Source organism: Pagrus major, chromosome 8, assembly GCF_040436345.1.
Source record: "Pagrus major chromosome 8, Pma_NU_1.0".
In the NCBI taxonomy this organism is placed as follows: Eukaryota; Metazoa; Chordata; class Actinopteri; order Spariformes; family Sparidae; genus Pagrus; species Pagrus major.
This window is the reverse complement of record NC_133222.1, coordinates 21,292,757-21,423,067: the sequence shown is the minus strand read 5'-3', so window position 1 is coordinate 21,423,067 and position 130,311 is coordinate 21,292,757. Positions and strand designations below refer to the sequence as shown.

The 130,311-nt window shown below is 39.1% G+C and overlaps 4 protein-coding genes across 7 annotated transcripts; 1 reads left to right on the top strand and 3 right to left on the bottom strand.

Moving 5' to 3' along the window:
- Positions 1–29,095: 29,095 nt before the first annotated feature.
- Positions 29,096–69,347, bottom strand: tmtc3 (transmembrane O-mannosyltransferase targeting cadherins 3). 3 transcript variants are annotated; one of them, XM_073471985.1, is made up of 15 exons: positions 69,259–69,347; positions 68,235–68,448; positions 67,094–67,312; positions 63,505–63,604; positions 61,736–61,851; positions 61,335–61,507; positions 57,101–57,353; positions 52,500–52,648; positions 52,178–52,298; positions 51,844–51,955; positions 48,663–48,766; positions 48,044–48,213; positions 47,221–47,447; positions 44,975–45,757; positions 29,096–29,803 (listed from the first exon to the last, which is right to left on the bottom strand). In XM_073471985.1, exons 2-15 carry the CDS (start codon positions 68,421–68,423, stop codon positions 29,562–29,564), a joined length of 2,958 nt encoding a protein of 985 aa, XP_073328086.1. In that variant the 5' UTR covers positions 68,424–68,448; positions 69,259–69,347; the 3' UTR covers positions 29,096–29,561. The 3 variants fall into 3 exon arrangements, with proteins under 3 accessions (XP_073328086.1, XP_073328088.1, XP_073328087.1); XM_073471987.1 differs by lacking the exon at positions 29,096–29,803 and adding an exon at positions 42,843–44,438; XM_073471986.1 differs by lacking the exon at positions 29,096–29,803 and having other exon boundaries at positions 42,843–45,757.
- Positions 69,348–69,459: 112 nt separating this feature from the next.
- cep290 (centrosomal protein 290) lies at positions 69,460–104,831 on the top strand. Its single transcript, XM_073471796.1, has 51 exons — positions 69,460–70,209; positions 70,426–70,503; positions 70,741–70,810; positions 70,914–70,960; positions 71,525–71,659; positions 72,172–72,225; positions 73,899–74,045; positions 74,286–74,468; positions 74,652–74,741; positions 75,397–75,519; positions 76,404–76,524; positions 77,816–77,988; positions 78,343–78,505; positions 78,627–78,727; positions 78,819–78,885; positions 79,183–79,289; positions 79,688–79,763; positions 79,934–80,067; positions 82,136–82,300; positions 83,258–83,407; positions 83,487–83,602; positions 83,694–83,796; positions 84,328–84,558; positions 84,932–85,105; positions 85,223–85,334; positions 85,761–85,966; positions 86,217–86,368; positions 86,755–86,866; positions 87,168–87,623; positions 87,760–87,924; positions 88,190–88,300; positions 88,479–88,613; positions 88,700–88,969; positions 89,309–89,416; positions 89,912–90,111; positions 92,117–92,330; positions 93,036–93,173; positions 94,134–94,355; positions 95,372–95,494; positions 95,600–95,742; positions 96,543–96,698; positions 97,190–97,313; positions 98,919–99,053; positions 99,267–99,353; positions 99,549–99,713; positions 99,826–99,948; positions 100,038–100,207; positions 100,443–100,584; positions 102,927–103,000; positions 103,850–103,944; positions 104,278–104,831. The coding sequence occupies exons 1-51, from the start codon at positions 70,108–70,110 to the stop codon at positions 104,520–104,522; spliced, it is 7,293 nt and encodes a 2,430-aa protein (XP_073327897.1). The 5' UTR covers positions 69,460–70,107; the 3' UTR covers positions 104,523–104,831.
- A 338-nt stretch (positions 104,832–105,169) lies between these two features.
- Positions 105,170–112,051, bottom strand: rlig1 (RNA 5'-phosphate and 3'-OH ligase 1). Of its 2 annotated transcripts, XM_073471797.1 has the most exons (7): positions 111,864–112,051; positions 109,054–109,171; positions 108,358–108,453; positions 108,137–108,253; positions 106,989–107,186; positions 106,257–106,426; positions 105,170–105,978 (listed from the first exon to the last, which is right to left on the bottom strand). In XM_073471797.1, exons 1-7 carry the CDS (start codon positions 111,951–111,953, stop codon positions 105,793–105,795), a joined length of 975 nt encoding a protein of 324 aa, XP_073327898.1. In that variant the 5' UTR covers positions 111,954–112,051; the 3' UTR covers positions 105,170–105,792. The 2 variants fall into 2 exon arrangements, with proteins under 2 accessions (XP_073327898.1, XP_073327899.1); XM_073471798.1 differs by lacking the exon at positions 111,864–112,051 and having other exon boundaries at positions 108,358–108,448; positions 109,054–109,169.
- Positions 112,052–112,327: 276 nt separating this feature from the next.
- On the bottom strand, positions 112,328–117,411 carry lyve1b (lymphatic vessel endothelial hyaluronic receptor 1b). The gene is made up of 7 exons (XM_073472879.1): positions 117,369–117,411; positions 117,257–117,292; positions 116,558–116,720; positions 115,235–115,374; positions 114,676–115,077; positions 113,080–113,158; positions 112,328–112,709 (listed from the first exon to the last, which is right to left on the bottom strand). The coding sequence occupies exons 3-7, from the start codon at positions 116,686–116,688 to the stop codon at positions 112,520–112,522; spliced, it is 942 nt and encodes a 313-aa protein (XP_073328980.1). The 5' UTR covers positions 116,689–116,720; positions 117,257–117,292; positions 117,369–117,411; the 3' UTR covers positions 112,328–112,519.
- Between the last annotated feature and the right edge of the window lie 12,900 nt (positions 117,412–130,311).

Genomic DNA, 130,311 nt, shown 5'->3' with positions numbered 1-130,311 from the left:
ACTGACAGAAATGTATCAATTTCTCATTATTTCTGCATTGAGTAAGTGCGGTGTACCATGAGGCTCAGTTATTGAACATTTGTATTTTAGGAATTTTCAAAGTTGCACATTTGAACATCAAACTGTAGTACAGACTGCAACTGTGTATTTGCCTTTTCTAACACATCTTCACACATATATGACTGAAAAGGTTGATTGACACTGACTCCCAAAAGAACGATATATCACTGTTACCAAAAAAACATAACTTGAAGCCTACCACTGCTGGGCATACTGTACCTGCGTTGTACACTCGTAGTTTGGATGGATTTAGACAAGAAAACTACTTGGTTATGTTTAGGAAAATATTGTGGTTTGGCTTAAAATAGCTGTTATGTATTTTCAGTTAGGTAACATACGTCCCATGGGTGAAAGACCTGTGCTTGTTTGACCCAACCATCCTTCCCCATGCAGACTTGTTGCTCTTTATACTACTACGCCTGACTTCCTCCTTTGCTGCTGTAATAATTGCTATGGCCACTAGAGGTTGCAGCCTAACAAGAAACATAAATAGGGGTCGTGATAAGCTGCTCTCCCAGCTGACCTATATGGTTTGTTTTTCTGATGAGGACAGTCTGGCCTTTTCATGTGATGGTTTTTGTATTGAGAAAATGTCTGCCACAGTGTCTTTTTTCATACTACCACTGGAGGTGCTATTGTCAGGATTTTCAAATTTGATACGTAGTGACTTCACCACATTTTGTCCAGACACTGACATCACTTTTTATCAGCTAAATATTCAAACATAGGCACTCAAATGTTTGTTTTACTTGGCCAGTGGTTTGGGATTTCCATAAATGTTCTTTATCAACTGTTTTGTGGATGCCAAGGACATACATCACACTGACCAATGTTATGATTTCATCTTCGCTATCAGGAAACAACAGGAAGGCTGTGAAAAGTCCATTGTTCACAGACATGTTACGATGAATGTGCAATTGTGTCACTTTGAATGGGCATAAGAAAGCATGATTTTGGGTGCTGTGTGCGACGTGACTCCAACAAGTCAACTGACGTCAGCCAGTAGCATGTAGCATGTGTCAGTTTAAGGAATCACACAGAACAAATGATTGGTTCAGGGGCACTCCCATGACCATGAGTGATTCGACTGCCAGTTAAATAATTATGTCCTGGTAGCAGTCGCAGCTTCAAGACTTCAAGCTCTTGAACACGGGCCTTAGGTTTTTCCCCTGGTGCTGTAAGAGGAAGCTGATTAGAGATTCTGATTGTGGTCATGGTTGCGACGAAACAGAACGAGGAACCATGGCTAAAAAAATATTAAACAACTTTGGCCTTGAGTGAGAACACGTGAGAAAAAAAGAAAAAAAGAAAAGCATGTCATGAGTTAGTACCCGTGGCAACAGTTGTGTCAGAGCACTTGTATGAACTCCAATCCAGGCAGTGTTGAAAACAAATCAAGCACGCTCAGCAAGATCCCTCCCTTGATTAAAATTTAGTTTACCAAAGTTTACAGGGTGCTAGCAAAGCAGATAGGACCCAAGGGTTTGATTGTGTAGGGCATATCATATCCATGGCTCACTGCTGGGCATCACTTTAGAACAGGAAATGACCCCATAAAGACCCCAGCCACTGTGGAAGTAGTTCTCTTTGGTAAGCATGGCCTTAAGGACTCTCTCTTGACACTAACTTTCATAATCTCCCTGGGTTGTACCTCACAGCCAGGAGCTGCCACTTTCCTGTCATTTCCCTCAGATGACTCCCAGCTGCACAAACCGATGAAGGACGAGCATTTAGCAACCAGAGCTTTTTTTGTTTTTGTGACTGTACGCCAGCTGAACTTGGACCCCAGTGTGATGGATCTTTGTGCGAGTGCACTTGATGGATCAGTCCCTTATGTACTCATGAATGCGACTTGGACATGTGTTCAAAAAGGAGGTTGTTTTTTTATATTTTGAAAAATATGTTTTCAGTCGGGCTTTTTCCCCACCAGTTCTGCTTTAGATAACAGCTCTGAGAATGATTAAGAGCAAATAAGAGCAAAGTACTCTATTTGACAAACAGCAGTTCAAGTAAAGTCACTTTGAAAAAGGATTTACTTTTGGTCTAATCCAGAAACAACAATGCGTGCAACTGTACAATGGTAGCAACAGCTTGAAAGCCTTCACAGCCAACATGCCAATGGTTAATAAACTCAATGAGACACCACAACCCTCTGACAATGGCTCAAATACAGTATGTTTTCCTGGAATATTCACTTATAATACAGAAATTGTTAATGACAAAAATAATTTGAGGCTGTTTGTAATAATATTTATTTTTTAGAAAATTCACTCAAAAGTTTGAAAGTTGTCCGGCCAACTTTGTGCAAAACAACATGCTCCAACCCTGTTTGTTAAACAGAGATCTGCCACTTGATCCTAATTCGTGCCAACATGAATATTGTTCACCAAACATTCAAATTCAAACCTGGCAGGCTAAGACATGCCGCTACTAATGATGTAAGTTTACAGCTTCAACATGTTTCGGGGACATATTTCTGTATACTTGTATTGTTAGTCTTGCATTGTTGTATCTACCACTGACACGTAGCCTAGTGTAATATTGGTCCTTTTGGTAAAGGGATCAACAAGCCAAAATTCAGGTGTATAAACTTTAGACAATGTATCTGACATGCCAATTGCCTGTTTCTCCTGTCCATCTCACTGCATTTTTGGAGTATGTTTAGCCAACCCAATCATGTTTCTGCAAAATCACAGATAAGTTAAAGCTGGATATTTCTTTATGTTGTAACTCTGCATTTATTGAAGTTAAATTTCTTTTTTTGTCACCATGTGGTGCTTATGTTCTGTTTAGGTTTAGGCAGAAAAAACATTTGGTTAGGCTTAGAAAACATCATGGTTTGGCTTAAAATACCAGTTTTGGTCACCACACTCATGGATGGAGATGCTCCAATTTACCGTGGAAAAAAAGCTGGTTTTGGTCACCACAAACACTACTGGAAATGTCCGCAGCTCTCTTTGAAAAACACCAGGTTTTGTTGGCACTAAAACCACTGGAAATAGCTACTGGTGTCCTTAAAAATATCCAGTAACGATACCTGCAGTTAGCCCTCTGCCTGTTTGTCAGCACTTTGTTGGCCTGTAATAACGGCACTACCTTCCCCTCCACCTCCTGCTGCAACAGGTGGCTTATAAGCGTATAATGTGAACGTGATACGCATGTTTGCATGTCAACATTAGATATATCTCTGGATTACTGCTAACATAATATCCTGGAGACAGGGCTGGTTTAGCAGTGTTTCCATTATTCATTTTTTTACCAGGAAAATCTGTTGAAGTTGGATGTTGAAAATAATTTCGGGGTCGTCAAATACTGACAATTTGGGTTGGTGGTGCACGGCATCAGTGGTCAATAAATGTAGATAATATCTGATTGGAATTTCTCAAAATTGTTTGTGACATTTTTATCCTACAAAGACGTGGAATTGCACTGATTGTTTTCTAACTGAAACCCTCATGAATAGTCTAAAACAGTGTTATTTACCGTAATTTAAGCCTAAAATACTTAACATTTAAAAAGCAAATCCTTCAGGGTGAATGCCCAGCCCAGTTGCCAGAATGAAATGTTGGCAGTAACAATTATTGGAACTCACTGATCTGTTCACATTTGTATTTGTCATTTGCACTATATTGACTTCTTTTTTTTTTTTTTTTGCTTCTGCTGTGTTTGTGGCAACAAAAGCAGATATTTTAGGAAAAAAACATGATCTTTTCCTAACCCTAACCCCAGCCAAGTGGTTTTTGTGCCTAAACCTAACCACACCGAAAGCAGTGTTGTACATTGTTGACATTTATTCTGATGATTTGTCAGTATTTGATCGGAACTTAACACATTTGTCTGGGACACCGAAATGGAACCCTTGATGATTTTTAGTCAAAAACAGGGTTATTTAACATAATTTGAGCTGGAGATATGTTGAATTTGAAAAGCAGATTCTTTAGGGTGAATGCGAGAAGAGCAGATGAATGATCACTTTTGGCTGTCATGTAACTCTTCAATTCCCCTGCTCACTGCAAGTATCAGCATGTGTCACACCTATTTGTGCACATTTTTCTCACATTTGAGACACATCTGACTCATGTTTACGAGAATGGCATGTGGGTGTGCGTTTTGTCGGGTGCGTCCAGGTGTGTATGTGCACGAGCCGAGGTGTGCATGTCTGTGGGAGGGCCGGCAACAAGAGAATCACTATAGGCAAATGCAGTGACAGGGTGTCATGAGGGTTGTGAATGCCCTGCTCTCTGGCTTCCAGTGTTGACGCATACATTAACAACAACACACACATACACACACAAAAACGCATTATCCACTCTCTTGAATGCGTGACAAAGCTCTTTATCGTCATAAACTGTCTTTTTTGTGCTTTTCCCCTCCTACTCTGTCTGTGAGTGTGTGTGTGGGAATCAGCACAGGACCCTAGTCACAGGTCAGGGGCTCTAAGGTTACTAATAGCCCACACCAATAGACTTGTGATCCACGTCTTGCCCTTTATGGCGCTCTTCCCTGCGGCCAGAGGAGAATGCTTTCCCCCCCAGGTGGAGAGCGTGAGGCTGGCCAGCCCCGTCCCGAGAGGACGTAACAGGAGGCTTATCAGAGCGCCAGGCTGTGCTGTAATACTCCTGTGAAAGGTCTTTCAGGCCGCCTCCCAATATTGATTTTTCTGGGCAGGAGGGAAATGGAGAAGGCCCCCCTCAGAAGCACTGGAGCTGGAGAGGAGGAGGAGACAGGTAGAGATAGAAGGTGAGGAGAGGAGGGGGGAGGGAGTCGGAGAAGAGATAGGTTTACCCATCCGTCGGCCATATAGGGTTAATGTTATATTTGTGTCCGTTTATGTAAACGAAGCACCTTGGATAACCCGTCCACCACAGACTGTTTCCTATGGACTAAATGCAGGTCGCAGACCAAAGTGTAATTAGTTTTATGATTTACCACCCTGGCACGGACCATTCATGAATATAAGTACATTGAGTTACGGCTGCAGTCTGAATTCCTCTCGTTCTTTCAGTTTGATTCCTCCTGCATACAGGGCAGCAACACCGCCGTGCACGCAACCTTTTAACTGCTTTCACTGACCTGAGAATTAATGTCATTGCTGCCATAAATGGACCAGACAACAGCATATTTCATGACCACACTATCTATCTTTCTATCTATCTGTCTATCTGTCTGTCTGTCTGTCTTCAACATTCAATTTTATTGTTAGTTTGCCAAATTAGTTTGACTTCTCTCTGGCATTTACCATACCATGACATTTTCTAAGATGGCTATCTTACCGTGAAAATATCATTGCAACCCTACGTTCCAGTTCGTTATCTGATTGAGACAGGAGTTTACTGGAGATGATGGATATTGAGAGCAGGAAAACGGGGTTGGTTGTAAAGAAGAAAATTTGAATGGTCTTACTACCAATGCTACTGCTGGATTAACCCAGAAGATAACTGCTAAATAATCCTGTGATTGCCTTATGATGAAGGGTGCACCTGACTGATGGTGTTCAGTTTAGTCTAGCAAAACACAGAGAACCTGTCACGGTCATAGCACAGCACCACCCTGGTGGTAAAAAGTGAAAGAAAAGTCTCTACTTCCTAACCAATAGAAAGCATCCTGACTGGAAACATCACAAACTGGCATGGCTTGTGCACGACCCAGGACAGGACGGCTCTACAGCGGGTGTTTAAAAGCACTCAGAACATCATTGGTTCCCATATACTATACTCAGTGACATTAGTGAAGTGAGATGTCAGCACAGAGCCCTAATGATACAAAGAGACAACACCAACCCCAGCTACAGTCTGGTTACTCTGCTGCCATTTGGCAAAAGATTCAGAAGTATCTACTGCCGTACCACCAGACTATGGAGAAGCTTCTTTCCTCAGGCCGTGAGACTCCTGACAAACCACAATTTGGCTTCTGTTGTACAACTCTGTGTTGTAGTATGACTATGATTTTTAGAAAAAAAAACCTTATTGATATCAGGCTATTCATTTGAGCCTGGTAGCCCAGAACATGTAAGAAGTCCATGGTCCCTTACAAATAAATCAATTTCTAGGTAGAATTAAAAATCTGTGTAAGCATCATATGTGTCATGGAATTCATAAATGAACCCAAAAGAGTCAGAAATGTGACCAGAGTGAATGAAATGGCTCGGCAGAGACAGTGGGAGACTGAACAAAATACTGTAGAGACAAACAGACAGTGATAGAGGGAGATGGATCGGCTCCGTGGGAGGAGGTGACCGCAGGGAGGCGGGGGGAGGCGTGCGGATGAATCGGTCAGACAAGGGGGCCTTGAGAGCTCTTGTTCTGTGTCACCTCAGTGGGGAGCGAGAGTGCGCGACGATTCCACCCCCGTCATCTGATCTAAGGTCACCCCTCCACAGTGTGACTCCTGAATGCTGCTTTCAGGCCTGTTCAGCTCTACTTGAGGATGAATCACTTAACTTCAGCCTTTTATTTCTGGAGTGGATCCCGTTTCTATGCAGCCGCGCTTCCGCTCCAAAGGGAACATTGGTCAGCGCCTCGCCCCCGCACAAGGTCTGCCGTAGGTTTGATCAGACCATCTGGTGAGCTGTTATATTAATCAGAATGAAGAATGAACCACACAAGAGCTTCCATAATGTTGGACAATATGCTTTGTACTGACTTTATTCTTGTGCTTACCCCTTGTGTATGCAACTACAGAGACATACAGTATGTTTCTGCGCTCACACACCTGCTTCTTCAGGCACATGTAGTTTGAAGTCTCTTGAAAGTCTTGCCTCCTCTGTGTCCTTGAAAGGTCTTGAACAATATTCAATATCCACAAATGAAAGAACACATTTTTGTTCACTTTCCAGACTTTTAAGAGTAATGCAATAGTTCTGCCAAAACCAAATGTCTCCCGCGGGGCACTTTATTTGCAAATGCACCGACAAAAGGACTTGGATGGGTGTTGCCATATTATCTAGACTTGAATAACGCGCCGCTTCCCTATTCAGTCTCCCTTTTGACTGATTTCAAAGGGGAAACATGATAATACTGAAAGCTAAAATGCAAACAAAGGCTATCTCCCTCTTTTAGTATTATGACATGAAAGACACCTGTTCTTTCTCAGATGCGGCACAAAAAATGTGTAATGAATACCATAGATAAGGACAGCATCATCTGGCAGATTGACTTGGAGATGCTAACGTCTACAATGTAATATACAGTATGTCCAGGCTCTAGGATCTATGGCAGTGTAGTAGCTTTCTGCTAAATACCAACTAAAGTCCACTTAAATAGATTTGCTTGTTAATGTAAGGTTGCTGACTAAGATGAGGTTACGTGACTCACAGTTGGATCAATTATGTGGTATAGATGAGCATGAAACACTTCCAATTGACTCATGAGCACAAATGATTAACGTTATGAAATATCGGATGTGCTACCACAGAATGTTGAATGTCTTCTCCCAAATGCGTGACACTAAAGTTTTGAGGCTTAATTACTTAAAGTTGATAACAGTATTGGGAAAAATGACAAATCTGCATCTAAAACCAAGTAACATTTAATGACTCAGCAACCATTAGACCTTGTTTTGTTCATAAATTCATCAACGAGACACTGAATTTGTGATCACTCTGATTCACGGCCTTTTCTCAACTGCAACACCAGCTAAGGCAGATAGGTATTGTGGGGTTTGGTACCATCCAGCATGTCTAAATGACTTAAATATGATTCGTCAGACATCGAAGTTTGTATAACAGACATGTTTTTTTGGCACAAGATATTCAAACATGTAACCTTTTGCCACACACATTTACTTTTATTTCAGTCGGCTGTGGTGGTATTGGATTCCCAATGGTATCATTTTGTGGTGGAACAACAACGCCAGGAAAAAAACCTGGAGTAATCTCTAAGGATTTGGGATTCTGCAACAGAGTTGTGCTGTCAACAAACTTCTTATTTTTTTCTCACTGAGGGGGACATTGCGTTGACTTGCATTCAATCCCTGGAGACTAACAGTGTTTATACTGCATACTTTACCCCAACCTTAACCAAGAACAAGTGTTGCGCAGCAAAACTCAAAATCTTACCATGTGGTTCTAATTTCTAGTGAAAATATCTAAATACACCTAATATAAAACACAATCATTTAACAAATAACATTTCAGTTATAGGGCTTATTTCAAGAAATCTAAATAAGAGTATTTTCACTGGTTCCATGTTTTACTCTCTCTTAAGAACACTGATACTAGATGATTCTGTAAAGATCCTGTACAATGTTCAGTGACAACATTTTTCTATATATATCCAATGCCACTGTTGGTGAACATTATACATGTAAAATTGGCATGGTTAAGGTAAGAGAAGGTTTGTGGCTACGGCAAAAAAAAACTCTGGTTATGGCCTACTTTCCACAAAAACTCTTTCATTAAGGATTTAGAAACATTGTGATTGGAAAGAACACAGTTGGTACTTCCCAAGTTGACTCAATCATCGCTGTGTCCTTGGTCCACCATGTTGCAGGCCATTCCAAAGTTTTTATTTCCAGAGTGAGGAGCCATGAGAGGAAAAGAAAACTTTCAGGTGAAATGCCTCTACATCTGGCACATTTCAACCAGATGGCAGATGTCGCTTTCTTACTTGTTTTTTTTATTATTATTTTTTATTTGACTATACAGTGATCAGTGCTTTTATGTAAACTTCTGTCGAATCACATTCACAGTTTTGTTGTTTTGCACTGATAAGACATGAAGAAGACATGAGGTCTACTACAGTGACTGTTGAGAACATAAAAGATATTCAATAAAAGAGCAGGACATCAAAAAGGAATGTATAGGCTTCTTACCATGACAGCAGTATTCATTCTCCAATCAGAGAGGAGCTTTTGGGGAAACTGGTATCCATGTCAGAGTAGCAAGGAGGGAACCTCTGCTCCCTGATAAAGAAAAATGAATGATTATCCAATGTTGACCACAAAGCACATGATGATCCTGAGGAGCATTAGAACAAAGGTCCATAGAAGGATTTATCAAAGCAGCGACTGCAGAAAATCCATCAATGCATTCCACAGGAAATCGTAACGAGGGTTCAGATAAGGTGGCCCTTGGATCCCGGTGACAGCGTCAAATTAAATGATGTTCTGCTGCATCACAGCTAGAACAGCTTACCACTTATGTGCAGATCATGAATTCTGTCTCTGTATCACTGGGTCAGTGCCGAGTCACATAACTGAGGCTGAAATGCCTTCGGGCTACATGCTGCGGAATAAACTGTTTTTTGTGGAAAACACTTTGAGTGAGTTATATTTTCTTTCTGGTGAGCTTTTTAAACTCATAAAAATAAATCTTGTTACAAAATTTTTGCTTTGTGCACCAGTCAGAAGAATTTCTGTTGTGTTCAGACTTCATTAGTTGTGATTGCCAGTGCCACCATAAATTTATTCTTGTGTACGTCTTCCATCTAAAGGTCAGCTGCTGGCAGTGTCAAGCATGCATGTTCAGTCTGGAACAAAAACACTGTCACAGAAGCTAGAATCTCTGACAAACTGTGACAAACAGGGAAGGACGGAAGTGAATGGCCTCAGCTGGACTCGAAAGAAAAATGTTCCTCTTTCAGTCTGGTCATCAGTTTTTTCACAAGCTAAACTCTTAAAGGTGCAATATGTAGTTTTGGGTAAGAAATTTTATTCAGAAGAGAAAGATCTTCACTGACTTTTTAGGCGTAAACAATCTAAATAAACAAACTCTCTTTGTTTTCATGACTGAACAAACTGACCTTTATTTATTTTTGGCGGACCCTGCCACTTTTCTAGCTTCAAACAGTGGTAAATATTAAAATTCTGAGTTTGAATTTCTTCTCCAAAACTACATAGTGCCCCTTTAGGGTTGGAAGAATAATTTTATTTTGTTTGTGTAGTACACTTTCTCTCAGATCCAGTACAATTCATGATTGTAGCTACGTGATGCTATGGTTCTTCTTGGGAAGACAGTCTCAATCTTGCATGCAAGGATAACTTTAACACTGTACAGCCTGATCTGACCAAATAGCGTACGAAGAACTCCCGGATTTCTTAATATCTTGAGTCATGTCTTTTTGCGTAAACACCGTCCACATTTAGCTTTTTGAGTGTCATCTTAGGCACAAACATCATTGTGGAAAAAATGTAAGGTGATGGATCAAACAAACACAGAACTGGAGACACTTGTTCATATCCCGTGTGAAACCAAAAGCCACTGTTGACTTTAAGCTATGTATCGTACATAACTTACATTACCTATGTGATTTACAGTAAGTTAACATATTTTATAACAAACGGTAATTCTTTACTGCAACTACAAGAGGTCACCTGAATATGATGACAAGCAACGGTCATCTGACATCCTTTTCTGCTACGATGTTAAATGACAAAAACAATGCAAAAATGTATAACGTGTGAAATGACACACAAAATGTTCTTAAAAGTAGTTCTATTAGTCTTAGAGCTGACAGTTTGTGTTGTGATTTTATATGTGCACATGCTGTATCTGAGTGTACACATCTACAGGTTCTGATGTCAGATGTTTAGATGGTTAAATGTGATGAGTAAATACTGGGAAAAGTTGGGTTGATCTATCCTTTTAGACCAACAATACCACTAATTTCCTTTTGAATGTGAAAATAGAGAAATATCAATAACACTAATTGTCCAAAGTTCAACTTGTTAATACTGGAATAAGAGCACTGACAAAAAGCAATGATTGCTTAAATGCACTTTTAACAGACTCGCCCTCCTGACATGTTCCCTCTCAACGAATTCCTCGCATATTCTCAACATTTATTTTTAGACATGTACTGTAGGTCCAGACTCTCCGGGTTAGCATGGGAAGCTTGTTTGCATCCTTTCATGCATGACAGAAAAAGGAGACAGACCGGTACACACAAGTTGGAACACCCATATCAAGGCAGATAATAAGGCTCCAAAATAATCAAAAACATTCCAGTGGAACCATTTGTCTGCTTAAGGACAAACTGTAGCACAACAAGTGAATTTAAGATATTAAGATGATCCATCATTGATCCCAGAGGGAAATTGAGGAAAAGAGCAGTGAGAAAACCTGAAGCATTTCAAGAACCGAGCAGAAGCCTCAAACAGGTTCAATCTTCGCACTAAAAGGAAGCATGGTGATTCCTCACGAAGGTGCTTCTCTACAGAGTTATGTCCCATTTAAAGTTTACTATTAAAGCTGCTACAAAGAACTTTCTTTTTTTTTTGGTTGATTCCTTTGGTTCCTGTGAACACAGATGCCTCCTGTCATAAAGATTGATTTGGCTAGCACGTGCATTTGTTTTGAAAGCGAATGAAAGACAAATTATATAGTAGTTCTCTTTTTTAAACACAGCTGTTTGCAGGATGCCAATGAAGTATTGTTTCCATTTGTGGCCACTAACTGTCATATGTCAATGGTCAAAGAAAGTAAACTTTCTAGTGCCGTGTCAGACTACAGAGCCACTTCTTTCCTCAGGCTGTGAGGCCTCACTCAATTCGTCCTCAGCACGCCGCCATAAATAGTTTAAAGTTTTATGACTTATCCGACCTGGTGACAGGCATTAAAAATAACCAAAAAGAAACAGTCAATCTTCTCTCTGATGGTCTCATTTCATTAGTAAGTTTAGTAAGTTCATATGTTTTCCAATGAGCAGCATAATGCAAGACAAGATGACATATTAAACTAAATCAACAAAGAACAGGGTAACAAAGCAAACAAAACAGAACAAATTTACACACAAGTAGTATTTAACCAAAGTGAAATAAGAAACACTAAAACAGAAACAGAATACAGACCAAATTCCACATCAATACAACATAAAGAAAGCCATGCATTTTTATTATAAAAGGTAGTTTTATCATTCTGTTATTTCTTTCTTTGTATACACTAAAAATGGTAAATGGACTTGCATTTCTGTAGTGCTTCTTTCCAGTCTACTGACCGCTCAAAGCACTTTACAACATTTGTCACATTCACCCATTCACACACACATTCACACACTGATGCTCATCAGGAGTAATTTGGTCAAGTATACTTCGACTTGTAGCCGGGGGAGCCGTCCTTTCCTGCATGTCCAACCAGCGACCTCCTGATTACTGGACAACCCACTCTGCCTCCTGAGCCACAGCTGCCCCCCAAAAATGGAGAAACCCATCTCCTAACTTTAAAAAACCTGCATTATCTTTTTTTGTTTGTCTGTTTTACCCTTCACTGTTAATCATTAGATAACATACTTTAAACCAAATGCAGTACCTCACTGAAGCACCCTGAAATAACTTGTAATTCATTGTATATAAAATACAAGTATTATAATTTAAAAGCTCTCTGATCTTCTCGGACTCTTTTTCACACTGCTGCAGTTAATCACGTTTGTTCTCTTATCGTTTGCCACTGTGCAGCTCTGACACTAGAGAGTTAAATGTCTGACACAACAGAGCAGAAGTTAAAGGAGGGAGTCACATTCACTGATTCGGTTTTGCCACCTGAGGCTACAAACATTTTTTTAAAGTCAGACGTTAGTGTGAATCACAGGGTGAGTCAGAATGAGCTGATGAATGTAAATATGTCACACACAAACGCCCCCACACATTACACAGGGACCAACCTACTAAATCCATCATCGGGAGATCATAGCACTTTAATCTGCAGAGGATTATGCTGCAGGAGATTAAATAAGAAACGTCTTGGCAAGAACCCCTTGCAGAACTCGTACTCCTACTGATGTCATAGACTCATGTGGCAAAAACCACAAAGATACAATTCAGTTACAATTATGTGTACTGTTGAGTAACCTTCAAACATCAATCAAATGAAGTCACAGTATGGGTGTTTTTTTTCCCACAAACTCAGTATCCAAACTGTCAGGCACATTGATGGTGCATTGCTATCATGAGGCAGCAGAAAGTGACTAAAAAACTATTTATTCGGACTTTATCTAAGGTCAGTGGAACAGCAATTTTACTGCTATCTAAGGTCCACAGTGTCCACATCCATTTTTTTCATGCAGAATAGCGCTGGCTATGTGCTCAGGAGCCTTGAGATGAAGTGTTTGTGTGCCGAGAGAAAGAAAAGCTGCACACGCGTCTTGTCTCTATGACAACAATATCTTAACAACTGCCACTGTATGCTTGACACTGTTCCTTTGCGGTTTACTATCTGTTTTTTATTTGACACCAGGACATCAGAGCAGGGAGGATGAGGGTGCATGACGTGATCCATAGGAGACAAAAATACGTTGAAAAAAATATGTCTCCTTTTTTATGGAATGGCCTCCCACTAGATATCAAAGAAGCTACATCCACTGCAATTTTTAAGTCCTATCTTAAAACATACCTCTTTACCCAATATTTTGGTTTAGACTAATTCTTAACTGTTTTATCATTTTCCTCTGGTGTTTTACTATTGTTTTTATTGTCTGTTATTATTGTACTTGATTTTATTATAAAGTGTATTGAGACCATGTACCATGGTGATTTTGCACTTTAAATAATAAATTGATTGATTGATTGATTGATTGATTGATTGATTGATTGATTGATTGATTGATTGATTGAATAATATAACCTAGGTCAGGAAAAAGAGAGAGTGACGGTGACTTCATCAGCGCCTTTCTGAAAAGTTGAGAGATTTTCATCGCGGACGTAGAGTTCTCAAACAAACAGACGCTGGGCGCTGCACCTTTTCTCTGGGTGGTCGCCTGCTGCCGCAGACGCTCACTCCTCATTTGCAACAATTGAAAAAAGACACTCAGAAAAAAAACGCTGTGTGGACACAGGCCCCAAAGAGCACATTATTCAGACAGTAAGATGCACCCACATAGACGGGTCCATAACACACACTCTTCTGTAATGTTTAGAGAGGCTGCCTTCAGTTATTTTAAACGTTTTGATGCGCACAGTAATGTCACTTTTACAATTACTGTGGCCCATTTAAGCAGCAAAACTAAAGGCCGTGGTTATAAACGTGACAGGACTGAGGGAACAGAATTAATAAAATAAAATCAATAATAAAAACCTGATGCATAACTTTACACAAACAACCTAAACAACAGTACAGTGTGGGGGTCTGTGGCTCAGGAGGTCATCCATTATCATTACAGGTTTCTCAACTCCTCCTATCCACTTGTGTGAGTGTGTGTGTGAATGGGAGGCAAACTGTAAAACACTTTGTAAGCAGTCCATTAAAAGTGTACCTTTTACTGTGGCTAGGAATATTTAGCATAGACACTAGAGGAGGTTTGACGTGCTCCATTGGCTACGAGGCCAATGTATACGAGGTGTACTCCACATGGGCTCTGTGTCCAAGCTTCATTTCTATGTCCGCAAAGCCTCAAGAACATTTCCTCTTCTCTTTATTTCTCTTTATTTCTCTTTAAACATCAATACTTTAAGATCTCAGCAGGCAGTTGTCTTTGTTGTCAAAAGATCTGAGACAAACTCATCAGACATGGAGTCTTTCCCTACCGTGACCCCTGTCTTTCAAATAAACCCCCTGCATTCCGTTTATTGACCTGCTGCTGTCTGCAATACGCCCTGCAGGAGATGCCCTGTTGGTCTGTTGCACAGCTGGACTTCCACCATCTTTCAAGTTATCCCACCCCTATTCCACCAATGAGCCCACCCCTAACATTATCTCTTAAATAATCTAAGCAGTTTATTTAATTTATGAAAACCAGAACGTAAAGACTGTTTTTATTTATATCTCTGAGCTGTACATAGATTGTGCAGGACTAGAAAACATTGAAAAGCCATAATCTGGTGAAGCTATAGCCGATGATGGTAGAGTGTATGGAAACATGCCCACATACATATGGATCGGCTGTTAAATTTGGCATCATCTGATTGTTCCTGGTCTCCCAGCTCTCTAGGGAAATAATTGACTCAGTGAGTCATTCAAAGATGGTTGCATTGAGGTGGGTAGGATTTGGGTTAATTCAATTTTAAACATTACCAATAGGGATCAATTCACAATGCAAAGAGCATTCCTGCAGACCCAATAAATCTTTAAGATAGTGCATTAACTGTGACAGTAATGACTAATCGCCTGAGGCACCAGGTCATTGAGGAGATAACTAAAGTTCTTCTTTCTAACTTGCACAATGCCTCCTGGCTGAGTTTCATCTGAGTAAGATCAGTTATCCAGTATGTCTGCGTCTTTGGCATGAATCGAGTTGAATAAATCTAAATGCTCAGAGCTCCTTTTGCCGACAATGAACACGAACAGGAGCAAGACAAATGAAGCAGCTGTGTATAACTGTGTGTAATTTAATGTTTCCATTTAGTTTCTGCTCTCATACCACTTTACAGAAGCTAAGCAGGTAATTGTGTAACAGTAGATAGTTTGTTTACCAGACAAGAAATACAGGTACCTCGATGTGGTCATAGCACATCAAAGACTTCAAGGTTTTATGTCCTTGATATGTCTTGATAATTGAAGTATTAAAGAGAATCTGCCTTAAAATGTTTACGTTTATTTTCTGCTCTTACACAGATTTACAGTGGCTGATCAGGTATACTGTATGTTGGAGTAGAGTAGTGTCTTCCCGGACTTTTTTGGAAAACAGGTACCTCCTCTGCAACACAGGACACATGTCAACATGTTCAGAACAAACAGTTCCTGAGGCACACCTCTATTTTTTATTTGCAGTATTTGTCAAGAGTTCACCCTCCTGACAGTAATCAGGCCTCCACCAGCATGAAAGGGAAACCTAAAAGATGTTATCATGTGATTGTTTGATTGAACTAGTGAGTGATGAGTCACCTTCTTTTGACCTTGAGAAAAAGTTAAGTAGTAATTCCCAAAACACTTGATTGACAATGGGACATCAGAGCAAGGGGAATGTGGGTGTTGATTTTGTTCATTTGACTCTTTCATGGATCTCTAGACATCCCAGGATTCACAGCCAATTTTATCTCGTTACTTGGTTTATTTAGATTTTGTAACAGGGATGTTGTGGGTTTGAATCTTCATGATGTGTCTCTTGCAGCTCTTTAGAAACAGTTTCTGATTTTACACCCAACAAAGGTGTTAAAAGGTGTTTTTTTTTAATTGAGTAAAATGTGCTTCACTTACGTAAGCATCTGTGTCTTCTATTTGGCACTGTCAATGCTTTTTGAGGGAAGAAAGAGTGTTGTCAGATATCCTCATGTCACACAAAAATTATTATTAATTACACCTGCTGTCAGGCTGGTGTGTATTTAACCTCTCCTTACTCTCAGCTGTTTGCACTGATGGTGATCTAGAGATTAGGTGCAACATTATATCCTGGTGCCTAAGCCTCATTAGACCATAAGCATAGCATTGTCACAACATAAATTGAAAACTGAACGTAAAGAAACAAAGTTGCAACATAAAGAAAGCATCAATATATATACATGTTTTGCAGAAACCTACCAGCAGTCAGTAGTGTTCAATATGTATCCAACACATAAGTGTATACCTCTATGAACCGAACTGGAGACTTTTCATATTTTCTCCAGAGTAATCCAATTTGAAAATCGAGAGACAACAAGGGCTGTCAGACGGGAGAGAGACAAGCTGGCAGCTATTAGGACAGTGTGGGACAAGTGGGTAGAGCAACTTCCACTACTCTATAACCCAGGCCCTAATGTCACAGTGGATGAAAGGCTAGTGGAATTCAGAGGTCGCTGCCCATTTAGGCAATAAATGCTTTCCAAACCAGCTAAATATGGCATAAAAAATTTTCAAAATGTAAAATAAAATCTTAAAAAAATCAATATCGTGTAAAACTATTGTATTTTATATGTAGGTCTTTCCAATGTACATTAAAAAAAGTTTTAACATGCATTTTTTATGAAAAACGAGTGAATTATCCTCATTGAACCATGATCTGTGAGAGGTAAAGAACACCATTGCACTAAATATTGATTGAAATGGTTAGTAATGGAGTTAATAACGAGATATAAACAATGTTTATTGGGAATTTTTGGTTTCTGACACTTTTGGATAATTAAACATGCCCCGGGTCAAATTGACCCAGGAACATTATTGCTGTTCCTGAGAAACGAACATAACAGGAGGGTTAAACTCAATGTGCTTTACATTAAATGGGCATCAACATCCACCCAGGGACATACATAAACTGTACATATACAATACAAACAATAACAATAGAAAACAAATGATAAAAACAGTAATACTGAAAACAGATGATAAAAACAGTAATAGGAAGCAAGCAGCCAAAATGACACAGAATAAAAGCAAAAAAACAGTAATCAAGGCATACAAAGTAAAAGCAATAAAACTAACATATATTGATTTAAGAGAAAATTCATTAAAAGCAATGGAGAACAGGTGGGTCTTAAGCTTAGATTTAAAAGTAGACAGCACAGTCTCCAGCCTAAGCTCAGCTGGCAATGTGTTCCGCATTTGGGCAGCATAGAAGCTAAAAGCACCATGTTAGGTTTTGACTCTGGGAACAGCCAGTTATCCAGAACCAGCTGACCTGAGAGGATTTGTACTCAGTCAGGAGATCTGCTAAGTATTTTGGGCATGCATCATTCATTGATTTATGGACAAGCAAGCAAATTTTGAAGTTGATTCTGTGAGAAACTTGTAGCCAATGCAGTGATCTAAGAACTGGAGTAATGTGCTGAGCTTTTTTGGTCCTGGTTATCACCCTGGAGGCAGCATTCTGAATCAGCTGAAGCTGTCTGATTGCTGATTTAGACAGATTTACAGATTTGTTCAATGCACTGTTGAGGGGGGTCTAATGAACCAAAGTCATTCGGTGACACAGCTGGGTAAATTTGTGTATCATCTGCGTACATATGATAAGAAACAGTGAATTAAAAAAAAAAATAAAATCAACTAATTGAAGTATGTAGAGATTGAACAGCAGAGGTCCAAGAATTGACCCCTGCAGAACTCCACACGTTATTGGGGGATGCTCTGATGTGTAGCCACCAACTGACACAAAATAGTCTCTGTCTTGAAGCAAGGACCTAAACCAGTGTTCCAGTCTGTCAATAAGTATGTTGTTGTCAAATGCAGCAGTTAGGTCGAGCAAGAAGAGGACAGAGACTTTACCAATATCTATGGTGAGATTAATGTTATTGAGAACCTTGATAAGAGCAGTCTCTGTAATGTGGTGAGGCCTAAATCCAGACTGGAAAATGTCCAGATAATTATTTACTGTAAGAAAGCAGCTGAGTTGTTTGTAGACAACTTTCTCAATGATTTTACAAAAAAATGGCAGGTTGGATATAGGCCTGTAGTGGTTTAGTATAGATGGATCAAGGTTGGGGTTTTTTAAATGTGGCTTTGTTACTGAGGTTTTCAGGGCTTAGGGAAGATCCCTGAAAGCAGTGAACTGTTGACTATCTGTAACCACAAACATACATGCTCTGGCACATAGACACAGACTAACTAACATAACAAGCAATGTTTCCAGTGTCAAAGTTGGGATAGATTTGCACTGCATTTTCTAACATCCCCCTGACCTGCAAAACCTACTTCAGTACAAACACAACGTCCTTAGGCAGTGATTTTAATACCTTCAAAGCCAACTTCAAATGAGCTGGAACATGTTAGTGGTTGGGGGCCCATAATCTTTGGAACAAACAGAAACAGAAACATTGATTTTGTTGGGTGATTTTTGTTGCTTTCTGTCACTTACCACACTTTAAGCTTTGCCACTTTAAGAAAAGTGCTACATTAATAATACCATGTTTATTTTGTTTGGAGATTCTTCTGATTTCTTTTGAATTCCTCTGTGTTATGAACAAGGAAACATATTATCCTTGGATTCCTTTTTATTGCGCACAGCACATATTCACATCATAAAGTGATGTTGTCTGGGTGGCCTTAATTCCCCCGTAGAGAAGAAAAGTTGAATAGCTCAACCTTCACCTCACAAGCTGAATCTCTGGTATCAAATGCTGTCTTTTTATTTTTTCATTGAGACTGGTGCTTGAAAAAAGGCCTCAGTACAGTTTAAAGTTGTTTTTGATTGCAAGGATTTGACCACAAACTTTCCCATATTCTGAATTTTGAAGCAATAGTTAGACAATTTTTCCAAAATGCTTATTGGCTTTCTTCTGAGAATTAGAAAAGAAGCTCTATACCACTTTCATATCCATCCACTAAATGTGATGCGATGGCCAGAATTCAAAAATCTGTTTGATAATGTTAACAGAAGAGTTTTCCTGGAGTGTTGTCATGATCATGTGGTTGCCCAGCAGCCAGCTGAGACTCCACAAATTCACTGTGCAACTCAAGAAATAGTCCAACATGTAGGTTTATCAACTCCGGTTTAATTTGCATGTGACTGAGAAACGTCCCGGCCAGCCTGTTGTCTGCAAAGACAACCTTCTTCCCTGACTCCACAAAATCAGGAATGAAGAAACTAAAGACTGCCTGCAGAACAATGCAAAGTGTGCATAAAACAGAGTGAGAGAGAGAGCGAGAGATGCAGGCCCCCACACCAGCAAAGGCTGACTGGACAATCACCGCAACACCTCCTCCCTCTTCATCCTCCTTCCCCTGCAGCCTCGTCAGGTATACAAACTTTCCAAGGGTTGAATAATATGGTTGATGGTTTACAGGATCAACAAGTGTCGGCTAGGATAAGAAAACACCAGGTCCAAATTTAGATTTCCTGGTTTCTTTCTGGTTACTCTCAGTGCTCTCAGCTTTGAACGATGCAAGCACAGTCTGTTTTAAGGTTCATCCATTCGCTTCTATTGTGTTGCTGAACACAGCTCCACTTACACCTGGTCCAACCCCCAAACCTCTTTGTCTTTGTGCAGTGTCTTGTTGCCATGGTTTAGTATATGTGTTGTTGTTGCGTCTTGTGGTAAATTAATGTTTGACTGTAAAGTCGTTGTTTGTGGTTTCTGTACATTTTACAGTTCGGTCACTGAACACATTCCGATTTTGCTAATGCTTTACATAAATTGCAATTATTTATTTTCCTTGAATCAATATGTGTGTTAATAGACCCACTCTTACCTGATCAGGAAGGGGTTTCACTGAGTTAGTGTACTGACTATGAGCTCATCTCGCTGGTCGAGAGACTAACAATAATCTGCATAATAACCTTCATAAATGCCATATTAATACTAATATTTTGAGCTCTAATTATAATCTTACAAGCACGTAATATCACATAAATCTACAATGTGTTTTTGTTACAGGTCAGTTTTTAGATGGATTAAACTAAAGAGACAGAGACGCAGAGATTGGTGGTCAACATTGGATGCGTGAGATTGTTGAGAATGTTTAGGGGAGAGACATGTTCAGATATATATTTAGTCTCCAGTAAAACTATAATATAGTTTTTGTAAGATTATAAAAACTACCACTAAGAGAACAGTTTTTACACAGATCATATGTTTTATTCCTCCATTAGTCATAGGGAGATGAAACAGATTTCAGTTGTAATGACAATCAAACATTTTCTTCTCCATGGGATGTGAGCAAAAGTGTTTTTGCATAATGGGTTGATTCATGAAGCTGTCAGACTTGTGATCGTAAAATCAAGAGACTCTCATTTGAAAAGGATGGGTTTATTTCCATACTCGTCATTGCCGTGGGCTTTATAGTTACATCTCATAAATTAATAGATAGCTTTGATTCATATAATTTTAAATAATTAGAAAATAACATATCAGACTCTGTAACCAATAGTCTGTAATCGGCAAACAATTTCAAAACACTCATTTGCCGCATAAAGTTTATACAGTTCTTCTCGCTTGGGTACAGTACATTAAAAGCCACTGGAGTTAAATTAATTCAACATTCTACAATCACATACATACTAATGATTATTCTAATAGTCTGACAGATGAGGAATACATTAGTATCTGCAGAACAGTTAGCTAAAAATACTAACAGTGGCCGGCCCGACCTGCCAACCCAAAGCATCAGTATTTATCAAGTTGGGAATGAGACTCAACGATCAGCTAGCAACGAAGTCTTCCTGAATGATTCCAGAGCAGACATGTTGTCCAGTTTGAAATTTCCACAATCCACAAGCCTGGGAAAAAACCAAAAAAACAAAAACAGTTTGAATCTCGGATCCATCTTATCATTGCATTTTCAAAACAACCACAGCTATGCGTGTCGTAAAATGCTGACATGGAGAAGTTTTTTGTTCCCTGAGATTTACGTCGGGAGTTTAAAATGTTTTACATTCTGCCATAAATAATGTGAAATAATGCTTTGATGTTTTTTTACTCTACATCAGCCAGACAAGCAGAACGACTGGCAACACACACTTTTTTCAAAAACCCTTCCCTACTCCATTCTGTGATGGAGCTTTATCACCGTGTCCACATCCTACCTCACATTGAATGCAGCACTTGATTCCTGTCATGTGAAAAACTTAATCTAGTCATGTGTCTCGGGAAATGAAGAGTTTTCTTAATTATTGGATTAAATGTTCAGTGGATGATTTGCTAGACAGCATACCTTTCTGATAAGGGAAACGAATTTCTGCCTATGTCAGCCTTTAACTACCTCACATCCTGTAAGATGCTGAAATGGCCCACACATACAGTAGACTGCCTAAATCTGTAAATAATGTTGAGGGCTTTACTTTGACTTTGAACTGTTCTTGAGTTCCTGGTCACCATCAATTAAGTGATTCTTATCAGCTCATAACGAGGACAAGATATCACCAATACGGTGATGTGGGACTTGGCACTTGAAATCTGACTATTGTTGGTGGTGAAATGTTGCAAGCAGCCTGAGAATTAACTGGAGTCCTGTGTTTAAAAACACTTTTGAGGCACTTTACTTGAATAATTCTGTTTTGTTCTACTTTACATTTCTACAAGGGATAAAAGTTGCATTTCAGATTAAGATTTTGCACACAACATGTTAACATCTTATTGAATAATATATTATTGTAAATTATCTGACTATCCAACAATGTATGAAGCAGTTAAATTATCACAATTTCATCTGATTGATGTCCTATTCTTTATGTTAGAAACATTAAAAAGCTAGAAAAAAAATAAATAAAAAAAAAACGCATATATCATAATAATATGACACTGGCAGGAGCCATTTTTCTGCATTATGAATACATTTATGTTTGACACATTTGTTACAATAAAACAATTTGCTGATAATACTTTTCAACACCCCCCTCTTAGCGTTTCCTTGGGGTATCACTGTTGAGGTCGTGGTCACAAAGACAGTGGTAGAAACATGGCTACTGCTAGTAGCAGTCCAAAGCATAAAAACAGCTGTAAGAATCCCAATTTGACTTAGAAACTCCGATCTCAGTGCTTTGAAAAATGCAGCGTTAAACACCTGGTTGCATTAATGGCAGGTTTTGTTACTTACTGATCCAGTAGTAAGAATGCCGTTTTTATGAACCGTCAAGTCCTGGTGGTAAGAGGAAACACATATCAACAGGGGAACAGACTTTGACAAAACACCAGAGCGCTCTCCATTGAGTGAATGTCGATCTGTTCACTCTTGCTCTACCTCTGTTTCTATCACTCTCCCTCTTTGCCTTCTTTGCCTCCTCCAACAACAGGGCTCTTTTTCTTTTGCAGTGTACAGTTTCCACTGTTATTCCAGCTGTTCCATATCACCTGAGGATATCCACTGGGGAAAACAATGCCTCTTGCTGTTTTGGTTGCGCAATAATTTGGCCTTTGTTTTCTGCGAAAAGCAGAGCTGAGGGCGACTGTAGGGTCAGGTAACGAGCGACCGCTTTCACATTAAAGGTAGTCATTTGCTGTTTTGTTAAAAAAGATATAGTGATTAGAGAAACTTTATAGAAAAAATCTAATATCATATTGATGATAGTAAGGCATCTTATTGTGTTTCATTCCATTTTTCATTAATACGACAGCTGGTTTGCAAACACTGCAAAGTCAATTCAGTTCAGAGTATACTGCCAGCCTTAGAAACCATTAATTACACACCAGCAACCACTTATAATAAAACAGCCACATAGTGTTACTGCATTTTTAAACCTCAGCAAATACTTTTTTGTGCTCTTAGCATACACATTTAATCCTCTCCAGAAAACGTAGTTTTGTAGATATTGTGATCGGTAGTACACTGGTATAGTTTAGTTTTGTTGTTTAAAAAAAAAAAAAACTTGGGCACAGTTCTATAAACATACCATAATCAAGAAGGGAACAGCCTGATTAATCCCATGGCTACAGTATTGCATAAAAATTATATGATTATACATTTACTTGTCAGCCATCTAATATGAATCTTGATACTTCAGTGATGTAAGACTATAAATATGTAATAAATCAAGATTGTTAACATGTAAACTATCATCACCGATGTAATTTGTGCCTGTATACTAGGGTCCAGCAGTTACAGTAAGAGGCAGTTTTGGCAAATGTTGCAACTTCCCTCTTAAATGACCCCCTTGTGTTCTGTGAGAAAAGCTATATTTAGCCATGTCAGTTTTTTTTTTTTTTCCCAACCAGAACAATTGTGGGAATTTCGTAAATAGCAGAGGCCTGCACTCAGTTATTGTCATCAGACCAGATACACAGTAAAATATTTCACTGAGTTCTGGTTTTAACAGCTTCAGATTTATCTTTATTGCACATACAAATATGTACTTAGAGCAGGGGTGGGCAATTATTTTTACTAGGCGGCCACATGAGAACCCAAGACTATAGCCGGGGGCCTGACAAATTTAACACACTGTACTCCTAATTGTACCACTAGATTAAATTACACAAAACATACTGTGCACTTATGCAGGAGTCTTTGAAAATATTGAACAGGTAATCCAAAGCAGCATTACATCATAAATGCTTTCATATACAAAACCCATCCTGTATTCCTCTTTTATCTTTAACAAGAACTGTTTTCCCTTTGAAGACCTCCAGCTGCTCTGCAGCTCTCTGTTATTTGCGGAGTTTCCTGAAAGCAAGAGGTAAAAGACAAGAGTAGAAATCAGGCTGGTTTTAAGTCGTTGGCAACAGCTTCGCTAAATAAAAGGCAGCAGACAGACGTAGAGCTGGACTTTGTTGCTGCTATATGTCTTGTGTTATTGCACCTTCTTGCTGTTTGGCTGTGTCAGCAAAGTTGTTATCTCACAATCATAGTCAGCCAATTTAGACAGCCTTTTAGTCTGTAGCATGTTCGAGCCAGGTGTTGTTGTCTCTGGACACATTACGTTAGCTTGGCCTGCGACTACTTTTCTGAGTTTTGTGCAGAGCTCGTGCAAACTTTGACTGCCACATGGCAAACGTGCCGGAGCATGCTTGTGTATTTCAAGACATACATTTTCAGGATGTAACATTGTTATGATGCGCCAAGTTGTGTTTGTAGTTGGCATGTAACATTAAAAAGTAATTCCTACAAAATGTTGCTTTAATTCAGGTGATTTATCCAACAGTACACATGTGCATAACTATGAACTTGTTAAGTTAACTATGTTCGTAAGTTAAAATAATTCAAGGTTGAATCTTTGCTGAACAGAATATGAACAGCGGTCTCCTGAGTGAAAGTCCTGTGTTGCTACTTGCACAGTCAACCTGCCTTGAGCAGTCCCATTATGTAGTACTTGCTATCTTTTTGTTTTTTGTTTTAGCTGCACTCCAAGGTCCATCTGGACTGATTGCAGTAGATTCAGATAACCTGTGTGCAGGGTGTGGAGACTGGTTCCTAATTAATGAGCGAGAGCAGCTTGGGACATTCCACTCACAGCCAATCAGGGTGTGGCGACGGCATTTTGTGAAGGCTTAAGAGAAGCTGAGGAACGGCACCCAGGTCAGTCTGATTCTCACTCTGATTCTGTCCTTGACTCACCGCAGACCTCATCCAAACAGACTCTCAGCCAGCAACTCTGCTCTGTTTAGGTCCTGTTGAGATTTCTTAGCTGTCCTTGTTCTTTGTAGTTGAGGGAAATTGTGTGTTTTCCACAACCTAGTTGCGTGAGCATCAAAGGTCACCATTCAACTAGGATACCTGCATCAGGGCCGTGCCTATTTGTGTGTGAGTGTTGCTTGCTTTTCAATAGCCTGAGGCCTGCTTCTTTTGTTTTCTGTCTTAACTGAACCCCATGATACCTAAGCCCCTTCATACAACTTCAGTTTTTTACCCTGTGTCATTGGGGAATTAAAAGGCGGTAAAAGCAGCATTTAAGTTTTTAGGCATTTTCCTGCCAGTACCGCGAAAACAGCATAAGGTCGTTTTTCTGAAGAGGACAGGCAGATATTTCCTTTTCAAAACCGCAAGTTTAGTCAAGAGCTGACATGTTTTCAGATATGAATTTATGAATTTTCGCTCCATTCTAACACCTAGGGTGTCTCTAACCACAAACCACAACTTTCTACAGTGAATACATTATTTTAGTAAAAACTATGTTCAAGAAAATCTTTAGACAACACCATGGCTGACGCTTTTCTGCCAGTGTGTCTACTCACATCCATGCAGCTTTGGCTATCTGACCATATGAACTGTTGTTACTGAAATAATATGAAATAAAACATGTAAACTGTCATTATCTCGATAAATAAACTCGATGTTAAATGTATCCAGGGTCAAGTCATAAAGGAGTGTGGCTGAGGAGGGCAGGCATATAAATGAGCTCCATCTTTGACTTGGTCAAATGAACAGTAGATTAATTGCAGCGTAGAACTCCTTGGTGGCCTCTTTACTTTCCTCCTTCACTCCCTCTCTGTCTTCACATCATCCATCACTGTTCTCCTCGTTGCTCTTATACCACACATGTGCATCCAATACCAACCTCCCTTCAGCCTTTTCACTTTTCCTCTGGAACTGTCATCCACCTCCTCCTCAGTGAATCATATGACTGCTTCTCTTTAATTGAGTAGGGCTGCGCATTGACTTTGCATTAGAGCAGGAATGGGAATCAATCAAACTACTGGCCGAGGTAAAAAGGATTTTTAATTTGCCCTCTCATCTAGCTGAAGACTGCTCCTGACTGCACCGCTATGTGTTGAATTAGCTGTGACCTAGAAAGTCTTTTCAAGTTGGATGCCTCCGACTCATATTGAAACCACTCTAAGAAAGACAGTCAGCCTTGTTGTTCATTCCCAAAGGCCATTATTGTGACTTGCTTGGCACTGACCCCGGCAGTGAAAAGCAATACATCAACATTAGGGCCAAGAACAGCTGTTAAGTCCAAGCGACAGATTTGAAATTAAATCAAGTTAAATGTGAATTATCTTAGCCGTAGTTGCTGAATGATAACAGAATGATCATTGTTTTATAGGCTGAAGCTCCGTGATGTCGCACTTACAACAACAGTCACGTGGGTAGAAAATTTGCAGTTGAGTTGTATTGTGGAGATATGTGACATCGGTAAACTTGTTTATTTCTGTTGTCATTTTCAGCCGCAATGTTTAAAGATACTTTACTGTCCAGCACAACTGAAGCCTTTAAGAGTCCGGACCCTGTTCCTGGAAATCAGAGTTGTCCCCCTCAATAGCCTACATCAGTGTAAACATGTAATATTAAATAATATACGTAAAATGCATGAAAACACCTGTACTAATTATAGACACAGAACAATGTGTTTTACATTTTTTTAAAGATTGGGTCCCCCTTTATATGCCTCACAGTGGTTTGGTCCACTGCCAACCCTGACCCCCACACACATCAGAGTTCAGTACAAGTGTCTGTGGAGCAGCCTCTGGGAGTGTGTTGGTGGTGGTGGTTGCTGATCTGTAGTAAGTAGCTACTTTGCAAAAGTTAACTTAAAACAAAAGATATCTGACATTTTTGTTTATACCACTCAGTAGAATAAGAAATATGGATATCTGTCCATTTAGGAAGCACAAGTGATTGTGAATCAATTCCACCTGCTTTGGTGCAATGAAAGTGACAACAGGGGCAATGGAGAGGCAAAAGCAAGACAACCCCCAAAAAGGGAATGGTGGACACAGACAATTTTTTTTTTTGTGTTCTGCTAGTGTCCTTGTTACTACTGGTAGCATATCCATACGTGCGGTTGCAAGAAGGTTTGCTGTGTCTCCAAGCATGAGCAAGAGCATGGAGGAGATACCAGGAGACCAGCCGTTACACAACGAGAGCTGAACAGGGCCGAAGAAGGGTATCAACCCTGCAGCAGGACCGGTATCTGCTCCTTTGTCTGAGGAGGAACAGGAGGCGCACTGCCAGGGCCCTTACAAAATAACCTCCAGCTGGCTACTGGTGTGCATGTTTCTGACCAAACTGTCAGAAACAGACTCCATGAGGGTTAGGGTTAGGCCACTGGCACCCCGTTCTCTTCACAGATGACAGCAGGTTCATACTGAGCACAAGTGACAGGCGTGAAAGAGTCTGGAGACACTGTGGTGGAAATTTTGCTGCCTGTAACATCATCCAGCATGACCAGTTTGGTGGTGGCTCAGTGATGTTCTGGGGTGGTATCCTTGGAGGGTCGCACATACCTCTATGTCATAGCCAGCTGTACCCCGACTGCTGTTAGGAACCGGGATGAAATCCTCAGAGTAATTGTCAGACCTTACACTGGTGCAGTAGGCCCTGGGTTCCTCCTGGTAGAACAATATGCGACCATCCGGATGTATCCCTCAAGCTAAGCAAAGAAACACTTTTCATGGAAACAAAAAACAGGGAATTATGTAAAAATAAGACAGTGTTTTTAAGTTCTTAGCTTCTTAAGTGACTTAACTAATTAGCTTTGGTCGTTTTTCTAGAAAATGCATTTTGCCACAGAACACGCACTGAGGATTTTGTTCCCTATCTTTCATGTGTGTGTGTGTTTTATGATTTTTTTTTTCTTTAGGAGATAAATGTGTGTCCACAAATTTAACACTTTATTTGGTTGTTTTTGAAGTAATTCCTGGAAGTAATTTTCAGGAATGACTTGCTTAAACTTTCCCAGCTGTTGCTCTTGTATTTCCTGTTTTCTTTCACACTACAGACAAACTGTTCTTACAAAATAAAAATCAATTTTGTGTTCTGTTTTTAAGAATAGCATGTAATGTCTGTCCATGAAAAGACAGAGAAAAACCACAAATGTGAAATTGTAAATGGCATCATTTTGGAAATGAGCTCCTTTTCTGCATAATACAGCTATTCTTGAATATGTTTTGATTAAAGGGGGGTTTGCATTTAAAGAAGAGACTCTTTCATTTTGCAGGAAGTGAAGCAAGAACACTTGTTTGTCTGTCTGTGGCCTCTTCCCTTGGCTACGGTTTAGTTGTTTGTATAACTACACAACATTTCTCCACTGCAGCACAGTTCAAACAATCTGTAATCCTTGAAGGACAGGTACGACTTTTTTCTCATATTCACAAAAAGGATATTATGAGTCACATATTTGACTTTGTTTTATAAGACATCGCCTTCACCTTGTGTCAAATAGTTTTGAAGTGAGCGACACACTGTCAGTGTTCTGATTCCTCTGCAGGTTCAAACAAAACTGAGAAACAGGTTGCACTGAATCAACAATGTTTATGCTCACACAGAGTTTTAAAGGTCACTCAACAGCCTGCAAATGGTAAAGATGCACGTAGTTACCATGGGAAAGCCTTTATGTAAGTCCTTGTGCAGCTTCTTGTACGTCAGTTGGGATATCACATTTTTTATTTTTATTTCTCAGGACTGAAGTATTTGGCTGATTCAATTTTAGTCACAGATCTCATGAGTATGATGTCAAAAGGTCAAAAACATGACTCACAATTTTCCTCCAAATTTGAGTAAGAGCCAAGTTATCTGAACCATGCTGCACTGTAGAAACATTATTTCTGGAGACCGTGTTTCATTACTGTACTTCAGCCAAGCATATCTTGCCAGTTATAGTCACAGCAGTTTGAAATGGCTTATTCTTATTGTTTGAATTTAATCCAGTAACAAATGTACCAATAACAAATTACCAGTGATGTCACTGTGCAGAGATGGCCTTTTGTTCATCCAGTAGTTTATTGCATCATCCATCCAGCCATCACATGACCAGATCATCACAAAGACGAAGCATAAAGACAGAATGAGAAGGATTTTCTAAAAAACAAGAACAGTGCAATGCTATTTTCTCATTTTGCTGTGTTGCTGTGGAGAGGCCAACATTGCTGAGTGAGTATGAAAGAAAATAACCAGTCGAAAAGCATATACTCACACATACAGGCCCACACTCACACACCATCAACATACACACAAATGCTGGATTGGTATGAAACAAGCGAGAAAACAATTGGCTTTAATGATCGGCACATTTGGCACATGATGCTTTAACACAGCTACTTGTTGAGTTACATTGTTCTCGGGAGTCCGAAAAATATCTGCCTCACGAACAAGTGCAATGGAATGGACATCCAATCTTTCACCGATATGACGTCACAGTAGTATTGTGGGCAGTAATATGGCGGCCAACAAGTGAACAATTACCTTTTTATCACTTTCACATCTTTGTATAAGTTCATAATGATCCATTCTACATTTTCTGGCATGGCATCTTTTATTTCTCACACAGGTGAAAATGATGTAATGAAGACCAGTGTCTCTGATTACAGTCCAACAGCTGTATTTGTTTAAGTTTCTGAATAATAAGTAATAATTACATTAGTCAGTTTGTTAGGCTCTTGATGTTCAGCGGTTGGTGGTTGGTGGTTTTGATGACTGGTAGATGGATAACCCAGCTCCTTCTTTTTAATTTCACCCCATTAGCGTGGCCGATCAGCTGACAGCGAGCCTCTTTAGAGACAGACATTAAAGCTTTAAGCTTTAAGAGGGTTTGGAAAATATGACGTGTAATTTCCTCCTGCGATCCTGGGTCATCTCCTGGTGAGCGGAGACGGGCCTCAGGGCCTGGTTTACAAAAGGAGAAAGTTTATTAGTGCAGGTGCAAATTCTCATTACCTCCATTTTTGTTTTCTTGTTTGGTTGTCAGGGAGCCCCTGCCGCTCCTCAATCTATCTCTAATCATATGACCTTGGGGTAATTTTTAGTTATTATATTCCCACTGACGTTACCGTCTCAGTGCAGTGATATCATCCAGGAAAATAATATCTTGTTAAGCTAAAATATCCTGCCTTTCTTATTACATACGCATCTTTGATCAAGTGTCTGAAAACCACAATTGAGGATCACTACAAAAAAGTGCATTTATGCATGTATTCGGTGTAAGAATATCCCCTGATATGAATTTTTTTTTTACTGTCTAATATCATCAGAAATCCAGCCTCACAATCCGTTTGACTGTTCTTCCACAGCTGAAGGCAGCTTTATTCTTGATGGATTTATTGCATCTTTTAACCTGTATATTACTTCCTATATTACTACCAGGACCTGTGTGTGACCTGTAGAGCATATCCAGGTGAAGCCAGTAGACCGAATCCTGTCCCACCTGAGCATGACTTAATCAGTTTTCAGCTGACCCTAACCCTGCAGCATTTAGACATGACTAAATGTCTCACTCCGATCAGGGAGGAGACTTTCACTCTGCAGCAACCAGCCACCTGCAAAGCTTTAGCTGTTTCCAGTCCACTATGTTTTAGAGGCAAATGTTGTCACTAAAGTTATCACATAAATGTAGCCAGTAAAAAGTTCAGGTTACTTTGAAAATGTATTGTATTCTTAAATGAATTTATTTAATTGGAAACCAGATAAATAAAACCACCCGATTTGATAGGTATCAAATAGGTGATGACAGTTTGCTTTGCACGGGGAATCAAGATTCAAAGGGGACCCAGATGTCTGACATGTTATTTCCAGATCTGACACTTGGCACCAACATTTTACTAATCTTCTGCATCAGTGTTTCTCAATGATAAATCTTCTCTCTGCACTCTTCCGGGACATGTGACTTCCGAGAACAGAGTGCTGTGATATGAACAAGACATGGCTCTGTTCTCCTTTCTCATGTTCTTCTCTGTCATATTATTCAACACTTACAAAGTGAATTATGGTCATGTTTGTATTTGTGTGAGACTTACAAGAATAATTTAATCCACATTGAAATGATGTTTCAACCAAATTTATAAATGCAGAACAGACAAAGATTTGTCTTAAGATTCACTCTTGATGTCAGTGGAGCTGTAACGAGAGGAACTGGGAACTGGATCAGCAATGATTTGTGAATGCCAGTTACACAAGACACATCTGCTGTGAGCACAAACAGCAGAACACGCAATTCTCCCTAGTAAGTCCCAAGATCCTGATAGACTATTTCTGTCGAGATTCAGAGAAAGAATTTGTAAGTGTCTGCATTTGTTGCCGAATACAAACAAAATGATTTTCCTTTTTTTCACTACCCAAAGCAAAGACGTGTCCAAAAGACGACCAGTGAAGACTCAGAATGAAAGTTTTTTTGTTTTTTAGATGTTACAGAAAGGACAGCTTCTTGTGGTTCAGAATGAAAGTTTTCATGACATGTTTCTTGGACGTTTCATGTTCCTCTCATTGGACAGAGCAGCGTGGGGACAGGATGGGGTGGGGGTCTCAAACTGACAAAGCAGTACAAAGATAATAATCATATGGACGTGTGTGCAAGGCTTTGGGGGTCTGCCAGCTGGTGGCTGGGACATGATACTCTGTGCATGAACAAGTAAATAAAAATAATTGGATCTCATCCTGTCTCCGTTTACTGTGAGCTTGATTTAATACAGTGTTTGGTCATCAAATCTTCATCAGGTATCGTTCCGAGATTAGATGACCAAAACATGTTATACAATTTCTTAGAAAGTGCTTGTGTGTGACTGACTGAGCCAAACTGTTACATTCTGTTTTTCATTACATCCAAACTACTTTGGTAAACGGGGTTGTGTAAGCTAAGACTTCTATTGAAGTTGAGCAAAAATACCAGTTTTTCTTGAAAATTTTACAGAAATTTCCCAAAGGGAACATCTATTCACCATTCCAGTGAAGGGTCAGTTCACCCTGATAAATGATATCACATATCTAAATGAGGGATTTGGGAGAAGCAGCGATTTGTTTCCCCAGAAATGATGTCCCATGAAATCAATCTACAAACCTCGCTGTGAAGAATTATGATTGAGCTCAATTGAGGAAATGTTTTTTTTAGGTCTCACTTGTAAAAGAGATTCTAATCTCAATGTGACTTCCTAGTGAAATTAAAGTTACATAAATATTTTTACCCAGATCCAGGTGGATTTTTTATTATGGAATCAAGATAGATTGGAATCAAGATTATTTCAGCGTAGGAAACTAGAACTCTTATGCCTTCTCATGTTTTCAGTATCTTTCTTTGTCGAGGATTTCTTTCATGAAGTTTTGACGTCAAAGTTTGATATTTTGTTTTGTGTTAGTTGGTTTTGTCAGTGTATGGTTTAGGTGTGGACCAGCGTCAAACTATCACACACAGGGCTCGGTTCTTTGTTTTTAAAGTTAATAATGTCTCATGAAATCGATTTTATCCGCAAACCTTGCTGTGAAGCATTTTTACTGGAGTTTCTGAGTAAACAGTTCCATTGAAAACTCTTTGAGGAAATGTTTTTTGTAGGTCTCACTTGTAAAAGAGATTTTAACCTCATTGTGACTTCCTAGTGAAATAAAAATGTATATATTTTTTTCTCAAGATGGATTTTTTTCAATATACAATCAATATATTATTACAGTGTAGGACTCTAGAACTATATTACAACTTCCCCTGTTTTCCTGTGCAGCAGTTTCTCCTTCTTGAAGTTTTCTGTAAGCGTATGTTTTTTGGTGTGGACCGGTGTCAAATTATCAAACACAGGGCTCGGCTTTTTATTTTTAAAGGTAACATGAATCGCCCTCCGCCCGTTCTCTCCCCATGGGCTTGTTTAACTCTCAGGCTGGTAGTGAGCCCCATCCTCCTCCTGGACCTGCTTTAAAACCTGCTGGGTAATTCCATAAACTGTTATATTAAAACTCAACCTCAATTTTATTTTTTTCACTGACTTTTTTTATGGCTCGGGTACTGCATCCGCAAGCTCGGAGTGTCCTGAGGGGTTTGACATAAGCCTCCTAAAACCAGACTCCACCGGCACCCAAAAGAATGTTGACATGTTTGAGAGACAGTTTTCACCCTAAAGCAAAACTGTTTTGCATCTTCTGTGAAAGAATTCCCTCAAACAAAACCACACAAGTATCACATGTGACACACTACTGTACACTCCACATGCAACGGTTTGTGAGTGTGCAGTTGTCTTTGTGTATGTTTCATGATGTGACAAGATAATGCAATGATTGCAATACACACATTCATTCACCATTTGTTAAACTAAGACGGATCTGACTTATGATCTCCCTTTCATGAAATGGACTTGGTCAAGTCTAATATTAACAATATATCAGCAAACCTCTCATTATATTTCACAAAGCATACAGTGGATGCTTACCAAAGAACCAAAGGAAGACTGTTTAAATTGTTGTTGTCTGGGTTTACAATTTTACTTTTTTGTGAGTAATATTAGGTTGCTTTTTTTACGTATATCCATTTTTGTCATTTTTATAAGATTTTGTATCCGTTTTTTGTGGATTATACACCCCTTTTATATTATATATTCATATTATAACCCTTTTCACATATTGTCTTTCATCCTGTTAAGCTTGTTAAGAGACATAGTTCATGCATACATGAATGCTAGCCCGAGTTTTGTCATTTTTGGCCTAGTCAGCAGCCCAATTGCCAAAATAAAAATGCAATTTAAATTTTGGATTTAATCACAAGTTGACAGTTCTTAACACCTGGCAGTAACATGCATCTCGAGTGACCCCCTGTGATTGGATCTCATTTCCCCGCTTTACATGCAAATTAGGACAAACGGATAAACTGTTTATTTACACAAAGAAATAAATATCTTCATGTTCAACATTTGCCGAATTAACAAGAAAGCCCAGATAGATAAGAATCTGTCAGTGCGTTTCACATAGTTTCTTTCAACTCACAAATCTTTGCATTTTTTAGAGGGAGTTTGGGGACTTTCTCCACAGGCTACAAAGATGTTCCCTGTATTGGTTACTGTTTACTGTCCTTTTTTTAAAAAAAAAGAAATGTATTTGACAGGTCTGAATGATCAGATCTCAATGCATCTTGGGGGCATTCACACCTCTACTTAACACTGTCCACTCATGATCAGATCACTCAGGACGCATGGTGACACCAGGTCTGAGCAGGGCCTTTGTGAGACTAGTTAGCCAGCTATTAGCTGTGGAACATGGAGACAACAAATATCCTGGGAGACATAAACCACTTCGCCTCCATTAAGGTGGGGATAATGGGCCTTTTTCTGCATATTTCTAAGACTTTGAATGGGAGCAGCTGTAACGCAAGCAATTTCCCCTCGGGGATCAATAAAGTATTCCTGATTCTGATTCTGATTCAAATAGCGTGACCCATGTCTGTCTGTCTGTGCGACTCCTGGGGACTTAATGACGGCTAATCATAATTTCTTCACTGAGTTATGACTCATCTTCAGTTGAGATGAAACGGCACATCAAAAGTCTAAGGATAGCCTGTGGTGGGTTTTTTTAAAGACGTCTTTGAGGATTCTTATTGCTTGTAAGCCTTACCTTAATCCAAATTACTGCCATTATGTTCACCTAATTCTAACCACGAGCACAGATTCTAAACCCTCACGGGAACAATGTCCTCTCTTTCAAAGTCATAATAGAAGAACAATAACGGATACAAAATGCTGAATTTACAGCAGAACAGTGCACAGTTTTGTCTGCAGTATGTTTAGGACAAAAGAAAGTGAGACAGTATTGATTATGTTTATGATATTGTCTCATCAATTGCTGAATCTGTTTTAAATTCCTGTCTGTTTGTGCAGACAGCCTTCCCGTGCCTAGTTGGTGTTCTGATAAAAATAAATCTGCCTGAAATTGGGCATGTTTCAGTTCCACTGATGAAAGTTTCATGTGATTCACTGGGACAGACCATTGGGCACCATGTGTAATCACTGGCATTCCTCTGTGTGACAGTATTCAACTCAAGGACTTGAGGCAAAAATAAAAATCACAGTCTGGGAAAGTTGTTCCATAGCTCTACAATTCTAAAGCACTGACATACATGAAGCCCTTCTCCTAATGTGACTGTGGAGGTAACAAGCGTCGGCATGCAAATCTTGCTAAGTATTACCTGTCATCAGAGAGGAAAATGAATGCTTTGCTGTCTTCTAAAAGCATTGTGCGTGTTATGAAGTGTCTCCTCTGTTGTCTGACTTCTTTAGAAAAGCTCAGTGGACGTTTTTTGAAGTCACTCCAGAGGGATTCTGCTAACATCTGCAAAAGATAGAAAATGAGATAATAGGGTGTCGTGTTCAACTCTGAGCGTTTGTGTCTTTGATGGTCGTGATCTTCTTGATTGTCTGTTGTCTTGTCCTTTTTATGCAGGAACAAGCCCTATACATGCATGCATATGTTTAGTTTGAATGAATCCGCTCTTCTCTGAGTGTTTTCTCCTTTCTCTATAGTTATCTGGTCTGCAGAGTTGTTAAGTAGTTGCCCCAATTAAGATCTGATGCTGTAAAAACTTGAACATTTTCAATTCCTTATCTCAATGATAGCATTATGGGCATTTATTGCCTCCATGTTTTAGGCTCTCATGCCTGTTGTCATGTCTTTTAAAACTTGTGACGTGTGCAGAGACTCTTTGGATGATGTGCACTCTTAATAAAGTGGAAAAAAGCAGCAAATTGTCACGTGATGTGAGAGGCTGCAACCAGAGAAAACAAATTGCAGTATTTGCAACAATTGATCTATTGTTGTAACTCATTTCTAAGCAACAAATCACTGGTTCTGGATTTTAAATCTGACTATTTGGTGGTTTTCCCAGTCTTCTGTTATGACAAACTGAGGATCTGTTGGTTGGAAAAAACAAGCAATTTGAATTTATCAACTCTGATTGGCATTTTTAAAACTATTTCTAACATTATTATAGATCAACTGATTGTATAATGAATCAGGAAAATAATCTGATTACATGATAATGAAAGTAATTGTAAAAAAAAGGGATACATAAGGTAAATTAAAATAATAATAATCAATTCATAAATGATATAAATAACACTATAAAGGATGAAAAATATGTAATGCTTTTAAGCAAGAATAAATACAATAACATTTAGTTGTATCTGGTCGCACTACTTCACTCTTTGAGCCATCAGATCGGATTTGCAAAGCAGAATTCTCATGTTAGTGTGCACTCTCTCAGCATGTTCAGAGATCTTTGTCTTTGCGTTGCCGTGTGAAGTTTACCACCTAGGGTCAGACGGAGCCGAGCACCCAGGTGGCAAATTCGTCTTTAAAGCGGACGAGGTGAGGAGTCACATTTGCTCGGAGACTTAAAAGTCTTCCTGGTTTTCAGGCTTCACTGATGCTTCAATGATGTATTGTTTGCTGTCCCAAAATAAGCTTATCTGCCTTGTTTGCATGCGCCTCATCAATGAGATACAAATATAACAGGGTCAAAGGTACCAGGCAAAGTAAATAAACAGACGTGACACCAGTGTCTCCACCTTCCAAGGAGACAAGGAGAACTACTGTTTGATGGTCTCTGGGAAGCTGAACACAAGACCTCCAGCAGACACTCGACCAACTACTTTCAGTTTGATCCTCTAACATGGAGTGATTGTAAACCTTTTTGAGTCACAACCCCCCAGAAAAATCAGGTTGGCGTTCTGCTGCCACCCCCACTGGGACTTCCAAAATGAAAAAATGTATTGTGTGTGTGTCCTCCAGGTCCTGACCCCCAGGCTGAGAACCAATGCTCTAACCTACAGTGAGCCGAGCACGAACATCCATGTCAGGTCTGGCTGTACTTCAATTAGATAACTCAAACAATATTGATATAAACTGACTCACTGGAGGATAGAATCTTCATGAAATACAGAGTGATGGTGGTAATAACAATGAAGACAACAAAACATAAAAATGAATAAAGAAAAGTCAAATAAAGGAAGGGGAAAGAGATTGTGGGAAAGCTGTACTTGAAATAATATTTCCATGAACCAGCTGAGAACCATTTGTGTTTACAAAGCTTATAACGGCTGTGTAGATATTTCAAAAAAATGCGTATAGAAAGGGGCTTTTCTGAGGATAAAATATGAGAAGGACAAAACGATGTTCAAAAACATGTACTCAATATCTTAACTAGTTAAAGATTACAAAAGCCAGAGAACACAAGTACGTTTTACAAATGTTGGCATCTGTGAGACTTTGTGGTTTCAAAGCGAAGGAGCAACAACAGATGACAATGACCTTCAGCTTTCAGTCTTGATATTCTAACAGCCAGCAGTCCCTGAGGGACTGTTGATGCAGCTGCTGGTAAAAACGCAACAGGTAGATGAAAGAGGCGCCTGTGTTTATATGCTGATTTGCAGAGAGCAGGAAAAAAGCTAATTGGACCCTTCAGGTTGCACATAAAAGTTGTGTGAGGAGTGAAGACTGACAATGTGAAATCAAGATAGAAAATGCAGGAATTCATCTTATAAAAACAGAATTCGGTACGTTTAATACCACCTTTGTTCCATCATATCGATATATTTGAAATGATTTTGTTTTTCCCAAAATGGTACCAGTTCCCTTAATTGACTGACTTCATGGACAAGTCTCACTCTGATTATGAAAAATAATAACAATAAGGGATCCTACATATTTAAAGACCATTTTTAATTAACTGTGTGTCACATTGAGAGCAATGAAACTCAGTCCTGTCCGAGTCCTTTGTGCTACATCTATTTTATAAAATAAAACGCAAACTTAAAGCTGATTCTGACTTTTAGCAAAAATTGGTAATTCTGTCGGTAAAAGGGTGTAGGCAGGATGAAGTTCAGTTTGTGACCCTACACATCATACTGACCGTGTCAGAAGTAATGACCCATATTTAACAAGAAAAAGTCATTGGTCAGCCAGTCATTGGTTTTTAGGCAATTTCAATTGCAAAATGTATATGAATATCTGATGGATGAAATGAATATGATACAAAGTCACACAAAAGTGTCATCAAAAATGTTTCAGAGTCAAAATATGGCTGATAAAAATATTTATAGTATAAGAAATTGAATAAGAAGGTTAACTAAAGATTTTCTTTGAAATATTCTTTGTCTGATCTGAAAGATAATCATTTTCAGCTGTCTCACCATGAGAGGACTGTTTCTCTTCTTTTAACACATTCATCAACCCCTTGAACTCCTCATCACATCCTCTCATAATGTACATTGTGTCATTTAACCAGTGCTAAATTCTGTGGCATTTCTGCAAAGCATTCTCAGAGTCTCCCTGTCAAGCACACGCCGTGGGCGTTGCTGTGATCTTTTCTTCCTCACATCTTGTTGACAGTTCTGTAGGCTTTCTTATCTGATCAACCACGGTGACTACAGTCCAGTCCCTTCCCATGACTCCTGTGTTTTCTGAATCACAGATAGAGATGAATACAATTGAGATTTAGACCTGAAGATATGAGAACAAAGCTTTAGCTAGCCAGCAAACTGTGTGTGTGTGTGGGGGGGGGGGGGGGGGGGGGGGGGGGGGGGGGGGGGGACACAATATAGACACATTTTGTGCAGTTCTGATCTGGGTGTCTGGGCCTTCAGTTCCAAGTAAGGCAACCCATATTGCTACAGCATCGGATGCAATGATATGCAATGAATAGACAGTAATTTGGTTCCAAACTGTGTGAGGCAGTTTTGGGAATGCCCCCTCCTATCTTAGCATGACAACAGTCTCGTTGGCCTGGATGAACTTGAAAGCTGGCTGCGAGCCAGAAGTTCTCACCCAACATCGGTGGCTGACCTCACTAATGCGCTTGTGGCTGAATGGGAGCAAATCCCTGCAGCCAGGTTACAACATCTTGTGGAAAGCCTTCTCAGACGTTTCCAGCCATGTTTTGGCTACAAAAAAATAGATTTTTCCGACGGGAAGTCAGGGCATCTCCAGGCTTTCTGGCAACAAAAAACAGATGTTTTAAAGGAGATCTTATGACATCTCTAGCCTTGTTTGCAGCCAACAAAAGTTATTTTAAGCCAAACCATGATCTTTTTATAACCCTGACTAAGAGGTTTTCCTGATTAACCTAACCAGAGCATAAGTACAGCATCGTCACGACATAAAATTGAAAATTGAACCAAAGTAAATGAAGTTGCAATATGAAGAAATGTAAAATTTTCGTAGTTTGCAGAAATGTAAACGAAAACATTTATTTGGGCGATTGGGTTGCATTTGCTCTGGTGAGCTTGGGTGAAACATTTTTTATTATTTGGCTCCTGGTTTTCAGACGGTAAACAGTCTGAATCTGCAGCAGACATCTGCAGGGTTGCAGTTATCAATTCTGGGAAAGACTGTCTCCAAGTGACCTAATTTTTAAATTTCTAATTTGATGAAGACATTAATCACTTAAATTGCTTGGCATAACAGTGCAGTGGTTTCCTGCAAGAAGTTGCGAGAACAGGCAAAAATGAGCGGCAGTGACAGTACAATATGTGTTGTAGTTCAGTCTGATGTTGTACCTCCCGCCCAATTTGTCCACGTAAAGCAGACACAGTGACATTGAATAGATGCCAGCTATCGTTGGCATTTGTTGTATAGCTCAAGGCTCAACACTACACAGGCATGTACATGTATGTGCAATCCACATTTACTTCATAATGATACGTTGAAGCAGAAAACTCATCTGTTGCCAGTTTAAAAGCCACAACCACCTATTGTAGATAGCAGATTTGTTGTTTCTCGCTATCGTTTCACACGCTCATGTTTGACAGCCGCAAGGCACAACTGCTGATTCAATCTCGGCTGCATTGTGTTCTTCATCAAAGGCACACAGATGGAGATTCCTCAGAAGAGGAGAGGGTGATCCTTTTAGGTTGAGGATTCAACCCAGCAACCTTTAAGTCACGTTTGCTTCTTTTACTCTAAAGCTTTTCCTGTCCCGCAGAGCTTGGACATTTGAATAATTAGTCATTCAAACTCTTTCACCTCGCAGGGTAAAAGTAAGTGCCTTGAACATTTTCCTCTGAAAGGATGTTCTCGTTGTGGAGTGACAGACACCCTTTGGCGCCGGTTGTCTTAAAGCAGTACATACTGCAGGCTTACATTCCTAAAATGTTATCAGCTGATGGTTATTCACAAATAGCATAAAATGCACTGTTGAGTGCATCACTGGTCAGTGTTGGGAAGCCTTTAACAATGCAGTAAATTGTGAAAAAAAAGATGGGAGATGATGCAGCCTTTATTTTTGGCCATAATAAACGCTCATATGCATGTTTTAAATGCAGGGTTTGAGTTCAATTCTGAGCCTTGTGTGGGTCTGAAGCAGGCCCCCATGTGAGCGGCAGGCTGATACTAGTTTTTGTGGTGGCCAAACTGTAATTACATCGTCACTTGATGCACTGTGGCCCGTAAGTACATTTTCCCATAAGCTAACACTGTGAAGGAAGTGTCGTTGTAAAATGGTGGATACCATTTTCTCTGAGCATCCCAACCCCCGCTCTATGGGCCCCACAATGCAGAAGCTATGCGGAAGACAGGCGAGTCATTTGGCTTCATGCACCACGGAGCAGCTTTCATAGAAATGAATAGGACTTCGCCTCCATGGCTGTGTCCAGGTATAATTATAACGTCCTTGGTCTGAAGGAGACGTCGCAGCGGGCATTTTTGTAATGTGTTAATGACCCCCCACAGATTTATGATTGATTTTTACAGCTTTCATGGGAGCTCAGAGCCCTTCCTGTGGGGGCGTAGCTGTGACACTTAAAAGAGTAACTTAACAGCCCCTTTTCAGCCTGGGGGTTAAGTTACTCATTAACAAGAAATTGCATTAATGCCAAAGATGTGTTGGCACTTGTTTAGAAACGCGTCGTCACTCAATTGTCCGTCCAGCAAAAAGTACCGACAGTCTATTTTTCAACTGCAGAATGTCCCATTCAGTACTTTTATTGTTGTAATAAATACTATGTTCCCATGGCTGCGAACAAACTAATTATCTCTTATGTGTATTTGAGTCATTCATAAGCAAGTGGAATCGGGATAAAGACAAGAGCAGAGCCTTCCCAGAATGCAATGTGCATTTCAAATTCTGTCTCCTGGCAAGAACAGAAAGCCTCAGATGATAACCGCACAGCAGGTATGTGTGACAGCAGAAGCCCTTAAGCAAAGTGTTCAGGGCAACAGCACATCACGCTGCATGAAAGGCACATTGTGACTGACAGCTTGACAGTTACGCTCTGCTCCAGTCAAGCTGACAGATCAGGCTCTGGCTCGATTTATAGTGATGACAAATTCTCCCTTTGATTTCCTGTGATGCTTCACTCCCACACTGTTCAAAAGTAATTACGCAAGGAATTATGCAAGGGGATTGACATTAGGACCCAGAGGCTTTGTTTATATTAGTGCCTCCATCTTTCCTCTTTGTCCCAACAAACAAGATTTTCCAGTCACAGTAACTACCTAATACTACAAACCAATCAGTGGCAATAGATGATGGGCAGGATGGGGTGTGACTTTATTCACTGACTCATGTTTACACAACATACATCTCCGAACTGTTTTCTGATGAAAGATACCTGTTAATTTGTGTGACTGATCCTGGTATATTAGATACTTAAAGGATCAGTTCCTCCAGTGTTACGCAGCCATGCTGATAGTTTAGGTTTTAACTTTCCAGGTTTTGATACACCTGAGATTTCTGCATCCATCCAAATACAACGTAGGTGAACGACATTTAGTTTTTGGTGCTCATAGCATTACAGAAAAATAACACTTGTGTCTTTCCATAAACAGTGCGTTATGCTCCATAATCCACTACCTCACTGACAGCTTTCACACCCGCTTTGTACAGAACGAAGACCGTCCTTTTTTGTGTCTAGGGACTCACAATGTGGACTTTTTTTTGTTCTTTTCTTAACTCAAACCAAGTGATTTGTGTGCCTTAAACTAACCAGATCATAAGAGCAGCACAACATATAACATAGAAAATTAGACCTAAAGAAACTAAGGTTGCAAAGTAATGTTAATTTCAACATACCAGTGGTTTGCAGAAATGTGCATTGCCGACATTTATTCTGGCGCTTGCAATAAGATGACAAATAATTCCCATTTATAATTCCCAATCCCCAGAGTAAGAAAGGCCATGATGTAGTGAGCAAAGATGAAGAGTGTTTCGCTCCTCTCAGTGCTCTTGCAGAACACGTTTTGCAAATTGCAAAACTTCTTCTCTGTGTTTATTGGCAGATCATTAACCTACTGCAAAAAGGTGTTCACCACGAACTACTGTATTGGAGTTTGTAAATGCTGTGCTTAATAGCTCCTATTAAAACAATTTGGCATCAAGTATTATAAACATCAGTTGCAACTTTACAATGAATAATTGCTTAATAAAAAGTTCAGAAAGTGTGTAATTGTTGCCAGAACATGTAATTAACAGTAGATTTATTATGGTTATTATTACGAAGTGTTACCAATGTTTTTTTTTTTCACTTTGAAACTCCCTATCCTCAAGCAAAACTTTACTCTTACAACTCCGGCTTTTTTTTTTTTTTTTTATGTAAATAGCCTTTAGTAAACATATTGTTACAAACAAAACCCTTTAATCTTTTGTACATTTCCTCACAGCCACTGTAGAAATGCAACAATAAAGAACTATGTCATGGGAAAGATTGTTGATTTAGATGCAGTATATTTGTAAATGACATTACATTGAAAATTTAATTGTTCAGAGAGACTAATGACGGCGTACTTTTGGAACATTGGATTTCGATTTGGAACTCAATTTGGGATTTCAAATTGGATTGGCTCTGGGCTCGACATCCTGTGAGGGACGGCACGATCTCCCTTTGGTATGAAATGCACTTCAGTACGTGATGCACGTCCCTCACCACATGCACTCCTGCAGCGGACCAGCAGGAAATCAGTAGAACAAACGTGATGAGGTTTCATTTCACTTTATTTAATAACCTAGACCCCCACCACCAAGGGCTATTGCATTAAAAAAAAAAAAATCTAAAATCGTACAAAAATCAGTCACTCAGCAGATGAGGAGAGACAGTAAATACTGCAAACCTGAAGCCTCCTCATTCAAAGGTGTACCTACTTTCCAGAGCAGACAGTTGATTGAACATTTCATACATGTTTATCACCGACATGGGCTCTGTTGTTAAGTGAAAAACATCTATGACGTGTTTTACAAGTGACAGTATACACACATAGAAAATTAATAGAGACAAAATAATGCACCATGAAGTTAAAGCATACTGTCAGTGGTAAACAAAAACATCTACAGCATTTGCAGTGCATATAAAAATAAATAACACTGGATACAGGTACACTGTAAATATATGTACATATAAAGTCAGGGATAAACAAGGTCAATGCATAGCAAGGCTCCTTAGTACCACCACAGTGCTCCTAGCTTACAGTAATCAGTCTTCTCCCACTATCAAGAATTGCACTGAGCAGAAAGTCATCGTACTGAAACAAATTATTGCACCGTGAGGTGAAAAAACAGGAACATGGTGGAGCTGTGAAGACATTAACATCAGCTTGCGTGAAAGAATATTTCTAATTTGCTTTGTAATGAGTGTGAGGAATTGACTACTGCTGATCTGCCTCACCGCTACAATCACAGTCAGCTCATGTTAGGTTCATGGCAATCGGAGCTCCTGTTGAAGCTACGCTGTTAACCATTTGTGCAGAAAGAAAAGTGGGTTTTGATGACCAGTTATTGGCCTGTTATTCCTTTAAGTGTTCTTAATCAGACCTCTTGGGAAGCAGCCAATCAGGGGCTGGGTTTTCTATAGTGGTGTTGTAATAGAAGTGAAGGGCCTGAGGGAGAGATTGGAGAGATTTGTAGATCCTTTTTCAGGGTTAATCTGTGTACTCGCCCACAGCAGGTAAATATCGGCAGGTGCAGAGAGAAGCAGCGTATGTTGGATTAGGTGATCACAACTGTGATGAAAGTGAACACAAAGGACTACTCCAAAAACATTACAATTATAACAACGTAATCACTGTGGGACAAGATGAATGAGAAGTTTTTTCGTAATATGTTCATTTTTCAAAGCACGTTGGCAGAAAACTGAAGGCTGAGCGTGTGTCACTGTTGACCATCACAGAAAATTAGTGTTGCTTGGGTCAAAGTCATGTGTATGCAGGAGAAATATTCAACTCCAATGTAGATGCAGTGTCTGACGAATGGGATACAGGCGAGGAGATGCATGGGGTAATGTGACAAAGGGAGTGCGGAAATAGTCTTCAGATGGGATCACAATGAAATTTTGAGGTGAAGGCAGCTGTGAGCACGGAGGCCAATGATGCAGTGGCAGGAAGTGCTGGGTGAGATCAATACAGATTAGAAGACGTTGCTGCAACGGAACATAAGCCTGGTGTTGATTTAGACTGGAGTGTTATTCTTCTCTCTGGATGGTTTGAGTTATTTTGAGGCGCAAACTCTGCAGATATCATCCTGCCTTGAGGAAATCTGGGGAACGTGTCATTTCCTTTAATTGTCCATGATACAATCATTCTGTTTTTAAAAACAATAACACACAGGGAGTGAGTCACATCTTAGTGAAAGAAAAAAAAATCCAGTGATAAACAATGACTACACATGGAGGAACAAAACATTATTTATAACTAGCGCAGATCTACGATATGTGAAATCACATTCAGATGAAGCACACGCATTGGCATCTACATCTGCAATATATGCTTTAAATAGATTATCCCAAATTGGCTTTGTGCTTTTTCTTACACGAGTTTCATGTGCAGATCAACATTTCCCTTTTTTACATGATTAGTGTTAAAACGGCAGGACCATGCAGAGCAGCCTGCAAATATGTGAATAAATCAAACCGATAAAATGACAATTGATTAAGAATACACATTTTTAAGGGGGGAAATGCCGTCTTATTTTGGAGCATTAAAGAGCTCTATAAAAGTAGTCCAGCTATAAATTACAACAATGTCAATCACCACTTAATATGCGCTCAATCTCCTCTAGTCTCTTCAAGGCAGCTGCCCTTTTTTCCTCTATATCTTTAATCTCTTTAGTGGACTTACCCTTAGTCCGCTTGTCAGACTGGCTGCTGGCCAAAGACTCTGATTGGTCCACGCCCACACCTCCGAGGCTTTCTGCAGAGGATTTCCGCACATTCTTCTCATCCCCAGCCCCCTTTCCAACAGCATCAGCACCCCTCCCTTCCTCTTCACCCTCAGCAACCTCCTCCACCCCCTCCTTCACTCTCTTCGGCTTTTCCTCCTTAGCCGACATGGTGGCTCCCTCTGCTGAAGTAAGCGGTTGCCCTGCTGCGCTCATGGCAGCCATTTTACCTCGCACAATATTCAAGTGACGACGCACATACTCCTCGTTTGGCGCTAGGGCCAGCGTTTCCTCCAGGCAGCGCTCGGCCCGCGGCAGGTCACGCTCCTCAAAGTAGACCACGCACAAGTTGTGCTTGCCTTGCACATTGGTGGGGTCCATGTGCAAAATGCGCTCAAAGCAGGCTTTAGCACCACGCGTGTCCTTCTTGTGGTTCATGAGGATGTCGCCCTTCAGGATTAGGCCCTTGATGTGCTCTGGGTGGTGGCGCAGCAGCTCGTCCAGCACAGGTAGTGCATCTATCTCGCGTTTAGACTGAGAGTAAAGCAATGCAAGATTAAATAGGGCGCTGCGGAAGCCGGCCTGTAAACCAATGGCTTTACGCATCCACCGCTCAGCTGCCGCATTTTCATTGGCATCCATGGCCAGCATTCCAAGGTTGAAGTAGCCATTGGCATCATCAGGCTCCTCCTCCACGTAGGTCAGGAAGCGACGGTTAGCCTCAGGCCAGAACTTTGGCTCACCTGCAATAGAAAGTGGAAACATAGTATGAGGTCGGGTGAGAAAGAGAAGTGACCTGAGAAAACTAAAGAAGATTTTCTCTGTAACTGCTAGAGGCAATTGGTGTGATTGAGAAAAGTGAACACAGACAGTAACATGAGTAGGAATGTAAGGAATGAGGAGAAGAAAAATGTACGGCATGCTTGGAGCCCTGACAACTTTTACACCTGCGTGCACCTAATGCAAATAGAGCTTTCAGACTATATTCAAAGCATTTCTAAGAGGGCGTGCACTGAACTTTAGGTTTGCACTTGTCTGTAGTGATGCAGAATACAGTCAAGTGACCCTTTGCTCTTCATGTCAGATTGCTGAGATATACAACAAACTATACAAAAAAAAGAGCTACTGGAGAATGTGGTGAAAATGTATTAAAAAAAACAAACCAAAAGAAACAATCATGTGAAGTTTTACACGTGTTGTTTATCCACATCAAAAATCTCTTATTTCGCATACTGCGTTGTGTTTAATGTTCATGCAAAGTCAGCACATGATGGTGAGGGTTTGTGTCCCTGTAGTGGAAAAACAGGTCATTTCAGGACTCAAAGAAAATGAAACGGTGTGTTTATACAACTGCAACTGAAGAGAATAACTTGATAAATGTGATGCAAAACCTGCAGAATGAAAAGAAGCAGACTGTCTGAGTTTGCCAAACATGGAACATGTTGTGCAATATTGAGAAAGTGTTTTTTAAAGTCTTTATATGAATCATTTTCAGAGTAGATGTCATGTCATGTTTTAAATGGTGGAAGATGTGAACTTTTGATTGATCGAGAAGCAATGAAAAGCTTTAACACACGTGCCAACATGTCAACGGCTGACCGGTCATACAGTCACGCTCAGTTCAGGGTCCCGGAAAAGGAAAACACAATGTTGACAAGAAATATTGCTACCTCAATGACTCACCTTATTCTCATTAATGTGGTTTGGACCACCCTACATTACACAAGTTAAATAAACGTGTCATCCGTGATGTTTATAGCCTCAGCAAAGTGCTTTTCATACATATTTTGCACTTGCATTAACCTGTAGCAGGAATGTGGAAGTACTAAAGAGTGCAAGACCAATGGTGGCGAGATATACAAAAGCAAAGAAACATGGGTGGAAGAGCTAACATAAACCTACGGTCAAACCTGCTGTGAATCTAACTGCTTATTATATGCTTTTATTGTCACTAAGTCAATGAAGCGTGCTCAGACAGAAACTTGGCTGGTCACGTAGGGTTCATTGGAACATCAGGACAAATTTTAAGAACAAGGTTACACCCCAAAAGGTAATATCAGGTTATTTCCTTTGTTCTTACCAGCAGGCGTCAAAAAGGCCTTACATAAATGCCAAAGTAGTGCGTTCTGTTAGCAAAACAATGTTTTACTCCAGTTGGATTTAAACTATCGACTTCCTCATAGCAGAACTGGCAGGCCTCACTCACCAGACTCCTGCATGAGAAGGGCTGAGTTGAAGAGTGCCAACTTGTGGCGTGGGCTGAGCTCCAGGGCGTGGTTGAAGTTTTTCAGGGCTTCTGACGGGTCCTTCATCTCAATGTTGACGATGGCCAGGTTGTACCACAGGTCAGCGTTGGTGCGGTCAAGGTCCAGGGCACGGAGGTAGGCGTCCCGGGCCTCTGTGAGCTTGTTCATCTTCAGCAGTAGCTCCCCTCTGAGTGAAAAAATGCACACAACTGTAAATCAAAAGTCAAAGTGTGTTCATTATCTTATACTTGATGGAGAATTTACAGTGAATTCAACTGATTTCAATTTTAAGAATCTGTGCTTTTTCAAGGGTTTTTGACCTGGACTTCTTTCCCTCCATGTTTGACCATCTATATTTGTCCATCTATATTGTTTTGGTATGAGTTGCTAAATTGCGGCCTTAAAGAGACCTTGTTGTAAGCAGTTTCATGTAGGAACTATTTTATTTCCAGATCACTGTGCAGTAGGATTGATATGGATTGAAGTAAATGAAATGTCATGTTTAAAAACTACCAGTGATTTATGCATAAGACTTAAATTGGACATTACCTAACAAATACTCAATGTCAGATAATTAATAAACTGCCTATGTCAACTTTCAGTACAGTATGTTATTTGAGTCTGATAGCAAGGCATATTTAAAAAATGGCCATTACAGAGAAAAAATGTTGAAAAGTAATTGCAAAAAAATTGTTGTTTTGCTCTGTATGTGTGGAAATAATGAAGGTTGATTAATCTTGCTCAAAGATTGAAATCTGACCGGTACAAAGTTTAAAATCATGCCTGCTGATGTAGGCTTGTTTGAAGTCTGGTCTCATGCTGATTGCTTGTCTGTAGAGCTGATCGGCCTCCTCCAATCTTGATTCGTTGGCACGGATCAAATTGGCCAGGTTTATGTAAACATTCAGATGGTTAGGGGCCACACGTGTCGCATACTTCTTACCGGGAATAACCTGTGGAGTTGTTAACAGAGAAGTCATTTATCTCACTGCTTTGGCAACAGAAATACAGTGAATTCAACATGTCTGATATCAACACAGAGTGACTGTATGCTTCCTGAATAACCCTGCCCTCATTCTGGGTGCTATCTTGGTGGTGGTGGTGGCAATAGCTGGATGTTGAAATTAGCTTAAGCTGCTTTATTGGTAAATGGACTGAAAAAGACAGCTAAACAGCTAAATTATCCAGTTTGGTGAAGGAAAACAGGATGGAGCTGCCTCTTAGATTTGAAAAAGTTCCGATTTGAATTCCAACATGCTCACCATAGCTCGCCCAGGAATTAAATCGCCATGTGCCAGCTGACCTGGTTCAACTAACTAAGACCAACAAGGAAACATCGTGCAAAAAAAACAAACAAAGAAAGTAAAAAATGTTGTGACCCATATATGATGTGATGAGATACCTGTGGCATGAGGGATTTGGCAACAAGGTAGGCATCCTCTGCCTCTTTGGACTTGTTCAAGTTCTTGTAGGTTCTTCCAACATTCATGTGGGCACCAATGTCATCTGCAGAAACATTGTATGGAGTATGAGAAAGGAAACTGAAAAAATCAACTACTATACAGAATGAAACATGCACTAGCCTCTTGGTTGTTTTTAAAGGTCCAGTGTGTAGAATGTAGTGGCATCTTGTGGTGAGGTTGCAGATTGCAACCAACTGAACACCGCTTGTCTCCCCATCTGCTATGGTGGCGGTTAAAGAATCGTCTGCTCTAGAGTCAGTGTTTGCTTTGTCTGTTTTGGGCTACTGTAGAAACACAGCAGTGCAACATGGTGGACTCAGTGGAAGCACCCCCTCTCCTTTGAGGTATAAAAGGCTCCTTCTAAGGTAACACAAACACAATGATTCTTAGTTTCAGGTGACTATAGACTGACAAAATTATACTTAAGACTACTGGACCTTTAAGTTTTTCTTCTTCTTTTTTTAATTTAGTTATTTTTTACCTCACCTGACCTTGTTTATTTTCAATGTGCTTTAACACGTTTCTGCCATTTTGCTTTGTTTTAACACCTCAGCTAAACTAATAACCCTAATGGAGTACTTAGGGTAAAAAAGCATCTTTGTTATGAGGAGACTAGAAGAAAAATAAACCCTTCTCGGAACCAGTAAGAAGAGTGAAGCTGAAAGGGGGTCGGTCAGGACAAACCAATGCCTCATGATTAGCATAGCAGGAAATCCTCATCTTGTTAATGTGTTTACATCGTTAATCTTGGGGAAACACTCTTGGGTGGTGAACCGGCAAAAGTGCTGATGTCTCGGATGACGGCAGGCTTCCTGAAAACTAAGCTGTGAAGCAAAACAGACGTACTGGGAGAGGCTTAACTTGCTCCAACTGTATATTTTATGTATGAAGTTTGGTATAGATTTGTCAGTTGTATGCAGTGGTTCTTAAGAATATAATGAATGGATTCATTGAATAGAGGTAGCTGTTAACCATGTGTGGAGAGAAGTGAAATGACAATCCAAAACAACTATATAAGCACAAAGTCCTGGGGAACAAGGACGAGGTTAGGTGTTACTGTTACTGTAAGTTTTTACATTTATTTCCGACAGTCATCGCTTTATTTACCATTGAGATCTCTGCACAGTAGAGTCACACAGTTTTACTCTTATTGCAAAGCGTAACATCTTACATGTTAAGTTGCACCCCTTTTTGCACTTCCTGTATTCAATTTGTCTTCTTCCTTGTTAGCTTATTGTATTAACTCAGTTGTGTTTAAAAATGTTATGTTTCATTTCCTCTTTATTTGTGATGGTTTCTTACACATTTCCATTTATTTTCTTTCAGTTCCATTGAGGACTGTAGGAAAACTAGCATCTGCAATAGCTGTGAAAGCCATTAGTAAGCCTGTGAACAATAAACAATAGCCTTTGTTAGCCTAATTCAAAAGTGTAGGCACTTTGTACATTAAGAATCAGAATGGATCAGCACCTTAATTAACAGAGGGTAGATAAAGTAATCATTTGTCCTGCAGTTTTGAGGTGATAGTACAATGTGTAGTGTTGTTAAGCAAACATAATTTCCCTTGCTGCGTTATGTAACTTTCATCACTGGTTTCCTTATGTTTATGTGCTTCTGTGAGAATTTGCACAGAAAAATGGGTCATCTCACCCATGTTATTGCACTTATAACTGGAATATACATTAGTCGCTGAATGCATTTTAAAAAAATCATGAAAACCAGAACAAAAACAGGGAAACGGCACTGGCAAACACATGCAGACCCTGACCGAAAAAACAAAACAAAACAAAAAACTGTAAAGAACTTCAAAGGGTACTTGCATACGTATGCAGTCATACATTTTATTTCCTCCGTTTTCTCGTGATAATGAGTTAATTTTATTTGTTTTCTCGAGATCTCGAGTTATTATCTCGAAATAACAACCGCCATTTTCCCGAGATAACGGGATAATTTTCTCGAGATCTCGAGTTATTATCTCGAAATAACAGCTGCCATTTTCCCGAGATAACGGGATAATTTTCTCGAGATCTCGAGTTATTATCTCGAAATAACAACTGCCATTTTCCCGAGATAACGGGATAATTTTCTCGAGATCTCGAGATAACGAAACTTTGTTTTCCCGAGATAACGGGATAATTTTCTCGAGGTCTCGAGTTATCTCGAAATAACAACTGCCATTTTCCCGAGATAACGGGATAATTTTCTCGAGATCTCGAGATAACGAAACTTTGTTTTCCCGAGATAACGGGATAATTTTCTCAAGATCTCAAGTTATTATCTCGAAATAACAACTGCCATTTTCCCGAGATAACGGGATAATTTTCTTGAGATCTCGAGTTATTATCTCGAAATAACAACTGCCATTTTCCCGAGATAATGGGATAATTTTCTCGAGATAACGAAACTTTGTTTTTCCGAGATAACGATATAATTAATTCGAGATCTTGAGATAGTGACTGTGATATAATAGGCCTGAGATTATGGAGATGCGTATATTATCTGTAATAGCAAGGCATAATGCTATTTCAGCTAAACTATTGTTTTGTTTTCTCAAGATCTCGAATTAATAATATATCGTTATCTCAGGAAAACAAAGTTTCATTATCTCAAGATCTCGAGAAAATTATCCCGGGCTTCCGTACTTGCATAACAACTCAACAAAATTAAAATCAAAGTAAAATCAACACCTCTGACAGCCTCAACAAACAAATTATTACAACAGGGCCATTATATTGTGCAACAGTCTGATGAGTTCAGAACATGACACTTTACTGTAATGCAGCCTTTAAAACCAACAAAAGACAACACTTATGCCATCTCACCATATTACGATATCCAAAATCTAAGACGATATATAGTCTCATATCACGATAACAATATGATGTCAAAATATTGCCTAGCCCTGTTGTTTTGAATGGTGTTTCTGTTTGATCTTACAAATAACTTGTAACACAGTTTCTCAAAACACTTAGAAAAATGGTAAATTGACAACATTATGATCACACCGAATCCCACTGCAAACAGAACATGAATATGAGAGATCTCACAGTATCTCCTCAATGAAATTATTTAGCAAACCTGGCAGTGGTCTTCCTCATATATGTGATTGACATTTCTTACCTGGCTGGACGCGAGTGGCCTGGAGAAAATACTGCAGTGCCTTTGCATAATTGTTTTGGTTCTCAAGGGCATGGCCAACATTATTCCACAACTTGGCATTGTTCTTGTTGACCTGAAGAACCAGACAGTTTGAGAAACATGATAATAAGTTTGTTTTGTATTGTGAAGATCGTTATCATTATTAAGAAACGATGAGTCATCTGTTAGACCGTGTATTGAGGCCTTTAATGACAAGTCGGTTAGAGATTTGTTTTAACATTGGAAAACAGCCAGGATATACTGAAGTGGGCCAAGAAACTCTGGCAACGCTGCTTTAATTGTCTTTCCAGCTTACCTTCAGGGCAGAGGTGAATAGAGTATATTCCGACTCCCAGTCCCAATTCCTGTTGAAGGTTTTAACTGCATGTGTAGTTAAAAGCACCCCAATTATCAACCACGAAATCTTCTTTAGGTGTCTACAAAAGAAAAAGTTTCAAATTATACTGATTTGGTTATAAAACAAACACAAGAATTACTGACATTTTATAATTCAAAGAGTCTGATCATTTTGTGAAAAGTACAAGAGTGCACGGTGTTCTTTCAATCAATAACTTCCTGGAAAATAGGACAGTTGTATTATATTCAGAGCAGTAATTTAATTTTGGACAAACACTCACCCTTTATGTGACAGAATCTTGAAACCATGTGCAACAAGAACACAGAAGCCCATACTGGGAACATAAAGTACCCTCTCTGCCACAACGAAACCCACAGGGAAGAAGAGGTTGGACGCAGGAATAAAAGGCAGGACGATCAAAGACAGGGCCTAAAGGACAAAGACAAAAAAAAGACTAAAGTCCAAATGAACTTTCTTGACTACATTGTAAAGTTCAGATATAATGCTTAACATGTGCTACAGACAATGATTATGCTAGGGCTGAAACAATTGGTATATTAACTTGTTAGTTGCTGGATAGAAAATAATTTGGCAACTTTTTTCAAAATCTAATAAACAATTGCAGTCAATTTTCTGACAAAAACAGAAAATTAAACTTTTGTTTATCTTGATATGACATAATATTTGTGGGTTTTAGACTGTTGGCCAGACAAAGCAAGCAATGTCTAAGTTCACCGTTTAAAAAAAAAAAAAGATTCAATATGCAAAATGATTCACTAATTGAAACAATTATCCGTGGATGAATCAATAATGAAAACAATTGCTAGTTGCAGTCCTAGATTCAGCTTCTAAAAAAGTTTCTAAAAAAAACCAATAACAACAGACAGGCCCAAATCTGTCCATCTCAGCATGTGTGAGCTGATGCGAAGGGATCTGATATTGTAGGTTGTGCATCCTCCTGCACTGGCTGTAGCCTGATGGTTTGCACTGAAGCTATATGTATATGTATATATATAAAACTGACAATCAAAGGAAATATCAAATAGTGTCTTATTACAGTCACAAGTGACATGACGGTTGATTTATGGGATACATGAAGCGAAAGTGGTGAGTACAGAAACTAATTACTTATGTTCAAATTAAAGTAGGTATCTTATTCCTTGTATTACTAATATACAGCTCTGGAAAAAATTAAGAGACCACTGCAAAATTATCAGTTTCTCTGATGTTGGTATGTGTTTGAGTAAAATGAAGTTTTGTTTTATTCTATCAACTACTGACAACATTTCTCCCAAATTCCAAATAAAAATATTGTCATTTAGAGCATTTATTTGCAGAAAATGACAAATGGTTGAAATAACAGAAAAGTGCAGTGTTTTCAGACCTCAAATGAAACAAAGAAAACAAGTTCATATTCATTTATAAACAACACAATACTAATGTTTTAACTTGGGAAGAGTTCAGAAATCAATATTTGATGGAATAACCCTGATTGTTAATCACAGCTTTCATGCGTCTTGGCATGCTCTCCGTCAGTCGTTCACATTGCTGTTGGGTGACTTTATGCCACTCCTGGCGCAAAAATTCAAGCAGCTCAGCTTTGTTTGATGGCTTGTGACAATCCATCTTCCTCTTGATCACATTCCAGAGGTTTTCAATGGGGTTCAGGTCTGGAGATTGGGCTGGCCATGACAGGGTCTTGATCTGGTGGTCCTTCATCCACACCTTGATTGACTTAGCTGTGTGGCATGGAGCATTGTCCTGCTGGAAAAACCAATCCTCAGAGTTGGGGAACATTGTCAGAGCAGAAGGAAGCAAGTTTTCTTCCAGGACAACTTTACGTGGCTTGATTCATGCGTCCTTCGAAAACACAAATCTGTCCGATTCCAGCCTTGCTGAAGCACCCCCAGATCATCACCGATCCTCCACCAAATTTCACAGTGGGTGCGAGACACTGTGGCTTGCAGCCTGGCTCTTCTTTGCTTCTCATTGATGAAGGGCTTTTTTCTAGCTTTACACGACTTGAGCCCTGCCCCTAGGAGCCTGTTTCCAACCGTTCTCGCCGTGCACTTCACCCCAGCTGCCATTTGCCATTCTTTTTGTAGGTCACTTGATGTCATCCTACGGTTGCTGAGTGACATTCGAATGAGTTGACGGTCATCCCGGTCAGTGGAGTCGTTTTCGCCCTCTGCCGGTCTGTAGCTTTGTTGTCCCCAGTGTCTGCTGCTTGACCTTGTTCTTATGAACCGCCGTCTTAGAAATTTTAAGGATGGAAGCAACCTGACGCTCACTGTATCCCTCTGCCAGTAAAGCCAGAATTGAACCCTTCTTTTCCTCACTCAAAACTTTTCTTTTCAACTCTTTTGGCATGGTCAATAGTTATTTTTTTATTCCAATTACTTTTGAGGTACTACTAGCACTGTTTTTGCCATCCAGCTGGTCCTATTGCAAGAGGATAGTGATGACCACAGCAGTGGTTTTTATACTTTTCCTCGTTAAATGAGATTTGAGTACAGGTGATCACCTAATCAGTACCTCATTAAGTAGAATGAAGTGTGCTTGTGTTGGAATTCAACAGACACTGGAATGGAATGGCTTTCACAGGACGAGGATCGCTTTAGTACAACTTCAATAATAAGTTTAACTTCTCTATTTTCAATTACATTGATTGGACAAACACACTGACTCTTACTTCTTTAACTCCCTATAAATGTCACAATGTCAAGTATTCTGATGGAGAGTCTATTCCTGTTCAGTGTAAAGACTCATCTGAATCCATTCACCATTGTGTAACAATCTGAATCTAACATCTGAATATAAAGGAACAAGTATTTACAGCCAACATACTGTAAATGCTTCATCATATTCCATAAAAATGCCAGACAAAAACTGCAGAGTTTACCAAGAATTAGTTAATTTTGACAAAGTTTTCATGTTTTAAAAAAGCTTACAACTGTCTGTGTAGAGTAGAGCTGAAATGATAAGTTGATTTATCAACTAGTAGATTGACAGAAGTTAATCAGCAAGATCAATTTTGAAAATACATTTTCCATTTCACAATTTTATGGCAAAATGTCAAAAATGTACAGCTTCTAGCTTTTGGGGCAGCATGGTGGTGCAGTGGTTAGTACTGTTGCCTCACAGCAAGAAGGTCCTGGGTTTGGATCATGCTGGGGCAGTGCCCCGAGGGCCTGTGTACAGTGTGCATTTTTCCCTGTGCTTGTGTGGGTTTCCCCCACCATCAAAACATGCACATTAGGTTAATTCTCCAGTGCTCCCTCGGGATGGGTTAAATGTAGAGTTTCACCATGTTGTACATGATATGTGACATAAATACAGATTCTTCTTCCTCTTTTCTTTGTCAAATGTGACTATGTGCTGGTTTTCTTAGTTCTCTATGACAATACAATTTGACATTTTGACATTCAGTAGACTAATTAATTAAACGGTTAGTCAAGAAAATAAATCAGCAAATTAATTGCTAACCCAGCCAATATAGGACGGAAGGCACTTCAGAGCCTCCTCAGTGGACAGCTGCTCTCTGAAACTATTTAATGTGTCTCACGCTCCATGTGAGACAGCTGGTAGCTTTGCAATGAAGCTAAGTATGTTGATATGATATGATATTGTTATGAAACATATTCCAAAATGCTCTTAGCAAACCAGAGTAAACACTGCAAAGGTCATAATTCAGTTTATTTTGTGTTGATTTGTGGTCCCCTTTTCTAAACTTAAGCTGAGAGCAATGCTTTGAGGGAAGTTTACTGACCTTGAAGTAAGAGAGCCATGGGTCTGTTGCACAACAGATCCTAATTTGTTTCTGTGTGCCACAATGAACAATCACCACTCATTCATTCCTCCGAAGCTTAAGAAAGAGCTTATGTTTTATCTCTTCTCATTTGTGCTGATTTAATGTTAGCTGGTAGGAATGTTCTGCAATCCTGATTTTGTCTCAGTGAATCAACAATGTAATGCAGCATACGTCATAAGACTTTTGCTATCGATAAAAAACAAGAAGTAGACAACAAAGGTAAGAACCTGAGCAACTGTACTGACCATACAGTACTAAAATCTCTAGTCCTGCAAATGATGGACCATTTTAGCATTAGCTATGATGCTCTGCTATAATATCCAATTAGGCTGGATAAAGAATGGTAGGACCTTTGACTTTTTAGATATTTACTGTCATGACTTTAACATTTTAGTAAGTTGTGGCATAAAAACCTCTTTTGTGAGCTCACGGTGACAGTGATGTTTGATCTTCCACCAACAGGTTCATCCTTCAGTCTTAGCTTGACACTTTTGCCAGATTTAAAGAAATTTCCTCAAGGTGTTCCTGAGATGTCGCATGTATGCGAAAGTGAAAGACAGACCTCCCAAAATATCATGCCTCTGGCTACTGCTATATCCCAGATGCCAAATCCCTAATTTGACTCACAAGGAGCGAAAATATGCATGATGGGTTTTACAAGAGAGAAACACCATAAAGTCTGTTTTAATGAGCTTTTGTTCATAGGTATCGAAGATATACAAATCTCACTTTTTGCAAGCACTATGTTTCTAATTGTACTAACTGCTCTGCAAAGAAGTGGTTTTGTGTAGCAATGCTGCTGTTGCACCTTGTGTTAGATATAAAGATGGTGGTATGTTGTACTTGTCTGAATCAACAAAATACATTTTGTTGGCTGTGTGTCTTCCCATCCTGTGACACCACTTGATACCTCTCTTTGACATCAAGAAGTGACACAGTGTCACATCTACTGTACAGCATACTAAACAATGCTGCAGTCTGACCTCTGAACTGCGTTGACCATATGCAAATTGTGACAATACATATTGCATCATTGTGCATTTGAATAATCTGACCAAACTTCCTCTCACCATGATGACAGTCTTGGCCGAGGTGTGTCTGTAGCGCAGGCTGTGGTAAGCTAGCAGGCCCAAAAAAATGTAGAACACCAGGGTGGCCAGGTTACGGAGGTCTATGAGTGACTCCACCAGAGGAATGGTGCCCATAGTCCAGTCGCAGCAGAGCTCAGAAGGATTCAGCAGAAGCCACGCATTCACAGGAAGAAGGTAGTTGAAAGTTAGCTGTCTCGTGGGAGTGGGGCTGACTGCTGCCGGGTTATCAAATCTACCATAGAGAACACAAAGAAGAAAAGTTAATCTTACCAATAAAGCACAGCATGGGTAAAGCAGGAGAGGGTATAACATTTGCGTAATATGGACTGGTGTGACATTTGCAAGGAAAAAAAGCTAAGTCTAACCTGTGTCAGTATTTACATACATATTTTGCTGAAATATTCCCTTATTTGGTCCCCTTCATACTAGGGTTGGGCCGATGGACCGAAAATTGGGTTCGCCAATAGATGAAAAAGAAGTATGTTGCTGCTCACTGCACTATCATTACGTCTCCATGTCCTGTTAATTATTTTCTTATTAAACCAGCTCAGTTAGTCGAACCAAAGACACTCGTTTAAATTTGTGGCAGCAGTGTTTCTTTACCCGAGGGCTGCTGTTTCTCTCAGTCATGCTGTTTTTATACACAGTTTTCTTAGCTTAGCCTCCTTGGCTAGTCGGCCAATGTTTTTGTTTTTAGCATATGAGGCTGAACAAAGCTAAGTTACGGACATGTGGTGCAGAGGTGAGGCCACTTTTAGATCTGGCACAGCAAGATTCATGTCAATGCAAAGGTGGGAAACAGCGGCGGCTACAGTGGTGAGCTAATTTGCCACTGCTGCCTTAAGACAACACTGAGGGGACACGTTGCCTCAAATTTCTAAGCAATGATGTCATCGTCCATCACGATGTTTCACTGTAGACATCGTCATCTGCCAATTTGGCAGACATCGCCCAACCCGTCTCCATACTTCACACAATATACTTCACAATATATTAAATACAATACAGCAAATTGTATTTTATGTATTCATTGATAATAGGGTCTTTATCTTAAAACCTTAAAGAGATGTCATAAAATACATTCTAAGCTTTGCATTTATGGACATTTACTTTTACTGTGACAGATTGATACATCTTGCTGTTAACATTTTATTAGATTTATTAGGATAGTCTTACAATCTTTGTCATTATGGTGAGCCTCCGGAGCTCACCATAATCCAACCATAGTTCCAACATCACTGGTTGGGAGATGAAATCACATTATTTTTTACAGACTGGCTGTCAGCTTTGAATTGAAAAGTTCCTATCAAATAGTGAGATAAGTTGAGTGAAAAGTTTCATCTTGATAAAGGAAAGTTCAGAAAATGTCAGAAATGAAAGGAGGCGTGTGTCATATATTACATTGCAATCTGGCCGATCAATTTTTGTGACTAAGTGAAATTTGCATGAACATGAACTAAAGGAAATGTCAGGGGTCAGAAGATTTATCCTCTGGCAACCTCGATGTCATCCATGGCGAATTTCAATGAGGACTCTGCCCTAATTTTTTGCGACCTTTTGTTGTAGACCAAACTGCTGGCCATGGAGAAAGTCTGACCACATGGTGGTGCTACATGAAAGGTTAATAGGTCTTCGATGTCGTTAAGGGGCCATTAACATGGGACAATAAATATCCATTCTGAAAATGTGTGGCTTTCTGGCCGGTAGCTGTTGAAATTTTCTCTTTACTTGTGTCAGATGAACAGATAACCAACTAACCAATTATCCACATTGCCATACTTTGAACCAGTTACTAGGAGGGCTAAAACAAATTTGAAAATAAAAGCAACTGCAAAAATGTAAATGTATACAGAAATATAAGACCCATCTGAGGAAGGCTCTGACAACGAAAACATCTGATCTTACCAAAAAAAAAAAGACAACGCTCTAAACAATGAATATGTTTTGTCTATACAGCTGCCAGTGACAGACCTAGATCCTTAACACATGATGTCTCTCTTTGGTGTTACAGGTAAGCCCTTCCTCTCTTTATTTGATTTTAAACTGTTCAGGTCCAGCAGGTAGTCCAAACTTGTTTAATTTTCCAAAGAAGTAGTCCTCCTCTTTGAAAAACTGATCACAACTGGTGATAATCTAACACAGAAATTCTCTCAGACAATCCGGAGACATCTTTAGGATTACACCCAGAGGATTAGCACATCTAGATTTATTGTGTGGAATCTTATCTTCAAGATCAAATGCCATTAGGTTTAGTCTGTGTGGAATCCTGTACAGACTATTTCAAAATAGTCTAGAGTCAACACTTAATCTAATAGAGTTATTAACATTTGGCCATTGGCATAGTGTTCTCAATGGGTCAAATAGTAACCCAAATACTGTATTTCTCCTGAATTATTACCATTACAAGCTCATATCTATCATTTTATCCACTTCAGGTCATGGTTGTTGTTGCTATAAAAGACAGATTGCGCAGAAAACTGAATCTAAAATTAATGAAAAATAAAATTTTCTTCAATTCAGTTTGACAGGATTCATAGTCCATGGTTACAAGCACACATTTTTTTTTTAACAAAAGTGTAATAAATACAATCGATGACTGAACAAAGTTCCTTATTTATTCACTGAGTAAGTAAGCAAGTTGGTTTAACCATTCTCTTAAGTAAAATGCAGGTCTTCGCTTGAATAAATTAAAATAAAATGAAGAATTAAAAGATGAGAATGCCCTTCAAATTTACACACCTTCACGCAAAAGGACTTTAGACTTTCTGAAAAGGACAAGAACATTTTTTAATTTGAAACCTTTGTCTAAAGGTTGTCAATTTTCTTCTTTAAAAGTATTATTTGACAATTATTCAATAAATCAAAAGCATAATTATTAGAAAACCATGTTATGAAGACACAATTAGTTTATGGTCGTGATTATTATTCATATAATTGAGTAATTCAGTGCTAAAAACTAAGTCAATACCTAATGCATGCACTTTTGAACTTATGATTGGCAGGGCAAGTAAAAATTAATACATCTAGCAACTCTGAGCGTCAGCTCATGATGGAAGTAGATAAAGAGTGAGTGATCTTGCCTCCTTGTCATTATGTAGAGAGTTGCACACGCACAGTATCACTCAGGTACACACAAAAAATGCTGGCGTAAAGACGTTTAAGAGCTTTGGTAATAACTTTGGTATTTGTTTTTATTTGATTACTGCTTATAACAATACGATAATACTATACCAGTAACCAATTTGTATAGAGGCAAGTATAAATTGACTTTGGGAAAGTAGATTTCTGACCCACTCGCCCCTGACCCAGCAAGTGAAAGAAAATATTAACGATGAACCCTGCCCCAAAACCTGGTCTTCAACATGAAACTAGACTCTCCTGCATTATGAGCTCTTTGAAGCTGCACATACAGCACAGATCTTGTGATGCACAAGAGCTCCAGAAGATGATTGCAATGCTGAGTACAGCATGTATGCATCGTGACCTACATAAGATCCTGTGACCTCTACAAGCTCTGTTCACTCATATTAAATCCTAAAATTCCCCTGCTATGAAATATCATATAACAGCATACATATCACAAAAACATATTTCCCTTGCGGGAGACTCAGCATGTGTTATCTGGGCAAAAAAAAAAAGAAAGATGAAAAGCATGCCAGCTTTTCTCGTACACTGTCCTGTAAGAGGATTACAGGGAGTATTCTTTTGGTTGTTTTGGGTTCGAACACCTAACAGCTGGTTACTTTCAACATTTGAGGTCATGGAATTAGAGTCACACTGAAAAGCAACTACAATGCAAATGTATGCATGTAAAACTCATTTTCAGGCAGCGCTCTATGCACTACAAAATAGATATAGATCTGTTAGTCACATCCATTAACTGCAGGAAGACAAAAGTCATGGGAAGATTTTCTACTTTAATCAAATAAATAAAGACATTATGTAAACTATTACATAATCTGAAATAAATAAAGAACCAGAGTAGTATAATGTGTTTATATAATCCTGCAATCCATTTACATCTAAATCATGACTGACTGTATTCCACAGTCCGTTAGTATCTACAAATGTCTTTTCCTTTTGTGCAGATGAGATACAGCAGATGAGATACAGCAGCTGTGATACAGCAGCTGTGATACAGCAGCTGTAGAGCTAGATTTCTTACCAACTTTAATCACCATTTTAATGCAGGTGATGGGATAATGCTGCCTACCTGGTGAAGACAGGAAGCTGGGACTGGATGACTTGGACCCTGATGATGACGAGCAGCAGGGTGCTGATGACAAGGACAATGAGCTTCAGCAGGGTTTGTAGGACAGCGTAGGGGAAACCATCCTTACCCTGCAGGACGTGGCGTAGCGTGTCCAAAAGCATGGGCAACGTAAACTGAGAGCAGCAACAGAGATGAAAAGTCAACTCAATATTTTAATGTAATGGGTTTCTGCATAATTTTAGCTTTTCACTTTTTTGTTCCATTTTGATGTAAACAAATATTTTTGTTGTAGACTGCCTTTAAGCTTATGCATAACATGAGAAGTTAGCAAAAAGCCAGCCCTGCTTTGATGTTGCTGATGTTACCAATATGAACAAAGAGTGACCACATGTCCACCTTACCCCTTGTGCAACAAACACTTCATGGACACAGCAGATGCCCACAACAGTGATTCCCTGCTCCTTACACAGTGTTGCTGCAGCCACTAGAACGACTGTCAGAGCGATGGGAGCCCAAACTGAAAAAAGAGGAAAGCATACTCTTAAATAACAACAACAAAACATCCTTTTACAGTGGTTCACCGTTATGAGTGGGCAAATTCTAGGTAGACAGATTATTTTGATAAATGATATGCCAGTCCCTGGTACAATGCAGCCTTCTCTTATTTAAATAAATAAAGGACACAACCCAGTTATCCTATGCAGTATTTGAAAATCCATTATTTAATGTAACATTCAGACATTCCTAATCAACATGGAGAACCGTAAAATATCACATAAGCAAACATCAAACATTTGCACTAAGGTCAATCAATGATAAAATACCACTTCAAAATGAACAAAAAACCCTGCAGGGAAGTCCGGAATTCACTCTTGTGTTTGCTCTTGTTACCAGGGTGGATGCTGTTAATCATAGGACATAACACAGAAAAGGAAATTATATTGATGCATTTTCCATTAGCCAGGAACACTATTTGCCAGTCGTGCATCATGTGTTTACATGAAATATCATAACTAGTCCTATAAACACCATCATGGAACCTGTCCCTTATTTCCACTGCTATTTATTTTTTGTTTGCCAGTGAAAGGCAACATCTTGTTCATAAACTTTGTGACCTCATAAGAACTTAAAGGATCCTGATCAAAAACATTTTGTTTGACAATCAGTAGCTTAGATATAGTCTGAGGGGCATTTGTATGCCTTAATTGGACAGTGACAGTGGAGATCAGACATGAAATGAAGGGAAAGGGATGGGAAAAGACATACAACAAAACTTGCTGGCCAGATGCACACTGGGGACATTGTGATTCACATTCGGCAACCAAATTCCTTAGCCACCAGGACACCCTTTTGTTATGTTATTTTAAACTCTCACATATCTATTGTATTGGTCTAAAAATCTAGTGAAGGTTGGGCTTTAATTAAAACTTATGTCATGGCTTCTGTTCGTTTTGTTACTTTCAAATGTTAACAAAGGACTGACGCAGAACTAGAGCAACTCCATGCGAATCTAAAGGTTTGAAGGCCTTTATCATACTGTGTATGGTTACTGCATGTTGCACATAAAAAACAAAATTGTGAGGCACTGATGTTGTAGCACAGAAATTTTCCTCAGGGTACAAATACAATTACAACGTCTGATTACATAACAGATTCCAGGACATGGAGAACCACAAACAAATTACCAACTGCATATGAAACACAGGACATAAAGGTGCGTCTGCATTACATTTTCAACAATGAACACTGTGTCAATGTTAATATAATTGCAGTCGACAAGAAACAGGTGAGTTATTAAATGACAGAATATCCAACCTTAATTGACTTTTCTAGGAAACAAAACTGTGAGCCTGAAATTCTGAACCCTGATAGTTTTCCTCTGAGTCATTTGTTTGATCCTCTCCCAACCCCTCCCTCCTGTTGCCACAGGCATTAAACTGTGGACTATTACTGCTTATCAATGAATAAGGAGGACTGCAACATTGCCAAAGACCTTTCTGGTCACTGAGGGGTACTTGTGTCCGATAGTCAGTCACAAGTGGGCATTTTGAGTTTTGTTTCCCATCTCTGTCTTGAATGTTTCCAATAATAGTGTCTTAATAGAAAAAAGCTGACATGACATGAACACAGTAAATCTTGGTGCAAGACTGGTGAGGTACATTGGACTTACCAATGGAGTGATCTGCACCGGTTGATTTTGTGTAAGCCAGGAAAGCAGCCAGGAGGAAGATTGAGGAGAGAAGTTCAGCTCTGCCAACCACACCTGTGACCTGATGACAAAAAATGACAGCAGTCAGTACAGCGGTCCCTCCATACTGATTTATACTTATCACTTGTTCATTTTACATCTAATTGAGGTGCAGACCACTGTGAGTTAATTTCAACATTAGTGTATTTTCATTTATATAGATTAAAAATACTACTTTCTTAATGAGACGTTACTTTCAAAATGCCATGCTGTTTTGCCATGGGCGCTCAGGTGTCCAGGTGTCAGAGCTTCCCTACAGCACATGACCGTTCCTCCCCAGGGGTCAAAGACCACCACAAATACATCCTCAATGTGTGGGAAACTGTCAGTGACAAAAGCCTAGAAGCACGTTGCACAATTCCCGATACACTTCAAGTTAAGAAAATAATCAAGAGTAACGCTTTGTTCTAATCCCTGTTATGACATTACAGATCTACTTGACTTACGCAGTAGCCAGATTCCACACGTTTAAGCCTTTGAATCCAGCTATAAAAACAGGTCTATTCAGGTAAATCTTCTCAGGAGATGGTAAGCAGATATACATCTCTGTAAAACAGCCTCTTTGACAGCAACGCCTGTCATTTGTGTAAATGATGACTGCCCTCGTGTGGAAGAAATAACATCTCACTTATATCCAAAGACCTGAGTTCTTAGAAACCGACATACCCTAAAACCACACATAAGGGTTCTGCAAATCACTTTACAAAAGAGCCTGTTGAGTCTCATATGTATCCCTTAAGAGCACACTAAGCATTATAAGACGGTTACAACTTCAGAGAAAGGTTCAAACAAGCATTCAGACAAGGCTTACGCGTTGTTCACTGAATAACCTACTAAGTGGCAATTGGTGGCAGAAGAAATAACTCACTGGTTGCTTATTTATGGAACTACAATACTGTATATCACCGTGTCCTTTGAATGGTGCAGTATGTAGCTCTCAAAAAATCCCACTGCACAAACAGATTCATAATACCTATTTAATTGGTCACATAACATTTTAAGAATCAGGGGAAGGATACGTTTTTTAGGCAACAAGGAAATCTAAGGAACTTGCAGTACAACTGCTTATAGACAGTCTTAAAATGTTCTCATCATTCCATCAAAGCTTATTCAACAGAATGTTAGATAAGGTGACTACAGCTAAATTTGGCTGAATTACTTAGACTACAAATCCAATTTTCATGTCACTTTGTGTGTCTGACTCTACAGCATTAGGGTGCCTCTTTCCAGTAAGTGCTTTCCTCTTATTCCATTTTAGAGCTTTAACATACCGTTGTCAACGACACGAAATAATTTGTATTTAAAGATACTTGGATACACCAAAAAAAAACCCTGAAGACTCCATTCAAAACGACAGATAACCAAAAATCACACTGAGAAAGACATGGGGACACACAGGGACTCTTTGTACCCCCTTATCATAAAGGGACCTTCAGTGCTTGGAGCATAACTCAAAAACAAATGATCCGTTCAGAGAGAGATTCCAGACGGCGATAACATGAAGGGCATTCGCTGGACTAACTCTAAGGGCTCATTTGTGAGGCAAATTGTTTCCATTCAAGAAGTCTGAGAGACTCTGCATAGATTAGAGAACACCACGAGGAAGATTGGCGCAGTGGTGCATGCTGTGTAACAGTAGCACTCCATCCCAAGAAGCAGAATGTTTTCTTTGTTTTTCTACTCTGGTCAGGGCCTGTCTGGTCATTAGTTCAGCTATGTTGAATAGGATGAATTACAGGTCCTAATTGGGGAAGAGCCTTTTCAGACAGGCCCTATAGAAGACAACAAGATCAAGTTCAAATGATAAACAATAAGCAAAAGGTTTCTGGTTTCCCATCAAGTTCAGTTTCAAGATCAACTGTGCGGTACCAATAACATTCATGATAAGCAGCTGTGACCGCTTACTTTCAAATGTCAAAAGAGAAGCTTAAAGTTTTGAAAAGTGACTAGTTTTAAAATATTCAGTGTCAGAAGAGGAGGACTGATCATCATTGCTCTATAAACATAAGATCTTTAAATGACATTAACTGGAGTTGCCTTAATCTTATTATAAGTGAGTTAATAACACGGTCAGTCCACAAGGAGGGCAGGGGATCTCTTGGATAAGGTATTGCCACACCCTAAGCAGGCTGTAAGGGGCAGGCTCTAACAATGTTGGACTGGGAATATAAAAGATTACTCAATCGATTAATCACCATTAAAAATGTATCTGGTTAAAAATGTCTTCATGACAATCAGATAAGGGCACTCACACATCATAACGGATCTTGTTACCAATTGCAAATCCCTTATTGTCAAATATATCAAAATCAAATATTAAATAATGGTATGACATGTAGCCTACTCTGATTTTGCACTGAACATATATCACGTCAGTGCTTAAAAGGGGGCAGCCGACTATTAAAGAAACTGCTTTAAATTCATATCATTAATATGACAGTTATTGTTTCATTACCTCCGGTTCACCATCTCATTATTCTAAAAAAACATATAAAAACAATTTGATTTTGAGGTGGCTTCTACAGCTCTAATAGTGGGTAGGAAATCTTTACTATTGATCCTGTGAAAAAAAAACAGACACAAACAGATAGATAAAGACATAAATACTGTCACTCGTTCAGAAGCGACGAAACTGAGGCAATGTCTGATTAAAATGCCGCACCCCACAGAGAGAACTGGCGGGCATGTTGGAGCAATGCCGAGGCTGTGATGTTACAGCAGCACAGCAGACAAGTTATTTCCTAATTCCTCACTCCTGTTCAGTGAAGACATAACATGTACATATATACATGGCTTACGAACTATGGGCTCCTTTACACCTTATTGGACCTCAAAACTATAACCCTGTTAAGAAGCACCACTGAGTTCTGACGTGATGTATTGGCTCTTTCATTTTGTGCAATGTATTTGTGCGTGGTTGCACTTCGTAACCAAACACTAGTGCAACAGCACTGACTGTTTGATGAAGTCGCACATTGTCTTGGCATGCTGCCTTGTTTGAAACAAACCAAGAGTGTTTTGTTTAGCAAACAGGATATCTAAATTCAAACAGGAAAATGCTGCACTGGTAATAGCTTGTGCGCCGCTGACACTGCTTACAGTGTACTGTTAACTTCACTGCTTTAGCATTTCTCCAACATTCCCACATGTGTGGTGGAGTATCATCCGGGGAAGGAGCCTCGCTTTTGCTTGAGGGTAAATGCTGGGTATTTTCTTCCTAGAACTGAAAGGGTTGAATAAGGATCTTATGAAATGGACACTTCTGATTTGAACTACTTAAAAAAACAGGATGTCTCCAGTGGTGACCTTGTTTATGTAACTTAAAAATTCAACTAATAAAGATCACCAATTCATTTCTGCCCAAGGATTGAACTTAAAATTGACCTCTTACTGATTGTGTCAACAGGAAATACATCACATTAAAGAGGAATAATACGATTTCTAAATTAAGTTATGTTCTGTTATAACACACATTACATAAATTGCTTTTACCAAGTAAATGTACACTTACAGCTTCAGTGTGGATGGGGTGCACAGCAAACAGCAATGCTGCCACCAGGCTGGAAGTCTTGTCCAGGAACAACCGGCACACTCGCAGGAAAAGCACACATACTACGGCGTGTAAAACAACATTGAGCAGATGGTAGGAAGCTGCGCTCAGCTCACTGAAGAGGTAGTTCAATCGGAAGGTGAGTACAGTCAAGGGTCGGTAAGATTTATGGCTCCGCTCCTGTTGTTGGGATATACATGGCATATGTGCTGTTAGATGCAGGTCGGTTACTTGACAGAGAAATTAAAGGCTGACAAATGTTTAGTGAAGCTTAAGAGTGATTCCTTAAAGTTTCACTGGACCTATATAAATTTCATTAATCTAAAAAAAAAAAAACTGCTAATGAACCACCCCTGAAGGTAAATACAACCTTGATTAAAAAAAAAGTTGAGACGCTTTGTAAACCATAAAGAAAACCATTTTGGCATGTACACAATTAAAAACTGCACAAAGCAATATATCACTATTATATCATTATCGTAATTGGAGACTATATAATGTCTTAGATTCTGGATATGATTTAATTTTAATATGGGACAAGTGTTGTCTTTTCCTGGTTTGCAAAGGCTGCATAACAATAAAGTAATGTACTGTCTGAACTAACCAGACTGTTCTACTTATTTTAATACTTGCCTTTACCAAATTAGTCATTATATCGCCATTACAGATGATTATTTATCAAAAATCTAATTGTGTTCATATTTTGTGAAAGCATCTACAGCCATCTCTACAATATTGTCCCAATATCGATATTAAGTTATTTGGTTGAAATAATGTGACATTTGAATTTTTTGCTGACTCCTCACACTATGATGTGCTTTTGAGGAGATTTCGAAAGATCAAGATATAAATTATGCATCGAAATGTAAACTAAAAATATTGAGATAGTATTTGAAGACCATATGCACAGTCCTACTACACACACAGGCTTCGTGTTTTTACTTATGTTTTACATAGTGTCCCAACTTTCTTAGAGTAAGGGTTGTAGAAATGCTTGAGGGACACCACTTCAGCATTTAAAATAATGGAATCTTGCTTTGTGTAAACTAAAAGTAAAACTGTATGTACAAAGCACAGAGGTGTGTCATGGATCATTACTTACCTCAGCCATGGGTGTTCCCCAGAAGTCATTGAGGAATAGGTTGCGGACAGGTGTTGAGGGCCGGAGGTCCTTGTTGTCAAGGATTGCTGAGACATCATCAAACACAAAGCCGCAGGACAGACTGTTCCAGTAACATCCCACCACCAGTCCAGTCAAAAGTAAAATTTCCTTCCATGACACAACAGCCATGGCTGATCAGAGCCGTCATTGATCACTGTACAGGAAAGCAAAGAGGTTTGAGATGCATCAAAATTAGCTGACACCAAGACATGTAAAACAGGTACCTTGTCAAGAAGATCAATTTCCTGATTGATCTTGTATTTCCAACACAACCAGTCATTCACACTAACAATACAACTCTCCAAATAACTTGGTCTGGTACCTCATATAATAAGTAAGTTAGAATTAATTTGATAAACTCGTCTTGAAGTTTGCTTCCTTGTCACAATTCTTACCCACTGTTATCTGACTTAAAATCTGCGTTGGAAATATTATCTGTCCCTTATACCACAATTATAAACAGCCCCCCTGCTTTATTAAATTGGATGTGAATTATTCTAGTTTCAAATTAGTAAATAAAACCTGGCAGCTAAATTACCCTACGAGTAACGTTAGCTAACAGTGCGGGTGGGAACGTTAGCTCGGATACTGAAAAATCAAATAGTCCAGCAACCAGTAGCGTTACTTTGACAGCTGACTGTAAAAAGCAAAAGCAATGGAGGGTGGACCTTAACAGAAAATAAAAAGCAATGGTAGTCAACATCACCCTCTTTAAATAGCTATGAAATAGCAGGCGTTTGTTAAGTGAAAACAATCTACATCGCTATCGCTCGATCGCTGCTGTATTAAAAGTACAAAAGCCAGATTGCGTGCTCTGTCAAATTCAGACTGGCTGCTGCAACATAACGTTAGCTAACGCTAAAGCTAATTTAGCAGCTAATGCTAACTAGGTTTGTACTAGTCTTTAAACCAGATAAGGTAGACGCAGATATAGTTTTAGGGTTTTCTGAAGTGCCCTACCTACCGTGTCTATAATAGGGCAGACGGCGACTGCAGAGGTGATATCAGAAACGAGAAATGGTTACTCATACGGAATACACACTTCAGCAAGCGGCATTCCACTTGGGGAAGAAGCTAGCTTCAACACAACGTCACTATCACTTCCGGTGCAGAGGTGACCGCGCAAGTTAAACATTACAGATAGCTAAGCTAGACTCGATGTTATTTTACAAACTCACGTGTATGCGGTCAATACCAAGTGCGCTTTATTGGTGTTTTGTGATAATGTGATACCGTCATGTCTCTACAGTTTGGTAGAGTTCCCTGCAAGGTTCCACTCGCCGTTTTTTACTAGTCTTATTTTCTTGTGGACTAATGTTAGCTTAATTGGCTAACTGACACTGCTGTTGGTACTGGTAACCTAGCAGCCAAAGCATCACATCATGGAAAATCAGGATGGCTGTTTACTGTTATTTTAACTTACCTGTAGCCTATATTTTTCCATCTAGTATTTTCAAATTACCATATTAAGTGATGTTAAATAATAGGAGACACTTGCTTTGAACGTTTAACTTGTAAATCTCACCGTGTGGTGGAGTTGCTTGGTCTCAGAACTTGTTGCAGCCGTTTAGGCAGTAACGTTAACGTACAACTTTAGCACACGTTATCAGCACAATTGCAGCTGGCTAAACGTATTTTACTGTAGCACTGTCGACGACAACAATGACACACTCGAGGATCACAGTGAGGTTTAGTCATAGTCTCCTAACTACAATGAGTTAGCCAACCAGCTAACACTAAACATCTTTTAGCTAGCTAGTTATCACTGCACTGTCTGCTCAATTCCTGCTTAAGTCTCTACAACCACGCCAAGATGCCTGCTGCTCTTGAGTGGGATAAAGTGATGAGAATTGACCCAGTGAATCTCTATGAGTCTGAAAAGGACCTAATGGACGTCACCAGCATGTTAGAGATGGTAACTGTCCACACTTAACACCCATATTAATTACATTTCTGCACAGTTGTTCAACCACGAACGCTTCTCTGGTTTTAAATTGCAGGCTGAATACATGGGTGCTGTGTGTATTTAGCCATGGTTGTGGCGACCCCTTGCTCAATCAAGCTTTGTCAGCAGAGTGTATTTATGGATTATTATGACATTGAATGACTACAAATTGTGTTTTCCATGCAGACAGAAGAATGGGAGGTGAAGGATAAAGCTCCAGAGAACATTGTTCACGTCCTCAGAGTATTTCAGGCACTGTTGAAGGTGATCAGTCTTGTTATCGTTATATTCTGATCTCCCCCATGTATCATCTACCGGCATCTATCAGCAACCCCACAGCCAAATATAATGTATTTCAAGGAGCAAAGATATTTGGTGTATAATTCACATTATTGACTGTAAAGCTTTTGTTGGTGGCATATGTTGTTTGCAATATTGCAATTAAATTAATGTAGGTTTGTTACTTTATGCGTAATTGTCTTTCTCCCCTCTGCTTATTAGATGAAGGTTCAGGAATTTCAAGCCGCAGAGGATTACTTCTTCAAGCACACAGAAAAAACTGCTGAAACTGGTTAGTGTACAGATAAAGTTTAGCACACAAAATGTTACATATGTTTAAGCTTTGCCAGCAAACGGCACTGTTTTTGCTTTTGATCATGTCTTTTGTACTGTAGAAAAGAAACTCAAAACGAAGGTGTTGAAGCTGGAACAAGAATGCAAGGTAAAACATTTTCATCATCTGCCTGTATATTTGTCTATACACTGTATGTCTACATACTTATATACCGTATATCACACATTTTTCTTTATTATTTACTCAATGAGCTACGAAGGTGTTCTTGTTTTCAGTGGCATGACTGCCAGTACCAATTTTTCATGTTTATTGCCAGTCTGACTAAAAGAAACACCCTTCATGCTACTTTACTTCCGGCAACAGTGCCAACTCTTTTAGCCAATCATAGTCTAATTCCAGCTACAAAGGGATTGGTTGTGGTGACCATTGAATGACAGCACCTAAGAAGATTACAGCTAATTCCTTGCATGCTCACAGCCATTACCTCGAGGTTCAACCTGATTATTATTTTCATTTTTTAAGGTTTGTATGCATGTATGCAGAACAGTTTAACTTGGAACGACAGAATACTCCCTTGTTCAGGGATTTGTTAATATTATTGCATGCATGCATTAGCGTTGTGAACAGATGGAGGTGATGGGAGACTAAGAGGTTTCTTGGTGGGGGTTGTTTGGGTGTTTGTATGTCTTGTTTCCGGCCCATTCGGCTCAGCACTCCGGCACAGGGCCAGACACCCGCTTTCTGAGAGATGAGATCCGGCAGCTCGAGAACCAGCTTGAGCAGAGGGAGAAAGAGCTGACCCAGTTAAAGAAAGAAATGGGCAAAGAAAAGAAAGCCAAAGAGGAGGTAGGCGCTTCTTACCCATAATTCCTATGGGTACAGTTGGTGCACACTGTATTGTTGTTTTGCTGGTATGTCCTTAGTAAATGCATATAATGTGTGTGTATATACACACACACATATATATATATATATATATGTGTATATATATGTATATATATATATATATATATATGTGTATATACATATATATATGTGTATATATATATATATGTGGAGTTATTGGAAATGTATTGCCATAGTCGGAAACACTGTTCACTGTTCTAATACTAATAATAATTTTGGCCTAATCTTATGCGAAAATGTCACGTTTAAACAAAATAAATAGACATGCACAAAAAGTTTATAGCCATTCAAATGTTGATTTACAATTCAAATATCAACATTATGAATGAATCTACGAAGCATCAAACTATTCCGTACGACTCTAATGTTACATGTGTTTGTCCTGGATGTTGTGTGATTACATTCATACTTCACTCTGTTTCTGCAATTTGTACTCTGTTTTGTTTTCCTAGTTGGTTGAGAGAGCAGAGGAGGCCGAGGATGAGGTCAAGAAGCTGAAAAGAGAGGTATGTTGCAGCTGGCACTACATCATTAAGTAGATTTTCATTTTTCTTCATCTTCAGTCGGCACACCATCTAGTCTTCACTGAACACTTGCGCAATCTTGTGTGCTCTGCCATCATTTGCTCATCTGAATGCTTTATCAATTTTCTCTACTCTTTCCATCTCTTCCTGTTGCATTGCATTGCCTTAGATAAAAAAGCTTAAGAAGAAGGTAAGAACTAAGGGTAGTGAAGTAAATTTAGGTTTAATATATTACAGCACTGATTACAGAAAATTGCGACACTGTGTAAACATAAAGAAAAACAGAATGCTATTAAACTATATATACCCACAACAACAAGTCTTCCTGAGCCCATGCAGTAACATCCCAAATTCAACCATGTGTTTCACAAAGTGATGAACCTTGTCCCGTTTGTGAACGACTGAACTTTTTGAGGATGCCCCTTTCATACCCAATGATGATACTACCACCTGTTACCATTTGACCTGTTTACTTGTTGAACGTTCCAACCGTGTTTTTGGAGCATTCTACAACTTTCCTAGTCTTTTCTCGCCCCTGTCCTATCTTGTTTGAAACATGTTGCAGGCATCAAATTCAGAATAAGCATATATTTACAAAAATCTGTGAAGTTGATGATAGATATGTTAAAACCTAAAATATACCATCTCTGTACTGTTTCCAATTGAGTATATGTCAAAAAGGATTAGCAAATTATCACATTCTGTTTTATTTAATGTTTAAGAGCGTCACAATTTTTCTGGAAGTTTTATAGTGTGTGTAGTTGTATAAATATACAAGTGAGCCAGTATGCGGAGTACACAATTTAAACATTTCTCTACAAATGGTCACTTTTTGTACGTACATTACTGCTACAGAATTGTTATTATGTTATTTTGCCACAGATTTTTATATAACTCTACCATAATAGGTTAAAGCAGTGTAAGAGCAGGGACAGTGTAAGAGTTAAAAATATGAACAAATATGATACAAAATCATTAAGACCAGAGAGGAAGGTAGTAACATTATACAAATAGCAACTGAATCAGAATTATACAGTGTAGATGGTACTGTATCTTAGACCTGTGTGCACAAATGAAGTACTATGTGTATCAAACAAATAGTGCAGTTTCTTGGTGTTCCAGTATTAAGCGACTAGATTTCATAGAAGGAGAGTGTATACATTTTAATATAAATTCAGTGAATTGTCATTGTCAAACATATGTAGGGAAGCATATGCTCATTTTCATTATCTATATGGATAGGGATTTTTCGATGAGTAGATAAAGTGGCCTATAAAATATCAGGAAATACCAAAAAAAGGCCCATCACAACTTCAAAGAATCCAAAGTGATGTCTCACAATTGGTTGTTTGATTAAGTTAACAGTTCAAAAGTCTAAAATATATTGAGTTAACTATTGCATAAGATAGATGGTGGGAAATTAACTTTTTTGAGAAGCTGGCAACCAGGGAATTTTGTGGGAAAATAATTGAACAAAGTATTAGATTATGAAAATTCTTACATTTTAAATCTCTGTTGATCGAGTAATCTAATAATAGTAGTTTCCCGTTGTTTTTTGTCATCAAATGTAGTGTGAATAGATTACTGTATGACCACAGGACATTGAATCCCGTTCCATTTCTGACTTTAATTCTGTTGTATTTGCACCACAACAGAATGAGCAGCTCCAGCAAGATGTGGACTTCTATCGCGAAGAGTTGGACCAGAAAGAGCAGGTTCCATCCAGAGATGAGAACACTGAGACCAAGAAGAAGCTCAGCATAGCCAACCGCCAGCTCCACCAGTGCTTGGATGACCTTCAGGTACTTGGAAAAATATTTATTAACTATACCATCTGGTGGCAAGCCTGGCAATAGTGCTTCGCTGTAGTCTATGAGAAACACAGAACTACCAAGGCCCTTGACAAAGGAAAGTCTGTGTACTGATAAAAATGTGTAGGATCAGTGTTGCTTTCAATTACTAATTTAATATTTTACCTCTTTAATTTTATGGTTTTCAAATGTTTTATCACCTGCTCATTGTACTGCTTTTGTTTCCATTAGCAATCGGAGGATGAAATCTTACACCTGAAGACACAGAATGAGCAGATGCAGAAAAGCCTGGAGGAGTCGGTGAAGGAGATGGAGAAGATGACAGACGAGTACAACAAGATGAAGATCGTTGTGCAGCAGACTGACTCCATAATGGACCAGCTCAGGAAAGAGAGGGATCATGCACAGCTACAAGTAAATAAATAGTATTATATTGCCACTTTAAAAATGTGGTTGATTTTTAAAACATATTTTCATTCTGGATTACTTGACACCATTCATCATTCCACTATGAGGTTATCACATACATGAACTGAAAAACAAGTTTGCAGTGTTGGAGCTGTGAATTAAGGCTTTCTCTTTGTGTTTAATGTACAGGTCAGAGAGTTAACAGATAAGATTCATAGCATGACTGAGGAGGACGACCCAATAATGGCAGCAGTCAATGCCAAAGTGGAGGAGTGGAAGGTGAGTGTTAATCAAGTGTGTACAGCTCTCAAAAAGGCACCTCTGGTCTTTTTTTTTTTCTTTGAGCCAGATTTACATAAGATATATGTTCCAATACAGAAACTCATCCAGGAACCCAGTCACCGTCTGTATGAACTCAGATAACATAACTGGAGAGAGTCTAAATTTAGTTCCTGGCAGACAAAAGGTCCCTGCTCTGAAGGGAGTACTTTCTGAAAGCCTAGAACCTTTTATTTGAAAGGTATTGATGTCAAACCATACTACTTAGTCAATTTACCAACCACTTAAATATGAGAATAAAAGAGAATGGCAATTGTATCAACGTGATCATGTACGAAAACAGACTTCCCTAACTCTGGATGTCTCCTTTACAATATCCATTTAAACATCAAAGTCACACAGGAAACTACAAAGACCAGGATTGTGTTGTTGTGTCTGCTCCTTTTTTTATTACATTATTTGAGTAATTTGCCTACTTTTCACAGATCTTAAGAGGCCGTAGGAGCGCAAATTGGAGTGCGTAGAAAGGACTTATGTCCTTGATTTTGTTCCTGATGGTCATTATGTTTCTTTGATATTGTCCTTGAGTTTGCTTTTTGTTGAATTATTCCCCAAGACCATCACTGTTCTGACCTGATCTTATCCTTACACACAGAGAGTGCTCTCTGGGAAGGATGATGACATTTTGGTGTACCAGCAGATGATCCGCGACTTGAGAGAAAAATTGCGTTCAGCCCAGTTGGACTTGGACAAAAGCAACATTATTGCTTTGCAGCAGGTCTGTCCCCAAAACGGGGGGGGGGGGGGGGATTAATCTTCTTTGTCTATGTAAACACAGTATATTTATGACTTACTATCTCCTGCCATTGTAATGCACACAATGTGGGCCATTGTTTTATCATGGTATTATCATGACATATCAAGAAACTTTTACACGAAAGGTTCTCCTTATATGGCAGATGATGTAGTCAGATTTTGAAACACTTATACCTTAGCATCTCAAAATTAGTTATTAATGGAAAAACTATATTGCTAGGAGGCACCATAAATTTGTATTGCTCCAGCAATACAAATTGACATTAATTTCATGACATCATTACAGTAAATGGTCATGCTTTAATATAGCATGGTAAAAGCTGCAGGACCACTTAAGGGTGCTCAAGAGTTTAAATCCTTTATGGTAAAGCAGTATCTTGTGTGGTGTCTTGGCACATATGTTGGAAAAGCTTTAAATATAACTAATTCCTCCAGTCCCTGCATACTTAAATATACAATACAAAAATCCTAATTACAATGTGGACAGTTCTTGTGTGTGCATGCCTGTTCTTGGGTCCTTTGGAGCGGGGCAATCTTTACTTGGACTGGTTTGACATTTTACGTTTTTCCATGTATCATTTTTCTTGCTTTCTGCTTTCCGTCTTTCCCTTTTCATGTCATTTTATCATCCTGTCCTCCCTTCCATCTCTCTATCGCTGCCCTGGGCCAGGTCATATATGAGCTTTTCAGTGTAAGTTTCATCTGTCATGTGCGTCTTATCTTCAGCCTCCCGTGTTTCATAAATTCATCAGAGATACTGAAGAAAGTGCCTATTTTGTGTGCTGCGGATGTGCTCCATTTTACATGTGTATTCTTCTCTTTCAAATTGTTTGTGAATGCTTAAAGGCTGTCCAAGAGAGAGATAATCAAATCAAGATGCTGAGTGAGCAGGTGGAGCAGTATACAGGGGAAATGGAGAAAAACACCCTGCTCATTGAGGAGCTAATGACGTCCAAGAAAGAACGAGGTGGGTGGAGATTCCTAACTGAACTCTTTCATACCAGAGACAATTGTGATGAACTTCTTTTCTACTATTAAAAGGCTTAAGTGCAACACCCATGCCGTTTTGGGCATCACCTAGGCCAAATGCCCCTGCCAAATATGTGCGCCTAAGCCTTTCACATACCTAGGGAAAAAACACTTCACTTTTCTTTTGTCACTTATGGACTGCAAGCTAGAGAAAAAACTGCTTGTCTGTAAGGTAATGTGTGTCTGCTTTTTGTGTAGGCACAAGAATGGACAGATTAAAAATAAATCCCTCATTGTGGGGTAAGGAATTTTTGTGGTCTCATTGGCTATTAGAGGGGGCTATCAAGAATGTATCAAGTGACAGTGATGTGAAAGGAAACTTGTAGTTTTAAGCCCCCAGAGAATTATTGCTCGAATTTGCATTTCCTCTGATCTCTGCAGGGCATTTAAGCATCTTTGGTTTGGAAGTGCTTCTGTAACTTTGTGCATGTGTAACCATAACCTTAGAAGGAAAAGAACCAGATGTTTCTGTCAGGAGTAGGTAGAGACAATAGGGCAATATATACAATATATATCATTATTGTGATATGAGACTAAATACCATCTCAGATTTTGGATACCGTTATACAACAATATGGAATAGTTGTTGTCTTTTCCTGGTTTTAAAGGCTGCGTTACAGTAAAGTGATGTCATTTTCTGAACTCACCAGACTTTTCTTCTCGTTTGTCTTGTTTGCCATCATTGTTTGACTGGTCTTTACTCACTTAGTCATTACATCGAAATTACTGATGGTTATTTATCAGAAATCTCATTTTGTTATTGTTTTGTCAAGATACCAATAGTCATCACTACAACATTGTCACAATGTTAATATCAATGTATTATTATAAATACTGTGATTTGATGCTTAATCATAGCATTTATGAACTGCTTTTTAGGACTCAAAATATCAAGATATATATTGTGTATTGCGATTCAGCCTAAAAATATTGTGACATTATTTTAAGGCCATACCGCCCAGCCCTGGTAGTCATTACTCATCCGATATGCCAGCCTTCTATTGAATTAAGTTTAAGCTATATTTTATGAGTTATTGCAGCTATCTTTAAACAAATTCTGTGGCTGTTAAATACAGGTGAACTTAGTTTATCTAAGTCTGTACTGTTACTAATGCATATTATAAGGTGAACTAGAGGGACTGACAAGTAAATTCTGATACCCTGCAACCACCAAATCAGCACTTTTTTCTGTATTCAAAGAAATAATTTCCTTTGTTTTTTCTCCCAAGGTCTTCCATCGTCCATACAACAGAAAAAGATGGCTGCGCTGAAGTCCAAGCTGGAAAGTGCAGAGGCCAGAGCAGTGGTAGCAGAGCAGGCAGTAAAGCTTGCAGAAGCTCATGCTGAGGAAAAAGACAAAGCACTTATTGAGGCTTCAAACCGCTTGAGCCAGTACGAGTCTGTGAGTCTACAAATGCCCTCTCTTTCTCTCTTGTTTTTAATTTTGGCTTACATCAAAGATTTTTTTTTTTATCCAAAACGAATTAATTGAGACAATTTAATTCCCAGAAGCAAAGTTTTGTTTTTTCCTGTCCATCCTCACTTTTATCCGAGACACTGAAATGAGAGTGTGACTGCGGTGTGATCTACATGGTTTTTGAGTCCACAAGCCAAGTGTTTGTTTTTCACTATGTCTAATCACATCCTGATTTCCCTAAAGTGCCAAAGTTGAAAAACAAGGAAATAATAAAAAGTGAGACAAATCATGTTTTTTTTTTGATGGATAAGTAACAACAGCTCTGTCTCTACATTTCAGGGTACTTATGGCCTGGAAGCAGCCATTGTAGAGATAAAAGAGTATAAAAATCAGATTAGCGTGAGAGATCGTGAGGCAGAGGCAATGACGAAAGAGATCAACCAGCTTGAGATGAGAATCAATGACCTCATGGATGAAAATGAGGACTTCCGAGAAAAACTAGGTCAGATTTGAAAAAGAAAATCTTTACGGCTCCCTCTCAGTATATGTAAACACCACTGGCTGACTTGTGGTTGTGAAACTCATTTTCTTTTGTTTATTTCTGTCTTTTTATGACTCCCAAGGTCTGGAACCAAAGCAAGAAGTGGATCTGACAGAGTTCAGGCGAGCCAAAGATCTCAGACAACGCCAGTACAAAGCAGAAAACCAAGTCCTCACCAAAGAGGTAAAGTGAGATTACATACGTTATAACCACTGCTTTTATAACCACTAAGTTTTCTGAGAACCTCTCACCTCTCTGCTTGATTTCTCTATAGATTGAACGGCTTGAAGAGGAAAGATTGGAGCTAAAGAAACAAATCAGACGCATGGTGAAGGAAAGAGGTGGAAGAACAAGAATCATGGAATTAAATATCACCAATTATTGTATTAACATTTTTTTGGACAGGAGGCAGAAATTTAATCCAACAAGCGCTAGATGCAGATATCTTAAAACTCTGGCAAATAAGTCCAAACAGTACAGCAGTTGGCTAGTTAAAAGTTGAACGTTTCTTATTAGCCTTTTTATATTATTGACTAGAAGTCTTTTTGTTACTCTTTAAATGTGTTGTACTGACAGAAAGTGATTAAATATTCTCATGTTTATTATTAGGTCTCAGTAACAAAAACTTGTTTATACAGGGATCCCACAGTCAAGCCTGCTGCTGGAGGAGGATGCTGGGCCCAGCAGAACTGGACAGCTGCCATTTAAACAAGGCACCTACACAGATGAAGAGTTCCGACGCAAAGTAAGCTCCGGGCTAATGACATCATTTCTTACATCTCAACTTCAATCAAGGCCCAGCATACATAAATTGATACTCACAGAAAAACGATTTGTCGTTTTAGAAACAGCAACATGATTTGTGTTCAGTGTTTCATTTTATCTGATTATTTATTCAGGGTAGTCTGGTTTAGATCGACAGTGTCCCTTATTTAGACAGACTATTGGTTCTCTAGTGGTATTCATTCATGCTATTTTCAGGATGGACAACATGAAATGAAATGGTTACATGGATTGTAAAAAAGCAGTTGAGCATGTTGTGTAACTACAGTCAAGGGTTATGTAAAAAACAGGTAAACACTTAGTAAAAAAGGAAAAAAGCAACTGGCAGGAAATCAACTTTTTTGTGACTTTTCTTTGCAGAATGAGTACCTGGAAAAAGAACTCGGCAATAAGGAAAGAGAGCTGGAACTTCACAAGACCCAGTTTCAAATCAAATGTAAGTACAGTTTTACTGTTGAGTCAGTTCCATCAACCATAGATTTTGCCCGTCTGAACACTTGAAGTACAGGAATATGTGCTGCAGAGATCAGACTTTTACAAGTAATTGGAAAAAATTAGAGACCACAGCTTCACTGATATTGGTCCCTCCTGTGTGTTTACTCATAGTGGATGAACTGTCAAAAGTGAAGAGAGATCTGGAGGCTGCGCTGAGAGATGTCCTCCAAGCCATGAGAGTTAATCAAGACACCTTTCCATCTGACGCTGCCATCAATATTCCCAGTCTGGAAAGGTTGGCTAATGTAAGTATCTCCCATGCAGTGGGCGCACAAGCTTGATTGCACATTGAGGATGTAAAAATCTTTTCGTTGTAATCTGAGGCCTTCTGGAAGCTTGGCTTACACCAGACAACCTGTATGGAGCCATTTTATATTTATTTTTTGGGTGTTTTTTTACGTTTTGAAACAAGTCCCCATCCACTTCAATTGTTTAGAAGAATGCTACAACACTGTTTCGGTGTGAAGCTCTCAAAATGTTTTGTGGACCATGAAACTAGATTTTCCAGTACTTACAAATATTATATTAAATGTAAGGACGTAGAAATTTTAAACACAATAACAAACATTACATAGCTTAATTCATCCATCCATTGTAGTCCTTTTGAGAAATTGGTCTCCCTGCTCTGTCTCCTAAATCATTGCATCACAATGAATGATCTGATGTTTACTCAAACTGCAGTATTTCAATTGTTTTTAACGACATATGACATCACTGAGTTGAGCTGTCAGTGTAGTCAATGTGTGCACTCTTAACCTATTACTAGTCATTTAACTGTGTCAGTTGTTCTGTCTGTTTTTAGGTATTCTTGTTTGTATTCTGTCCTCTTGGAACTGATCCGATCAATGTCCATGTGACATTCCCCTGGCTACAGCTGATGGAAAACAACAGCCTGTTCTGTTGCCCCATCTTGCAATATCTGATCTGTTGCATAATAAAATGCCACCTGGGAACATAAATGAAGTTATCTACATTTTGATAAAACAGAAAAGGATTTTTTCTGAAGAATATAAGAGTTCGATGAGGCGAGCAGTAGTGGCACCAGTAGTAGATGTAGCATATCAGCAGTTAGTGGTGGTTTTAGGTTGACGTTTTGATGATATTTTTAAGTCCAATTACTGTTTAGTTATTTTTGGATATAATATGCAGTAAAATTCCTTCTATTGTGACATTCGGGTTAAAAGTTGATAGATTCGATTTCCAAAATATTTGCAGTTTATAATAATATATGATGCAGGGACAAAAATCTTTTTTATATAAAGATTTGCATAAGCAGCTCAGGTCCGCTCTTAAGTAAAGGCATACTGAGTCTAGTTCAGCTAAAATAACCTCAGACATATCAAATTAGACATAATGAATTCATTCATTCATTCAACCTTTATTTATACACCAGAGATCATTGAGTGGTGATCCTCATTTGCAATGACACTGACTCAATTACAAAACAAAGAATAGGAAAAAACAACAACAATAGATTTACAAAGAAAAGGCAGTCTTGGTGTGCCACTGGCTAATAACAAGCCAGTAATATTTTTAGATTACGCAGGATAATTTGATAGATAAATTAAGATGACTGAAATGTCGAATAAAATACAGTTATATAAAACAAAAACAAGTAGAGGGATAGAATAATGAGATTTCCTCTGTAACCGATTTAGGGAACACATCATGCTTATTCAATCTGTGATCACATGATTTTTGTGTATTTTTTCCTAGAGAGTTATAAAATGTTTCCCACTGTCTCAGGTTTCACCACGTACAGTGCTGTTAGACTTGCTGTGCTGAAAACAATGGACATACAACCACTGGTTTATGTCAGCTGAGGGCTCGTCACATAGCAACTTGATAAACAACAAATGTGGTGAACCAGAAAAAAAGTTTAGAGTGGTCAAACTTTTGGATTGTGCCGTGCTGATAATCCACCAGCAAGTCAAATTCGAGAGAGCTGAAGAAGATGTTTATTTTGCTTTGAGGTTGCACTGCTTGGCTCAACGCCAGACATGTCAGGCACAAGAGAAGGTGACAGGAAATGCCAGGTGCAAGCCACATGCAACTGAAAATCAATCAGACCTTGCAGATTTAATGTTATCTTTACTGTGTAAGTGTGATTTTGGAAAAGTATTTTTTTAAGTAGAAGTGTTAGTAAATGTTACAAAGAAGTGAGTATGATGGTGGTTACACTGACTGACAGGCAGAACCTCAAAGGATCTTTTCTATTTCACAGACTGGCTCATTTATTTATCATTCAGTGTTTTTGAGTTTGTTTTAATGGTATTAAAGACCAATTAACTGTGCTCATCCCCGAAATAACAGGCTACCAATGTTAACTACATGACTGGGCAGTCTGAGTCAGCCCTGCACCTCAAATCCCATATACATCAGCTGGTGGGAAGAAATGAAGAACTGAGGCAGGAATTGAAATTGGCTCGGGAGGAAGCGACCAGCAGCTTCAGTCAGCTTGCCAGAGCCAAAGAAAAGGTAAGTCCAGACTGTGTTACCTCCGGATAAGGAAACAATACTGCTGACTGATAATGACAGACAACATGGTTGTAGTTCTTTTTTTTATTTATATCTTTTTTTTTTTCAGTTGTGATACATTAACTTTTCTATCAAATCCTTTCTTTGGCTATATACTTTCCTCTGGCAAAAGCACAAAGCCGTGTTGTTAACTTTCCCAGGTTTTTCAGGCTACATATTTAAATTTGCCAAGTCACTCAAGCGAGCAGTTGTAAACTCTGGTCCATCAAGCGAACTCCAAATGCTTACAGCTGTGTGTCACAACTCTTTTCTCCAAATAAACGTCTCACATTGAAGTAGTTAACCAGAGAAATTTACAAATTTACATAATGCGTGTTTATAGCGACAGTGGCAAAGCCTGACATGGTCTTTGTCTCTCAGAGTAATTCGCATGACTGGAACATTGCTTTGATAATCCCTCTTTTCTTTGTTTTCAATACGTGTTGCTTCTGTTTCATATAACGAGCGAAATGAGGTAAACAAACTTATGTCTCAGCTTTTCAGCTATTTAAACAGTTTTAATAGAAACCGTGTTTCCCACAGTACGGCCTCCAAAATATTTGTTGGACCCCTGCTGTTCAAAGGGGAAAGCATGGTTTTATATCAAAGCCATCAAAGCCTTTCCTTAAGGCAGCAATCATAACTCATCTTTAAATTCTCCACTATAATTCTGGTAAATCACTGCTTCTCTTTTGTGTATTTTTTCTCAGGTCTTTACCATTTTTTCCAACAATGCCTTCTGACCTTGTGTGAAGGAAAAAACAAGCTTAGCAGATTTGATCGATGCTTTCTATCGTTGAACAATTATTCTTAATATGCCTTTGATACTAGAAATAAACTTGTGCTTTCGTTGACAATGACATTGAAGTTTATATTTTAAAAAAACAGGCACTTCTTTGTATTTTCTTTATCTCTCAGGTGAGCCAACTGGAAGGTGAAATGGAGCTGCTAAGGAGGTCAGGCAGTAGTGGAATCATCCTCCGACCTCTGACCCTGCCTGAGGGCCTGGGGTCCAGTAGCACTGAGGTCATCAGCTCTCTGAATGAGTATGCCATTCGACTTCTTCAGGTCAGTATTGCCGTCTTCTTCAGACCCAACAATATGTCTCAACTATAAGGTAAACATTTGTAAATCTTATATTAATTAGGAGCTCAAAAACAAGGAGGAAAAAAGCAAGAAACTTATAGGAATGCTGGAGGAATACAAGGAGAAGTTCTCTGTTGTTAGCCATCAACAGGGACTCCTCTATAAAGAATACCTAAGGTTGGTTAACAAGAAAGTTTCTTGCAGTTTATAGCTGGTTTGTAACCTAACATGTAAAATTTGAGACCATTTTTATTGTGTTTTTCTTCAGTGAGAAGGCAGAGTGGCAAAAGAAAAACGAGACCTTTACAGAGTTGAAGAACAAACTGGAGGAGGAAAAACTGGTGGACGCTGTTAAAATCGAGGAGTTCAAAGTAAGTCCGAAAAATAAATGTTTTAAAGGTTAGTGGAACTTAATAGCTGCAGGCTGAGCTGCATTAATCTAAGCCCAATACTTTAACATGATTTAATGTTCTGATCTTAAATAATCTTCTTTGTTCCTGTCACTGTGTGTCTGTCCAACTTCTACCTCTAACTGAATCAATGTCAAACACACATAAGGGCAACAGACCACTCACTCTTTCATGCAGTTAAAGAGTGAGACCCTTGAGAGTCTCAGGCTTCACAGATTGCCTCAGAGAGAAAAGAAGAATAACTTTATTAATTCCCAAGGGGAAAATTCAATTTTTTTCACTCCATTATAAAGTTTACACACGCATAGGCCCGAAAGGACTTAATCTTTGATGTCTGCACATGTTGGGATCAGATCCAGCCTCAGTTGTAATGGACATCCCACTTTGCCTCCTGCACTTATCCTCAGTCTACCCTCTAGTGAGTTTTTCTCCCAAAAATTTCATAAATGGTCAGTTTTGTTTTGTAATTTCCTGATCACATTCACCCATAAGGAGCTGCTTGACACCCTTCAGAAGGACCCAGACGAAATCAAGAGACAGCTCAGTGAAGCATTGCGCAAGCTGACGGTGCTGAAGGTTAATGAGAAGAAACTGACACGGCGCTACATGACCCTGCTGGAGCAAGAGCAGCACCTCCGCAAGGAGAACAGCAAGCTGAGGGAGGAGAGCATCAACATGCAGGCCTCTGTCACACAGAGGATGGGCTACCTTCAGAGATACAAGGTACAAAAAGTTTAATTCCACCAACAAACTCTGGAACAAAATCATTCTAATGTCCATTTTCCAAAGTATAGAAGTATAAGGTTAGAGTAAATCAGACAGGTCTTTCCAAAGATCATATATAAAATGAAATCTGGTGCTCCTTTTCTCACAATATTGAGTGGGAAAACACTTACAAATCAAATCAAAATTAAATTACTGGTCTTTGACTCCAACCAAATGTTAAGTATTCCCCTTAAAATCAATATAGCTATTGTATCAAACGCTCATAATTCCAAATACAGTAACTTCTTTTTAAAAATCATAAGTATGGAGTCAACCATTATTACCACCATACAATGACCTCAGACAGCCCTGTCTTTTGTTTTGTCTTTAGGAAATGGCTGCATATAAGATAGCAGCACTGCAGAAGGCCTTGGACGACAATGTACCCTCATCTGACCTGGAGAAGGCAAACAGACAGTACACAGAGCTGACAGTTAAGTACAGAGACATGCTGCAGAGGGATAGCCGGCTCATACAGAGAACCACCAACCTCGAACATTTGGAGGTATTAAAACAAACAACTTCCCAAGAATTTTTATTACTCCTCCAATACACACACATTTTTTTGTGTTTGACTGTTAACTGACCACATGAAATTTGATCTCATTATCCTGTCTTTCAGAGTGAGAATGAGTCTCTTCGGGAGCAAATCTCTGCCATGAATAAAGAACTAGAGATCACAAAGGAGAAACTGAATACCTTGGAGCAAGCATGGGACAACATCAGTGCAATTGGTATTTAGTTATTTTTATCTGAACATTTTTTTTCTTTGTTTATTTTGAATATACAACATTATAAACTGATAGATGGTACACACTGTATGTTTTTAAATGTGTTATAATGCCAAAATGCAACGACATAAAGCATCTACAACAGGGATCAGTTCTGATCAAGTAGTATATTAACACAGCACACATGGGCTGACTGGTCTATTAAAGGAAATGTTCAGTTTTTATACAAGCTGAAGTTTTAACAATCAGTCTTAACATTTGCCTGGATGAGGTGATGCCATTAGACACAGCATAGGCCAAAGACTGGCCACAGGGCCAAAAGCTTTGATGCAATATGATAGAGCATGTCGTAACTTGAGAGTTAAGTCTAGTTTGTGATTCCCACCCTCCCAATTCTCATCCCAAATTGGTTTTTTTTCTTAATCTCAGGAGGTGAAAATAGCATGGATAAGGCAAACAAGGCGATGGCCAACAATGAGATGGTATCTGCGGCCAGGCGGATCACCACTCTCGAGATGAAGGAGCTGAACGAGAGGCAGAGAGCAGAGCATGCCCACAAAATGTATGAACAAATGCGGAACTCCCTCAGGCAGGTGGAGGAACGGAACCTAGAACTGGAGTCTAAGTTTGCAGAGGTAAAGAAAACAACACATAAGTTAATTTCTGACACATACTAGAGACTTTGCTCTGGAAATCTATTTCATTCTATATTTTCTGTATCTCACCATTTTGGTTAATGACCTCTAAAACATCAATACAACTCAGCTATGTGAGTGTTTTAACACTTGTCAGTGTTTGCCACAGTCTCACCTGTTTAGGTAATTTTTCCCAAAAGTCATTATTTAAAGAATCTTATTAAGTAGTGTTACCACTGTTTTTCCGCAGTTGAACAAGATGAATGTTGAGGCCCAGAGGGTGGAGCGGGAGCTGAGAGACGAGCTGGCGGACAGCATCAGCAAAGCTGTGAGCGACGCTGACAGAGCCAGGATTGCTGAGTTAGAGAAGGCCGAGGCTGAGCTTCGCATCGAGGTTTCTAAGTATGTTTGACAATGTGCAGGGCTGAGATTATGAGATTATGCTCTTATCTTTAAATATACATTTTTGTTAAGATTACATTTAGAATCATAGAATGACATTGTTTATTAGATATAACTGTTTTTGAGGACACAGTGGTTTACTTGAGAATAAATCTTTATAAAATTTTCAGATGATGTAAACATAAGCTTGTCATTCCTTGAAACGCTTCTCTGTTATGCACAAGCACGCCTTTGCTTTTATTTTATATATTGGTTGTGAGTTGTGACACTCAACTTTTAACCGTTGCTTATAATTGTAATAAAGAAATACATGTTTGCCTCGTTATACTGTTATACTGTGTTAAGAATGTAATTTGTGTTTTATTTGTTTTTTGCTTATTCTACAGACTTCAAGAGGTGTCTGATGTGGCCATGATGCAGGCGTCTGCTCTACAGGCCCGACAACAGTCTAAAGAGAAGGAAGTAGAAGCTCTGAGGAGACAAATACTGGACCTCCAGGTAATCAGGTGTTCTTTTTTATTTTCTTAAATTTATTGAACCTTGGAAGGGTTGATCATTAACTTTATTTGTAGAATAAATTCAAAGATTTGCCCTTAAAGTCAGAAGCTTTTATAAAGCAACCAAACCTTATCCCTTTCATGAATCAACATCCTCTAAATATTCAATGGGTAAATAGTATATTGAAATTTCTGAATTTAAACCGAAACAACCAGGTTTGTGTTGCAGCCAGTTACGTACATCTGTGAGTCGAGTGAAATAGTTTTGAGTGTGTATCTTCACTGTTATCTCTCTCCCACAGTCACAGTCAGATGAGAAGGCCCTCATTGCAAAGCTCCACCAGCACATTGTGGCTCTGCAGCTTAGTGAGTCAGCTGCTGTGGCCAAGCTTGAGGCAGCCACCTCTCACATCAAACAGCTGGAGACCTACAAGCTGCGTGCGGAACAGCGGCTGGACGCCAGCGAGGGTAGTCTGTTCCTCGCCCGCCAGGAGGGCAGAAATCGATCCAAGCACCTACGGCAGACCATCCAGTCACTACGTAGGCAGTTTGCAGGAGCTCTGCCTCTTCCCCAGCAGGAAAAGTTCTCTGTGACCATGGTGAACCTCCAGGAGGACAGAGCAAGAGCCCAGGAGGAGAAGAAGAAGGCTGAGGAGGAGAGAAGGAGAGCTGAGGGCAGAGCAGAAGAACTGGAGCTGAGACTTCGAGGCCTGGAGGAGCTCATCTCAACACTGAAGGACGTGAAAGGGGCTCAGAAGGTCATTCTGGTTGATTGACAGTTTAAAATTTTATCACAACTGTTGAAAAATATTCAGTCATGTGATATTATTTTTGTGACATCTTGACCAGAAGCTGCAATTTCTGAATACAACTCTACTGTAAAACTTCAAACAGGTTACTGAGTGGCACAAGAAGATGGAAGAAGCTCGTCTGCAGGAGCTGAGGAAAGGCAGGGAGCTGGTGGTCCAGAAGGAGGAGATCAGGTACCTGAAGAACCTGGTGGAAGAACAAGAGCGAAACATCCGCTCGCTGGAAGAAGATATGGTGCAGCAAAACATGGTGAGAGAAAAACTCTTGGAGCATTCTACAGAAGCTAACAGCACATTCACAAGTTTGTCAAAATATGTACACAAATACTTGACAAGCACGTTAGGGTTTTATACAAAATGATTATTGTGGAATTAGTGGAGAAAAGTGTAGCTGTGAAACTTCACAATTTTAATTACGTCACTTGTTATGGAGCTTTTAGGGACAGAACTGTGTCAGTAGTATTTAGGGTAAATGTCGAGGTAATGCAGAAAACTCTTCTCTTTACTATGTCAAGCTTCAAGATGAACGCCAGCTTACATGGGATCAGCGAGAGGTGGAGCTGGAGCGCCAACTGGACCAGTACGAAAGGCACCACAATGAAGTTCTGAGCAGAAGTTCTGAAAAGGTAAACATTTGTTTACAGCCGCTGAAGATAAAATAATTGTCATTAACAGAAAGTAAAACATGACTATTTACCAACAGGCTGTTATTCAAGCTCTCTTTCAGTTTTTAAATCCAGTCATAAAGCCTGGGCTTCAGCTTTGTCTTTATCTATATTTATTTTTATTTTTGGTTGTTTGCAGTATGAGGATGGAACAGGATCCCTACCAGACCCAAGTCTACCTCTTGCTCACCAGTTAGAGTTTGCCTTGGGTAAAATCAGAGAGCATGTCCACACCATCTTAGACACACAGGCCACCTGCAAACGTTTAGATGAGGTACAGTATTCAGTCCCTGTTGATAGAATCAGTATTCCTCATCAAATCAGATATGTAGTGTTTTTTAAACTCTCATTCCTATGCAGAAGTTGAAAGAGAAAGAAGCAGCTCTGTGGAGGGCGGAACAGAACATTGTGTCCAGGGACAGAGTGATCAATGAGTTGCGACTTCGGCTCCCAGCAGCAGCTGACAGAGAACGCCTGTTAGCTGACCTTGCCAAGCATGAAGAGGGCCTTTCAGACAGTCAGCCTGCCCTCAAGCTGGCTCACCAGACCATCAAAGACCTCCAGGGTCGGCTTGACAAAAAAGAAGATGTGCTAAAGAAATACCAAAACCAGTTGGCTCAAGCCAGACAGGTACACTGATACACTGACAAATACTGGATGCACAATGATTATCAGTGCAACATGTCTTATATTGTGTGTTCTTTTTAAAAGGTATTTGCCAAATTTTGAATAACAGGTGGAGTTAGTGTTATGAATGTCTTGAATCTCCAAAGGGCTTAAATCCAGACATTTCAGCACTTCGATTACATTTTTATGAGCTGTCTCCACAGAAATAGTCTGGTAAAAGTGTTACTTATTACCTCTATTTAGACACCTGATTAGAGTAAACATGATAAAGCTTTTAGAAGGTAAATCTTTTTATAGTCAAAGTGTTCTTTGTTTCATTTAACTAAACCTTGTTGATCCCAGGATCAAGAGGACATGATAAAGAGACACCAGGAGGAGCTGAGAATGCTGCATCAGAAGTTGGACTTGCACTCAGACACCTCCTTGGACCGCTTTAAACAGACAGCAATGGTACGCATGTATCCATTTCTCTCTGTGAGCTTTTTTCTGCTTAAATAGCTTTGGATTGTTGAGCTAAGGCTCACAAGAACATTGGTATATGTCTAGTCCATGACATCAGGTTCACATTAATATTTAGAGATACCTCTTTTGGTTGGAAGATATTTGAAAAAGATATCGAAAGGAAAACAGCTCAACATTTAAAACACACGTTTTCTTTGTCAACCAAAACCAGTCAGGAAGCTCTGTGCTTGTAATTTTTTAAAAATCGAACACAATGGAGCGAATGAGACAAGTCACAAGAAGACAATCAATATGTATCAATCTATTGATATTTTTGACAACACTAATTTGACATTAATCAACCAGTGTTTCATGGGACAACAGCCCATTTTCCAAGCATAATTTAGAACATGTTACTCGTGAGCTCTGGGCGCTATTTGAAATGTTCTGCTTAGTTTGAAGCAGTGTGTCTTGTTTAATGCTTCGACCTTCCTTTTTTTCCAGGAACTGATGAAGAAGCCCACTATCAGAGTGCCAACCACCAAGCATCTGGAGCGTCTGGCTGAGCTGGAGCAGACAGTGGCTGAACAGGACGTCTCGCTCTCCTCTGTCACGGGGAAGCTAAACCTAACCACTGCTGAGCTGGAAAGACAAAGGATCTCCATGGAAACACAGGCTAAGAAACACACTGACGAGATGTCAAAGTGATTATACCTTTATTTAACCTGTGGTCACCTGTCAAGACTGCATAAAAGCAGAAAACAGAATCCTTTATGTTTCATTTATACACTATGCTGATTGGAATCTCAGTGAAGATTACACCACCTGTGTGAGAAGCCCTATTTTAAGGACAACAGGTTGATGTCAGTTCCAGGGTACAGCTCAGCTCTCTGCACAAGTTAAAGAATTAAATAATGAAAAGTACCTGAATACATTTCTAAACATTCTAAATTGAAGCAAATTGCAACAGATTTCAGTGATCCCTTTCTAAATGAATGCACATACTGTAAAACACATTTCATAATATACGGTTCCATATTCTCTGCTCTTTGGATTATGTGGACAATTGGTTTTTTTTGTATGATTTCCCTTGGTGTTAACACCACATAGCTTCAACTAAGAGACAGAACAAGCTGATAATGTCAAACTATTTACAACCTGAAAGCGACTTAAGGGGTAATTAAAGGAAGGATGTTAAGGAGTCAAAAGTTTAATGAGAAGCAGCTACAGTAAAGCAGATTAAAGGGGGGCCTTCAAAAGTTCAGTAGTGCAACGGAGCATGTAGGTATTTCTGCTGCATGAGATCACACCCAACGACATGAATGGAGGTATAAATACTTCTTAAACAAGAATGGCACAGAGAGGATCGCATACATCCACCTAAATACCTAAATACAACAGATTTTTTATTATTTTTTCCATCAAGACCCAAGCATTATTCCCAATTCCAAAAATGCCTTAAAAGAGAGTGTGATCCAGTTCCTGGATCCACACCAATGGTTAATGAGGTCTGTTCTTGGCCAAGACCCATCCTCCATCCAAGTTTCATGGAAATCTGTTCAAAAGTTTTTATGTAATGCTGCTGTAATAAAAACCCCACTGTCTTGCAGGGGACGAGTTAATTCAGCACCTCTCCTCAGTCTCAACGAAAGCTGAATATGACATTGGGTGTACTGAAGGGTAATTGTATTGAATTGCTACAGGAGGTTAACCTAATAAACTGGCAACTTGTTGTATAGCTCAGCACTTTTGCGTTCCACTGCAGCAGAAAACATGTAGCTTTCTAGATCACTGTTGATTGGCCATAATTGATCAATGCGAAAATAAATAGACAATAAGTTATGGATGTTTTGTCTCCGAGCAGAAATATTACCCTACGTGTGTAAAATAAACTTATAACCAGGCGTAATAAAGCAGAACTACCCCCATGCTTGTCGAACAGACCTGCCAACCTAGCAGACTAAACCTGCATGCCAAGAATAGCCCCCTGCTTGGAACAAATATCGCCTTATCTGTGGTTAAAAAACAAACAAAAAAAAACTGCCAACCCAAGAAAATTGCCAAACCTGGCCTTAAGAGATATGGGTGTTAAAATGACCCACTAAACAGAGAGATATGCATATCTAGCAGAAGTATTATCCTACTTGGAACCACTACTGTTCTACCTCCCAAATGAATTAAATTTAATGTGAAAAGTGACTTGGCAATATGGCAGAATGTGTGTGTCTGAAAGTCACAGTGTTTCACATTAGGCTGGGCCATTGTTAACCTGTGTGCATGATAGTTAAGAAAAAACATACCTCAACTTACAATTTCAATAGTTTTAGACACTCTTGATATTTTAACAAAAGGTACACCTTTACTCTGTATCTGTTTAAATCATCACTTATGGTAAAAATGGTCTTGGGCTCTTACAGATTACGGATATTAAGAATACAAGGCTTGCATTTGTTTTCTGTTAGCTGCAGGCTCAATTTTGGATGTTCCCTTTAGGTGTATGCAATTTGTATTCTAATCACGTCTACACCCCCTGCATACCACATTAGCTAAAGAAAACATGAAGACACACTGTCTCGAGTTAGTGGAAAATTAAAAAAAATATATATTTTCTTTCTAAAAAATCATGTTAAAAGTATTTAAAATTATGTAAAAGCACAAATAAAGAAAAAACTGTATGTTATAGATTAACAAAGGGTTTTTTTGTTGCAGGCTGGAGGAGTATCATGCTGCCCAGGCGAAGGCTCTGACTGCTGAGACTGAGGATCAGAGAAGCCAGATGGCCCAGATGGAGAAGGAGATGAACTACCTCCAAACAGAGCTGGCAGCCCAGAAGGAGGCCAACGTCCGCTCTCCTAGCAACACCATGAAGAACCTGGTGGAACGACTGAAAGCACAGCTCATGCAGAAAGAGAAAAAGCTCAAGGTTGCTCAATAAACACATCGCAAAAGACCACCTAAAATGCATTGAATATGAAACAAAAAGTATTTCCACACAGATGACGCCCAAGCTAGTCATCAGCAACCCTCATATTAATCCCTGTCAATTTGGTTGAGACTGCGAGTTTAGGAGAGAAAAGCTAATATGGGCACTTCAATATTTATTTATTGTAAGTCATATCATCATCTCAATATTGAACAATGTTATCGAACATCGCAGATAGATTCATTTTATATGGAATGTGGAAATGCTGTCTGTTGATCAATTGTTTACCTTTGGTAACATTGTTTCTTCCCAGCCCAAGATTTGCCTGACAGGTAGACTGGATACTGTAAATTCCTCACACAAAGTGTATATGTTTGTTTCTGTGTTGGCTGTGTGATGGATTAGATTAATATGATTGGATGGATGGATTAATACTGCTTTTGAGCATTTTAGCTGCGTAACAAATAAGAGCAGCTGATCTGAATATCCAGGATATTCCTAATATTGTCCAAAGCATTTTTAATGATACATACTCTACAATCACATTCTGTCATTATTCACTGCATGCAGAAATGAATGTCGTTACCAAGAACGAGTTGGGGAGATAGGATGTAGTTCATGCTGGATGGTGTGTTTAAATTAGATCTGACCAATGCACTCATAATATTTATATCTCGTATCTCTTTGCTCCCTGTATTATCTCAGGGCCTCAGTAAGGCTCTCTTGGAGCTGCGGGCAGAGATGACGTCTGCTGCAGAGCAACAAGTCATAGCCAGCGCTGCACAAAAAGAGGAGAGTCTCAATGTACAGATGTTGGTTGACAGACACACCAAAGATCTAACGGTGGGACAACTTTATCATAATAGCGTGCTTGTTTTTCATGCATGTTGTATTTTATTTATGATATTTATGAATAGCTGTTGAGCTAATTAGCTGACACAAAGAAAGCCTCAGTTAATTCAGATTACACAAACAAAAATATTTTCAATAATATAGGAACATAAAGCAACTAAAATATCATCTACTCCCACTTTTACACTCATTAGAAACATTAGTTGATGCTTCTGGTCTATGTTGATTTACAGTCACAGCCTTTGTGTCTTCAGTGTCTCTGAATAGTAGCTTACCATAAGGTCAAGTTGGTGAATGTGCCTCTTTGTACGTACAGCATGTTTGACATGTCTGACTCTAAATGGCCTTTCTGTTAATAACCATTTACAGCCAGTATTTAAGTTTCCATTTTTTATTTATAACCAGTTAAAAACATGCCTGTTAGTCTCTGTTACATTGCAGAGTGTAACTCAGGTTACATGAAATAACCTCGTTTCCTGTAACCTTGCAATGAATTCGTGATACAAACAGATTGCTGTATTTGGAGATACTGGTATTCATAGAATGCCTTTAGGCAATTAATTTCCATGGGCATAACTTGGTAAACAATTAGTGATTGTAACATTTAAAGAAAAGTCTGGCTATATTCTTGTTTTTTAGTGCACAAAGACATCTTCAAAAAGAGGTCAGAAACATAAGATTGTATTTTCTAAAAAGGTCATTTCCTAAAACAGCCTGTCACTGTATTTTTTATCAATTGCTACGGAAACAGGAGTGTCTAATGCATTTATGGCATTTGAACAGTTGAGCTCTATAGCACAGAAGAATATGATATATCAGGCTTCGGATACACATTGAATAGAAGCATAAATTCTGTCATTGCTTTAGACTTCTCTGTGATTTCTTGTTGGAAAGAAAACTATAGAATGTCACCCAACCTTTCCTTTAATTTTGATAATCCCCCTTCTCCAGGTGCGGGTGCAAGAACTTAATGAAGAACTTCAAGCTGCAAAGGATTCTGCCAAAGCATCCAGAGGCCGGGAGAACTTGTTGAAGGAGGAAGTGGACAGCCTGAACCAGGATCTCCAGAGGAGTCAAAAAACCCAGAGACGCCTGCAGGCTGAAAAGGAGGAGAGGGAGCAGGAAATACAGGAGCTAAAGCAGCAAATCAAGAGGCTGAGCAGCGCCCTTCAGGTTAGTATCTGTAAGGAGCGTGGAATAACGCCGCAACTTTCTGATTTGTCAGAAAGCATGCAGCATTCTGTATGCAGCTGCATCTATTTGTATGGAGCGGGCACAATAATATAGTTTATATCAGAGTACATTGGCATACACACAAGCTCTTCAGTAGCCTATTTGTAACTGTGTCGTCATTGCTGAACCACTTTTTCATTGCAAAATATGTATTTACAACCAACCATCTCTGCTTAAAAGATAATCTCTGCTGCCCGCATAGCCTACTCCATTCTTTCAACCATTTTTGTTTCTTTATCTTCCTTGTTTTTTCTTTGCAAATCAATGCACAAACAACTTGGACTGTATTATTCCCATCTTGTTATGTTTGACCCTCTACCACTGATCAGTCATGTATTGGGCAACAACAAGATTCCTGATCACAAGACTGAATGTTGTGTGGTTTGCAGTACAGACTTTGAAATTCGTGCAGCATGACCAAGGGTTTGGTTGGTTCGACTGCTCTGGACCTTATTGTTGCTTTTGTTGTTAATACACAAGTAATGGGTTAATACACTCAACAACAGCCACATGATACAGCCTTTATCAACATCAACACTAACATCATGTGGACACATGACCACAATCTCCTGACTCCTGCCAGGCTCCGCAGTAATTTTTTTAAAATTGAGGACTGTATCAACAGTGTAATCTCACATTCTTCTAAGATGTAAGATCTACTCCTCTAGTGGATAACAGAGTTGATTTAATCATTCAGGTATTTGTGTAGATCAGTGCCAGCATGTATTTTTAAAGTCAGTCCAGATTTGTCTCAGGACTTTGGCTGCATCTCTGTGTCTAATATTTTTAACATGATGCCATGGGTTATGACCCTGACCTTTACAGTGTTAATGCCTTACTATCCTTATTGACTCAAACAGAGAATGGATCACATGGTAGGACCACTGTCAGTCTCTACAGTACACTGAGAAAAGTGAGGTGTTATCAAAATCTTTATCTCTGTATTTGCTGATTAGAATCAACCAGAACCAGATGGAAAGGGGCCAACCAATGAGAATCTGCAGAAGAAGATCAGGAGGCTGGAGGCTGACTTGGAGAAAAGAATAGACATGAAAAATGTTAAAGATGATCATGGAAAGGTTTGAACATCACATATTGCAACAATTGTACTGTATTATTATGGTTATCAGCATTATAATCATTCATTGCATGTTCACTTGATGTATGATCTGTTTGTCTGACAGGCCAGAGACGAAATTGTGCGTTGGGAGGAGGGTAAGAAATGGCAGGCCAAGATGGAGAAGGTGAAGAACTCACTGAAGGAGAAGGAACGTGAGAATGAATCCCTGTCAAAACAGCTCAGCACTCTTAAAGACCTGTATGCCAGGTCAGTCTATAAATCATGTTTTACAAAGCATTCTTTGATCTTGCTCTTGTGTAAATATGACTGAATTACTTAAACCTAAAGCTGCAGTAGGCAGCTGGAAAAATCTGGCTCCAATGACAGCGTGAGGAACTGAAGTATGCAGACTTCAAACAAAAGCATGAGGTCAATAAATAGCACAACACACTCTTTATCCACAGCTGGTTGTCATTTTGCAGATCATAATTGTGATGTCAATGTCAACTGTAATAAAATAATGATTATAATGATAATCATCATTATAATGAGGGCTAATTATTATTACAGTATCATTTTCATTATTGATTTATCTGCTGATTATTTTCCCAATCATTGTCTACAAAATGATAATTGTCAAAGAACAAAAAGACTTTTATAGTTTTCCAGAAAAGCAAAGTCTTTAAGTTACTTGTTTTATCTGAAAGATGTTCAATGTAATATTATTTAAAACAAAGTAAAGCCACGATTCTCACATTTAGGAAGCTGAATTATTTGGCATTTTTGCTTGAAAAGTGACACAATCAATCAATTGTTTATCAGAATAGTGTCAAGTTCCTTGTAGCTCACTCAGTGCTGTAAAGTATACAGTATACACCATTTACTAATGTTGACAGTGCAACCTTTGGGAAGTTAGTAAACATAAAATCCGTGCTTTGTTTTATCTGACAGAATTGAGCTTCTGTCACAAATTTGAAAATGTCAAAAATGGAGAGCAAAAGTGGCCAAATCCAGGATGCCAATTTTGGCATTTGTTCAACCTTCTTTGTTTCATTGTGTGTGCGCAGACTGGAGCAAGAGAAGAGTGCACTGCAAAAAAAGCTGAAGGCCCGAGGTGTGACTGCTGACCAGGTGGTGGTAGTGCGATCCAATGAAATGGAGAAGGAGATTGAAGAGCTGAAGAAGAAGAACTCAGACCTGGAATCACAGATCCTCACCATAAAGTAACTATCAGTCTTTCAAAGAAAGTTATTATTGTCAGTACATCTCTTTTTACAAGTCAGACTAAACTTTTGACAAAGCGTTACTGTTGTGTTCAGCTGAATACAACAACAAAGCTGAACTGAAGGCCCTAAAGAATAATTCATGTAACTGGATCACTCCAGTCTGAGGTATAGCAACATAAATAACTGACCATAAATGTTTTTGGCAAGTAACCCCTCAAATGTTTTTACTATTTAGCAGGATTTTGTACAGCTGAACAATTACCTTTGCTATCGAAGTTCAGAGTAATAAAATTAAGAATACCTTTTAAAAAAAATAAAAAAATATTAACCTATCCGGAGCTCAGGAGGTAGAGTGGCAGTCTGCTGTCATTCTCTAAAAATCTATGAAATATATTGTCAGTAATGTCAAAGCCTTGTTGATGAGGCTGATTATAGAGTCATATAATCAAGACCAAGACTTTTATCTTTTTTTCTTGGTGAACCTGCAGACAGCACCAGGCTTTACCTCGTGATGACGCCATGGAGAATCTGACCCTGAGGAACCGCTACCTGGAGGAGAGACTCCACTCTTTAGAGAGCCAGATATCCAAAGAGCCATCATCAAGACCCTCTGTAAGTGCTCATCAACATGCAGAACATGATGATTGTAGTACATGTGGAAGATTTTATGTCAGATCATTTGCATAGAAACATAAATACACAATGGAACAGAAGAAGTCTATCAATCAAATAAGCCAAATATTCTTTGGTTTAAGCTTCTCAAATAAGAGAATTTGCTGTGTTATTTAATTTAAAATGGAATATTTTAAGTATTCAACTGTAGGTCGGACACAACAAGCAGTTTGAGGACAGCATCTGTGGCTCTCTGACTCCGTAATGGCAATTTGCCATTTTATAGACTGAACGATTGATTGGGAAATAATCTAGGTTGATTTTTATAATGAAAAAAGTAATTATTTTCAGACCTATAAACATATTACAGAGATTACAAATCCTCACATTCATTGCAGATTATACAGTAGGCAGTACATGTACTGAATAGTTTCTCGTGTCCCTGTTCTATTTTAAGGAGCCAAACATGATTTACTTTTACCGCTCTGTTCATTTTTCTTTACTCTTTTTCTTTATGTATCTCCTTCTCTGGATTTAATCTGATTCATTGAAGGTGAAAAGCTCTTCCTTGCATACTTTGAGAGGGATTTGCTCTGTCACTTTTGATGTTGAGGATGTGTCATGCGAAGGGAATGCAGCACTCCATCCTGCTGAAACCTACAGCCGCTCTGTTAGCCCCAAAACCGTTGGAGACACCACTGAGAAACAGAGGGAACCAAAGAGAAGCCAGATCAAGAAAAAAACTCAGACCAGCTTTGTGGGAGCAGAAGATGTTCGCACTGAACAAGAGCCATCTAGTCCCGATGTTGCAGCAAGCGCAGCAGCAGACAAAACAGAAAGCTCACAAGACATTCCAGCAGGTGTTTCTGATGGTGATGTGGTCGAAGACAAAGAGGAACCACAGAACACCGAAGTACATGAGCCTGATCCTAATGATCCTTCTCAAAGACCAGGATCAGACATGTCAACCTCTGAGCTAGCTATGGTGGCAGCAACCAACAGCCAATCATGTGAAACGTTGAATAAAGAGGGTGTTGGTGAACAAGATAATGAAGATACAGATGATGTGGGAATCGGGGAAGAAGGGAACAAGCTCGAAGAGGCTGAGGAACAAACTGAGCTGAGAGATGAAGCGGTTGAGACTACAAAGGAGGCAACAGAGGATGATAATCCAGAAATGTTCTGCCCAGCAGAACAAGATGTGGACTCCAGCTCCATACTGAGCAAACACCCAGAGAGGTTTATCGTTAAAAAAAGGGATGATCGCATACAGAAACGAGAAAGCAGATCTCTTAGATATCTGAAGGTACTTATATAGTCACCCAGCTGAATTGGTAGTGCTGTGCTAGCAATGCAGTAGCAAAACTCAAGGCAGCAAACATGAGAAGTGGCTTGTTAGTGTGTTGGTGTTTTCCTTCCTCTGCATCGTCCAATATAAACTAGGTTTACTAGGTAAACAAGGTTTCTGTGGTCATGTGTAGGTAGAGACAGACTGTTTTTCTACACTCCCTTAAAAGCTTTGGCAGTTTTTCCTCCCAACCGTGATATACTATCATGCCTTTAAATATATTTTGCATGGCTGATTTTGTGCTTTATTTCCTGTAGACTTCAGGACGAGGCACTGGCACTCCCTCACAGAGAGATCAGGACCTCCAGAAAGAAAACCTCAAGTTGGCCTCTGAGAACCTTGAGCTGCGCTTTCAGCTGGAGCAGACCAACAAAGACTTACCAAGACTCAAGGTACACATTATTCAAATCAAGAGGTGGTAGTTCCATGCTATGCCATTGTTTGATATTAATGATGATTGTAAGGCATGTTAGAGAAACACTTAAAAACCCAATAGAACCCCAATGCGATATTCCTCAAACATACAGCGCAATACTGATAAAGGTAAGTGTTTCTGGCAAAGAGTGTTTTATAAGATTTTAACAAATTTCTTTGTTTTTTTGTAGAATCAAGTGGCAGACCTAAAGGAGATGTGCAGTGTGTTGAAAAAGGAAAAGGCAGAAGGGGAGAAAAAGCTGGCACATATACGTGGAGTATGTATTCACCTTTGTTAAACATCAACCTTAAACATGAGTATTTGCCAAGAAGTGACTAAACACAGAAATAACATTAAGTAAAACTGTAGCAGCAACTCTACATCAACATCTGAGGTTTGCCCTTTAAATTGAAACTAACTTTCCTGATGCAGCTGTAAATCTAAACATGATTTGTAATGTGCTCGTTATCAGGCTGGTCACAGTGGTAAAACAGTCCCTGAACTTGAGAAGACCATCGGGTTGATGAAGAAGGTGGTGGAGAGGGTGCAGCGGGAAAATGAAACGCTGAAGAAATCCAGCGCACCTGCAAATCAAGACAAGGTCGCTGCCTTGGAGCAAGAAAACGTAAAACTAAAGGTCGTTGATCACAACATGTCTTACATTTCATATCCACTCCTTCTGACAAGTTTTTTCACATCTCTGTTCTGCTAACACAGCTGTAAGATAACTAGTAAGGTATCTTTTCTAGGCTGACTATGAGAAACTAAAAAGTCAAAGTGAAGCTGAGCTGAGTTCCAAACTTGAATCTAAAACTAAAGGACTGGAGAAAATAGTCATGGAGAATGAACGTCTACGCAAGGAGATCAAAAGGGTAACTACATATACGGTATATGTTTAGTTAGTTAACTGTAAAATTAGATATAAATCTAATCATCTAATGTATGTTTCATGTTGTGACAGGAAATGGAAGCTGCAGAGAGGCTAAGAGTGACCAAGACAAGTCTGGAGGTGACCATTGAGAAGCTTGAGGCAGAGCTGGAAGAAACCAAGCAGAGACTGCGGGCAGCTCTGTCCAGACCCATCACAGAGGGAGCGGACAGTAAGACCTGGAAGGCATCTGTGGTAACAAGGTCAGCATGGTGTTTATTATCCAATTCATTAGGGTCTGTTTTAATGGGGATCCAGAACAAGTTCCACTATCAAGCACCAGAAAGAAGCACCCAGTTTCCATTACCTTGTTCTAAGTCAGGATATCCCTTAGGAATTTAAAAACTTGACCCTGTGCCCTCTACCTGTAAAAGCTCTGGGCTACAAGTATAGTTTATAGAGTGTGAGCCTGTGTTGTTTTTTCACTTACCTCCACAGAATGTTTGAGAATAAGATGAAGGAGCTGGAGAAGGAGCTCTCCCAGAAGACAGCCACTCTGTCTGAACTCAAACAAGAGCTGAAGGAGGTGAACGAGCGCGAGGAGCGAGCTCAGATAAGCGTCAGACAACTTGAAGATCAGGTACAGGCTGGATGACAACTTAATTTAATACCAGCAGCCAGTAAGTTAGCCTACTCACTCTTTATTCAGGGTGTATGCTGGGTCTTAAAAAGTATTAAAGGTTGATAAATCAATTTAGCGAATAGGTAAGGTCCTTAAAAAGTCTTAAATGCCATCTCCCAAGGTATTACATTTTATAGCTTGTTTTCAATATGTATATTTATCCAAATAGGTAAAGTTTGCCTGAATTTAATCATTGCGTGACCATGAGTTGTTACATTTCCCCTCTTAACTCCTCATATGGTTTAATTTGAATAGATATCTGAGGCTCTTAGAGGTAAAACTCAAAAACATTTCACTAAAAGCCAAATTTTATAAAGTTCTGGAAAAATAATACAAATTTGCATAGCAGAACAGTTTTTTCTTATTTTCTACCTCATTAATAATCTCAGCACCCTGGTTGGGAACCACTGGATTACTCTACCTAATACTTTATAAAGTAATTACAGCTACAACAGAATTGATGCAATATTAATAATCTAATAATAAATGATCTGATAATAATATATAATATATCAGTCACAGGGCCAATTTTCTACAGAACGAATTTTACTTTTGATACTTTTAGCTGATAATACTGTACCTTTATTTAAGTAGGATTTTGAATTCAGGACTTTTACCTGTTGTGGAGTACTTTTACATTGTTGTATTGCTACTTTGACTTGAGTAAAAGATTTTAATACTTCTTCCACCACTGGGTATTTTTAGCATGGCATGACCGTCCTGAAGCTCACCAAAGTTTAATATATTTCATTTTTAGTTTTGTCAATTGTTTTGTCTGTTGGTCAAAGACTGTTTTCTAATGGTTTCATTCTAATAAACCTTGCATTGGGTTCGTCACTCAGTTCATTCTCTTGTGCTTTGTCCCCACCCCGCCTATTTGAATTATGTTGTATTGATAAGGAGTTGCCACAAACTAAGACTGTTTAGTTGTGCTATCTTACAATCAGTATATAGTAAATGTAAGTTAAAGTGTGTCGGCTGATGTAACCGGTTAGAACTCGAGGTGGCGATGAGGTCTTAAAATGTATGGAAAGAGTCTTAAAAAGGGGTCTTAAAAGGTATTACATTTAACCTCAGGATTCCTGCATATATCCCGTTAATGTTATGAGAACCTTTTATTTATAGGCTAACTGCTGTCGGTTTGCTGTCTCAGCTCTTGAGGGACTGGACTGCATGTTACTGTGATTTGGCCTCAGACGTGTCAAATATTGGGATAGTCTTTGCAGTTACAGATACTACTGGTATCCATTTAATACCAGTTGGTACTGGTAATAAATGAACATCTATATTCAGGCACACTATCCAGATATTATAGGATCCGATCTGGACTCTGTGTTCACCCGTTATTTTTAATACGGCTGGTTGTACTCCTTGAGATCAGATCTCTGTTCTCCAGAGCGTGACCTGTGCCTTAGTAATTTGAGGTGGCAAATCAGTCCCAGACTCCCTTTAAAAATAGTTGTTTTTGTGAGTTGTTGAGGTAATGAAAACTATTTAACCTTTTGTAAAACTCATCATCAACAAAGTCTTGATTATTTGTCCGCTCTTGTAAATTCAGCAAATGTAATACATAAAGTTATTCCTTTATTTGTATGAAAAATATTGTGTCAGTTTGTCCTGGTGTGTTGCTGTACTGACTGACATGTAGACTACTCAGTGACTAGATAAATTATAACACTTATTAACAGCCAGCTACACAGCAACGCACACCACTGAACACAGTTATTTCTTACTGTAAATCATTCATCTCCTCAACAGTATATACAGTAAGAGGTGTGTCTCTTTCAGGCTTCTTGTTTGCTCATTCTGTAAATTTATAACAACCTACATTTTCTGTTAGTTACGAACAAATGTCTATGTTATGTTTGGAACTGAAGCCAGCGTGTTGTACGAGCCAGACTACCTCCAGATGTAGTCAGGCAGGTCCAATCACAACACATTTACATCTTGCATCAACATGTGTTTTTCCTTATCCGGAAAATGTGTCTGAATACAGATCACATTTTATTACCGGGTGTAAATGGGGTGTTTTATTCCCTATAAGTCACGCTCCAAAGCTCCTTGATCCTACCTTTCCCATAATACAACTCAGTAATGTTTTGTTAGACACTCCCTGCCTTTTAACCACATCCTTCAAACTCCTAGTTTTTAAAGGCCTGGCTACTAAATTGACTTTGACTTCTCCTTTTTAAAGAAAATAGTTCAAAGTCTGGCATTTCTGTCATATGGCTTGTATAACTGCACAGCTTATGTTTGAAACAAATGTATCTAAATTGTTATTATGGGTTTTCATTTCTTAGGTTGACATGTTGAAAAGATTTCCTACCGCTGCAAAGACTGGAGGAGGACTCACCAAGGAGTTCCAGGCAATGAGGTTTGTCATTAATGGTGATAGTGATAATATAGTCATGTTAGGCTGAGAAATATGGTTATTCTTATCGCCATATATATCACAATATGGCAAATCAAAATTAGATACAATATAATCAAAATTAGTTAAATGCACTGTTTTATACATACACCGTTATGTTTCAGATCAAGCAAACCATTAAAAATGTGTAAAACAAGTTAAATTTTAGCTGTTATTTCCTCATAATACAATTCTATTGAAGGGAGACTACAGAATTAGTGCTGAGCGAGACCTCGCTTTAGAAATGGGAACATATTCTGAGTGAGACAATTGTTATGAAGGAGAATGAGAATTCTTGAGGTACTACCACCTTTGTAAGGCCCCAAAAATATTAAGATTGTAAGTGGTTTACAACAACTCCCTAACTCACTGTCAATAAGCAGTGATTAGGAAGTTATTAAGGGGGAACACTCTCACAGTAGTTAATGGCCTAGTAGTTGCAGAATATGATCATGCAGAATAAGGCATTAGTAAGTGATTTATAATGGCTAAAAAACAGCCAATATGCTACTAATATGCATGCTAATAAGCAACTAGTTCATGGTTAATATGTGTTACCTAATATAGCTTTATCACCAAGCCAGTATAAGTAGAAAGCGAGTCACAATTACTGCTACTGTTTATCAAGCAAACACTTTATTTTATTTTTTTATACAAAATTTACACAATGTTTTATTTTTTCAAGATCAAATTAGTGCAAGCGAACCTAGAGTTTCAAAATGCTTACATGGATGTCGGTAATTTCCCATGCTTCTTTTACATGCTTTCTCAGTTATGTAACAAAAACCTTAATGTTGTTCATCTCGTTTTAAGACTGTTGAACACTGAGCTGCAGAAGGAAAACACAGAACTGAAACAAAGGCTGAACAAGTACAGTGAGCGATACGGTGAAACATCTTCTAAACTAGGTGAGACATTAAACACACTGTCACAAGCTGTGTGACATTTCTTCTGCTTGTCTAGTAACGCTGCTGTCATTTTTCGCAACATCCTATGTTTTTTTAATAATCATATTTAAGTGTGATGTCTATCATGTTATTTTGAAAAGCTTCAAGCTAGTTCTGATAACCTGACACTGCTGAGCCACAATGTTTTTTTTAACATCATACTGATTTATAATTTATTATCTCGCATGCAATGTCATTACACATTATGAAGAAGTCATTTGAAGTTATCCAGCCAAAACATTTTAATATATGTAGTGTAAACTGTTATGTCTTCTCTTGTCTTTGTATTCTTAGACTACGGGAACCTCAAAAACCTCCTGCAAGCAGCCGAAACGGAAAAGACAAAACTTCAAACTGAGGTTAAAAAGCTGAAGAAAGAACTGGAGAGCTTCGACCCGACATTCTTTGACGAGATTGAAGACTTAAAATATAACTACAATTTAGAGGTGAAGAAGAACATCCTGCTGGAGGAACAGCTGAAGAAGGTGTGCGCTCAGTTTGGTGTTACAGCTGAACTGCCCAGCGTGTCCATCAGTTAACTCAGGGTCACTGACGTCGACACTGTTAAAACTACACCTGAATGTACTTTTATGGGTGTCAATTTTTTTATTATTTTCCGTTTATATCTCTGGGGCTTGGTGTCAACCCTCAATATAAATACTTTATTTTTTAAACTGTCAGGCACTAAATGTTGCCACTGAATGTCTGATCCGTAGAGAGGCACCAAAGTGGAATTTGAGGCTAATAACCAATCATATTAAACTTACAACTGCATAAATATGAAGAGGAAAATCAATATATGTTTTTGGATTAGGTTTATTTTTCTAATATACACCAATATCCAGAGAGCCTTCAACCACCCTAGAATAAATAAAACCTTAATTTATTGTAAATCTGTTTATAGCAAGTTTGTTGTTGTTCTTAATTTATTTAGATTTGACTAATACCAGACTATATATACTACTGTATGTGTCCTTTTAGACAAGCATGTATCGGCTCCGCTACCAGCCTTTTACGACATTCCGCTATTAGCTTAATATGGCTGTGTAAAATACCATAACAATAATAAATCAGCCACTGATGTATCGCGCATCGCATCTGCTCAGATTTAGTATCTTGTTCACTTTTTCTTCACCAATCTTTACAGTTGGGTAGTTCCAGATTTTGCCGATTTTTTAAAAAAAATTTTTTTTACTTAGGCTGCTTGCATTTAGACAAAATACAAGAGTTAAGAACTTTAGCTTCTTGATAGGCAGCTGTTTATTGTTAATTCTTGGTTTGGTCATGTAACTCATTATGAGTTACGAGTGAAAAAAAAAGTTTTGCTAGAATAGTCTAATCTAAAAAAGTTCCTTTTTTTCCCCCATGTGCGCAAGAAACCAGGTGAAGAAAAACACTTGCCCCTGAGGGCTTCTGTAGTTTTTACATATTGTTCTTCTTTGTATTTCTCAATAAAGCAGCTTTTGTACTATCCAACTGTCATAAAAACCTGTTAAATAAAAGATGTTTACATACTCATTATTTACACTTCAACTGTAACATACAGTAATTACTATTTACAGAATATTTATGGAACATTTTTGACAACTTTAGGTGCTAAAAATGTCCAGTTGGTCAGTTTCCACTTTTTTTTTTTTTTTAACACGTTTCTGCAAAGCACATGTCAAACTGTCTTCAGGCTGTAATACACTCTGCATTCATCTGGAATTACTGGTGAAAATACCTGGCAGCTATCACCAACGTGATGATTCCTTATGGGTCACAGCACAAGCCTCAGAAAAGGAACGTGACATTCTTCTCCACCTGTGTTTACGAGTCAAACTGGATGTCCTGCAGTCGGCTGAAACACTGTCCATTTAGTTTGGAGAAGGATGTGAACACGTCTTTGCTGTTGTTGTATTCGTCAACCGTCCCGTCAACATGAATGACTACCGGCCTGTCACCGAGACACGTCTCCCCGTCGGGCCACCTAAGTCCCAGGTGATGACGATGAACCTAACAACACAACAGCCAGTGAACATCTCAAAGCCTTCTAAATGATAAAAGTGGAATCTGTCTTTAGATTGGTGTCTTTTATATCAAACATCCTCTCTTGTGTAATTAATCATAAAGCTATTTCTATGTTTTATTTAATCTTTAAGCAAAATTATCCTCCCAAATGGGGGTAAATTCTACATTTGAGATCGACAGTGTCAATATGATCACTTAGGAAATATCTTTCAAAAAAGGACTTTCATTCAACACTGCAGACGCTGTGTGTTAACTTTTCTGACCTTAACGAGCGTGCCATCATTGCAGTGCCAGACGATGCCCTCCACTCGACCCTCTGGACTCTCCTGGAACCAGGAGCACAGCTGCTGGAAGGTGACAGGTGGAGGGTTTCTGACTCGAACACTCCCGTGTGACACCAGGAAGTGGACAGGCTGCTTCTTACTCCCCAATCCTTTTAAGAAAATAAAACTTAAACAATAAAACTAGTATCAAATAAACTATATATTCTAGTATATGATGCAGTGTGTATGCAGCATCCTTTTAATGCTTCTGTTACTTCCCTAAAATGTCCTGATAAGGTTGAAATGTCTTCATTAAACATGAAGGAAGATAAACTTAAAAAATAGATCACCAGAAAAAAACAATTTCTTCAGGGCTTCCGTAGATTTGGGACATTTCACACACTTAAAATACAACTGCTGCCCCAATCAGTCACCTTTGTAATGAATACATTTTTACATAAACATCTGTACAGTATAAAGCATAAAAGTTGAACACACTGAAGGCACAGAGGACATTACTTTGGATGTTGGTGGACTTTCAAAGAGGATCCTTGTCAATTTGAGAAGTTCTTTTCTAGAATACCCTCAAGGCACCGCAGTCCTTACAAACAACTTGAGTTTTTGAAATTGACAAACAAGTTTGTGTTGATATGTACAACTATTCGCTTCAAAACTATCTTCCATCTACACGCCAGAAAATGAACATTAAAGGAAAATACAGTATCACATTACCATAAGGGTTTCCGTTGACATTGGTTCCAATGAGCTCCAGTGTTTGTTCCAGGAGGTCGGCCAGTGGGACTGCAGCAATTTCTAGCACACCTTCATCGTCAGCACTTGGCCTGAGAACCAAAGACGCCCCGACCTCATAATCCACCACAGAGGAGTGCCAGCAGTACTGTTTGTTGTCCTTCTCGACCGGGACCCAGCCTGAACATTCACAAGGAACAAATCACTACCTCTGCAGGCAGCATCATCCACAATAACTACGTTTACATGCATGCTAATATTCCACTATTACTCTAAATATGACAATATTCAGGATTTGATACGGGTCATCTAAACAGCATATTCCATTTGGATATTCTGAATTAGGCCTTATTCCGAATGTAGTATTTTCTGATGTGTGATGTAGTTTTAGGAGCATTCTTTGGACATGTATACAGCACATACACAATTTGCTTCACAACTGGGGATTTTAATCGCATTTTGCAACTGACGGACTAAGGGCAAAAAACAGAATATTTTGTGCATGTAAACGTAGTCCACCATGTTCTATGTTGGAAATACTGCCACTTGCACTCGTTCATGGAATCCAGGAAATTGTTTCCCTTTATTTCATCTCTGTGCACCAGGTCTGAGAAATGATTGAGAGTATATGCAACATAAGTTAATGCTGTGATTTGATGTCATTTTATTGCCGATGCTTGCCTTCATACTCCTCTGCACCATGTATTTTTCTACATAAGCTACACACAGTCATGAGCTCCCTCTGAAGTGAGACTGCGTTGATAATCTGATTACACTGCAAAGTCAGAACTTGTCAGAACTTGTGTAAAAAATGTCAAATTCTAGTTAAAAAGATGCAATTACCGTCTATTCAGTCATCCATTGTCTGTTTATACTGCTCTGGCCTGCAGGGTCAGTTCATTGTGTTTTATGACGTCAAACACTGCTGTCATCTTGTTGTGTGGGACTTTTATGTCCTGCACTGGTGCACCATAATAAAAACTCCAGATTAAATCTTTCATGAAGTTAAACTGATGGGCTCTGTGTTATCACATTGGCAGTAAAGCTTTGTGAAGTTACTCTACCTGCTCTACCTTCAAATATTATTTTATGATTCATTTACTTCATGATTAATGGTTAAACTTCAGGACCTGGAATGTGTCCATGCTCATCAGGCACTGGATGGCCGTTGTGGTGTTTGACTCCGTGGGCCGGGATCCACGTCTCTGGAACCGTCTTAAAATCTTCCTCTACGTTCCACGTGAAACCTGTGAAAGAACACAAAAACAATGAAACAAGTCCAGCCTCACTGTAGAAATAAAGTGACTGCTCCCCTCATACTTTTCTACTTTATTAGCTGATGCTTAACTACCTTTACAGCTCCTGTGAGAGTGCTGATACTTTTTGAACCTCTTCTCCGCCTGTTTGTTGGGTTTCCTGTCGAGTCGAGCCCAGAGGTAAGGCTGTCCTACAGAAGAAAGGATAAATTCAGTCCACTCCACTGCAAGAAAACTGACAAAATTACAAATGAAGGTGATAGAAGTCCCTCTTTTATAGAAATTGGATAAGAATATCAATGGTAGTAAGGCTACGTAAATGGCAACAATTTCTCACATCCGTCTAGCTTGAAGCAGTATATTTTTTGTATTTTTTACATGGTTTTACATAGCTCTGCACAATTAATTGAAATATTATCAAAGGTTGCATAACCTCCAATATTCTGATAAAGGTAACGTGAGAAAAAACAGCATTATAATTAAATGTAGTGCTGCAGAGATACCCTGACCTACAAATCTTGTTCTCCACATGTAAGGAAACATGTTAATTTAGTACAGACTCCAACACGAGTCACATCAACATGATTTCATTCTTTTTTCCAGTGAAAATGAAAAATGTGATGCAGGAAGGATCATTCCCACTAACTGTGAATCAAATCGCAATTTTAATATCTGACAAAATAATAGCAATTTGATTTTTTTTTTTTTTTTACTAGTTTTACATATAAAACAACTCCAGTGCCTCGCTCAAACAAGCTTATATGGTAGTTGTCATTCTGATACATACTCACCTTTACAAACTGTAACATAACAGCAAGTGCCATCTAGTTTTTCTGTGGCAAGGGCACAATTAATGTTTGCCTCCAGAGCAACAGGGTTCACATTTTCAGTCGCAACCACCTGAAATTGCTGAAGAGACACAGATATTTAAACATTAAAGGCTTGAAGGAAACAACTGAAGAACTACATTAAAATTGTGATTCCCCTATCTTTTCTTATTAACACTGTTATCATATGGGTCAAATACATTAAAAAGGCAAAGTTAGTTAAGTTTACACATAAATCATCCACTTATTATACATACAAGATGTGAGTCCCCTATCAATAACATATTTTTAAAGCACGGATTAGTTACATTTGCTTATTGTTTGCTTTATTTGTTGTCTCATTATATATTATTTTACAGCTGCATAATATGTGTTTGTGTGTGACTGTCATGGCAAAGAGGGGAAGAGGAGGATGGAGAGAAAGAACAGAGAGAGACAGCAGGAAGGAGAAAGTGGACAGACAGTGAAGTCAAGATTGTAACAGTGGCCACACAGGAATTAAAAACATTTCATTCACAACAGCTACATTCAGCTGAGCCCTCCTGAAGGTCTCATCCTAGCTTTGCCCCTAGACTAACGTATTTTAAAGGAGACCTTTGGTGCTTTTTCGTTATTTTTCCTTTCCCTCAGTGTTTTGTATATGCTCTTGTGTATGTAAAAGATCCTGAAAGTTAAAAGACAAGACATTTCCTAACACTAAAGTAAACATTAAAGTGCACGACAGATAAAGACATTAACTAACGTTAAATAGACAATAAAATATAAGAAACTACTATGAATGTGTGAGGAAATAGCAGCAAAAAGTTTCTGTATGATATGTAGTGCAAGAGACAGTCAGTGATAGCAGCAAAAACGTTTCTGTATGATGTGTGTATTTCAATAGTGCAAAAGACAGTCAGTCTGAAGGTCAGGGTTCAGAGTCACACACAGGCACACAGTGATACAGCTTGACAGGATGCTCTCAATGGTGCCCCGGTAGAATGTGCACATGATGGGTGGGGGAGCTCTCGCTCGCTTGAGTTTGCAGAGGAAGTAGAGGCGCCGCTGTGCTTTCTTCGCCAGTGATGCAGTGTTGGTGGTCCAGGAGAGGTCCTCACTGATGTGCACCCCCAGGAATTTGGTGCTGCTCACTCTCTCCACAGCAGCACCATTGATGGTCAGTGGTGGGTGTTGGGTGTGGCCTCTCCGGTAGTCAACAACAATCTCCTTGGTCTTGCAGACGTTCAGCAGGAGGTTGTTGTCTCTGCACCACGTGGTCAGAAGGTCGACCTCCTTCCTGTAGTAGTCATCGTCCTTGGTGATGAGACCCACCAGAGTTGTGTCGTCCGCAAACTTCACCATGTGATTTGTGCTGTAGGTTGGTGTGCAGTCGTGAGTCAGCAGGGTGAAGAGTAGGGGACTGAGCACACAGCCTTGGGGGGCCCCTGTGCTGAGTGTGATGCTGCTCGAGGTGTTGTTGCCGACTCATACTGCTTGTGGCCTCTCACTGAGAAAGTCCAGCAGCCAGTTGCAGAGGGAGGTGTTGAGCCCCAGCTGGTCAAGTTTGCAGATGAGTTGTTGTGGGATTATGGTGTTAAATGCTGAACTGAAGTCAATGAACAGCATTCTCACATATGAGTCTTTTGTGTCCAGGTGGGTGAGGGCTGGGTGAAGAGCAGAGCAGATTGCATCCTCTGTGGACCGTTTGGCTCGGTATGCAAACTGGAAGGGGTCCAGGGTGGGGGGGAGGATGGATTTGATGTGTGACATGACAAAGCACTTCATAATGATGGGGGTCAGTGCCACAGGGCGATAGTCATTGAAGCAGGATGGAGCAGGTTTCTTTGGCACAGGTTTGGCACTTTATTTATTTATATAGCACCTTTCATACATATGAAATGCAACACAAAGTGCTTTACAGGTTAAAAGACCAGACCCGACCTGATCCGACCCCCCCGATGTGGGGGAGGGGGGAGGCCTTGTATGCTCCTTTGTGAGTAGTGAAAACCAGGTCCAAAATGTTATCCCCTCTTGTTGGGAAATCAACATGCTGGTGAAGTTTTGGAAGGACAGTCTTAAGATCAGCATGATTAAAATCTCCAGTGAAGATGGTGAATCCATCTGGGTGGGCTGTCTGCTGTTCACTGATGGCCTGATACAGTTCACAAAGTGCCGCATTTCTGTCACTGCTGTTGGGGGTGGGAGGGATGTACACAGCGAATAGCAAAATCGCTGTAAATTCCCTTACGTGACTTTGTGACATCAAACTATATCAGCATGTCACATATTGGCATAATTTATGCCTGGCCTTGTTTAAGCATAACTACTCTACTGTTGTCAGCAATGCTGGCTCAGGTGTGTGTGTGCTGACCAATCAGAGCAGACTGGGTATTCAGAAGGGGGAGTGGGCCTTAAAGAGACAGGAGCTAAAACAGAGCGTTTCAGACAAAAGCATGTATCTAAACATGTAAACCTATTCTGGTAGTAATCCAAAATAAAATTATGAACCTGAAAATGAGCATAATAGTGCATCAACATATACACCTGCCATCTGAGGCAACATTCCCTAACAGCATCAACGCTGGGAGGATGAACAGCATGCTGCAGTACTGACGACAGAAAAATGCGTCATCGTTAAAGCCATTAGCATCAAAACATTAGCGTCATGTGTATTGTAAAAAGGACGCGTTGTTGTTTTATTTAGCCACCAACTCGGTGCTAAAGCCCACCTGGTTGTCAGTCCATGCTAGCACCAGCTTCAGCATCAGCTTCGTATTGTTTATAAATCAACTCACCTGATAGTCTCGTTTTCTGGACTGTTCTTCCTTCACCTCCGTCAGAAACACACACGGTATCTTCTGCTGAACGGAGCCCAGACGTCTCATTTTCACGTATCTTATAATATCCACCTGAAACCACCTGGTAATGTTTATTTTTTATCGTTTAATAGAGAAAAGACATGCTAGTGATGTTTCAGCATGGATGTGAGTGACATGTGTGGTCATGTGACGCGCTTCTTCTTCTTCGTCTCTATGTTTGGTCGGTTGATAAACACCGAAACGGCTCGTTGGCGCCCCCATGCTGTGTGGATGGGAATTTCTCATAAAACAGACCTTTACTAACAGAGAAAATCCATGTTCTCCGTATTGCAGTGTGTTTAAATCAGAGCCTTTATGTTATATATATTTTTCCCCTGATGAGATGAGCTATAAAACAGGAATCCTTAAAAATAAGGAATTATGCTGCTGACAGACTTCAGTCTCCATAAAAAAACATTTATTTCAAAATGACGCACAAGATCTTAAGGGGTAAATCATATGCTCATGCAAACATACAGGGACATACTGTACAAACTGAATAATGCTGCTTTTCAGTCTCATGAAAAAAATGTATGAATGTATTTAATTCATCAATCTGTTTTAGAAAAATCCTCCAGAGAAATATCGCAGAGCTAATCAAAAGAGTGAGTCTTCATGTCTGGATTCACACACAGCGTGATATCACTGGAGTACTTCCTGTCTTCTTCTTCTTCCTCTCCTTCATGCTGACTCTGCAGGTCCATCTCACTGTCGGTGTGCTTCCACATCTCTGTCTCTATGTCGTCCTTCTGCTGCCCCTGAGGCCAAAAGGTGAAAATGTTCCTTTTCCAAAAGAGGAGAAAAACAAATCACATTAGAAACACAGTATAGATGCATCACTGACAGCGTATTAAATCCAGTATAAATGAGCCTCTAAGTTAATTATCCACTTTGTAAACTTCCTCCTGTGACAAGCGCACAAAGTACGAAACACATGACGCTCAAGAATTTAAGATGGTAGTGGTTGAGCTTCTTCCAATACACAATAACACCCTAGAGAGAAAACAGAGCTATTCATGGTCTCAACCTTTTTCTCTCCTCCGGGATATAACCAAACTAGAGTAGCCCTTTCTGTTTCCAAATTAATATCGTCAAGGGATAATGCTTCAAACAGTTATCCAAGCACTGCGGGACATCCGCCAACGTGACTCACAGTTTATAGTACCACACAATGCCGGCTGCTGTTAGGAGCAGAAGGACGGTGCCAAGAATGATAAGTGCTGTTGGTACATCTGGAAAATAAACAAACATATGATGAATGATTTTTACCACAAACTCTATTTGATTTATATTGTGTAATTACATTACATTACATGAACCAATTCAAATCCAACAAAATTCATCCTGTGTAATCACAGATTTAATTCTGTGATTTCTCCTCCACAATGAACTACGCACATGGCACATCAGCCCAGTTGCCAGAATAAAATGCTATGATACGTGTAAATTTGTACGTGCCATATGTGCTGTATCGACATTTGTTCCACACACGTCATATCACGTTCACTTTACATTTTAATAACCCGACTGGCATAGCAGGGGGTGGAGGGAATGTGGGTGAAGGTTTAGGCAAGAAGGCTGCCAGCTCAGTGATGACAGTTAATGAAGGCGTTTTAACAACTGTAAGTGTGAAACCACTTGATAATTTCAAAGAGATCTTTGGACAATTTTCAGCTGTGACCAAAATTGGATATTTTTGACGAGAAGTCTGGATATCTGCAGCCATTTTTGTGGCGACCAAAAAAGGTATTTTATGCCAAAAGATGATATTTTCCTAACCCTAACCAATTGGTTTATGTGCCTAAACCTAACCGAACCATAGGCACAGCGTCGTCACGATGTAAAATTGAAAACTGAATGAAACATAAAGTTGCAACATAAAGCAACATAAACTTTAAACATATAAACGTCCATTGTGAACAATCATTCTGGGAAGATTCGTCACAAGGCCTGAAAATTTCAAGTCTCTAGCTCTTTTGATTCCAGAGTTATGATGTCTTGTTTCACCTGTGTTTTCTCTCCTTATTCTAACACTGTCATTTCTGGTGTTTTTTGGAATGTTTTTGGTTTTTCGGGCATATCTTCTAAAAAGGTCTGCATGAAATTTGGCATGTCGGCAGGGCAGAGAGAAGATTCATAACAAGGTATTAAAATTTCATCACGATGGTGCACATGATTCCATGATAGTTGTAAGCTGACCATAGTAGTTCCACTACCTGCTACAATCTATCTTAATCAATCATCACGATAGTTTAAAACCTCACTAAGACTCATTTAGCTTAATGCGGCTTTAAAGTTGCATTTCGTTCAGGTAAGGGGATTTTCCTATTGTAATGCTGGTGAAATAGGAAAAACTTGTGATGAAAATAAAAAGAAATGCCCTGAGTGGAAATTGTTTTTCAAGGGTTGCAAGCTGAACAAGGTTGCTGGAAGGCAAACTCATCCATCGGTTCAACCATAATGCCTCCAAAGCCACTGCAGTGTTTTATTAGCAGACTATTTACTGTGTGGTTACTGGAGCTCCAACATCTATTTCACCTAATTTGTACAACATCACATGTTACATTGCATTTTAATCAATTATGATTTTGAAATACATAAAAAAGAGAACACCCCCAAGCATGACTCATATTGACCCCTACTGGTGATTAGAAAGAAATAAAATAAAGATCATTTACAGGTTTCCATCATGCTCTTTCTTTAGAAAAAAAAATTATCAATCTAAAAATGAAAGAAGACAGGGATGTACCTCCAAGAGAAAGTTTTGCAGGGCTCACCGTCGTCGGCATCACTGACGCAGAGGAAACAGAGAAACTGGAGGCATGAACAGAGGTAGAAAAGGCAGAACTGACCACAGTGGGTTTTGAGGTGACACGGTGTGAGAGAGAGCTTGGAATACGGGTGGAGAAGGTATTAACAGCGGTGGCAGTGGAGGGAATCCTAGTTGAATGTGTTGACGGGAGAAGGAGGGTAGAAGCTGAGTTGAAAGGCGCTTGTGTTGTTCTTGGCCCTCTTGAAGGTGGAGACTTGGTCGTTGATCTGAGCAGAGGTGCGGCAGTTGTTGAGGTCGGGGTCAGGGTTGTCAGTGTTGTCAGTGGCGTGGAGATCGTGAAGACTTGTGGGCTGGCTGTTGATCTGTTTGGAATTTCCTCTGATTTTGTAAGTGGTGAGGAAAAAGGTTTACATTTTAGTCATTTAACAGATGCTCAGAATACATTTTACAAATTATAATATAAATCTTGATAATTATAATAAAAAAGTTGAGTATTATATTATTGGGAATATACAGTACACAGTGTACACAGTACCTGATGCATTAAAGCAGAAGACACCAAACTTTTTATCTTCAGGTGCGTACCACGTCACCACTCCAGTTTTGCCCTTTCCACACTTTTCATCAGGTGTAAGTCGTGGAACAACTGCGATTTGTTCAGCTGTCCAGCCAAATCTATGAGAAAAATAAGAAAGTGCAGAAAAATTAAATTATTGATGATAAAAAAGAAAACAGCTTCAGCACCTTCAGACAAAGTCACAGAAATGCTGCATAAAACATTTGTGGCTTTTGGGAGTGGCACGAAAAGAAGATTTATTGCCTCCAGTGACATCACATGAACTGTTGACAGTTGCGTTGCATTGTGGGTAATGTAGTACATGAATGTATAATAGACCTGGATAATCGCATACCTTGCTTCCAGTTTTCCCCAGTGGCCACTCACAGTATTGCAGCTAAAAATTCCCCAGCAGCCCAATAAGCATTTTTGGTGATTTTGTTCTTTTATTACGTTAACAGCTCACATACATTACATCTCAAACTACAGGGCTTATCGGACTATCGCCTCTTGCCAGTCCAAAGTGGTGTTATTCAGACAGGATCGGCCGGGTCTATCTTCAGGAGATATCTGCAGTAACACATAGACATCTTTGAAAAACATCAACATTGCTGTTCCTTCACACTCTGTTGATAATGTTGGTCCAGTCAGACAACTCATGTTTGAAATGTTTATTAAAGCAGCAAAACATAGTTAGAGTTTGGCGTTTAGGCTCCGACCTAGTCACTCCCTGCCGATATGTTTACATAGAGATGTTGGAGAGTGATGAGCAAAACATCTTGAACCCAAGTCGGGGCCTACAGGTGGATGCCGGGGCTTAAAGAACATGCAGCAATACTGACGCAGGGCAGTGGTGGCATTGGCAGGCAGAGGGAGAGATGGGAGATTCTTGCAGTTTAAATAGGCCACCAAATTGACAGGGTGCGTTTGGTAGATGAGTCTGGAGAGTGGGGAATGTCATGTGTATATCAGTGCCTATACCTGAACTAGCTCGCAGATGTTGTTAATTAGCAAATCCTACCTATTGCCTTCCTAATGGAACAAAAAGGCTGATATAACTGACTAATGTCTCTTTTTCTTTTCTGTTTTTGTTTCTTTTTTCTGAATGAGGCATCAGCTGGTATTTCTAGGCCTGTATGATGTGGTGCTTATGGTTCAATAACATTTGTAAAATAAGTTCAGTAAGAATAATTGAGTGCTGGAATATTTTAACCATTAAAAAGCTATGAGCAAGAATCTTCAGCCAACACATTAACAGGCTGCCTACCACACCAGAACAGTCACCACATGCTTTGAGCCTACTTGCACGTCTCAAGTCCTTGCTGTACCGCTCGGTCCATCTGGGCTGTGGTCGCTATGGTGACGTTCAGAAATAGGCAGGCAGCTCTGGCAGCAGTGAAGTTGAAGGTGTATTTTCCTCCTTCGATAAGCATGAAGACTCCAGCCGCTCTGTGACTCTGAGGCACTGCTGACACACAATACAATACACACATTTTAAACGTTTTCAGTCGTACTGTGAGCTTTTCAAGAGTTCTATCGCTACCGGCAACATTGTAAATATATAAATATGAAGCTAATCATATTATCTGCCAATATAAAGTGTTTCATCTCATGACAGGGTTGTTGTCCTTAAGCTGTATGATTTGATTAGTTTGGTCAATTGAACTTACAGTACTAAATATACTAAAACACAGGCCAGAAATTAACCTCTGGCACTGTGGGACAACAACAACCAAAACAAACCATGATAATTGACATTTTCCACAGTTAACTCATGATTATTTTTCACGCATTCTTGATACTTTTATTTAACTGTGACCACAGAATTAACTTTTGACGGTCACATGAAAAGCACCCAAGAGTGTCCTGAAAATAAAAGGTCATGCATGCAAGATCTACAAAAAAACAAACAAAAGTAAATGTTTTACATTCATAATAAAATGCATTAAGTATTTTGTCTAAAGGTGGTGCTCCACCCACATGAGAAAAAAAACAACGTACCTTTAATCAGAGTGGAGTTGGAGGCCGGAAAAAAGGCTGCAAAAGACAAGAGTAAGAATTGATTCAAAAAAGAAAATCTAGCCATGTTTTATACTAAATTAATATAACTGACACGGTTGAAGGTGAAGAACCAAATAAAGCAAACGCAATGGGAAAGAGCCTCAGAACAAAACGTGATGTGGAGGGGATGAGGAAACAGGAAGTGGGGGTCAAATCTGCTTGACGCCCCTTTATGAGATAACACACACAGACATCCACAGGAGAGAGAACTTGACATTAACTCTCCAAACGTTGTAAAAATCACAGATCTGTGTCATAAACAGCTTATTCAACACTTAAGTATTCCAAAATAAAAGCTAATTGAGGATTTCCAGGAAGTATTAAAGCCGGATGACAGGAGCTCTAACTGGTGCTCTGAGATAAATGAATAAGAAGAGATCATCTGCTGGTTGCTTTCTGCTCCTCACACTGGTGTGTTCTCAACCAGATATGGATGAAGCAATAACGTTTTTTTAAATTTGTTTTTAGGGGGTTTCAGTGATTTGGAGGTTTTCTGCTTTGCCAACATCTATCTTCAGAGGTATGTTCGCTCTGACAGGCTGGTCGGAAAAGGGAACTTCCTCCGCATTGTCCCTCTTCTCTTTCTCTGTCTCTCATTTTATTCACTTTTACTCTATATTGATTTCTAGCTTTCCCGTTCTCTGTTAAACTGTGTTATTTTTCTGTATATTTCTGTTCCACCACATTGCTCTCTGGCCTGCAGGAAGAATGTTCTGTCTTTCTTTTGCTTCAAGTGAACACAGATGAATAACAGTGTTTCCCATGATACACATCAAAGATCCAACCAGGAACAAAGTGTACTAGATGGCACCCTGTTTTTGACATGTTAGCATGCTCAGTGGGCGGCACAGTGGGGGATCAAACCTCTAACCCTGACAGTACTGGGGCACATCCATTTAAGACTCTTCATTTATGACCATAACCAGCAAATTTTTGAAAAATGAACAGAACAGTCATCTTTATAGTTTGCAATTATTATTATTCTTTCAACTGACTAATCCATTGTTAATTATTGTAGCAGCTCTAATGTCATGCTATGCTTCAACAAACACCAATCATTATGTTTAACAAAGGGATAATGCAACCCAGCAGTAAACAGTACGCTGTCTTACAATGTGGTGTTACTTATATTTGGGGTCTATTACACCTCAGACAGGTCTCAGCTAAGAACAAACTATTTTGAAAAACCCCAAATTTTAGGAATTCTAGAAAGTGAATTATAATACCGTGTAAAAGCCCTGTCAATACCAATCATAGATACAGAGTTTACTGAAATCCATTTAACCATATTCAAGCTGAGGCCTTTCTGTGGTGGAAACATTTCAAGTTCAGTTCAAAATGACATTTATCGTCTTTTAAAATAATGACAGTCATGAGGTAACAAGGTTATAAAACAACATCAAGTTCTTTTTCTGAGCCGTTACAGAGGGACGGGCGTTTTCAGGACACCAGAGCAATACAGATAAAGGAACAGTGCGCATTTTGTGTTTCAAAAATTGCACTTTAGGTCAAGATGAGCAAAATTGATTGAATTGATGCTTAAATACATTCAATGAGTTATTCTTCATGTGTCCCTTCCTGTGTAGCAGACATCTGAGAATCTAAATTACAGTGAAGAGTGCAAACAATCTGTCACGCTTAGCTAAAGTTACGCACAGTGAAATCAGATGTGTTCTGACTCATTCAGCTCACTGACCAGGTAGGACGAGCAAGTCTAGAGTATCAGCCAGGCAAAGTTTGCAATTCCAAGGCCCCCATGTTTACTGTCTGGTTTTGTGGGAATCTGATTAATTGTAATTCAGTTAAATAACAGGTAATTTGCACCACTAAAGCTCAATATAAACAGATATGATCTAAAGGTGTTTCCTCAATCCTCCACTTTTATGCAGCTTTGAAACCCCACCTCTGGAGGACACCTTGGTAAAAATCTAGTTTCTAGAATCTAGAAAATTATGTCTGCCTTCTTGACCAAAGTAAGAAGAGAAGATCAATACCACTCTCATATCTGTCGGATAAATGTGAAGCCAAAACCCAGCAAACATTTTGCTTAGCTCAGCATAAAGGCGGGAAAATGGGAAAAACAGCCAGCTGGGCTTTGGCCAGGGAATCCACAGAGCTCACAAATTAACATGTCGTATCACATCTGTTTAATCTGGACAAAGACTGATGTTATAAGAAGAGGAAGTTTTATTTACTTTTAAAGGGGCACTATGTAGTTTTGGAGAAGAAATTCAAACTCAGAATTTTAATATTTACAATTTTAATGGGGTAATACTACAAACTCAGAAATATCATTTGTTTCCCATAACTGAATAAACAAGCTGTTCTCAGAGGAAAATAAGGGCCCCAGAACACTGTTTGAGGCTAGAAAGGGGGCAGGGTCCACCACATATAAACAAAGTGAAACAGTATGAAATTGCTGTTTTGCCCATTAAGGTCAGTTTGTTTATTAGTTTAGTTTAGTTTATTTCGGTCATTTTCCGACTTATAAAAACGCAAATACGCTGATAGATAGACAATAAATTAACTTAATGCTTTCTGGCTTCAGTCAAACAAACAAACAAACAAAAAAAGTTTGTTTATTCAGTGAGGAAAACAAAGAGAGTTTGTTTATTGATTTTTTCAATGAAGTAAATGAAGATCTTTCTCTTCTGATTAAAACTTCTTCCCCCAGACAACATAGTGCACCTTTAAAGTGGCAATATGTAAGTTGAAAACATAAAAAAAAAAGGTTTCAAAAGAATGTGAAGAAATAGCATTGTTGATGTTGATGTTGTGATGTCTATGTATTGACTGAAGTTTGAATGCTAACCAGATAGCCCCAGTCTGTCCTGGTCCGAAGCTCCTCTGCTAGCAGTGTAAATGCTAATACTCCCCTGGTCCCTGAACTCCAAGCCTGCTCACTGACTGCAGGGCTAACCGAGTTAACTCGCGAATGTCAGTCACAGCTAGCTGTTACTCTGGTGATATGCTGCCCCCTGTTTGTTATGAATGTGAATTTGACAGGTGGCCAGTTCTTACATATTACTCCTTTAATGAGAAGGCTTTATGAAATGCGATTGAATTAGCGTACTCACATACTGATGGACATTTGAAGCTTTTGTGGCACAAAACAAGCCATGTTAACAGCTCATCTCTATGTGTTAATGCTTAACATTTCTCATATATACCAGGGGTTCAAACCAGCAACCTGCATGCCTCTCTAGTCTCTCTCAAACCCAGCATTAGGAAACCTGAACGTGAGAGTGATAGCGGCCTGTTCGCATGAGGAATGGCACTCTCTTGGTCCAAATTGGTGGCGCAGAAGGCAAGAGAGATCAACACAGTCTACTTTCATGACTCCATGAAAATCGTGTGAATAATGCCTGCCCCAGGCTGCAGCATGGATGACTGAGGCTGGGCTGTAAAGGATACAGTGCTGTAACACAGATAGGAGCTGGAGGAGAAGCTAATTGGTCACACTTGCCTGGTCAGGAAGAGTGTAAGTCTCACTTCCTCCACTGGAACAGAAAAGCATAGTTCAGTGATATAAGTGTGACAATTTCCTTCACACGGCATCATTAAAGAAAGTTGTCCTCAGGGATAAGAGGGGAGGGTAATTGAAACAGTTTTTCTGAGGCCACTGATCCAAAGCCTATTAGACTTCTTTTTTTCACAGACGGAATTATCAAATGATTTTCCTAAATGTCTGTTTTCACAGTTTTTCTCAGTCGTAATATAGTTTTAAAGAAATTCAAAAAAAAATTCAGTTAGCAAAGTTTATTACTGTTACTGTTGATATCATTTTAGCTTGAACTATTATCTACCCATGGAGGCATATTCTTTAGGAATGCCTTCATCTATATTAACATTCCTGCCTAAAAATCCTACTCTGTCTTTGAGAAGCTGAACTGCAGCAGTTGGGGCATAAAGATATAAATAGAACATCTCCACATTAACATTACTAAAATGACCGGCCTGTTGGTATATATTTTGTTGAGTTGTGTACTTAGATTATTTCAAATGTTTCAAATAGTGTTCAAACCCTGAGAAATTCATAATTCTAACATAATTTTGATACATTACATTGTCTGTTGACATTTGTGCCTGAGTCTCTTCAGACAGATTTTCATTAGCAATGGTGGGTTTTTTTTTTACAATGAAGATGACAACTCCCATGATCCTACACTAACTGACAATGTCACCAAACTGCTTCTTTAGTTGTATCGTTTTGCATGACAGAGTTAACATACTGTGCATTTAAATCCCTTGCTCATGGGCACTTAAACTTAAGACCAGAGACCATACTGGGAAGATGACAGTAGTAGTATAAAAGTCCAGTTTCTATGGAAGGTTGTAGAGGCCAAAAATCAGTTTATTTTTTTATATTTTGTTTCCTTGTGATCATCAAAATATAATTTAATGATTTCCTCACGGTGATCTGTGTTTTCCAATGATGTTGCAATAATTACAACAAAGGACCAAAAACATCTGACATCAAGTACTTCAACAAATTATGATGTTGCCATTTAAAACAATGTTGCTAGCCGAACTGCATCTTCATCAAGTTGAAGATTGAAGTAGAATCGAAATGTCGTTGTTGGACTTTTTTCACTGACACTGTTTTCTGACTGCCTCGCACCTGCACAGTGTGCATATGATTCATTCTAATAAATTCTGCCTTTAAAAACCACCCATGTGGGCATTTTCTGACCTGCCGGGTGCTCCTGTCGATGGGATGACTTCATTTATCAGTGCTTTCCAAAATCATTGTAAATAACCAATAAAGAATTGATTCATATGATCCTTCTCTGCTCTGCCATCTCTGTGGTTAATATCTGGTTAGGTTTAGGCAAAAAAAAATACTTAGCTTATGTTTTGGAGGAACTAAAAAATGACACATTTGTCGCTCTGTACTTAGTATTTTATAATAATAGTAAAGAAATGTCCCTCACACATTCAGGCTTTTGTCTTTTGTCATAAAGGCACAACAACACACATCTTGTTTTGCACTGCATTTTCCACAGTAACCACTAACACTGCCTGGCCCTCTGTGTCCCCACTGTTCTGTCTACCCGAGAAGGCCTCGAGATCGTCTATGAACTCCAGTGATGTGGAACTTATTTTTTGTGTTAAGCCCCTGTGGCTTAATAACATCTTCGCTGTGCAACACTGAGTGACATCACTAAGTGTGAAGAATTCATGTCAACATTTGGATTACATTTCACTGTTAAAACGCCCTCATACCAAAACACAGAGACGGTCCGCCTCTGTCCCATGCAGGTTTGTCCTATCATGTTACCTTACAAATAATGAATGATGTTGAGTTGGTGATAGGATCCACCCAGTGAACTCGACGTGAAACTGAGAACTTCATTCACATCATATGCCAACATTCAGAACACAAACCGGGAGCGGCGCCTGCTCCTCACAGGATCATCACCGTTACCGTGAAGTGGCATTTTGACAAAACTGCATCAATCAGGCTTCGAAATGTCCCTCAGAGCCAAATCCCACACTGACCTGCAGACGGCTGGGAAGTCTTCGTTAGACGACAGCCTGTACAAGTCGTTCTCCATGAGCAGCAGTAACATGCACAGAGGCAGTCGGTTTGGGAATGGGACAGCGGAAGAGGTCAAAGGTCTCTCCAGACCGTCCAGGAGGCCTGTGCGGGTGGTCAGGCCGGTCAGCGCCATCAGCTCCAATGGTTCCTTCCTCCAGATCAACCATCTGCAAGGAGAGCTGGTCAGAAAGAGGAAGGTAAGGAGGTAGAGAGGGTGAGTGGAGATGTGTCGAGCCAGGAATAATGTTGCATGCCACTTTCGATGGGTATATTAAAGCAAACTTTTCAAAATGTTCCAGGAATATGAAAGCGATCCCACAGGAAGATTCAATACCGTCGACCCAATAGAGGGTTAGAGGGTTAGAACGGAATGATCCCATTGAAGAGTTAATATTGTTATTGAATGAGTACATTCAATAACAATATTAACAAGTACAAATAGAGCATTGAACAGTGAAACAAAAGCCTGCCTCTCTCTGCTTTTAATCTGAGGAAAAGGAAATAATGTGACCACAAGTAGAATAGGGACGGCACAGTATCTACAGACGGGTGACAAATTAAACAAAAAAACCTGAATAAATGAGACGACAAGCAAAACAAACGGTGGCTCTGTTATGCTGTGGGGGGCCCCCTCATCCATTGGGCATGAGGGGTCACTTGATGGTTTGATGAGTATGCTAAAAATGTGTATCATATTACATCCTCCACACAATCATCTCATCTGCAGTATTTGCAGATGATGTGATGAAAGAATATCCCTGTCCAAATGAGAGGCTCTTCTTTTTTTAACAGCAGTGTTGGGCCGCTTAAATCTTTCTGTTGTATCATATTGTAATGTCTCTGCTTTCCACTTTATTTTCCACTGAAGCATCAAAAATCACGTTGATAAATTTTGTCAAATGTTTCATTTTGACAAAAAACAGACCTGTGTTTGTTGGGTCATATCGTCACTGACAGCTAACAGCTCCTTCTTGTGGCTAATCTGCAACAATGTGATGGAAAAAACATTTATATTTGTCTGGAATTAAAAAGTTAGATATATGTGTGATTTTCATCCCCAAATAGAGTTTGCCCAGTTGTATTTCAATTGCGGATGTCATTGAGGTGATTCAATTTACGTGATTTGATTAAATCAAAATCTCTAGAACAGCTGTGAAATGAAGGTTGTGGTGAGATTGATTTTCTCAGTTTACTGAGAAAAAACTACTATTTCTTAGGTCAAAACATCAACTTTGAATCCAGCATCGTTGAGGATTACTATGAGTTTAAATGTTCACAAAAGATAATATGACCAAAAATGGCAAAAGCGATACTGAGAGTGGCTGTTAAGAATACAAATGTATTGTTTGCTGTGCCAAGAGTGAAAAAACGATGTACAAAACTGATTTGTTTCAAAGCATTCATCATAAGTTTTCATGAATGTCCGAAGTGTCTTTAACAAAAGGTTATCTTTGGTTTAATTTTCTGTAATCCATCATTTTTGTGAGTTTGTGTCCTTTGAAATTAGTCTCTCAAGTTTTTGCTCCGCATCACACATCACTAATAAAATGTAACCTTCCCTCAGGAATGCGAGGATCTGAGAAAAGAAAACAAGTACTTAGCAAATGAGATCCACATGGAGCGGATCATGATGCGCACAGAGAATGAGCTGACCATGAGGAACCTCAGGAACCTGAACCAGGAGCTGCAGGCTCAAGTCAAAGAGGTACACTCACACAGTGGACATGGTTTACAACAGTGCATCACTCATAAGATAAGAAGGGCCTGCCTCCCCTGATCATTGATGAAAAAAATAAGGAAGGCTATAGATCTTCATAAAACATCCACCGACCAACATACAGATGTTCAACTGATTTATGCATTTTCTTTTTTAAAACTCTGTCCTCACATCAATAACGCTGTTTGACACTTGTTGAGACGTCAAATCAGATAAATATGTGATGTTAAAAATAGACCATAGGTAGAGACAGAGATGATCATATTTAGTCTCATAGGATGGTATAAATCTTACATAAATGTATCAAGGAGTTTCAAGTAGTACTTTAAACTTATATCCATTCTCTCTAGCTCACCGTTGACCCTTATTCCGACTTTGATCGAGTGGTTGGAGTCATATTACATCTAGAAACAAAGGCAGGCCTCTACTGTTTCCTCACCAAGTCACTACAGTATACACCCACGCTCTCTCTGACCCCCATCAGCTGAAGCAGAAGCAGTATCAGACCCAGCAGAGGGCGACGTTGTGCTCACGAGCTGCAGACGAGGCAGAGGAGTCCAGACGGGATGCTGAGAAGAGCAGGGCCCTAGCTGAGGCCCGGGCCCTCGGGTGTCAGCGGGACAAGGAAGTAGCAGAGGCTGACAGGAGCCGCCTGAGTGAAGAGCTGCAGCAGCTCAAAAAAGAGGTGCACACACACACACACACACACACACACACACACACACACACACACACACACACACACACACACACACACACACAGTTGATCCACACACTCACCAACAAAGAACTTGTTAGCGACACTACAGAAATAATTAGAGGCAGCAATTAGTAACTGTAGTACAAGATGTAATGTATACACTCCATCATGACTCAGGGTGGGATGTTCCACTTCATCCCAAATTTCAGCTGTTAGTGTTTCCCTATTAAGACTAAATTATACAGTAGTTGTAGAACAGAGGCATTGTGGGTTAAGTACCAATTTGACAACTCCAAGTAAAGAATGTGTGTGTATTCATAGTATGAAAAGAAAACAGTACATCACTTAATAAGAGTATAGAGTATAGTGTCATTATGTTATTATGAAAAGTTTCCTTGAATTGTATGACACAAATGTTGAATAAGAATTTGCTCTCAAGATAAACAATGTTGATCAATTAGACCAGAAACAAACTACATTATATCCAACACACTCTGAATATCAGATACTTGGTTTAATGAAAGAACTGGCTCAATATATCAAGAAACCAATTATAACAAATAACAAGGCACTTTATTTATAAAATGCATTTTAAGGACAAGTCTGGTGATATTCTTTATTTTTCTTATTGTCAATAAATCTGATGGAAAGACCAAAACCACCAATTCACTGATCCCGCTAACAAATATGTGTGGAAGTCTGATATATCTGACTCCTCCATGCTTTAGAGCTCAATTGTATATATATATATATATTGAGTCAGTCCCATATACACTATCTTGCTGCTGGAAGTTCTCTCTAGAGCAGGGCGGCTCAAGGTGGGCCTAATTTGGTCCTCTAGATGTTTCTAGTGAAACTAATAATAATAATATTTTGTTTCAATTTATGATATAAATGATTGTTTATGTTGTTTAATTTGTGTGTGTTCTGTAAACATAAAAGATCCCTAATTATTAATTATTTTCCATAATCTGAAAATAGCGGGCAGAGTGACACTGCGCAGGAAGTCAATTAAGGGAACTTCGGATACTAGTTCCATTTCTGCATCATAGAAATATGATAAAAATGGTGTTTTTTGCCCGTGGCCCACCATTAAGTTTCAGTTTTGGTCTTCCAAGGGAAAACGTTTGGGTATCCCTGCTCTAAAGCTTTTCATTTGTTTATTTGAAGTTGTAGATCTTCAATAGGAACAAATCAGCCGTCGCGCTGTACAATTTTCAAGGCAGGTTCAATTGTAAGAACATGCAACAGAGATATAGAGAGCACAAAGGGACATAACAGGTAATTATGCAGACCCTGAAGGCTAAAAAAACAAATACAATTGGCCTTTAAGGCATGCCTGGAGGTTTGATAATCACATGAGAGCACCTTTGTATTTCAGAGAGGTCAGAGAACCTCAAGGACTGAGGTTAGGCCTGAGGGTTTAAAAGGTCTGAAATATAACACAAGGCTTCCATTGAAGGTCTGAAAAACAAAATGTAATATATTAAAATAGATTTTACACCACTTCCTTATTTGGTTCCACTGTGAAACCCATAACTTTCTCCAGATCATGGGGTGACAGGAAAGACTTGATGGTGAATCATCATCATTTCCATAATTATGTGGTGATGAGCAGAGTAATCAACAGCAGATAACATCTCTTTTCTGAGGTTCCTCTCTCTGTTACCAACATCATTATCCCTGAATCAACCGGGGAATAAACAGGATATAAAAATATCACTGGACTAAATCAATTCAATTACAACCGGTGGCAGTAATTTGGCATTTTCCATTTCTTCCGTAGCATGCTGATCTGCAGCTATTACTAGCACAAGCAGAGAAGAGTTATTTTGAGACCAAGCTGAAGTTGGACCGGGTGTCTGGGGAGAAACAGGCCCTGCTACAGGAGAACAGGAGTCTGGAGGGAGACAGAGACAACCTCCGACACAAGCTGAGACAGACCACAGAGGAAAATGTCAAAATTAAAGAGAGGTGGGTGTATCTAATTGGGAACGTGGCAGTGTTTTCAGACATTAAAGTTTCATGAGGCAAGAATTTTATATAAAAACAATCTAATAAGCCTGCAACAGGAGAGAATATCCAGCCCACTAACTGAGATGTTACACATGCACTTTATTCCTCTAATTCTGCCTTCAGGTATGACCATAAGTAAAAAATGAAAAAGTCAGGCAGCAGGAAAACTAAAGGTGTTAAAAGGCATTAAAACAGACTAGGTGAAGAAAAACTAAAAAAACTAAAATATAAATTAATTGTTTGCAGAGTAAGAAATTACAAAACTGATCTATCTTTTAACACTGAAAATGAGACTGAAAAATGTTCTTGATATGTCATTCAGAATCCACTATCAGTCAAACTGTTTATCAGAAAAGGTCTTCCATAGCCTAGCTTGATGTTAAATACCAAATATTCTTTACATTGTTTTATTTCATATGATATAAGCGGCATTTTTGAAAAAAAAGTTCTTACAGATTTACAGCTGACATCACAACATTGTCATGGCTAACTAGATACAACTGTTATATGCACGACAATGGTAATAAATAGCCTTGAAGCGACACTTCAGAGAGTAAGCATCAGCTATAAAACTAAATGGGACCAAGGATAGAGCCCTGGTGTGCGCCTAATTTCAGCTCAAGATGTGGGATTTCAAACTCTCCACTACACCAGTGTATATACCACTTAAAGCCTCTTAAAACTACTTACAGACTAGACATTAAAAGGGAGTAGTCAGTTATTAGAATGAACAACAATAACTAGGGCTGAGCAATATAGCCGTAAAATAACTCCTCTGAAGCTTTTAAAGGGGCTCTATGTGACAGTTTGTAGCAATATAAAGGTGCAATATGTCAGAGTTGGTCATCTGTTGATTTCAAACTCCAAACAAATAGGGAGAAGCATATCACCAGAGTAACCCTCTAACTGCTGATAACTGTAGCTGCTGTTAGCTAGTTAGCTCATTTAGCAGTCCATCTAGTGGTCCTATTAGCTGACTCAAGTCTGCCCGGACTGGAAGCTTCACAGGAGCTTTGGACCACCTGAAGGAGGAGGTTTTCAGGCCAGAGGTGCGGTGAGGGGCCTTAGCTTGCTAACTTTAACAAATTTTACATGTTGATCATTTTAGTTCATTTTTGAATGTTTTAAACTAAAATTCCTACATATTCCACATTTAGTAAATGCTAGGACTGGTCGACAAAGTCAAATATCACAATATTTATGACCAAATACCTCAATATCGACAATATTGTAGGGATTGCAATTGGAAAATATTAATACAATGAATTCTTTTTTGATAAGTAATCATGTGTAATGTAAGTAGTAAAGTATTAGAGCAAGTAGAAAAGTATGGTAGGTTCAGAAAATGTCATCACTGTACTGTAATACAGCCTACAAAACCAGGAAAAGACAACACTAATATGCCAAATCGTGATATAAAAACACCCAAAATCGAAGACGATATTTAATCTCATATCACGAAAAGCCTCAGATTATGTAGAAACCTTTCCTACAGGGTTAAGAAGTGCTTCACAGCACACCACAACACACTGTGTAAAATATTATTGACAGCAGTGTGAAATCTTACTGTCACATTACAGCAGCTCCAGAATACATTATTCAGCTGTATGTTTGAATTACAGCACAGTTTAAAACCCTAAAAATGCTGTTTCACCGTGTTTGCACTCTATAAGAGGAGGTGACAGGTCAAGGCTTGTTGTTTTAAAGTGACTAAACAAATGCTTTCTTAAACTTATCAGGCACACAGTCAGAAGAATGTGAGCTGTCGACAACTGATAGGCGTCTGTAGGGCCAGTAGTGCTGAATACTTCTTTAAGACGGGAAGTTGGAACAATGTCAAGGGCGCCAGAGGAGAGACATTTGGGTTCACCGTGTCTCCCACCACTTCATGTACAAAAATAGGAAGAGCTATGCAGCATGGTAGGATATCATACCTGATTGTAGCCCTTATCAACATAGAGCACAGTGGGAATGTGTTCCAGTTATCATAAGGAATAAATCAAATTACAGCAAACTATGTAACTGTATAACAAATCACCATTTTAGAGCTTATAGTCTGTGGAGACTCGAGCATTATGTTCCAAAGTGATTTCTTATGTTTCAGACAATTTGATTGAAATCCATCTCATGCTACCATTTTGGGCCTCCCAGCGCTGCATCATACATCAAGTACATAAGTACATGAGCTCTGTTTAACCTCTCATTTTTCAAAATCAGACAGGACATATTTCCTCCTGCTGAATGTAAAGCCGGGAGCATAACTTGTAACATAAGACGCTCATCAGATTAGATGAATTGCAGAACATAACAAATGAAAGTAAGATGAAAGTCGGAGAGGGGAAGGGCTGCTTGATTGGAAGACATATTTAACATAGACGTGCGGTGGATCTTAAAAGGCTAAACCATTTAAAACTCTTAAATCACACGTCTTTGTCTTCATTTGGACACAAGTGTAGGTGGTCTCTGTGAACTTTGGTGATTCTTCAAAGGAAAAATCGAGGAATCCAGATGTGCTTAATTATCATAGACAGATTTATCCAAATCCACTACGTGGCTTGATGACACATGTACCTCAAAGACTTCGTAAATATGTTGTTGCTTTAAGTTTCTGGCTTATATTTTGCTTGTTTTGTATCCACATGAAAGTTAAATGACTGATTATCATTTTTATGGTAAAGACTTACATGTGGCCGAAGAAACGCAAGATGTTTTTCGCACGACAGCAGTTATAAAATTGGAGAAAGGAGAATAAAAATGGAAAGGAAATGAACAAAGTTAAACGGAAATGTAAAAGCAAAAAAAAGAGTGAGAAATGGAATCAAAACAATTTCTCTACAGTCCGAATGTAAAAATAAGATATTTTGGGATGTATAATCTCAGCCTTGTGCTTGCAGTGACATGAATTCGAGGCGCAGAGCGATGGCATCGGAGGAGGAGAGCAAAAAAGCCAACCAGGCTCAGCGGGAGGCCGAAGCTGAGAAGCGTCTGGCTGAGAAGGAGAGGCAGGAGAGAACAGCCGA

Excerpts from the sequence above, each read along its gene's own strand:
- lyve1b (XM_073472879.1), bottom strand. The coding sequence starts at position 116,688 with ATGCTTATCGAAGGAGGAAAATACACCTTCAACTTCACTGCTGCCAGA. Across the intron at positions 115,078-115,234 it reads CTTCTGCTTTAATGCATCAG|AGGAAATTCCAAACAGATCA; the intron begins GTACTGTGTACA and ends TTACAAAATCAG. Across the intron at positions 113,159-114,675 it reads TGCAAAACTTTCTCTTGGAG|ATGTACCAACAGCACTTATC; the intron begins GTACATCCCTGT and ends TTTATTTTCCAG.
- tmtc3 (XM_073471985.1), bottom strand. The coding sequence starts at position 68,423 with ATGGCTGTTGTGTCATGGAAGGAAATTTTACTTTTGACTGGACTGGTG. Across the intron at positions 63,605-67,093 it reads ACCCCATCCACACTGAAGCT|GTCACAGGTGTGGTTGGCAG; the intron begins GTAAGTGTACAT and ends TTTTGTCATCAG. Across the intron at positions 47,448-48,043 it reads AAACAAGCCTACATCAGCAG|AGGGGAGCTACTGCTGAAGA; the intron begins GCATGATTTTAA and ends TTTTTCACTCAG.
- rlig1 (XM_073471797.1), bottom strand. The coding sequence starts at position 111,953 with ATGAGACGTCTGGGCTCCGTTCAGCAGAAGATACCGTGTGTGTTTCTG. Across the intron at positions 108,454-109,053 it reads TTATGTTACAGTTTGTAAAG|GACAGCCTTACCTCTGGGCT; the intron begins GTGAGTATGTAT and ends TTTCTTCTGTAG. Across the intron at positions 106,427-106,988 it reads TGTCAACGGAAACCCTTATG|GATTGGGGAGTAAGAAGCAG; the intron begins GTAATGTGATAC and ends TTTTCTTAAAAG.
- cep290 (XM_073471796.1), top strand. The coding sequence starts at position 70,108 with ATGCCTGCTGCTCTTGAGTGGGATAAAGTGATGAGAATTGACCCAGTG. Across the intron at positions 88,614-88,699 it reads CCTGCAAACGTTTAGATGAG|AAGTTGAAAGAGAAAGAAGC; the intron begins GTACAGTATTCA and ends ATTCCTATGCAG. Across the intron at positions 95,495-95,599 it reads TTAAAGATGATCATGGAAAG|GCCAGAGACGAAATTGTGCG; the intron begins GTTTGAACATCA and ends TTTGTCTGACAG.